Here is a 117888-nt window from a genome sequence, read left to right on the forward strand (position 1 = left end):
CTATGGCTGCGAGGACTGTCTGTGGCTCCCAGCACCTTCTCCTTGTGGCTGCAAAGGTTTCTCTCAGATGCTGCAGTTTCCTTCCACATCGCAAAGACATGCACATTGGTAGATTATGTGAGACGCCACCTCAAGAAGGCAGCCAACATCCATCCGCTATTACCCTGGACTCAACCTTTCCTTACTGCTACCTTCAGCCAGAAGGATCAGAAGCCTGAAGTCTAGGTTCAAGTAGAAATTTTAATTGAACAAATATCAAACCCTAATCACAAACTATCATGGAATCACCTAAAGAACTGTTTGCACCATTGAAACATTACTCTTTTTTGCACTAACTGACACCGTGAATATTTATTTATCCAGCCATTTATATTTATTATCTCTTTTTCTGATTCATGGCATATTGTGGTCATTTAATGTGCATTGTTGAAGTTGATTACTTATGAGTGAGGCTGCAGTAAGAATTTCGGTGCATCTGTACATTGTTCTTATGTGTATGACAATGGACTCTCATTATCTGCAACATCATTTCCAGTGGTTCTCAACCTTTTTCCTTTCCACTCACATCCCAATTTAAGTAATCCCTATGCCTTCTGGTGCTCTGTGATTAGTAAGAGATTGCTTAAGATGGGATGAGGGTGGGAAGAAAAAAACTTGAAACCTACTGTTTTAATCGGACCTCATTGACTTGTTATGTGCACGGATCCATAACTCCAAAGGAAATGGGCCAGTGACAATTTTTCTCAAGCAAAATATTTCACTAACAATTGGGTCTTGAGCAGTGATTCTCAACCTTCCCTTCCCACCTTAAGCAATCCTTTACTGATGACAGAGCACCATTGACATAGGGATTTCTTGAAGTGGTAGGTGAATGGAAAGAAAAAGGTTGCGAACCACTAGGTTACTCACTGCAGAAAACTTCCCTTAGTGCAGATGAATGGGAGAATCCGAGAGGAAGTGATGGAAGAATGGGGAGAACAAAATAGATTAGGTTGAAATCAGTGTAACAATGGGGCACTTGACAGTTGGCATGGACTCCAAAAGTAGGGACTCAGGATATGACTGACTCCTAACTTTTCCCTCCAGAATTTTGCAGCAGACAAGGTTACTATGGATAACCCTTTCTTGAAAATCAAGAGGAGAAGGATCACTAGACCAGTGACATCCCCTGTGCACCTTGTTGGACTAAACAACAAAGAGTTTCATGTAGTGATTGTAGCTCATTTTTAAAATCCTGTTTAAATCAGAACAGATGCATCACTCAGTCTAGAACACAATTTTTAGATTGTTTCTAATCAACGAAGAGCTCGATCCACACCGGACAGTGTTGAGATACGACTCCTCCCCACTTCCAACCATCTGGTATCCAGGGACTGCTGAGGCCTTGTCGGATCACTCCCCATCTCCCTGCAAAGAGAGGAAATAATTACCTGGGCTGCCTTTAGCGAGTTGAGGAGATTGGAAAATTACACAGCTACCACTTTCATGGCTAAATGTGGCATTCTGTCAAGTTCAAGACATCAAGTGATCACCCCTCAACATGGGCTTCAAGGCCGCCAATGCCTTAGCCATTTGGGGCAGATTACATTAGGTCAACAGTTCATCCCGTGAATTCTAAAAGAGTACCACACTGTTGCACTATCACATCCACTCCATGGAGAATTATGTGAAGGACAGAGATTTCTAAGCCGATCAATGGTCTCAGATTGAGTTTTGAAAGATGGGACAATCTAACCAGCTAAGAGAGCACCAGTGGTGCCTTTTCCAAAACATTTGGACAGAGATGAGAATTTTCCATCCAATAAGTTCGTCTGGGTTTTGATGAGAAGCAAGAATGTGAAAAGAATTCATGCTTCTCATCAAAAACTGGAAGAGAACAGCTTTCAGCAGTGGAGATAATCTCACTCATAAGCTTCACCAGGCCGTTATGGAGAAAATAATTGTGACTGTAAAGGCGGATATTCCCTGCCCTCACATCACTGAATCTCCCTCCATAAATCCTCTGTGCATGGCTCCAAGTCACCGAATCCGATCCTTCCTCAGGCTGGTCGCACACGTGGAGAGGAGCGCTCTGTCTTGCTTCATAAATGTACTGCTGCTGCAAGCAGCTGACTAGGGCGGGCTAATGACATCACGATGATGCCACAACCCAGGACCCAGTCACTGTATCAGTAACACTGTAGAAGTACCGGAGGTCAGAGTCCCTCAGCGTGCCGGAGGGGCAGCGCCAGGCAGAGGAAGGATCAATGGCCGTCTTTGTTACCCATAATCCCCCATGCAGCTGGAACCGCTCTGCATTGCCCAGAGCGGTTCCAGCTGCATGGGTGCTTATGGCCACTGAGTCACAGCGTTTTATATATATGGAAGGGTGACATGACAGGGGCATCATGATGTCCAGAGGGTGGGTTTACAGTGCAGACTCTTTAAATTCTGCTGATACAAATTGTGGGCCATTGTCAGAAAATATTGAACTGCACGTTTCACAAACATTTCTATGACTGATTCCACCTGCATTGAATTCGCCCATCGTTATGGAATGAAGATCTACCAGGACCAATGCCTGAAGAGGGCGCACAAAATCAGTGAACTGGTGCGGACTCGAAAGGCCAACATGGCCTGTTTCTGCTCCGTAAATGGTTATATGGTTATATGGTTATGCATGCTGTCATGTTGACGGGCGACACTATGGCACCTGTCACCCTGTCTCCATTTGTTCTGGAGGACACAATGAGGCACCGGTCTTCATAAAAGCGATGATCTAGCAGCCTTTTTGGACTTTCCTATAAAAAGGTAAGTGCACATTTTTCTTGGCCATTGGAGCCGGCCTCAAAGCACCCAAAGTCTGCACAACATCTCCACATGCTGACCTTATGGAAGCTGTTTGATGGAATATGTTTATGAGTTTGTCATGCACAATATACATATGCCCAAAATTCTTATCTCTTGATAAGGGTTCTTTAAAAGATGGCAGTGATGCCATTTTTATTGTTTAGTTCAGCTCCGTCCTTTGAACAGAAGGATGGTTGAGACAAGCTGGAGATCAGTTTGTCCTCCCACCTGGCCACCGGAGTCAGTGATGACCCAGTGGCACAAACACAAACAAACAATGGGCCAAGAGGCCTGATGTCCTGCACACCCCGCCACCCAGCCTCAACCAAGATGGCTGGTGTAGGCAGCCAGTACCATTCACTTCATGTTCCTCATCAAAAGAGGTCAAGTTCCAGTTTATTACCATCTGACTGTACATTTGCAACCAGATGAAATAATGTTCCTCCACACGACAGTGCATACACACACAATACATTTCTCACACAGCATTTAGTAATCACATGCATAAATAAAAATAAATATGTATCAATATTCTGGAATAATGAACTCAGTTTTGTTAATAAGAGACCCAAGTTTGCCATTCATCAATCTCACAGCCTGCAGGAAGAAGCAGGTATATGATTTGTGGATATTAATGTTTTTAATGAATTTCCTGAAACTTAAACTATTTTAAAATACTTAAAAAAAAATTAATTGCTTAATTTCATTTGAACAATTTTTAAATGTCCTGGATTCTCTGAGATTTGAAAGAACTTCAACAGGGCTTTGATGTTGGTGATGTAAGTTTATTGTACAATGTATAGATGCACTAAAATTCTTCTTGCCTGATGCGGTACGTAAAATATATTAATAAGTTGCAAGCATAAATGAAATTACCACGCAAGAGAGAACAAAATAATGAATATTGAAAGCATTGGGCCATGATACAATGTCTGAGGCCTAGTTATTGCATGTAGCCTACTCCACTTTAGGTGAGTGTGGCTATTCCAGAGGAGAACATGCTCATAGCTGACCATATGTTACTATATATATAATATATACTGCCATGTAAAATGGGGTTAACTGGGAAATTTGCTCAGTTAGTGCCCCAGTTACACAGGAGTTAGAAAGGGTCTGACCTGGCCAACCCTGTCAGAATCCAACCAGGTCCCTGACCTACCTCAGAGGTAGTCAGGGAACCCAGTTGAACTTGATCCACAGGTGATTTGAACAGGAAAAGGGCTGACCCGCTTATTCCGGTGACGTCAGTGCGTGGGCCACCATGCAGCCAGGTTCTGAACATCCGGCACTACTTCTGGTGAGTGCGTGATCTATCATTGCAGGGGCAGAATCCCCCTTAAATCGTAGGGGTGGTGATTTAATGGGTCGACCCCTCTGTGATTTAAAAGGTGCACTTTTGCCCCATTAATCCCACCCACATCTCAGGAAGGAGACCCAGGAGCTGCAGTTTAAAATGTTGTTTTTGCCTAGGGCTACATATAGTGTGTGGATCCAGGGAAGGGGTGGGGATGGGGTACGAGGTGAATGTAGGCAGCGGGCAGAATCGAGCACCATCTGACCTAATGACAAGTGGGTACCTGTGTATGCAGCCTGGGACATCCGGTTAAACCAGATATTGTCCTGACAGACATCGCCATTCTGGCTCCTGCTACTGATGTTGGTAAACGTGTCGCTGGGTACACAGTGCTGGAAGTGGCTTTTCCTTAAAATGTTGAACTCACTGGCATCAGGCTGCAAACCGAAGTGTCCCAGAATAATGAACTGCTTTTGTTCTGGAAGACACAAGAAGATATTTCAATTATGCAATTTGACCAGGAGAACAGGTCAAAGCTTTTCATTCCAGTTTATTGTCACATGTACGATGAGAAAGTTGTATTGCAAGCAATCCAGCTACTCAATCCATATCTAGTACAGCAGTTACAAAGCCTGCAGAATTATGAAGTTACAGGAGAGATCAATAAGCACAGATCAAACACATTAAGTGTTTAACTTGAGACAAAAACTAGAGAATACGGGTTAAGGGTGAAAGGTAAAATGTTTAAAGGGAATATTGGGGGGAACTTCTTCATGTCGAGTGATGAACAAGCTGCCAGATGAAGTGGTGAACACAGGCCATGGTCTGGGTGCAGGTCAGTGGGTCTAGACAGAATAATAGCTCATCCCAGACTGGATGGGTTGAAGGACCTGTTTCTGTGCTGCAGTGTTCTATGCCGTGAGGTCCATTCAGGAGTCTGATTGCAGTGGGAATGAAACAGCAGGAAGGAGAAGAGAGTGAGGCTGGGGTTGAGCCCATTTAGTAGGCTGTCTGTTTTTCCAAGGCATCGGGAAGAGTAGAGTGTTGGGGGTTTGTGTGATGTGTTCACAACTCTCTGCAGTTTTTTTTGTGTTCTTGGGTGGAGCAGTTCACTTACCACGCAGTGACAGGATATTTTTGATGGGGCGTCTGTGGAAGATGTGGTGGCCTGCTGGAGATACGTCCAACTTCAGAAGAAGTAGAGATGCTGAGTGCACTCTCATGTTCCACCAGATAAAAAGCTCAATCTGAACCTTCCGAATTCTTTGATCAATTTATCGCCACATCCCAATACTTGCTGTACAATATGTGGAAGTTACCGTTGCTCCTGCTTCTCTCACCTTACTGGGATGTTCACTGAACAAAAGATCACATCTCTGTGGAAGGAAGAAACTCTGCTCCTGCTGCCTCTGGGTTTTTTTTTTGTTAGCGTGGAGAGCCTGCCTCAGAACTGTGGGAGCAAGTTTTCACCTTCTCCACCCAGAGAGTGGAGAGTACCTGGAACTCACTGCCTGAGTCACCGACAGTGTGTAAGAGACAGCACTGGCATAGTGGTTCCAGGCCAAGTGCAGGAAGAAGGGGTTGAGATGGACGGGTGCACAGTGGGCAGCATTAACCTGATGGGTCGAATGCAGCATGATTCAATGAATCAGTGGGTTCTACAACCTGCACCCAATCTGTTATCCCTTCCCTTGAGAGCTAATTGTAGCATCTCTATCAAAGTTGGGAACCTTGTTGGCTGCTTCTCCTCTCTAGGCCAGTGATTCCAATTGTCTGAGCCTCACCCTTACAATATTAGTTAACAGAACTCTGCTGGAACTGGAACTGACTCTGTGGCTGAGGGCTGGCCTGCTATACCAGGCCAGAGAAACATGTGGACACATGGCAATCCATTGGATGAGAACATTGGAGAGAGGCAAGCAAAACCTCCGGAGGACCATCTCCAGTGTGCACTTGGAAGCGCTTACAGAGAAATGATGCTGATTCTAGTTTTATGCCACCTCCACAGTATTTCCAGTTGAGGGGATGGCAGAACTCCAACTATTTCATCTGTTGTCATTACCCTGCTGTGGGATGGGTTTGAACAGAGTATAAGGATTGCTTGACAAAGGGTGTGAATCGGAGGCTGTATGCTGAGGCGTGGCACCTTTAGAGAGCAATGAGGTGCAGAGGTCAGATCAATTCCTGGCCACCTCTTTCTGGAGGAAACAGAATTTTGACTTTATTTGAGAGAAAGACTAATAATCTAGCAGCACACAGTTAGCGCAACTCCTTTACGGCCCCAGTGATCGGGACCGGGGTTCGAATCCTGCGCTGTCTGTAAGAAGTTTGTATATTCTCCCCGGGTCTGTGAGGGTTTTGCCCCAGAGGCTCTAGTTTCTTTCCATCGTTCAAAATGTACCGGTTAATTGGGTGTAAATTTGGCAGCACGGACTCGTGGGCCGAGATGGCCTGTTACCATGCTGCATGTCTACATTTTTATTTAACTTTAAATTTGACCGAGCAGTCTGATCTGTTTCTGGTTTGCCACATGATTTCTTGCTGCTCAGTGATGGCAGATTCCTTGTCGTTTCAGCAGAATCAGAAATTGTGGCACAGGAGGAGGCCGATCAGCCCAGTGTATCCTGCTTGGCAAAAGCCCCCCAGCATGATCCTGCTGCCCTGCTCCAAATCTGCAGCCTGAAGACTACAGCTGCTCAAATGCACATCGAAGTGCTGACTAACAGTGCTGAGGGTCTCTGCTTCCACCATCATTTCACACATCAAGTCCAGGAACCCCATCGTCCTCTGAGTGAAAAACAATTTCTTCACCTCCCCTTTAATCCTATTTCCAATCACTGGCCCTTAACTCCATCCCCAAAGTTCTTCCCTACTCTCAGTCCCTCATGCCTGTTTTGTCTCGTTTTCAAAATCTTTTCAACACCCACTTTTTTGGCAACTCCTCTTATCTCACAGTTTACTTCACTTTCTTCTCTTTGATGCTTTGATAAAGCCCTTTGCCATGTCTTTGACCTTTAGAAGAGTTGTTCAAAAGGATTCACCAGTAAACACTGCAGTACTCCACTCAACTTCCTCAGAAGGCTAAGGAAACTTAGCATGTCCGCCAAATCCCTTACAATTTCTATAGAAACACCGTAGAAAATATTCTGTCTGGATGCATCACAGCCAGGCATGGGAACTGCTCACAGATCAGGCCGTCACATAAACCAACCTCCCCTCCATTGACTCTGCCTAGGCCTCATGCCAACGTGCTGAAGGACCTGACCCCACTCTCTTTTCCCATGAGGCTGAAGATAAACGTGCTTGAAAACACAAACCTCCAGATAGTTATTTCTTGCTGTTATCAGACTCTTGAATGGACTTTCCCTAAGTAAAAAAACGATGCCTTGGCCAGTTCAACTATGTTTTTTTTCTTTAACACAATGGCCTGCATGTTTTGTTTCATGTGACAATATACTCTGCACTTTTGTTTTTATCCTTGCATTATTTGTTGTATTAAGTAGATATTGACTTGCCTGGATAGCAGGCAATTCACTGCAACTTGGTACCAATGCTCCCTCTAATTTTGAGTAGTCAGTGTGCCCAAAAATCTTATGTTGTGGAAATTTTTTTCCTGTGACTAAAGTGTGTGCACGTTGAATGCTTGTGCAAATGTAAACTTGAAATTGTTCCACGATAATTTTGGCACAGCCTCTCTCTCACGGCTAATAAAACTGTTCTGGCATGTTTTAGTATAATCCTTTGGCTTGGCTTTGTGGACGAAGATTTATGGAGGGATATGTCCACGTCTGCTGCAGGCTCGTTGGTGACTGACAAGTCCGATGTGGGACAGGCAGGCACGGTTGCTGCGGTTGCAAGGGAAAATTGGTGGGTTGGGGTTGGGTGTTGGGTTTTTCCTCCTTTGTCTTTTGTCAGTGAGGTGGGCTCTGCGGTCTTCTTCAAAGGAGGTTGCTACCCGCCGAACTGTGAGGCGCCAAGATGCACAATTGGAGATGAGATCAGCCCACTGGCGGTGGTCAATGTGGCAGGCACCAAGAGATTTCTTTAAGCAGTCCTTGTACCTCTTCTTTGGTGCACCTCTGTCTCGGTGGCCAGTGGAGAGCTCGCCATAGAACACGATCTTGGGAAGGTGATGGTCCTCCATTCTGGAGACGTGACCCACCCAGCGCAGTTAGTATAATACAAGTATGATTAACTACTTGTTTAACTGACTAACTAATTAACAGAAATGGTTCGCTAAGAGATTATTTTTGATAAGTATAATTATTAATTACTACATTATTTTAGGTAACTAACCTTTTGTGCACAAATGAATTTCCTTTGTGCGCTGGCTGCAAAACACGTGTGCGCGCGCACAGGGTTGAAGGGACAGTGCTCGGCAGCCACGGTAATCTCAAATCAATGGAGCTCAATTCTCGAGTGACATGGACAAAATGGCAGGACTTCCGCTGAATTTTCCCCAAACCATCCCCTCCCTCTTGCCGTTTTCATGGAATGGAAGTACCTGTGAGGTGAGGCTGCAGGGCTGCCATGTCCAAGTGTCTGTTACTGATGCCCGTCGGGACTCCCGATGAATGGTTTGCCTTCAGATGGATGTTGATGAGGTTGAGCGGGAGCTCTCCCATCTGCAAAAGTCAGACCCGGAACAGACAGAGGAAAGTCTCCATTAGTTTTGCAAACCACAGACTTAACCAAAAAAAATCAGATGCAGGCAACTTCACGAAAAAGATAAAAGTTCCAAAATTCCCATTGATGAGAATCCTAGTTGCTACACTCATTTTTGTCCAGTGGCTGCACTAATCCAAGTTTGCCATATGCCAGGGTAATTTAGAAACCTTCTTTTGCTTGGGTACAACACCAATCCCTCCCACCCCTCCCCTTTAAGGGAATTTCTGCCCTTACATTTATTTTATTGAAACAGTATCTAATTACAGTAGATGTCCAATAATCTACTATCCCATTATTTGGAAACACTCATGGTTCATCAACTGGCTTATCAAGTAACATTTGACACACTTCCTTCCAATTTAATGGACCTTTACTCCCTTCCACTTGCTGCCCAACTCATTTCCCACTTGCTGGGGCTCGAATTCGCTAGGTTCCCAGTCAGCTCATTCGCGACCCAATTCTAATCTCCATTTTTATCTTAACCGGGGTCGATTCCCCATTTAATTATAATACCATGTATTATCAAAGAAAATGAACAAAAATTGCCTGGTACATGTCCCCATCGTACTGGGCGATTAGAGTTTCAGTCACTGGAAACGGATGCATGGAAGAGGCACTCGAAGAGTATCAGCAACATGACCTGGGACATTAGATTGGCTGTGATTGGCACAATCTTTCCCAAAACTTTAAATAACCAGCTCCACTCCCAAGGTGAGTTGAGAGAGCAAGAACAAAGACAAAAGAACATAAATTAAACAATGTGGGAGCTGCAAACACAGTCACAAATACAAGCCATTCAGCCCAACTTGTCCATGCTCACTAGCTTGTCCTCTTTGCTGCTTTTTAGCCCATATATCAGGGGTGGCCAAACTTGCTTAATGTAAGAGGCACAAACGATGATGCTCAGATGCTTGAGAGCCGCAGGACATGAACAAAATTCACACATATGTTTTTATTGTGACATACACATTTTGTTACAAAACATTTATATAAATTTTAAGAAAAGTGTATTAAATGCAATAATATTTATTCATGCCTGCAGTTTTAAAACTGTTAATTTGTATTAGTTTCAATAATCACAAAGACACAAATACGTAAAAAAAGATAAACCAAAAAATTAGAGATATTTTAGTCAGATTTCCACCTTACAAAGTTAGACTAATTATAATTATATTTTTATAACTAAAATACAATGCTACAAATATCAGGCTACTAAAGACGCAAGTCGGGCGGGCGAGAGACCGGCAGCGTGAGTTGGGCGGGCAAGGGGGAGATACTGGCAGCGCGAATCAGGCGGGCGAGGGGGGGGTCGAAATTTATAGAATATTCGAATTTTCCATGAGCCGCATATTAAAGGTCAAAGAGCTACATGTGACTCGCAAGCCATGGTTTGGCCACCCCTGCCATATATCTCTAACCCTGAACCTCTCAAACTCTCTGAAACATTACAATTGTATCCCCCTTCCACCTCTTCCTCTAACAGTTCTAATACTATGTGGAAAAGGTACCCCCTCAGGTCTCCTTTAAATCTCTTACCCTAAATCTATGCTTTAGACTCTCGTGCCCTGGGAAAGATACCTAATCAATGCTCCCATGATTTTATAAATCTCCATATATAGCCCTCCGCAGTCTCCAAGGTAAAGAGCCGCAGCCTATATGGTCTCTCCCTATAACTCAAGACCTGCAGTCCTGGCAATATCCTCGTGAATCTTCTCTGCGCCCTTTCCAGCTCAATGACATGCAGCTGGGTGACCTGAATGCACACAATACTCCAAAGTGTAGCTTCCCCAATGTCTTCTACAATGATGACATGACGTCCCAACTCTTGCACTCAGTGCCTTGACTGATGAAGTAACCATGCCACACACATGTTCTTCAACACCCTGTCTACCTGCAAGAACACTTTCAGCGAATTAATTACTTGTATCCCTTGATTTCTCTGTTCTAATGCATTCTCCAGGCCCCTGTTATTTACTACACAAGTTCTGCCTTGCTTTAACATATCAAAAATTGTTCATCCATGTTCTTACTCTCCCGACTGCTCCCATTCACTCACTGACCAGATAACCTGGTTCAGACTTTGTCACCGTGGTCACTCAGAGATCTCCCCCTCACCCAACATTCCTGCAATTCATTGGTCTCCTTCCCAATTCTGATGATGGATTTGTGAGCTGAAACATGAGCTCTGCTTCATTTCCCATGAATGTGGCCAACCTGCTGATGTGGCCTTCAGCAGCATTTTGCTGCTTTAATTTTTTGTTAATTTAGACATACAATATGGTAACAGGCTTGGTCCAGCCCACGTCCCTGTGCCACCCAAATACCCCAATTAACCTAAAATCCCTGCTCGTTTTGAAGGGTGGGAGGAAAATGGAGCACCCAGACAAAATTCACGTAGGAGAACGTACAAATACCTTACAGACAGCACAGGATTCGAACCCCTGACCCAGTCACTGGCACTGTTAATTCTACCCTCTGTAGTATTTAAGTTTATTTTTACAGGCTCCTTTATAAGCTTTTTATATGAAATGCAAGCGACATCTACCTCCATCACAACTCCAGTGCAGTGTGAAACAATTAATCGCTTGTGAAGTTGGAGGTTTGGTTTCGAGAAGGACTGCATAAGATCATCCTTCCATCCTCAAGTAATTTGCTTTGTGTTCCAGTAGATGGCAGCATCCACTGATGGCCAGTTTAAAAAAAATTTAGACATGCATCATGGTAACAAGCCAATTCAGCCCAATGAGTCCGTGCTGCCCAATTTACACCCCATTAACCTACACTCCTAGAAGGTTTTGAAGGATTGGAGGAAACCAGAGCCCCTGGGGAAAACCCTCGCAGACACGGGGAGAATGTACAAACCCCTTACAGCGCGGGATTCGAACCCAGATCCGGTCCCAATTGCTGATGCTGCGCTAACTGCTACGCCAACCGTGCTGTCCTGTTGCAGTGGGTGGGCTCACCAAAGAACAGGCCCTTTGGTCCATCAAGTTCTTACTGGTCATCAAGCCCCCCCCAGTGACACTCATCCCTTTTTATCCTCCTCACATTCCCATTGACACCACCCAGATTCTATCACTCACCTCAGCATGGCCAACTAACCTAGCAATGCTTTGGGTGTGGAAGGAAACAGGACCACCCAGAGAAAACCCAAATGGTCACAGGGATATAGCATCAGAGGTGGATTGGACCTGGGTCACTGGAGCTGTGAGGATTTTCTTATTTACAACACAGTAGAAACTGATTTTGGCCTTCGAAACCCATACTAACCCATCAACCCCCAACATTTTTGGAGGGTGGGAGGAAACTGGAGCACCCGGAGGAAGCCCATACAGGTCAAAGTGTAGCTTCCCCAATGTCTTCTACAATGATGACATGACGTCCCAACTCTTGCACTCAGTGCCTTGACTGATGAAGTAACCATGCCACACACATGTTCTTCAACACCCTGTCTACCTGCAAGAACACTTTCAGCGAATTAATTACTTGTATCCCTTGATTTCTCTGTTCTAATGCATTCTCCAGGCCCCTGTTACAAACTTCATACAGACAGTGGCGAAATTCAAACCAAAGTTGCTGGCGCTGTAATAGTGTGGTGCTAACTGTGCCACCCATGGTTACCATGGATATATTCATACAATAATTTGTCTGAAGCTTTAAACACAGGAAAACATTCCATGCTGATTCAATGAGGGACAAGAATTGAAAGGGGATCAACACTGAGCCACGATGGGAGAGTCCAGAAAGATAACTGCTTGAAAGATGATGTCAGAAGAGGTCTGAGGGTTAGAGATTGAGTGAGATTCCAGGAATTTCTGAGTCTTGGGTACTGGTGCTGGATGAGGCTCGACAGGAAATGAACTCAAGGCCCACAGTGGGAGGAGGACGTTGGTGATCGAGGAGGCAGCAGAGGTACAGTGAGTCAAAGATCCTTTGTGCTGGTCAGTGGGGCGGGATGAGAAGTCACGAATGTTTTGCGTGTGATGTTTTGCAGTAACGAGGATGCAAAGGTCGGGCAGGAAGCAGGTCCTGGTGAAATCCAGTCTCAAGGGGAGAAGCCAGGGTACGGGACCAGGAAAAGATGTGTGGAATGCAGGTTTTCTGCGCTCCCCACCTCCCCCACCCCCATGATCTGGTGCCATGATCAGATTTCTCAGGTACTTTAAAGCAGCCCCGCTTCCATCCATTGATCCACATCCAATTGATCCAATAGTGCCTTACCTTGAAGTAGGCCAGCACTGGTTGATGGTAAGGCTGATACGTGTTGTCCTGCTCCAGTAGGACCTCAAGGTTGACAGCCTGATTTAGCTTAAGGCCAGTGCTGCTGTCCCAAAGAAAGGCCACTCGCTCAATATCCTGGGTGAACAAACAGTGAGACAGTTATGCTATACCTCAGAAAGAAAAGTTTGCAGAGAGCGGGGGATTGTCCAATGAACAACTGTGGCGCGCATCACTCACTTCTAATTACTCTCGAGCAACTCACCTGACCTCAAATACTACATTTCCTTGCAAAGGAAGAAACAGTGAGAGGCCAATGGTGTCTTAAAAAGCAAGGAGCTGCGGCAGAGCAAGTTGAAATATAACAGGCATGAAATAAGACGGGATAAGGCAAATGTGTGGCTTTAAATGAGAGTGGAAATTTGGGAGTTGACCTTCAATATCAATAGATTGAGTCCTTGCCATGGATTCTTCCTATATTGCAGAGACTGAAATTGGATATAGCACACCAGTTGTGGAGGATGTTTTATAAAGACTCTTTTTCCTTGCTTTTGCACTAAAGACCTTGATTTAAAAGCTCAGAAAACACCAGCTGCTTTTTCAACTTATCCTGCCCCCTTCAAAACTGTGTGGACATATCTCCCTGAGCCTGTATTCCCTTCAGGGTCAGCACGTTGGCATAGTGGTTAGCACAATGCCCTTACTGCGCCAGTGACTGGGACCAGGGTTCGAATCTCACGCTGTCCGTAAGGAGTTGGTGGATTCTGCCTGTGTCAGTGTGCGCTTTCCCTGGGGCCTCTGGTTTCCTCCCACCTTTTGAAAAGTACTGGGACTGTAAATTGGGTGGCACGGACTCGTGGGCCAAAATGGGCTGTTATTGTGCTGATTGTCTAAATTTAATTTTTTAAATTAAAAATGTCATCCACTTGTGTTCCACTGTTTACATCACACCTCCTTTGCATTAAGACTTGCCTGCGGCATACCTGCACATGAAGCCTAAGCTCCTTAGTGCTTTCTACACTTCTGAGCTGGGCATCATTTGTAGGTTTTGACCTTGTGGCCTGAACTCTCCAAGTTATTATCACATGAGTAAACAGAAATCCATGCTTGGTGAACTACTGACTAATTTCCTCTACGTTGAAAAATAACCATTAATGCTAGGGAAATATAAAAATGTAGGAGCAGGAGTGGGCCACTTGGACTCTTAAGCCACTTAATAAGATCATGGCCAATCTGACGGCAACTGTGCTCCATCCTTTCCACCCTGTTGCTTATCAAGAATCCTTCAACCTTTTGCCTTAAAAATATTCAGACTCTACTTTTACTGGCCTTTCAAGAGATTTCTGACTCTCTGTTCCACTTGAACGAACCATGATTTATTTTTGAATAGAGAATTCTAACTAAAGAGCCACACTGTTGAGACCCTCTGTTTTGATTACCATAAATATTCGTGTATAATGCGTTCCGTATCTAATGCAGCCCCCCCCGCATTTTTGAGGGGAAAAAGAGGGAAAGATTTTACCCCCGGGTATAATACGACCCCCCCCTCACCCGCTTGAGTCACGCTGGCGTCTCTCCAGCCCGAGTTGTGAGTTGCAGAAAGAAAAATTAAAATTTTACTCCCGTGTATAATGCAAACACCCCCCCCCCCCATTTTTGAGGGGAAAAAATTTTCTCATTATACTCGAATATTTACAGTAATCCTTTGACTTCTTTTACCAAACCTATTTCTAAATAGGTGCATTGCCTTTTTTATACTTCTTACTGACATGCTGGTCATGTGACACTTAAGCAATGCTTAACACTCACTGTTACCTTTTTATAAAACTCAGGTTAATTAAGTGTGATTTGCTTTTTTCAAATCTGTTCTGACTTCCATAAATAACCTCATTCCCATCCAGGTGAAGGATAACTGAGATTTCCCCAACAAGGTACAATTGACCAGTTTATGGTGATTGGGTTTTACCCACTTCACTTTTTGAATGAGGGTGCAATTCCCTTTCCCCATGTCCAGGGATGATCAGGTTAGTCCTTCTGCAAATGTCGCATCTCCTTCCCTCAGTGACTTAGGATTGTCCTGGATTGGGTGATTTATCCACCCCATGGATCCCTAGCCTGAGCAATACATTCATATGAAATTTTAATCCTTCTAACATCTTGACTATTTCCTCATTTGCCATCTTCTTCCTTGGGAAGGACAAATACAAACTAACCCTTCAGCCATTCCCTTTGCCTTGATGTCCTCATTCTTCTTTTAAGTATTCCATAGAATATTATACCACAGAAAACAGGCCATTCAGCCCTTCTAGTCTCTGCCAAAATGTCACTACTTGTCTCATTGACCTGCACCCAGTCCATAACCCTCTAGACCTCTCCCATCCATGTATCTATCCAAATTCTTCTTAAAACGTAAGAGTAAGCCCACATTTACCAGATCAGATGGCAGCTTTTTCCACATTCCCACCGCTCTCTTAGTGAAGTTCCCCCTAAACCTTTCCCCTTTCACCCTAAAGCCATATCCTCTTGTATTTACCTCTCCTAATCTCGGTGGAAAAAGCCTACTTGCATTTGCTCTGTCTATACCCCTTGTAATTTTGTAAACCTATATCACATCTCCTCCCATTCTTCTACTCTCCAAGGAATAAAGTTCCAATCTGTTTAATCTTTCTCTGCAACTTAACACTCGAAGACCCAACAACATCCTAGTAAGTTTTCTCTGCACTCTCTCAATCCTACTGGTATCCTTCCTGTAGTTAGGTGATCAAAACTGCACAAAATACTCCAAATTTGGCCTCACCAATGTCTTATACAACCTCATCGTAACATCCCAACTCCTGTACTCAATACATTGATTTATGAAGGCCAAGATGCCAAAAGCTGACATTACATTAATATTGATATTAGAGTTTACATCATTGTTCATATGTCCACAGAACACTTTTGTGTTTTCTTTTAGAGTCACAGTTATACAGCACAGAAGCAGGCCCTTTGGCCCATCATGTTAATGCTGACCCCCTTTTTGCCCATCTCTGCTAATCCTGTTTGCCTGCATTAGGATTATATCCTTCTATGTCTTCTATTCCTAAATGCCTCTTAAACCTAGTAATTGCATCGGATTGCACCATCTACTCTGCCAGTATGTCACTTTTTGTGGAAAAAGAATATTTCCATCACTTCTCCTTTCAAACTCCTTCCTCTCGGCTTAAACCCATGCTGCTGCTTCTTGCTATCACGGCCGCAGGGGAAAGATTTTGACTATCTTGCATAACTGTACTGTTCATTACCATGTATATTATCAGGTTACTTTTCTGTCTCGTCTCTTTAGCTCCTGGGTAAACAACCCCAGTCAATTATGTTAGTTTTAAATCTATCAACTCTCTGCATCCTCCACACTCTACCTTCTTTTCACATGCTGTTAACATGATACCTATCATCTTTCCTTTATTCCGCATGTCTCATTCTCTCCTTTCCATTCTCCAAACAGCTGGAGCTTTAGTTACCCACTTCACCCTTGAACGAGTGACCCATTGCCTCATTGATAGCTGCTTATTACTTAATTAGTATCGTTCCTGTCAAGCTGTGATTTCAATGGACTCGGGGCAGGTCTGTATCCACCTCTGCAAGCCCGGCCCTCCTCCATTTAGCTCAGTAGCTCCATGTAGTTTTAGCTGTTCTAAACATTGTGGTTCCTCAATCGAAGGTGGTTGCCCCCCAATTGATGCTTGTCCCATTTGGCCAATTCACCACGTCTTTCTTCCTCATTGGACCCATTATGAACACATCAAGAATCCTCTTCTTTCACCAAACTTCATTGCTTTACATTGCCAGCATACATTAAGACAATTGAAGGTTCCTGCTAGAACTGTTCGTTCATTGTCATCTGGACTGCATGCATGCAATCAGACAAAATAGTGTTTCTCTGGGCCATGGTGCACACACATTCACACATAATACATTTCTCACATAGCACATAATCACATACATATATTTTGAAATATAACATCAAATAAATATGTATAAATATTCTAGAATAATTTTCTTAATTTGATTAGTAAGAGATCTAAGGTTGCAGGATAAGGTTCATCAATCTCGCAGCTTGCAAGAAGAAGCAATTTCCCATCACAGCAGGCCTGATTTTGATGCTCCTACATCTCCTACCTCATGGCAGTAGCTTGAATATTAGGGGTCCTCAATAATTGTCAGAGCCCTGTTTATCATCAATAGAGGAAAGGGAGACTCCATTAATATTCTCGGCCGTTTTGATGTTCCTTTGTATTGACTTCGATGCTTTACCTCTAAGGTTCCACACAATGATGCAAGGCACTCTGCATTCAATGGTTATTTTAACTCTAAAATTCTTCTCAATGTTGGCTCACTTGACAACTTCTTAGGAGAAGATGCCCATAGATGTGCCTCCATTGTTTCTTAACTGTAAGAGATTATTTCTTTGAATGTCTCCAGGACATTGTCCCCTTGGCGGTACAACCCTAAGCTCTGGAATCCACGTGAGAATGTAAATTTTAAAATATTGACTGGAAGAGACAAGCTAGCTGCATTCCTTTCTCTCTACTTATCAGGTGCAGCTGATAAGGACCTCATTATTTGGCAAGGTAGTAAAAGGCTATTAACCATTGGGTAAGGGACACAACCCTGAACAATGAATCCCAAGAAAATTCTAAGAAATATGTACTGAAATGGAGCAGTGTGTTCAAATGTTCTAGAAGCCTGACTGTATAAATATATGACTTCTAAGCCATGAGGCAGACTAGCTTGGCGTGAGACTAGCTGCTCAAGGCAGTGCCTCTTGCTGGAAAAGAGTTCTCATGTTTTGCATAGTGATTGGAAATCTGTTTGTGCAGCTGAACTCGTGTTTGTTTCCAAACAACCAAAGGTCCACTTTAACACACTGCTCTTTCTACCTTCCCCTTGGTGCTGGAGGTAATGTTGCTGCCTCATGGCTCCAGAGATCAAGGTTCGATTCTCACTTCTGGGGTTGCTTGTTGTCCCTGCTACTCTGTTGGCTTCCCTAGCCATTCCAATTACCTCCGCATCCCCAAATCTCTGCTTGTTGGTAGGTTAAATGATTAAGATAAACCATCCTTGGTGAGGGTTGGTGGGGTAGGTTTTAAGGAAATGTTGGCAATGGGGTTGATGGGACTGCACTGAGGGATGCACAGACTGGATGAGTCAAATACCCTCCTTTGTAGCTTGAGGAAATATCATGATACTGATCCTGTCATGTAAAGTGTCCTTGACTATACTGCCATACTTTATTTGATAATGCCCCTGTGGAGTGCCTTGTCAATTTTAATACAATCGCTCTATCAAAACACAATGTTTTCCCATCTACTCATGGATAGGTGGTCTTCAGAGAGGAATAGCTGCATCCCACTTGAAAAGGTCACATCCAATCTCAGGAACCTTCCTAAAAACCTCAAAGCCTATTTAGAGCATGTAGGTACCTTACTGGCACCAACTGGCCAGCCAGTCGACCTCTGTAAAGATTTTAACACTGTGGTATTATCATGTCGCCATATGTTTTACTGTATGCACTGATGATGGGATTTTTTTTGTGTTTCTTTTTCTTCATTCTTTCTCTGTTTAATAGAACATATAGAGGGGAGGTAAACCAGATTGCATTGTATTCCTTGATGGTGAAAAAGCTTTTGATAGAGTAGAATGGCCATAGTTATTTGAGATCTTAAAACCATTTAATTTGGGTCGGAAATTATTTCTTGGATTAAAATGAGTTATCAAGCTTCAATGGCTTAGTTATTACTAATAATCAAAAATCTCTTTATTTTAGGCTGTTCAGGGGCACTTGACAGGGTTGCCATCTTAGTCCTTTGCTATTTAATTTGGCCCTGGAGCCTTTAGCTATTGCCCTTCAATACTCCAATGACATTCAAGGTATCAAGAAGGATGAAACGATGCATCGAGGCTTCATTATATGCAGACGATTTATTGGTTTATATTTCTGATCCTAAGAAATCTATTCCTTTTATGTTGTCCTTACTTTCTGAACTCAATAGTTTTTTTTTAGGATATAAATTAAATCTTAATAAGAAAAAACTTTTTCCTATTAATAATCAGGAGTATCTATACCCTTTTAAAGTTGTTAAGAACCAATTTACTTTTTTGAATATTAAAATTACGAGAAATTTTAAGGATCTGTGTAAATCTGTGTAAATATAATTATCTCCCTGATATGAAACAATATGAAACAAACACTCTCCAGATGGTCTCCAATGGTGCGATCATTAATGGAATTAAAATGATAATTTTACCAAAGTTTTTATATACTTTTCAAGCAGTACCTTCTTTCATCCCTAAAATATTTTTGACAAGGTAGACTCTAAAATATCCTCTTACATTTGGAATAATAAAAATCCTAGATTGAGCAAACCTTTATTGCAGAAACAAAAGAAAGACAGAGGACTGGCTCTCCCTAATTTTAGATTTTATTATTGGCCCATTAATATCCAATATATTGCCTTTTGGATGTATTATTCAGAATGTCCTTTATGGGTAGATTTGGAGAGAAATTCAGTTGAGGGTACTCGTTGGCCTTATTGGTGTGAGCTCCTCTTCCCTTTGTGTTATCCAAAATTAAAAGACAAGATCTTAACTCAGTTCTTAAGCATACAATAAGGATTTAATTCCAGTTTCATAAATTTTTTGGGTTTAATGATTTTGTTTTATCTATTAAAATACATCTTCATTTCTTTTTTAAATCATTATTGATTGATCAGATTTTTTCAATATGGAAAAGTAAAGGACTAATAGTCTTTTCAGGCCTATTTACAGGAGACTGCTTAATGTCTTTCAGTCAGTTAGCAGACAAATATGATCTGAGCAAGGCACAATTTTTTAGGTATTTGCAAATTAGGGACTTTCTCCATGCTTTACTTCCAAATTATCCTTCTGCTTACTCATCTAATATGATAGACATCCTTTTGCAGGTGCATCCAGTTCAAAAAGGGTTAATAGCCACAATATATAATTGGTTACTTAACTTGCAACCGATTTCCAATGATAAAATTAAAGGAGCTTGGGAATTTGAATTCCCAGTATTGCTTCTGGACAATTAATGGGATCATATATTTCAACTATTTTGTGCTCCTCATTCCTTGATTCATTTCAAGATGGATTATATTGCGCACATATGTCAAAAGATAGATTGGCCCGTATTTTTCCCAATGTAAACCCTACTTGTGATGGGTGGAAAGTTCAGGTAGCCACTTTAAATCATATGTTCTGGCCATGTTAAAAACTAGATAATTTCAGGAAAGGTGGCTTTGAAACCCTAACAAAGGTTATAGGATTAAAATTGCAACCAAATCTATCAACAGCTATTTTTTGAATCATACCAACGGAAAATTGCCTTTTCAACATTTATTGTCTAGAAAAGCCATATTACTTAAATGGAAGGATCCGATCCCACCAAATCTACTTCAATGGCTCTCTGCTGTCATGTCATGTTTGAGTTTGGAGAAAATTAGGAGTTGGACATTTGATACATCTTTTAAATTTGAAGAAGTTTGGAGATCGTTTATTCAATATTTCCATATATTTTAAGAATCATAATTTTATACTGGATTCTCCCCTAGTTCCTTATGGTAAATTTGGTTTTAACCAGGAAACCCTTTGTTTTCCATCTTTACTCTCAGAATGAACTGCCCAGTCCCTTTTTCTTTTATATTTATATATATATAGATATATCTATATCTATATATATATAGATATCTATATATATCTATATAGATATATAGATAGATATCTATATATCTGTATATAGATATCTATATATAGATATCTATCTATATATATAATTTTTTGGATTAGTTAGAGGGGATTTTGTAATAAAAATGAATTTTTTTCTCTTTTTTTCTTTTGGATTTACAAAAGGAGAATAAATTTATGGTTAACATATTTGTCAGATACTAATATACTGTTTTTCCTATAAACTTGTAAATTCATGAATGTAATGTAAATTTCTTGTACATAAGTTCAATATAACTCAATAAACAGGTTGGAAAAGAAAGAAGAGGGGAGGTGGTGGAGGGAGGGGTCCGCTTGATATACGGTTTGATTGTTAAATATATTAAAATGATAAATAAAATATTACCCCAAAAAAACACAATGTTCTTGCTCACTTAATTAGACGGGACTGATACTTTTGTAAAGAATGTTAGCCTGGGTGGTACCTTTTCCTCTTGTCCTGATGGGCTCTCCAATATGACGTATTTCCAGATGCCCCGGTCTGCTTTCCATTCCTGCAACGAGGTGACAGTGGGCTTCTCAAACTCTAGGCACAGCTGGGGGAAGCAAACACTACAATGGATTAATGAAGGCAACAGTGGATCTACTAGTAAATGAAGAATAAAGAACCAATGGATCTAGAGAAGGTGCAGAGAAGCACAAGGAAAATTATATTCTTATTAAATCAATCACTTCATAAGAACATAAGAAACAGGAGCAGGAGTTGGCCATCTGGCCAGTCGAGCCTGGTCCGTCATTCAATAAAATCATGGTTGATCTGGCTTGGACTCAGCTCCACTTATCCTTAATTTCCCTACATTGAAAAATCCAACTAACAGTGCCTTAAATATATTTAATGAAGCAGTTTCCTGGGGCAGAGAATTCCACAGATTCACTGCTCTCTGGGAGAAATAAATACCTCCTTATTTGTCTTAAATCTACTCCCCTGATATTTGAGGCTATGATTCTGAGTTCTGGTATCATCTACCAGAGGAAACCACCTCCCTGCCTTATCTATTTATCTATTATTTCATTATTTTATAAGATCTCTCCTCATCCTTCTAAACTCTGGTGAGTATATTCCCGTGTGACTCAATTTCTACTCTTAGAGGAACTCCTTCATTGCTGGAATAAGCCTGGTGAACCTGCTCTGCACCTCCTCCAAAGTCAGAATATCCTTTCTCAAGAAAGGAGACCAGAGCTGTACACAGTACTCCTGTGGTGTGCTGTCAGTCGGAAGCAAACACATAAAACCAAGACTATACAACAGGCTTTATTCGACGTAAAACTCCACAGAACCAGCTGTGAGAGTGTGCTGCTGTGAGCTCTGAGAGTAACTTCGAAGGGTCGGTTCAGGCTTATATCGCGGAGGGTGATTGACACCCGACCGGATGAGGCTTGGTCCATTCAGGTCGGCTGACTGACAGCCGGCCAGGTGTTGTCTTGTCTTGCAAACTAACTTTTTGTGATTCATGTAGAAGCAGTCCTAGGTCTCTCAGTATCACAGCATTCTGTAATCTTTTGCCATTTATATAATAGTCATCATCTACCCCTTGACTTGGCCACTTGAGCCTGCACCAACATTCAACAAGATCATGGCTGATCTACCTCCAGCACCATTTTCCAGCCTTATCCCTACACACACTGATGCTTTTAATATCGATAAGTATATTGAACTCTTTTAAATGTAATCAATTATAGAGCCCCATGATTCAGTGGAATGTTGTCAGTGCTGGAGAAATGTACTGATGACGAGAAACTAGGTAAATTGGGGTTGTTTTCTTTGGAACAAAGGAGATTGAGAGAGGATTTAATTAAGGTGTATACATTATGAGAGGTTCAACAGGAGCCTCCCCTTTTCCCAAGTTAGGGATCCACACCCATAGATTGAATTTAGAACAATTAAAGGAGAACCGAGGAAAATTGTCAGTACCAAAGTATGGTGAGGAGGTGCTGAAAATAGGAACCCTTGACACTTTTATAAAGTACAGTAGAACTCCTGGTTTCTGGCACCTATGGGAGATTAGTAGATGCCGATAAGTGTATCTTCCGGTTGCTTCAGACTTACTCTTAAAATGCCTAACTAATACACCTGCAATAAACAGTTTAAAAGACAAAAGGCACAATATTACCCTGTACTTACACTGAACAAACTTCATTTGCATGAATATATCAACCTTAAAACATTTTACTTTATTTTCAGTCACTTTGTTTGCAAACATTTGACCGACTCTGCATCTGCTGGTTACTCACCCTCCACGGAACCACCCGAAAGATAAATGATAACGTTATAGATAATTAACTCCCTGCTTCCAAGTTTACAGATAGAGTCTCTGAATGGGCGACATTTACTAAGTAGGTTCACCCCACTGTGAGCAGCACCAACATGTCCTTCAACTTGGGCAACTCCATTTTATTCAAATACAACTTTACTTGAACTTTATTTAAACAGCTGCTGCGAGCAAAGCATGACCAAAGCACGACCAAAGCAGGACCAAAGCACGACCAAAGCACGACCAAAGCACGACCAAAGCAGGACTAAAGCACGACCAAAGCAGGACCAAAGCACGACCAAAGCACGACCAAAGCACGACCAAAGCATGACCAAAGCAGGACCAAAGCACGACCAAAGCAGGACCAAAGCACGACCAAAGCACGACCAAAGCACGACCAAAGCATGACCAAAGCATGACTAAAGCACGACCAAAGCACTCTGCTGGCTGAATATTTGCTCCCATCTTCACCAAAGGTTTATGTGTTACTTCAGAGAATGTTTACTTTTACAATTTTAAACATATATTTTAACCTATTATTTTATTCTTATTTATTTTAATTTTTTAAAATTCATTTTCCTTGAGTTTTTTTGCCAGCTGCTTCAGCCTGCCGATTGCTTGAATTCGGGATACCAGGGGTTTTACTGTACCAGGATGAAAATGGACCAAGAGCTGGTCGGTGGGATTAACCTCTGTTACCCTGTTTGGTCTGCATGGACATAGTGCCTTCCTCCTGTACTGTTATCACAGTTTTATGGAAGACATATTTTTGGAGCAGTTTAGTGACTCCTTCACATGCAACCTAATTCTAGTGCAATCATTTTTATGTCAGAAACCAAGGCCCACATTTTGCAAACAGCAAGCTCACTGAACAGTGGAGAAATAATTGAATTCAAGGGAGAAATAATTTAATTCAAGACAGAAAACGAAAATCTGTCTGTGCCAGAGCTGGACAGAACACCTGGGGTATTGGCTCAGATTTTGTTCATTCTCCGTGAGCACATCCCCACCTCCGGTACATGTCATACAGCCCTGCATTTCACAGCTTTTACATTCCTTTCCTTATGTTCTCACTTCATCCGTCCTCATTCCCTGCCTTTTACATTTCTTTTCTCGGGTTCTTTTATGTTCTCTTCCTCTCTAACTGTCCCAATTAGTCTTTCTATGGATCGTAGGTCAATCCACAGGACCATAAGGGCAGCAGAGAGGATCACTGAAATCTCCCTCCCCACCCCCATCAACATGATCAACCACGACTGTTTTTGAAGAGGGCGTGCAAAATCATTGAGGTCCCCTTCCACCTGGCATTCAGCATTTTTCTGCTGCTCCTGTCGGGAAAGAGATACAGGAGTATCAGAGCCAGCACCACCAGACTGGGGAACAGCTTCTTCCCATGGGCAGGGAGAACGCTGAATGACCAAAGGAACTGCTTACACTGACCATCTGAGACTCTCATAGTCACAAAACAAAATTTATTTATTTGCATTTATGAATACTTATTGTGCTTGTATATTGTCTGTCTGTTTATGTCTGGTTGTGTGTCTGTGTGTTTTGCACCGAGGACTGGAGAATGCTGTTTCTTCAGGTTGTACTTGTGCAACCTGACAATACACTTGACTTGACAACCAGATGCCAGCATAATTCCCACAGCATATCTGGCCTCATCCTATCAGAGGGTTTCCCTTTGTCCCATCGATTCCTCCACCCCCTCTCTCCAACTGAAACTAGTGTTTTCTTCCATTCCCTGTTCTGAGGAACAGTCTTCAACCTGAAACACCAACTCTATTTCTCTCTCCACAGATGCTGCCCGATCTGCTGACTGTTTCCAGTATTTCGTGCTTTTTAATCACTTGTCATTAATATTCACCTCATCTGACCCCTGCTGAGCTCCTGCACTTGACTTTGAGCCATTGGCCACAGCAGCCAACGGGGCCCAGACTGCCCCGAGTGATTGTCCTGCCAGTACTGCCTGCAGAACTATAAAGGACCATGTGCCCCTTGTTCTGCCTCTTTGGACTCCTTGTGGCACGTAAGTAGCACCTTTCACTCTGGATTGGGGTGAGTCCCGAGATCAGGTAGCAAGAGCCATGTCCGTACCAGTCAAGGGGTGGGGGCATGTAGTATCACCTTGATCCTGACTGTTGAATGTGTATGTTCATGTAATTTCCCCCAGTCTCTGTCGGCTCCTCCCTCATTATCCAAAGTGTATATTTACCCCTTGCGTATCAAGAAATCTCTTGGTGCCTGCCACATTGACCACTGCCAGTGGGATGATATCGCCTCAAACCGTGCATCTTGGGGCCTCAGTTTGGTGGGCAGCAACCTCCTTTGAAGAAGACCGCAGAGCCCACCTCACTGACAAAAGGCAAAGGAGGAAAAACCCAACACCCAACCCCAACCAACCAATTTTCCCCTGCAACCGCTGCAACCATGTCTGCCTGTCCCGCATCGGACTTGTCAGCCACAAACGAGCCTGCAGCTGACGTGGACATTTACCCCCTCCATAAATCTTCGTCCGCGAAGCCAAGCCAAAGAAGAAAAAGAAGAAAATCATGTGTGTATGTGTTTAGAGGATTGCCTGGCATTTTGACCCTGTTGTCCCGTTTGCATCCCCGAAATAAACATCAACTTTGGTCATGTTCTTAACCTATGGGACCCACACAAACCCAAATAATATAATCGGACCTAATTGACTCGTTATGTTCATTGTTTCAGAACTCCTAAGGAAATGGGCCAATTACAATTTTTCTGAAGCAAAATATTTCAGTAACAATTGGGTCCAGAGCAGTGATTCTCAACCTTCCTTTCCCACCCACATCCCACCTTAAACAATCCTTTATTAATCATAGAGCACCGATGGCATAAGGATTACTTAAAGTGGTAGGTGAGTGTAAAGAAAAAGGTTGAGAACCACTGCTCTAACATATAGCAATATAACAATTACAGTATGGAAACAGGCCATCTCGGCCCCTCTAGTCCGTACTGATTTAAGTAATCTCCTCTAGTTCCACTAAACTGCTCCCTGTCCATAACTCTCCAATCCCCTCACATCCGTGCACTTATCCAACCTTTTCTTAAATGACAAAATTGACCTTTTTCTAACCACCTCTTCGAGGTCATTCCACTCAGCCACCACTCTCTGAGTGAAGAAGTTCCCTCTCATGTTATTTCTAAACTTTTGTCCCTAACCCTTAATTTTGACTCCTCGTTTCAATCTCACCAAAGCACTCTGCTGGTTGAATATTTGCCATGTGAATAGACACGTCTATTCACATCTATTTTATCTATCCCCCTCATAATTTTAAATGCCTCTATCAAATCCCCCCTCAACCTTCTACGCTCCAATGAATAAAGACCCAGTCCATTAAATCTTTCTTTGTATTCTAGAGCATGAAATTAAATTTCTTATGCAGAACTTTTCGACATAGAGATAAGATTGCTATCAACTGAGTCAAATTATAAGTGGATTATCCCTTGAAAGTTTTCTTATCTAATTACCAACAAGCAGTGACCCTCAAATTCCTCTCTTGTCCAATCACTGACAGGCACCAAGCTCCTGTTGTCCAATCAGGAACCAGTATAAATTCTTTCAGTGCTTCTTATCCAATCATTGGCTCAGACCATTCATAAAACTCGTGTTATCTAATAATCGATGAGAATCCATCCACGAGATCCCATTTGTCTAATCACACACTTGCACCAATCCTTCAAATCTCTCTTATCCAATCACCAGCTGGCACTGATCCATCAAGTCCTCATCCACTCTCAGGTAGGTACTGATTCACCTTGGCCAAGTGCGTAGTCACTTACCCATGAAAATCTTGTCCAATTACTGTCTAGAATGGACACACCAAACTCCCTTAACCAATCACTGACAGGCGCCGCTGAGCCATCAAATCCAGCTCGGCTAATAACCAGTAGGCAGGGAACCACAAAATAATTTCTTGTCCAAAGAATTCCTCCCTGCCATTAATTACCTGAGGATGAGACTAGTATGTATTTCTCCTTACCTCTCGGGCCCTGTCCCACTCCCACAAATCATGACCATAGACTGAAGGGTGACCTTCTCCAGGACCTTTTTCCAATGATGCTCTGAAATTGGTCAGAAAGGAAAAGCTGTGAGACAGCAGGAGAGGCAAAGAGATGACTTAATCCTGACAATCCCCCATCCTTTTCAAATGGAAATACCTTTCCTCAATTCCATAGATCACTGTCGCATCCAGATTAAGGGTCAGGTGTGTTGTGGGAGGGGGAAAATTTATGGATATTTTACAAATCCCAATAATAAGGTTGGTCTTTTACCAGACAGTTGTGTTAGCTCCACTTACCACTCACAGCACGGTGACCACCAGCACCAATTTGATGTAAATTCCAATGGAAACTTTCATAGAGAGGCAAGAAATGGACAGAGAAACTCGCCCCTTGCCGCAACCTTAACAGGTTCACTAAAGGATGCTTGTGGAATTGACTCACCATTTCCCTCACGCTGTTTAACGAGCAGGCTGCCTATCTCCCGTAGATGGACAGAATATCGGAGATGGGGTAGTCAAGTATGCTCTGCCATTCAGCATTATCGAAGCTGACCAAGCACGTTCAGTCCTATGCTCCAGCCTTCTCCTACAACCCCTGAACTCTCCATATAATTAAAGAGCACTTAAGTCCTTAAAATATAATTCAAATTATGGCTTCCACTGTTTTCTGTGGTGGTGAACACCATTCTCCATGAGAAGCAAGTCCTCCTCAGACTTTATATCCTTGGTCAACATGTTGCTTGGATTGACCCTGCTTCATATCTGTCTAGGCCTGTTTGAATTTTGTATGTTTCAATGAGGTCCCCTCTTGCTCTTCTCGTGAATTAACTCAATCTCCCTTCATAAGTCAATCCTGCCACCTCAGAATCAGTCAGGTGAATTTTCCTTCAACTCCTTCCACAGCAAGAATTCAAAATCACTATTATCATGTATGAATCCACAAAAATGTAATGATACAAAGAAATCCATCAACTTTTTGCCTGCTGTAAAGGCACCACTAGCAAAGCCTGGCCGGCGCCCCAACAATAACGACATTTTTGCTCCACTGCACCAGAATCACCCAGAAAAGGAGGGGAATATCCTCCCTCAGAGTACAATTCAAGAACGGTTTCCTTCCTACTGTTCTCAGACTTCATTGGTCCTCCATTAATGCCCCTGCACTGTTTAACTGTACATTTCCCCATACCCTGCCCTTTGTCTCTGGAACACTACACCCTGCACTTGGTTTTATCATTGCATTACTCTGTACTTGCTGTACTTAAGTATGGATTGACTTGCTTGCAAAACACGCCTTTAACTGTATCCCTGTACACATAACAATAAACAATTCAATTTTAACTGGAAATTCAAAACAGGAACCGCATGAAACTTGCACCCAAAGGCAGGAAGAGACTGGGTCAGCGCCTCCTAGCAACAGTGCATTTGCAGTCCATCTATTCACAAATCCATACTGCTAAAGAATGCACTGCCTGGTCATCCACTCATGTGTTGGTAAATGAACACTGTTGTGCTTTTTTCAGCCACTCCAATGTGCTTTGTCGGAGCATCATATATGGTTTTTAGACTGCAGGCACAATCGAGGAATTTTGCCGCTCCACGGGTCATCTAAGAAGGAACGTGCAGGAATTTGGAGTCAGTTCTTGCCAGGCAATTTATCCTGCAGGACCCCGACAACATTTTGGAAGAAGCCTGCAGTGTAAATTGTACCAGACAAAATTCACTGATGGTCATCCATTCTGGGGGTCGTCCAACCCCCAGAACTGTTGCACTCAGGTCTTCTTTGGCTTGGCTTCGCGGACGAAGATTTATGGAGGGGGTAAAAATTCCACGTCAGCTGCAGGCTCGTTTGTGGCTGACAAGTCCGATGCGGGACAGGCAGACACGATTGCAGCGGTTGCAAGGGAAAATTCGTTGGTTGGGGTTGGGTGTTGGGTTTTTCCTCCTTTGCCTTTTGTCAGTGAGGTGGGCTCTGCGGTCTTCTTCAAAGGAGGTTGCTGCCCGCCAAACTGTGAGGCGCCAAGATGCACGGTTTGAGGCGTTATCAGCCCACTGGCGGTGGTCAATGTGGCAGGCACCAAGAGATTTCTTTAGGCAGTCCTTGTACCTTTTCTTTGGTGCACCTCTGTCACGGTGGCCAGTGGAGAGCTCGCCATATAATACGATCTTGGGAAGGCGATGGTCCTCCATTCTGGAGACGTGACCCATCCAGCGCAGCTGGATCTTCATAAGCGTGGACTCGATGCTGTCGACCTCTGCCATCTCGAGTACTTCGACGTTAGGGGTGTAAGCGCTCCAATGGATGTTGAGGATGGAGCGGAGACAACGCTGGTGGAAGCGTTCTAGGAGCCGTAGGTGGTGCCGGTAGAGGACCCATGATTCGGAGCCGAACAGGAGTGTGGGTATGACAACGGCTCTGTATACGCTTATCTTTGTGAGGTTTTTCAGTTGGTTGTTTTTCCAGACTCTTTTGTGTAGTCTTCCAAAGGCGCTATTTGCCTTGGCGAGTCTGTTGTCTATCTCATTGTCGATCCTTGCATCTGATGAAATGGTGCAGCCGAGATAGGTAAACTGGTTGACCGTTTTGAGTTTTGTGTGCCCGATGGAGATGTGGGGGGGCTGGTAGTCATGGTGGGGAGCTGGCTGATGGAGGACCTCAGTTTTCTTCAGGCTGACTTCCAGGCCAAACATTTTGGCAGTTTCCGCAAAGCAGGAAATATAGTATTTGGCAAATACTAGAGCGCATCGGATGTCCCCCAAAGTTCCTCAACATGATTATCCAACTGCACGAAAACCAACAAGGTCGGGTCAGATACAGCAATGAGCTCTCTGAACCCTTCTCCATTAACAATGGCGTGAAGCAAGGCTGTGTTCTGGCACCAACCCTCTTTTCAATCTTCTTCAGCATGATGCTGAACCAAGCCATGAAAGACCCCAACAATGAAGACGCTGTTTACATCCGGTACCGCACGGATGGCAGTCTCTTCAATCTGAGGCGCCTGCAAGCTCACACCAAGACACAAGAGAAACTTGTCCGTGAACTACTCTTTGCAGATGATGCCGCTTTAGTTGCCCATTCAGAGCCAGCTCTTCAGCGCTTGCACTCAGGTACTTGCAGTCTAAAAAGGCGCCCCGTGTGAACGACCACACGGGGAGTAGTTATGTTAATTTTTTCAATGATTTTTCCTGACTTTGCTGTCTAAAAAACATTATAGTGGCCGAGCTTCAGGTCACCTGCAGGCTTCCCAAAATAGAAACTATTTCCCCCCCAAATCCTAGCCAAACCACTGACCATTGGCCACTGCTGGACAAGTGTGGTGGCAGGGTCAGGACCAGAACAAGTCTTAGCAAGGGTCATTAGGGTGGCACTATCTGACCTTTGAAAACTGGGGGGAGGGGGGTGGTTGGTGTGCTGCCGACCTGCTTACCAAGAACCTCCTCTATGTAGAGGTGCTGCTGCCCCCCCCCACCCCTGATGTAGCATACAAACACGCTGTTTATATTGCGTGGACTAGTGATGCTTGATGCTAGATGCAAGGGAAGTTAGGTTGCGGGTCACAATACCTCATTTGGAGTGGCTGTGAATGCCACCCCTTGGATGTCAGGTGAAGCAAATGGCTGTGGTTCTGCAGATCGGTTTTGACTCAGTGGATAGAGAATTCCTTGTTCAGAGGGCCAGAGATGAAACCATCCCACACAACGTTTTGATGGAGGATGAGCAGTCCCCACGGAAAGCAAAGAGGGGAAGGGAGATGATGGGATCCCCAATGTGAAGGATAATATGTTGGAAGCAGAGGCTGGTGGGTTGATAGTTGAGAATAAGAGGAATCCTGTTCTTGTGGAATCCTGGTGTGGAGAAGGCCAGGCCAGATGTGCAGGAAATAGAGGAGATGCGGGTAAGGGCTTGTGATAGTACAGATCTATCGCCAATATACATAGTGTATATAGTTACTGTATCTAGACTGTGCTTACAGCGATTGGCTGAGAGCTAAGCCATACCTATTGTCTGGGCCTTAAAGGGTTGTGTCCCTAGCCAGGTTGGATCATTCCGGACTGGTCGGCCACCTGTGAAGAGCTCCTGTCTTTTGCTAATAAAAGCCTTGGTTTGGATCAACAAGTCTTTGATTCTTTCGACGAGCTCTTTGTGTCCCTAGCCAGGTTGGATCATTCCGGACTGGTCGGCCACCGGTGAAGAGCTCCTGTCTTTTGCTAATAAAAGCCTTGGTTTGGATCAACAAGTCTTTGATTCTTTCGATGAGCTCTACAGGGCTGAGTTAATGGCAGGAGAGGGGAAGCCAAGTTTTCTGAAGATACAGGCCTATATTTATCATTTTAGTGCATATGGGGAATAAAGATAGGAGATTTTTTTTTCTCTCTGTTAGATAGAATAGTACATAAGTTTTCCACAGATGGGAATGTGTGCTTCAACCAATGCTGAGGCAAAAGACTGAGACCTCTCTTGTTCTCCCCTGTTGTGAAATCATGCCATGTTAAGCCTTGGACACCAGGAATTAACATAGAAATCAAAGGAAACCAATAAACATCTTTGACAGATGGCAGTAAACACTGTGCTGGTGCTTCAAAGGTATGATAACTATTCTGCACCAGAACTTAGCACTAGATGGAGTTTCAGAGTGTGCCACTAATGCTGGAAATCCAAATAATTACAAGGAGAGCACTTTCAGGGGCAGGGGTGAATTATTTGAATTCTTGCCTGAGATTTTCACAAAGAAGTCGCTTTGGGTTAAATATGGATTGCAGATCATAAGCCACTGATGTCAGAGTTCAAAGGAGAATTTGTTCTGCCAAGAGGTCGGGGTGGAAGGAATGTGAAATGAAAGCGACAGGTGATGTTGTCAGTGAGTTAGTTTGTGTAAAACACACCAGGGTGAAGCACAAAATGCAGAGAGGTCCCTAACTCCCTCAAACCCATTCCTTTTAAACCTTGACATGTTTTTTTGAAATTTTAATTTTAACAGCCCATGATACCCCTGTAGACAAATTACATCGAATTAACCACCCAACCCCATATGCTTTGGAGGCTGGGAGGAAACTGTAGCACTCAGAGAAAACTCACACAGATCATGGAATGTAGAAATCCTGTGATGCGCTGTAGTGCGAACAAAGTAAGCACAAACTACGAAGGCTGCACTACAGGTTTTAATCAGCTTAAAACGTGCACACAAAGTTCAGTGTCCCTTCTGGCTCCATGTGGCCTTCTCCTGCAGCATGAGCCTTTATATGGGGTCAATGATTGGCAGGGAGTAGGTGGAGCCAGTCTCACAGGTGACCTCCCTGAAGGTACAGTGGGTTGTCCCCTGCAGTAGGCAGCGCAGGAGTGCGGACAGGCGCAGGCGACCACCGACGTTCAGTGGTTGTATCATCACAGACAGCGCTAGATTCGAACCCAGGCCGCTGGCACTGTATTAGGATTGCACTAACTGCTACGTTAACTGTTCTTAGCCAATTCTGTTTCCCATGCTCACCAATGCCTAAATAAAGCAAGATCATTCATTGTGTCTTGCTTTTCAGGGTTGTTTAACCACAGGCTCCAGTGTCCCTGAATGATCCAGAAATACTCGGTTGGAAAATGATATGCACAAGACTGAAAAAAAGTGCTATGAAATTGGAAAGTCTCATTCTGGCAGAGTGAGGCAAGTGTCTCAGTACCAGTCCAACATTTTTGTGCAAGATTTCCTTGTTCCCAAATGCTGCTTATTCACTGTTTAACTCCCCCTAATGACACCAACAGAAATGCAATGATACATCACTCGGCCAACAGGTGGCCTAGAGACACGGCACCTGGCCTAATGACATCCGACCACCAGGTGGGCCTAGAGGGCCCATGGTATAAAGCCAAGGCCCGGGCCGTGTGCTCCCTCTCTCTCTCTATCTCTCTCTCCACAGGATCACTGCTGCAAGCAGCTAGCAGCCAACTAGATCTTTATGTGAGTGGAATAAAGCTGTGTTGCTCCAAACAGTATTGCATGTGTGTTTACCTTTGGTGCAGCCTGCCACAGTGTGGTGGTACACCACTGGCCTACTGTAGGGGGCAACCTCTGTACCTGCAGGAGTGTATGGGGACAGGACAACACCTGGCTGGCTGTCAATCAGTCGGCCTGAATGGATTAAGCCCCACCCAGTTGGGTGTCAATCACCCTCTGGGATATAAGCCTGCGCCGGCCTCCCGAGGCTTCACTCAGAGTTGCTGCAGCCACAGACAGTCTGGCTCTGTGGAAGTCTTTGTGGATTAAAGCCTGTTGTTCAGTTTTTATCTTTGTCTGTGTCTGATTCTGGCTAACAGTGCACCACACACAGCACCAAATTTCCCATCACAGCCTCTGTTCCCTCACAGAAGAATCAGCCTTCTCAGGCTGAGGTCTTAAAAGTAATGATATTATAAGGGCAAACCATACTGAACGAATCAGACTGCTGCACAGCCCATCTGCTCTCAGCTTTTGTGCTGGATGTTCAGACTGAAGACTGAGCACTCACGCTGAGATGGAACTGAAGTTTCACAATGAGAGCCCTGAGGGACCTGGATTGCTCAACTACATTATCTGAAATGATCTTTACTCCCTCCTTCAGATCCCACTCCCCTTCTTCAGACCCAACCTGCAGGCCATCTCAGTCTGGGAGCCTGTTATTTGCCGCCAGGCCACTGCTCACAATCTGTAGTCATGGTCTGAGTCTAACTCTCATCAAAGTTTTTTTCCTCGAACTGTTTGAGCCTGACGAATTGTGTAAAGAACTAGAATAATTGGGACATATCTAAATGAGTTCACAACCTTTCTTTGAAAAAGGTCTCAGGCCTGAAACGTCAGTGATATATCTTTACCTCCTAGGGACGTTGCAAGACCAGTTGAGTTCCTCCAGCATTTCTGTGTTTTTATCACAACCTCAACTACCTGTTGATGGCTTAACTAATCTCATTATTTGTATAATACCCATTCAACTGAACAATGCCAAGGTGCTCACGGCAGATGTAGGAAATGCCTGCAGCATGAGATAGCTGTGAATCACTACTGAAGGGTATCTGGCAAAGAAAATGTCGAAGAGGCAGCCTCAGACTTTGTTCGGGTGTCACGTGGTTAGAGATATGAGCCAGACTCAAGCAAGCAAATAAATGGTGTGTGGTTTAAAATAAACTGGGTTGGAAGTTATTCCCTAGGTCTGAACCAGGAAAGGAGGAGTTCTGCAACCCGAACACAGGTTCCAGGAATTAAGGTTTTGAAACCAAACATATTTACTTTGAGAACCTGCTGCTCATTCAGTGACAAGGTTACCTCCTGGTGTGATGTCCAGAGTTTAATCTAGAGCTGAATGTTACAGCAAATCAAAGTGTTGTGCAAAAGGTGAACATTATTGTGCTACACCTTGCTCCACACATCTCTGAAGCCAGAGCATTTGGAGTAAGATCATCAGAAGTAAAAAAAAAAGGAGATCCAGCCCATGTGAACCTGTTCTGTAATTCTCTACTCATCCTTTGGACAATTCCCCTCTATTGTCCCTCTCTTCTTTTTTTAAATAATTTTTTTAAATTTTTCACACTGTGAACCATATCAACCAAAATATATACAAACGTTTCTCATTAAATATACACAGTGGCATTTTCTCCCATTTTTTCCCCCCTACCTTCCCTTCCCCCTTCCCACCCCCCCCTCCAAAACCAATAAATATTCAACATATTTAATTCAATAAAACCATTAAACAATGTCATCACACAGTGAAAATAAACAAGAAAAATGTGTCATCTACTTTTACACAGTGGATCAAGTCGTTTTGTCTTCTTATCATTTTAGGGGGTGGAGGTCTGAGGCAAGCCCTCTCTGTTGTGTTCCATGAATAGTTCCCAAATTTGTTCAAATAATGTGACTTTATTTTTTAAATTATATGTTAGTTTTTCCAGTGGAATACATATATTAATTACCATGTATGTCCATCTCTTCTTAAGATTACTTCCACTCACCCATTTCCCCATAACCTCCAAATTATCTCACCCCTCCTGTGCTTGTGCTGCACAGTGGATTGCTTCTCCATAACCCCTCCCCCAACCACTTGCTTTAACACCTTAATCTTCTGTAACAGCACCATTTTGCTGCAGTCACCCAGTATCTCCTGATTCTGTTAATGTCCTGATCCATCTCTGTTTAAAATGAATTCAAAGTTTGAGCCTTTGCAGCCTTCATGGATGGGTAATTCCAAAGATTCAAAATGCACCTTTCTTAAGACATTTCTCTTCTCTTGACCTATTTGTAACCCTTCGTTCTAGTCTCTTGGGTGGAGGAAATACTTGCCTGGGTGCATCCTATTGAGCCCTATAGCAGTGTTTCTATTGCATCTCCTAACATTCTTCTAAGATTTAGAAAACACCAACCTTTTCCATTTCTCCTCAACAGTAAATCTGTGGGGCCAATCCAGTGAACCCTTGTTCCATGGTCTCTATGGCAGTATGCTCCTTTTCTTTTTGTAAATGAGACCAAAAGTGTACACAATAGTTTCACCAAGGCTCTATGTATAATTGCAATAAGGCAGTTTTATCCCTGGACTCAATTCCTCTTGCAATGATGGCCCACCTACCCTTTGCCTTGCTAATTATCCACTGGGCCTGCACGTTGGTTTACTCTTGTTTTGTATATAAAAACACCCAGGTCTCTGAATTTTCCAGTTTCCAACCACTTTAACAAAATACTCAGCAATTTTGTTTTGTACTCCAAAGTAGATTACCCCAATTTCACATGCCCATGGCCTTGTGGACAGCTTTCCTGTATGGCATGTCATCTAAAGCCTTTTGAAAAGCTAAATACACCACATCCAGTAGCTTCCCCTTATTTATCCTACTGTTCACATCCTCAAAGAACTCCCAAAGATTACCGTAGTCATAAATGATTTTCCTTTAGACTCTGTTCAAGCCTGTGATTCTTTTACACTGCTCATTTTGTTATTATATCTTTTATTATACATTCCAGCGCATTCTCTGGACCAATAGGATAGCAATTTTATTGTTTTTCCCTCCTTTCGTAAATAGATAAGTTTTAAAATTCCATTACTTGATGCTAGTCTGTTTGAGACGGCCACAAACTTAGAGATAAAGCCCCCAGTGACAGGCTTCTTAGAATTTATGTTGAGCAAGATTTTCCTTTCAAATGAGTATGCTTTTGGGATATTCCCAAATGTATGACTTTTTGCATGCTTACAAAGAATCATTCCACGTGTAAAACTGCATACAATTGCACACAAGTGAGCAATTACCTGATCTAAAGCATCTTCATTCAGCACCTCCTGAATGGCCAAAAGCTTGATCCTGCAATGGACATAACTTGACATTAGTCACACCAACACGGAACCAATAAGCCTTCAGCAAGTAAATGTTCATGGTATGGCAAAGAATAGAATACAGGTCCAGGCTATTTGGTCCATTCTAGTACTCCTTAAATCTCCTACTGGCCAATTTCATGTGATTAGCAGACTGCACTCAGAGTATTTTGAGCAATTTTAGGCTCTTTATCCAAGGATGTGAAGATCTCTGGAATGAAAGAGTTTCCAAATGAAAAGCATCTGGGATTATCCTCGCTTGAGTTTACAACAGTGGTTTTCAAATTTTTTCTTTCCACTCACTTATCACCTTAAGGAATCCCTATGCCATTGGTGCTCTGTGATTAGTAAGGGATTGCTCGTCTTGTGCACAGTTTCAGAACTCCAAAGGAAATGGGCCGATGACAATTTTTCTCAAGCAAAATATTTCAGTAACAATTGGGTCTAGAGCAGTGGTGTTCAACCTTCCCTTTCCCCCCACATAGGCAATCCCTTACTAATCACTGAGCACCGACAGCATAGGGATTACTTAAGGTGATACGCGAGTGGAAAGAAAAAGTTTGAAAACCACTGGTTGAGTAGAATGAGGAGGGATCTTGAAACCTATTGAATACTAAAAGGCCTGGATAGGGTGGACAGGATGTTTAGTGTGGAGGGAGAGTGTGAGAGCAGAGGGCACAGCCTCAGAGTAAAAAAAAATCCCTTTAGAAGAGAGATGAGAAGGAATTTCTTTATCCAGAGGGTGGTGAATTTATGGAATTCATTGCATCAGATAGCTGCGGAGGTCAAGTTATGGGGTGTAATTAAGACAGAGGTAGGCAAGTTCTTGCCTCGAAAGGGAATCAAGGGTTACAGGGAGAATAGAGTTAGAAAGGTTAGTTAATCAGCCACAATGATTTAATGGGGCAACTGGACTAATTCTGCTGCTATATCTTATGGTCTAAATCACACATGTCAAACTCTGGCCCACGGGCCAAATTTGGCCTGCGATATAATTATATTTGGCCAGCAAGATCATTTCAAAAATGTATTAGAGGTGGCCTGCTGGCCGCCACGCCAGTATAGCGCATGCACAGTACTACAACAAATCCCAGAATGCATTGGCGTCAGCCTGCTAATCGCCCCCACCTCCTCTGTTTACGTTGCAGGGTCTCACCATGGTCTCTGGTTTTGGGGCCTGGCCAGTGTCAGGGGAAGCCAAGGCCGCTTCCCAGCCCCCGGAACCAGAAGCCTCGGGCCTGACCTCGCCAAGACCGTTGCCCACTCCCCCTCCCTGCCGCAGGCCGACCCACGACTCACGGTGACAGGGCCGCTGATCCCCCGAGATGCCGCCCTGCAGCAAGAGCCGATTCCCCCGCACTGTCGTTGTCCAACCCGATCGCCCGCAAACCCCCGCCCTCCCGCACACAGGCCTGAGTAAGTATTATGAACTTTAATCTCAGGATAAAACAATCTTCCAATAGTTTCATGTGACAGTGATAAATATATTCCTGGTTAAAAATGGTCCTGCACCTGGATACAAGCTCATTAGGCATAAAACTTGAAAAGTGTGTCAATCAAAGGATATCTGTACCAATGGAAAAAGGGCATGGCAAATAACCCTGCTAGAGTTCATGCCCACAATCAGTCACCCATTTGATTGTTTCAGGAATCATGTTATTCTCCCACATTCTCAATAGCCCTCAGATTTTACTATTCGGCAGCACACTAGCAACATTTGACAAATCCTCTATAGAGAAATATTATTTATTGAATATTTTATTTCTCATTTGTTAATGTTTCTGGAAAGAGTTTATCCAAAACTATTATTAAACATTTATTTTAATAAGAAAAAGTTTAACATTACATATGTTGAAAGAAGAGAAAACATGCAGATGTTGTTGAAAATTTTCAATAAATATTTAGTTCGGCCCTCGACTTAGTCCAAGTTTTTAATTTTGGCCCTCCGTGAATTTGAGTTTGACACCCCTGGTCTAAATCCTTTTCTATTATTTTTTCTCTTTTATGATTATTTACTTTCTTTCAAAAGATTTTGATTCTATTCTGTCCTAACAGGCTTTCTAACCAGTTTTCCTTCAGAACATGTTTAATAGATAACTACATCTAGGACAATGTTTGCAATGAAACAAAATCTCATATACCAAGGGAGAAATCGTTAACCATTGAAGAACAGAAAGGAAAAGGATTTGATATCAGGTCAGGAGTCAATTGCTCTGGAAAAGAGAGAACATGCATTGGGCCACAAGCAGTGGTCACAGTTTTAAATCAATTATACAGGGAACAAGCAGTTTGCTTGTTATTCTTTTGGTCTTTCATGTCAGAAGCAGAACTCCAATGCCCTTTGGCCAGGCAGATTGTAGAAATGCTACATTCATCCCCTTTGATTTTATATTTGAACAGAATGCATAGAAAGAAAAATAATTTTCTTTGCACAATAACCAATAACTCACAATGGAAGCCCAATGGTTAAGCATTGGAATCAATTATTCAGCTGCTGTACTGAAGAAGGTAAAATTGTGGATAGGACTGTTCAGAGAAGTTTAAATGTCAGTAAGGATAGACTGAAAACATGGGTTGGTTATCTTGGTGTTGGGTCCTGTGCTTGTGGGGTGGGAAGTAGAGAAGAGACCACACTGAGGTCAGAGAGACAATAGAACTTGGATTGGGTGTGTGGCTCTCTGACAGACTTGCACAGAAAGCCAAACCAATCGATTAGCCCACTATTCACAGCATCATTCCCTGCAGACTTGTTATTCTTTGGAAAGAACACAGAATATGGGGAAATAATTCTGTGGGAATTCTGGTGGGCAGTGGACCCAAGGAGCAGGTAAATAGAGCTTTCAGGAGGAATTATCTTCATTTGTACACATCTTCAATGAACTTTTGTCCAACTTTGTGCTGCCAAAGCCACAAAACTGGATGTGAAAGCAGGTTATCAGAGGAATACAAAGAGGCTTTGATGGATTAGACAGGTTGAGTGTTTGCAGTTTTGCAAATGTCACTGGAAAAGGAGGAGCGAAGGACTCGGGAGAACAGTGAGTGTCAGGACCAGACTTTGGATAAATGCATTGAAAAAGGGAACAGAGGACAATTTAAGTGTTAAACAGAATGGTGATTGGTAAGACTGAGTACCTCAGACAAGGGGCAGTGATGAGTAAAAGGAGGGGAAGCTCAAGCGGACCGGCCAGTGTGTGAGTGGTGCAGTAGAGGAGCGGACCTTGAGGCTCTGGCTCATGAGGCTTCAGCAGGAAGAAGCTGAGGTCATTCTTCTTTTAGGTAAGGTAAGGGCAGGTAGGATCTTTGCATTTAAACAAAGAATAGTTAATGGAGACAGCAGCTAGGCCAGGGTCAGATACATGTCTGACTGAGTCCACAGCATTCTCAGGCGAGAGGGTGAGCAGCCAGAAGTGATGGCCCACCTGAGGATCAATGACATAGAAAGGAGTAGGATGACGTCCTAAAGAGGGAGCTAGGAAAGAAGTTGAAAAGCAGAATCTCGGGGTTGCGCCACACACCAGAAAGGGTAGGAATAGGAAGGTGTGGTAGTTGAATGCGTGGCTGAAGATTTGTGAATCATTGGGATCTCTTCTGGGGAATATCTGACCTGTGCAAAAAGGACGGGCTGCATCTGAACTGGAAAGGGACCAATATCTTGGCCAGCAGGTTTGCAAGAATTGTTGGGGAAGGTTTAAACGGGAACTAGAATGTGAGTGCAGAGAATAGGGCAGAAGGCCAAAAATATGGCGCAATGTGTTCTGAGTTTGTGAGGAATGTCAGGCAGGAGAGGAAACAAATGTAGCCAGCTAGAGGGTTTGAGTTGTGTCCATTTCAATGCTAGGAGTATTAGGAATAAGAGAAATTAACACAGAGCACGAATCAGTACTTAGAACTACAATGTTGTGGCCATTACAGAGACATGGCTGGCGGAAGAGCAGGGTAGGCTGATGCAAGTACTGGGGTTTAGGTGTTTTATAAGGAATAGAACAGGAGGTAAGAGAGGTGGGGAGTATCACAGCTATAGAAAGGGAGGACCCTGCAGAAGGAGTGTCTACTGAGTCAGAGTGGATGGGAGTCTGAAATAGGAAGGGAGCTATCACTGTACTGGGAGTAGTCTATTGGCCTTCAAGTAGCCCTTGGGACACCAAGGAGCAGATCAGCAGGCAGATTTTGGAATGGTGCAGGAAATTCAAGGTTGTTGATACGGGAGACTTCAACTCCCCTGATATTGAATGGTGCTTCCTGACTTCAAGGGGGAGAGATGGGGCTGAATTTGTCAGGTGTGTTCAAGAAGGATTCCTGACACTGCTCCTGAGAGGAGAGACCATACTGGATCTACTGGGTAATGAACCTGGTCAGGTGGCAGACCTCTTGATGGGGGAGCATTTCACTGAGAGTGACCACGAATCCCAGAGCTTTAGCATAGTTATGGGCAAGGATAAAAGCAGACAAAATGGGAAAGTGTTTTTAATTGGGGAAGGGCAAATTACGATGGAATGAGGCAGGAACTAGCAAGAGTAAATTGGAAACAATTGTTCAAAGGTGAAAGCACAGAACTAATGTGGAGCAAGTTCAGAGACTATTTGCACTGGGTTCAGGATAGGTTTATCCCACTGGGACAGGGAAAAGGGTTGACGAAACAGGTGAGGCAGCCAGTTAAGAGGAAGAAGGAAGCATGCATTAGATCAAGGAAGCAGGGAACAGGAAGGGCTCATGAAAAATATTTGGTAGTGCTGTATGTGGAGGAAACATGACCTCCCTGCCTGTCTGGAATGTGTGTATTACAGGTGGTCACACGTCCTCCCCATCCGAAACTTATTCGGAAGTCACATCACCTGTCAATCAAGTTTGTACCCCAGTGCATACCTTGCCACTGACTAATTTAAATCACCTAGGGTTATTATTGGCTAGAAACACAGATTAGCACTGTTTATATAACACCAATGCACAATACGTTGTTTCAGCTTCATGGTCCAAGCCTCAGACATCACTCTATGCCAGGTCGCTACTGTGGACATCACTGGAAGCGTCATGGGTAAGGTGTGCACTACACTGAAGCTGAGGCGTTAGTACTGCGATAGGTCAGTACTTGCAGAGAGCTGCAACCCTATTGGTCAGGGAACCAGGTGTGTGTGTGTGTAAGAGTCCCTATTTATAGTGTGCGAGCGAGTCAAGTTTAGGTTACTATTGTCAGAGTCCATCCGAAGTCTGAGTTGAATGACTATATTAAGTGAAAATGTGATCAAGTACCATATAACATTCTCCCTGTTTGTTTCCCGTGTTTAATAGTTGTGTGTGATTGTAACACTTGTGTCCAGACTCGCTCTCTGTGAACCCACCGGATCTGATACTCTTCCCAACATGACAGGTAGCCAGGAAGGAGCTTAAGAAAGGATTTAGGAGAGCTCAAAGTGGGGTATGTGAAGGTATTGGCAAGTAAAATTAAGGAGAACCCCAAGATGTTCTATGTGTCTATGAAGAACAGAAGGATGGCGAGAATGAAGGTGGGGCCACTAAAGGATAAAAGATGCAGCATGTGCCTGGAGGCAGAGGAAGTTGGGGAGGTCCTACATGAATACTTTGCTTCAGTATTCATAATCAGGGTGAGGTTGGAATAGAACAGGGTTCTCTGCTGGAAGGTGCTGAGAGATTAAGGAAGAGGAAGTGTTGGATTTTCTTAAAAACATTAAGATTGATAAGACCCCGGGGCTGGACACAATATACCCCAAGTTGCTGAGGGAAGATATCTTTGAGTCCTCTTTGGCTACAAGGGAGGTGCTGGAGGACTGAAGAATGGTAAATCATAAATGTCACTCCTCTGTTTAAGAAGGGAGCGAGAAAATTACTTACAACCTCAAAAATAGTCACAACATGTTTTTAAGAATATGGAACCCGTAATTAAGATTTACGGGGGTTAACCGTCGATGATTCCCCACTCTGGTCTCCAATACCACTATCTCCAGTATCCCTAGCGATGTCTATGACAAGATATTTATCCCTTAAGGTAGGAAGTGAGTTGTGAATGAATCACGGAATGTTTCATCTGCATGTATATAATGGTTTTGGAAAACAGATGATATTGTCACATCATCTGGGAGAATTACCCCTCCTTTTTCTTTTTCCCCTTTTCCTTTGGGGGAGGAGCATCTTTCTCTTTTTATTTTTTCTCTTTTAGTTTTTTCTGTTTCCTACTTTTCTTTGAAGGATTGGCACATGGTGTAATTTTGTATTAATGAACAACAGTGCAGAATCTGATCAATGTGACAATATGTCCGTTCTTCCTTCATTGTATATCAACGTGCCATTCGGTTTTGGTATTTTATTGTATATATCTGTGCTGTTTCTTTGATTTTGTTTGTTTTTTAACTTCATTGATTGAAAATTTATTTTAAAATAAAGAAAGAATGAAGTGAGACAACAGAAAGGCAATTATGAACCTTTTAGCCTGATGTCAGTGGTTGGGAAGCTGTTGGAGTCGAATGTCAGGGATGATGTTACGGAATACCTGGAGGTGCATGAAACGATAGGCCCAAGTCAGCACGGTTTCCTTAAAGGAAAATCATGCCTGAGAAAACTTACTGCAACTTTTTGAAGCGATCACAAGAGGATGGACGGGGCAGTGGATGTTGTGTATCTGGACTTGCAAAAAGCCTTCGACAAGGTGCCACACATAGGCTGCTAAACAAGAATTACAGGAAGGATTTGAGCACAGATAGAGCATTGGATGGTCGGCAGGAAACAGAGAATGAAAATAAAGGGATCCTATTCTGGTTGGCTACCGGTTATTAATGATCTTCCACAGGGGTCGTGTTGGGATTGATTCTTTTTGCATTGTATATCAATTATTTGGATTATGGAATAGATGGCATTGTGTCTAAATTTGCAGATGATACCAAAATAAGTCATGTGAAAATGGTGCTGAGGATACTGAAAGGCTGCAGAGAGACTTGGATAGATTAGGAGAATGGGCAAAGAGGTGACAGATGGAATACAATGTTGGAAAGTGTAAGGTCATGCACTTTGGTGGAAGAAATAGATGGGCATTCTATTTGAGAAAAGACGTGCTGGCATTGGAGGAAGATTTACTCGAATGATACCACAAATGAAAGGGTCGGTATATGAGAAGTGATTGTTGGCTTTTGGACTATACTAGTTGGAGTACAGAAGGATGAAGGAGGTCCTCCTAGAGGTGTTTCGAATACTGAAAGTCCTGGACAGAGTTGATATAGCAAGGATCTCCTAATTCTAGGAAAAGAGGGCATAATTTCAGGATAACTTAGAGAGTCATGAGTCTGTGGAACTGATGCCACAGGTGGTTGTGGAAATATGATCATTGGGTGTATTTAAGACAGAGATTGACAGGTATTTGATTAGTCAGGGTTATGGGGAGAAAGCCGAGGGGTGGGAAGATGAATCAGCTCACGATTAGAATGGTGGAGCAGACTCGATGGGCCGATGGGCCTACACTGCTCCTATATCTTGTGATCTTGAATAACAAGGAACTGAGATTCTCTGTTTACTGCTCAGTCAGTTTATTCTTTGCTTATTCCTTGAAGAAGGGCTCAGGCCTGAAATGTCGGCGATATATCTTTAATTCCTATAGACGGTGAAACACCGGCTGGGTTCCTCCAGCATTTCGGTGTGTTTATATTTACCTCCACCCATCTCTGCCCATTTACAGCAATGGCCCTACATTTGCTTTCAATGTATATTCACTCTTGGGATGGCGATTATCGTGAAGAGGCTGGTATTTACAGTGTTGGCCAGGTTGGTCAGCCTACTTTCTGAAGAACAGGATGAAGGAGATGCGAGGCAGGGTGTTTCTGGGTTTTGACACAGCAGTGACTAAGGTACAGTGATGGCTATCCGATCTTTGCAAAAGGTTATTCACTACGGTTAGTGAAAACAAACCTCTGTTAGCTCTCTGCATTTTGCTAAGTAAATAGCTGCATGCCATGCTTACTGGAAGCAAACTATAACACCATTCCTTCTTTATTGAAACAGTCATTCAATAAATATTGATCTCTAAACTGGCTTAAAAAGGATTGGTCTAAGCCCAGGACTACCCAGATAATGTTACCTAATCACAAAATCAGATGTGTTTTTAATCATTTTAGCAGTTGGAAATCATTATCTAAGAGTGTTGTCCCCTCTCTGTAAACATGATTGAGATTGTTTTCTGTTGGTTTGATTAAACGCTCCCTCTTTTCAATAGTGCATTGCGGCTGCAGTGTGTTCTCTCCAAAGGATATCCTGCAGCAACCCGTGGGCACTTTTTAACCAGCCATCGCAGCTTCAGCTGCTTGGGTTTGCTCCTCTCCTCTGGTGCTGTCTGTGTTGAGATTTCACACACTCCCTGTGGCTGCGAGGATTTTCCCCTGAGTGTTCTAGTTTGGTCTCACAACCCAAAGACGTATGTCAAATTGGCTGCTGTATTGGTAAGTGGTGAATGAAAGAAAATAAGATGCAGGAGCACAGCCAGCAAAGAGGGATTGCTCTGCTGGGAACTGGCATGATGGGCCAAATGGCTTCATTTTGAGCCACTTTAAAGTCGGCACCTCCCAAATCTCCAATCTTCACTACCAGATAGACCAGGCTGGGAGGCTTTACATAGCACATTTTTCTGTCCAACTAGCAAGGAACTGGAGGAACTCAGCAGGTCAGATAGCATCCTGGTTAGTCGACCATTTCAGGTCAGGACCCTTTATTGAGACACCCTTTTCAGATGAAGGGACCCGACCCAAAATGCTGACTGGCCATTTCTACCCACGGATGCTGCCTGACCTGCTGAGTTCCTCTGGCTCTTCGTTGTTGGCTTCAGGAGCTGGGCTCTGCACTATCACTGGCTCCAACTCCTGAAGCATTGCCAGTACAGCAGGAAGCTTAGCACAGCCTTCTTGAATCAACTAGGGGTGGGCAAATCAGTGCCTAAGAATAATCTACCACCATATTCATCTGAATTGAAACTTTATACCATGCAAGATGTCATTCAGAAGGTGCACTTGGGAATTAGAATATACAGGTGCTCCTCAGCTTATGATGGGGTTATGCTCCAGCAAACCCATCGTAAGTCGAAACAAATCATAAGGCGATAAAGAATACCGCATCTACCATTTCTTAAAATTGAATTATAAATACTTTTATTTAACGTACGCAGCCTTGTTTGAAGCATTGAACTAAAATTAATTACTGGATGGTGGGGATGCTAAAACAACAGGGTCATCAATTTCACTCTGTTCTGATGAGAGAATATGCTGGACGATAGTCTCGCGCGATCCTGCCATCACGAGAGAGTCGCGTTCTGGCATACCGCAAGCAGGGGAACAGATCGGAATTTGAAATTGATTTGAACCATCGTAACTTTGAAAAATCGAACGTCGGACCATTGTAAAGTAGGGGAGCACCCATAATACCATAGGTCACGGATGATGAATGTGCCTCATGCAGGGGAAGGGTGAGAAAATGAACCTGCCAAATAGAAATTGAACTTTGGAGAAGGCTCTTGCAGAGCATAAACATAGGTGTGGGCCTGTTGACCAGAATATACTTTATGTACATGGTAAGACTTTGCAAAACTGCATTCTGTTTACTCGTTAACACAAAAAGCTGGTTAAAATGGGGTAATGAGTTCTCCGTGCTGATGGCAAAACACACCTCACTGGACTAATCAGATTAACACAGTATCCTCTCAATTTAGTTGTCACATTAAGAATTTTGAAGACCAGAGGATGGCAACGGAAATCCCAGCTGCCTGTTTCTAGAGAACTGATGCATTTAAATGGAAGTTGGATTCAAGGAACGTGCAAGTAAAGGGAAACTTAAACCTGAGTCTAGATAGTGTAAATTACAGGGCATGAAATGCTAATTCAAGGAATGAGTGAAGTTATTACAAACCCCTGCTCCAGTAAGGTCACGCAGATGACTTCCCTCACTCCAGGATTGTTGATCTTGTCCAAGCCAAGGCCCTGCAGGTTCCAAGTTCCGACACGAATGACCCTCCTGCCACCAAAAGAGCCAGTGAAGGGAGCTTGCAGTGTGTGCAGTGATGGGGTACGTGGCCGGAGCCCAGGGTTCAGACTGAGGTCCTGCAGGCTGCAGAAGGAAGGGACGTTGGACTGCTGCAGGCGGAAGCTGGGCCTCGGGAGGGCGGCACTGAGCTTGGAGTTGATGGGGGTCAAGGAGAATGCATGGTGGCCGGTGACACGGACCAGGTCGTCGGCACACCTGTAAGGCCGGTGGCGGATGATGCGACGAGCCAGGTCTTTCGAGACGCCAAGCATGGCCATGAGTTGCTTCTCCGAGGCCAGGTTGATGTTGAGTGTCGTGCAGGAGAGCAGGTCGATGTGGGAGAGGTTGTCCACAGAGTAGGAGCGATTGTCCATGGATGGGGAGCGGTTGTCCACAGAGTCGGAGCATTTGTCCACGGATGGAAAGTTATCTGATTCACCCACGCAGATCTCTGATTTCATCTGCTGCAGCTTGGTGGCCCCCACTCCCGTTACCAAAGCCACATCCTCGATCTTACGGAAGCCCCCGATCTTGTTCCGGTGCAGCACCATGTTGTGCGCCAGAACCCTGTTGATGCCTGGCAAGGTCATTAACTCCTCCTCGGCCGCCGTGTTGATGTTAACCAGGTTACCAGCTTGGATGTCGGGTGAGCTGGCCAGCTGCTCCTTCTGCCGTTTTCTCCCTTTCAGATTCCAGCCTTCCGAGTCGCGTTGTGGCCGATGACGGCTCAAAGGGTAACCCATCGTTTAATGCTGGGGAAATCAACCACACCGGAATTAAGGCTTGTATCTTGAAATCCGTGACACTGGCTGCCCATTAAAGTCAATTTATTAGCACTGTAGAATTAATGAAAGCCCATTGCCTTGATATCAAACTCTATCTCCAAGTTTATTAAGGTGACACAGTTGGCGTGAGGCAGTATGGTTGGTGTGCCAGTTAGCGACTGGGGTCTGAATCCAGCGCAATCTGTAAGGAGTTTGTACATTCTCTCTATGTCTGCGTGGGTTTCCCCCACTTAATTCCCTCTAACCTACTATGTCTCATGTTCATCTCTCCCCTATCGATTCTGCCACCAGCTGCCTGCACGGGGCAAACTTTTGTAGGTAATTAACCTACATGTCCTTGGGATATGGGAGGAAACCCACATGCTTACAGGGAGAACGTGATTTGGCGACAAAGGCTTGTGGGCCAAAAGGGGCTTTTATCATGTTGTATGTCCAGATTTAAATTTAATTGAAAATGTTTTCATCTGACTGTACATGTACAACCAAACAAAACATATTCACATATGTGGGAGAAACATGACAGGCTGTGATTGTAGTAAAAACACCAAGATGCTGGAGGATCTCAGCTGGTTTATTCAGCATCTGGGATCTTTTTGAGAAAGATACATTGCCGATGTTTTGGACCTGACCCCTTCTTCAAGGAAAAATCAGAAAAGGCAGAAGCTGGATATCTCAGATTTCAAACAATGGGGGAGGAATCCAGACCAACAAAAGGCTTTAATTGGATGTGATAAGGGACTAGGTGAAATTTATCATGTCTGTGTGAAAGGGGGGAGATGGGGAATGGAGAGACCATGGGGGAAGCAAGGGGGTGGGAGGGGTTTTAACGAAAGCCAGAGAAGCCAATATTATTGCCATCCAGTTGGAGGGTGCCCAGTTGGAAAATGAGGCATTATTCCTCCAATTTACAGGTGATCTCAGTCTGGCAGTACATGAGACCTTGGTCAGTCATGTCGGCAAGGGAATGGGATGGAAAATTGAAATGGGTGGGCACTGGGACATCCGTGTTATTGCAGCAGACAGAGTGAAAGAGCATATATTTTTGTCAGAAAGATGCTGAATAAACAGCGTTCTTCCATCATCTCAGTGTTTTTACAATAATCACATATGCTATCTCACCCCGCCCTGAGCCTTTCCATTTTTTTAGTTTTTAAAAATTAATTAAGTACATTGACCAGTGGTTCTCAACCTTTTCTTTTCCACTCACATACCATTTTGTATGCCATAGGTGCTCTGTGATTAGTAAGGGATTGCTTAAGGTGGTATGTGGGTGGAAAGAAAAAGGTTGAAAACCATTGGTTTAATCGTACCTGATTGACTCGTTATCTGCATGGTTTCATAACTCCAAAGGAAATAGAGTTTACTCAAGCAAAATATTTCAGTAACAATTGGGACTAGAGCAATGATTCCCAACCTACCCTTCCCACACACGTACCACCTTAAACAATCTCTTTCTAATCACAGAGTTTACTTAAAGTGGTATGTGAGCGAAAAGAAAAAGGTTGAGAACCATTGACCACAGCATGTTGTTTTGCACAAAAAAACATTAGTGGTTCATTCTAAAAGATTTAAATTATATGTTTATGTTGAAATGCAATTATTATGTGCTGTGTATGGGTGTGCTCCGTGGTCCAGTAGTATATGGACAGTCAGATGATATAACCTTGATCTACAGAAGTTGTTCCATTTTATCAAAGGAACTTTCAGAGGAAATTATTGATACTGATCATTTTCTCCTTTCCATTCTGATAATCTTGTGGAGGGAATGTACCTGCCTCAGTGGTAACATATTTTATAATTCCACGGCCTACAAGGTCCACTCCAGCCTCAGCCCAAACCCATTCCCCCACTTAATCCCCTCTAACCTACTCTGTCTCACATACATCTCTCCCCTATCGATTCTGCCACCAGTTGCCTGCACTTGGGGCAACATTTTGTGGGTAATTGACCCACATTTCCTTGGGATGTGGGAGGAAACCCATATGCTTACAAGGAGAACGTACAAACTCCACACTAGCAGCACAGGAGGTCAGGATTGATCCAAGTTACTGGACGAATGTGTTTATTGTGGCACAGGCAGTACAGAAAAAAAGAGAAAGCAAATCACTGGATCTTATTTTGATCATCCAGAAAGATTGCATACCATTTCTTGCATCCTTATTGATTTTTAAATTGATCTTACAAGTGCACTAAATAGGAACAGGATTCAGCTAAATGGTCTCAGAAATTTGTTTTTTTTTCCTATTTTATTGAATTTGTTTGTAACCTCAGTTATGCATTCACACCTACCCTCCCTTGTTTATCAAGATTCTAATTACCTCTGCCTTAAAAAAGCAATCAGAGAATTTTCTTCTACTTTCTTTGAAGGAAGAAAGTTCCAAACATTCATCTCTCCAGAGAGAGAAAAAATAATCACCTTTCCTCTGTCTCAAATGACCAACACCCTCCTTTTCAACTGTGGCTCTTAGTTCACACCATTGTTCATACCGGACTGCTCAAAACGGTTGTAGAGGTATTAGGTCTCAGAGCTGGGACCCAAGAGGGTACTGAGGGTTCCTGATCATGTTGGGGGTTCGGATCTGGACCTGGGGCTGCTGATGGTTTGGACTGGACTTTGTGTGGCTGCAGGGGCTGTGAGAGTGCTGGAGTTGGATCCGTGGATCCACGGTGACTTTGCTACTCTTTCTCTGACTGTCAGAGGAGCTTCAGGCAATTTCTGCTTATGGCTATTATGAGGTCCTGTATCATTTAGTATGAATATCTCTTTAAGGGCTAGTACTGGCTGCAACCATTCACATCTCTGGAGAGACTGGGTAGCATCAGCTAGTACAGACTGTACCAAATTTGCTACTTTGGAGAGAGAAAGGACATTGGTTTCTTTTCCAAGGGACACAGGAGGTGAGAGAGATTCGCTGAACACTGAAGGAACAGCACTTTATGACCAGCAACCATCTCATCGACCATCGAGCAGAATTGACTCTCTCTCTAAATGAATCCGGCTGATTCTCCCTGTCAGGGGAATTAATGAATCCCCACCGTGACCAAAGGAAAGGTGACTTTGATTAACCCATATCTTGGTTTTGTAAACATCATGGAAGTCATGCATTTCGTTCCCCTACACAAGGGAAAGGGGAGCTGTGACAACCATTCATACGAAAGGATATTTCTCTGGAAGAAACTTGACAAGAATTCGTGAGCTTTTGGCACCCCGCTCACTACTTATCCTTCATGATTACTTCTGTGCATTAGTTTAAAAGTCTGTGTTTTGACAATGGATTTCTAAGACTGAACCTTGGAACGACTTTCTGGAATTGTGCCTATGTTGTAATGGTTTGGGTCTCACACACACACACATGAGCACGCGTGCGCGCGGACATTCGCGCATAGTTGGGTTTGATTTTACTAATGTGTTATATTATTAGTAGTTACAAATAAGTAGCGTTTTAAAAGAAAAATATAACACTACCTTGGTGAATTTCCATTACTTGCTGGTCTGTTACTTAACACGGCAGACAAAAACAAATTTTGTGTAATATTGCACTATCTTTATTACATGACAATGAGTTGAATCTTGAATTCTTGAATCTTCTAGATTATCAAACAAGACGTTGTAGGTGAGTGAAGGAAAATTTAGGGGAGATATCAGAGGAAAATGTTTTTACACAGAGTTTGATGGATGCCTAAAATGCATTGCCAGGCTGGTACAATAGGAATGTTTAAAAGTCTCCTGTATAGGTATGTAAATGTTGGAAAAATACAGGGTTAGGGGGCTGTAATGGTCTATGTTCTGCCCCACATGCAACTTGTTAGCATCTTTCAGCACCTTCTACCATGGTGACATACACATACACGTTGATATTAAACACGGTACAGGCCCTTTCAGACCACTAGCCCATGTTGCCCAATTACATCTAATTGCCCTACCCCCAGTATGTTTTAAAGAATGGAAGGAAACCGGAGCACCCGGGGTAAACCCACAGGGAAAACATACAACTCTTTACCGACAATGCCAATTCAAACCCCAGTTGATGGCGCTGTAACCAATGTAGCAACTTCAGAGAAATGTCTCTCAAGACAATTGTCATGCTTAATGTAGGTGCTGAGTCAGAGCCCTTATTAAACATTTGACTGGATAGATACATGGATAGGAGAGGTCTGGAGGGTTAAGGAATGGGTGCAGACCAGTGGGATTAGCAGTATGATGTTTTTGGCACAGACTAGAAGGGCCGAAGGGCCTGCTTACAGTGCTCTTGTGTTCTACAGTTGTATGACTGCACTGACACATTCTCTGTCCATACAGTAAAATCCCCGTTATCCAGAATTCAAGCAGCCTACAGCCTCAAGCCACGGGCAAAAAAATTACGGAAATAGGTAAATAACATGAAAGTTTAAAATTGGTGCCCCCTAGCAATTAGTTCACGAATCATACACATAATCTCAAGCAACTGGAAAATACACTTATCCGGCATCTACCAATCTCCATAGGTGCTAGAAACTGGGGTGTGGGGTGAGGGGGGGGGTTATTATCTATGTTGGCACAAAAATTGCTCTAAAAGTTTGAGACTTCAACCTTTTTTTCTGCTGCTCTTTAAGGGTTCTTCTAAAAGTCTCAGAATTCAAGGGCAGTTAGGAAAATGTGTAGATGCCCACAACTAATCCAAAACTAAAACCTTCTTCATCACAAAGTGGACAATGGATGACAAGCTGGAGTGTTTGTTGTGTTCTTAGGTTCTATCCTCAGTAAAACTTCCATTCATGTAGAGCAGTGGTTTTTCAAACTTTTTCTTCCCACCCACATCCCACCTTAAGCAATCCCTTACTAATCACAGAGCACCGATGGCATAGGGATTACTTAAAGTGGTATATGAGTGGAAAGAAAAAGGTTGAAAATCACTGATGTAGAGCCTTTAACACAGCCAAAAGTTCCAAGGCACTACACATAAGCACTACAAAGTAAAATCCAATATTGGTCCGTTTAATTGGATGTTAGAGCAGGTGATCAGAGGTTGGCTGAAAGCAAGAATTTGAGAAACAAATTGAAGGATGAAAGGTAAAATGATCATCCAAGGGAATTTTAGAGATTAGATTCAGTGGTTCTCAACCTTTCCCTTTTCCACTTACATACCACTTTAAGTAATCTCTATGCCATCAGTGCTCTGTGATTAGTAAGGGATTGCTTAAGGTGGGATGTAAATGGGAATGGAAGGTTGAGAATCTCTGCTCTAGACCCAATTGTTACTGAAATATTTTGCTTGAGAAAAATTTTCATTGGCCCATTTCCTTTGGAATTCTGAAACCATGCACATAACGAGTCAATGAGGCACAATTAAAATAGTGGTTTTCAAACTTTTTCTTTGCACCCATATCCCACCTTAAGCAATCCTTTATTAATCACAGAGCGCTGATGGCATGGGGATTACTGAAAGTGGGATGTGAGTGGAAAGAAAAAGGTTGAGAACCACTGGCTTAGAACCTCAAAAGCAGAAGGTACGATAGTGGAGTGCTTACATTTTGGAAAGAAGAGTCCTGAATTGGAGGAGTAGAGTTTTCATGGAGGATTGTCAGATGGAGGTCTTTATGGGATGAGGGAGAGAGAAAGTCTCTGAAGGTATAAAATGAGGTTCCAGCTACTGTGATTTAAATGACAAGCACCTTGACTGGAATTTTAAAAATAATCAAAACTTTCAAGCACAAGCTCACCTGTAACAGTAAAGTAAATAACACTAGGAAACTCTGCCAGTACCAGGTTAGAAAGCTACGGCAATGCCATTTTAGATACAATCCGTTCAGCACAGGTTATCATCGAGTTCCAATCCTTCATTTCTTCTTGAGAGTGCATTTCTCTCCAAAATTCGCTTTAAGGCTGACTCCTTTATTTTTCAAGAAGTTCGAAATTGTGCCAGACAGTGAACAGCTCTGAACTGCCAGCTCTGGTATGTTTGAAGGGAGATCTGGGGTAAGCATGGGCTTCAGGATTAACTGGGTCCAGCAGATTGACATTAACGGGAACAGAATATCAAATTAGACTGAAGAGAACATTTTAAAGTGACCCATAACATTTCTCTGCTGATTTTAACCTTAACTAGCTTACTTTCCAAAGACTACTTGAATTTAATTAACACAAAAGTTACCTGAATTGTCTTGGTAAAAGCAGCACCTTCTTTGCTCCCTGGAGCACAATTGGGTTCCAGTTACTTGCAGAAAGAATCTATATTTTGTGCATACATGACACATTTATATAAATAATCTGTTGCAAGGTGGACTGACCAGATATCAAGCCTTAATAACATTGAAAACATCTAGTTTTTTGTTTGGAACAGGCTTATTGAAGTACTGCCTTGAGCCAAATGTAATCAGAGAGAGGCGTAGTTTACAATCACCTGTCTGACGTTTAATTTTTAAGCACTGCCCCTTAAAGCTACAGTTCTCTTTCATGTCCTACGATCAGCTTGGAATTCTTCAGTCACTAATATCCAATCAAGAGAAGCATAATTTCCATTTCATTCAAAATGCAAAATCTGCAGATGCGAGAAATCTGAAATAAAAGCAAATAAACACCACTGGGCTTAAGCTCCAAAATGTTGGCTATGTATCTTTGCTGTATAAAGTTTGACCTGCTGAGGTTCTCCAGCATTGTGTTTTGACTTCAGCCATTGTGCTGCAGACTTTCGTTTTACTTCCTTAAACACCCCTGGAAATATCAGCAGAATAGGGAGCTTCCATGGAGAGAGAAATGAACAAATGGAACACACAAAAATACTGGAGAACCTCAGCAGATCACGCAGCATCTAAAGGAAGCAAAGGGTTATAAACACTGTGTCCGGCACTTTTGTGTATTGCACTGCAATCGCAGCATCTGCAGATTTTACTGTTTAACAATCAAATAGATAATGTTTCTGGTAAATGATCTTTCATGAGACTTGATTATTTAACATGAAACATTAACCTGTTTCTCTCTTCACATACGCTGCCTGACCTGTTGGGTATTTCCAGCAGTTCTTGTTTATATTGCACCAGTTTTGATGGTGGTTAGTGGGCAGGCTGGAGCCATCTTCCTGCACTTCTGACATGACGCATTGGCCCTGGGGAAGAGCCAATGTGATTGACTAAAACTATACCAAAATCAGGATCATGTAATTCTTTGTTTTGCAGCATTACAGTGCAAATATTGATAAAAATTAGATTTAAAATAAATATATTTGTCCCAAAATAAGAGAGAGTAATGTCTTGTCTGTGGTTTATTGTCCATTTTGTGACATGCTCCTCAAATTCCTCATAACATATAGCAGCTGATGACCCTTCTTCGAGATTGCATCGACACGGAGGCTGCAGGACAACTCCTCAAAGATGTTGACACCCAGGAATTTGAAGCCCTTAAGCTTTTCCATTGCCGATCCCTCAAAGAGGACAGGTTTGTGTTCTCCTGATTTTCTCTTTTTGAAGTCCACAATCAGTTCCTTGGGTTTTACTAACGATTACTAACGATTTACTAACAAGGTTGTTGTTGAGACACCACTCAACCAGTTGATCTATCTCCTTCCTGTGCGCTACCTCATTGTCACCTGTGATTCTGCCCACGACCATGGTGTCATCAGCAAATTTATAGTCATGTGTATATATACCGAGTAGACCAGTGGGCCAAGCACCTTGAGGTGGACCTGTGTTGATCGTCAGTGAAGAGGAGGTGTTTTTTTCCAATTCAGACTGACTGTGGTCTGATGAGGAAGTCAAGGATCCAGTTGCAGAGGGAATGGAGGGGCCCAGGTTTTGGAGCTTGTTGACCAGCACTGAGGGTAGGATGGTGTTGAAAGCCGAGCTGCAGTCAACGAAGAGTAGCTTGCTGTACATGTTGATCTGGAGCTGAGTGGAGAACCAATGATATTACATCCGCTGTGGAGGAATTGCGACCATAAGGGACTTGGAGTGGGACCAGATCTTTATTTAGGTGTGAGTTAAATTAAAAAAAAATGTTAAATGTCGACATACAGCACCGTAACAGGAGATTTCAGCCCATGTCCATGCCGCCCAGTTAACCTAACCCCACCCCCCCCCAGTACGTTTCGAATGGTGGGAAGAACCCAGAGCCCCCTGGGAAAACTCCACACAGACACAGGGAGAACGTACAAACTCCTTACAGACAGCGCAGGGTTGGAACCCCAGTCCTGATCACTGGCACGGTAACAGTTGCGCTAACCGCTACGCCAACTGTGCCACCCTAATTAATTAATAATAGTTAATTCTGACCATGAGAGACTTAAGGTTATGATTGTCTTTGCTTGAGACTGGAAAGTTGAGAACTTATCTAGACATGGTCTGCAAAGTAGATCATTTCTTGACCAAATTGAGTCATTGATTTTTTTAAAAAATATTTTGTTTAAAATACTTAAGAAAACACCCACAGTACATTCAATTCTTTCTTTGGCTTGGCTTCGCGGACGAAGATTTATGGAGGGGGTAAAAGTCCACGTCAGCTGCAGGCTCGTTTGTGGCTGACAAGTCCGATGCGGGACAGGCAGACACGGTTGCAGCGGCTGCAGGGAAAAATTGGTTGGTTGGGGTTGGGTGTTGGGTTTTTCCTCCTTTGCCTTTTGTCAGTGAGGTGGACTCTGCGGTCTTCTTCAAAGGAGGTTGCTGCCCGCCAAACTGTGAGGCGCCAAGATGCACGGTTTGAGGCGATATCAGCCCACTGGCGGTGGTCAATGTGGCAGGCACCAAGAGATTTCTTTAGGCAGTCCTTGTACCTTTTCTTTGGTGCACCTCTGTCACGGTGGCCAGTGGAGAGCTCGCCATATAACACGATCTTGGGAAGGCGATGGTCCTCCATTCTGGAGACGTGACCCACCCAGCGCAGCTCGATCTTCAGCAGCGTGGACTCGATGCTGTCGACCTCTGCCATCTCGAGTACTTCGACGTTAGGGATGAAAGCGCTCCAATGAATGTTGAGGATGGAGCGGAGACAACGCTGGTGGAAGCGTTCTAGGAGCCGTATGTGATGCCGGTAGAGGACCCATGATTCGGAGCCGAACAGGAGTGTGGGTATGACAACGGCTCTGTAGACGCTTATCTTTGTGAGGTTTTTCAGTTGGTTGTTTTTCCAGACTCTGTGTAGTCTTCCAAAGGCGCTATTTGCCTTGGCGAGTCTGTTGTCTATCTCATTGTCGATCCTTGCATCTGATGAAATGGTGCAGCCGAGATAGGTAAACTGGTTGACCGTTTTGAGGTTTGTGTGCCCGATGGAGATGTGGGGGGGCTGGTAGTCATGGTGGGGAGCTAGCTGATGGAGGACCTCAGTTTTCTTCAGGCTGACTTCCAGGCCAAACATTTTGGCAGTTTCCGCAAAGCAGGACGTCAAGCGCTGAAGAGCTGGCTCTGAATGGGCAACTAAAGCGGCATCGTCTGCAAAGAGTAGTTCACGGACAAGTTTCTCTTGTGTCTTGGTGTGAGCTTGCAGACGCCTCAGATCCGAGCGGTACCGGATGTAAACAGCATCTTCATTGTTTAGGTCTTTCATGGCTTGGTTCAGCATCATGCTGAAGAAGATTGAAAAGAGGGTTGGTGCGAGAACACAGCCTTGCTTCACGCCATTGTTAATGGAGAAGGGTTCAGAGAGCTCATTGCTGTATCTGACCCGACCTTGTTGGTTTTCGTGCAGTTGGATAATCATGTTGAGGAACTTTGGGGGACATCCGATGCGCTCTATTATTTGCCAAAGCCCTGAGCCGTGAGCAGGAAAACACCCACAGTACATTCAATTAATAAATGATTATACATATAGAAGCATACCTGTGGTATATCCACCCTTCCTCCCCACCTCATTGATTCATTGGGAACTACTGTAGTGCCTAACTAGACTGGCCAGTTGTAAGTTTCAGGGATCCTGCACAGGTTGAACCAATTGTTTACATACTGCACCTTTCTCAGGATTGTCAGACCTGTAAGCCGCCTCACAGGATCCACCCTATAAATTCTCAGGTTGTAGAAAGACTTACAGTGACAGCAAAGGAAACAGGTTGTTGTATTATATAAACAAATTCAAAAAGGGGTCTGCTTATTCAAGGCAGCTGCAAGTGAATTTTAGAATTAAAATCCATTTCCATGGTGACTTCAAGGATTACAATGAACTGCACAATCAATATTGGCACCACCCTCTGCAGGTCAAAGTTAAATATCCAACTGAAGAGTGGCCAAACCCTTCTCTAATTTTCAACTGTTCTGAGTATGCTCACTGATCCATGTAGATATACAGGTTTGGCTTGTTTCATATTCAAATCCTGTGTGTGCAGAGGTCATGGGAGGGGAAATTCCACAAACCCAGAAATACCAGTGAAATGCAGAAAATATCCACCGTGTTCTCAGGCCATCCAAATTATATGATGGCTGATTTCTCAGACACACGAGGCTTCTACCTCCCAACCCATATACGTAAGAGCATAAAAAAAAGAGCGGGAGTCAGCCATCCAGCTCGTCAAGCCTGCTCTACAATTGAATGGCTGATCTGGCAACGGATTCACCTGTTCTCCATAACCCTTAATTCCCTTACACTTCAAAAATCTGTCTCGTGTGTCTTAAGAACATTCGATGAGGCAGCATTTACTGCTTCCTTGGGCAGAGGATTCTGCAGATTCACTCCTTTCTGGGAGAAGCAGTTCCTCCTCACCTCGTCCTAAATCTTTTCTCCTGAATCTATGTCTCCATTCGGGCCTCAACTGCCAATGGAAGCAACTTCCCTGCTTCTATCTTATCTGTTCCTTTCATCATTTTATGTGTCTCAATAAAGGTCCCCTCCCAATCCTTCTAAACTCTAACATCCTGACTTGGAAGTATATCCCTGTTCCGTCATTGTTGCTGGGGTCTGAATCAATTGTTCCCATTTGATGCCAGCGAATAGAAAAATAAACATTCTATTTTTAAAAATATCATAAAATTATTGTTCCAGTTAAAAAGCCATGCAACAAGGCTCCAAAAAGTTATGAAACTCCAGACAACTATGTGATGATGTGAATATCAACGAGCAGTGAGGAAGGTGGCAAACAAATTTCAGCTTTTCACTAATTTCACTATTTGGGAAGGCGGAGTTCACTGGCCACATCTAGATCTGCTGCCATTCCACGGTCTCCTTGAGAAGCAGTTGATGACTTGGAGCATAGAGCATTACAGCACAGCACAGGCCCTTCAACCCACAATGTTGTGCCAACCTATGTAGACTTAATTTTTCCCTATCCTACGCTGATAACCCTCTATTTCTCTTAGACATGTGCCTATCTCAAAGTCATCTGAATGCCCCCATTGGACCAGTCTCCACCACCAATCCCAGCAATGCATTGCAGGCACCTTGCATTCTCTGGGTAAAATACCTACCATTAAGGAGGATAGTAAATATAAAGGGAAGAGAAAAATATAAATAAATTGAAAAGATTGTGTGCTGTTCTGGTCAACTTGGTGTAGAAAATCAGCCGAAAAGCACGCAGAGAAGATTCACAAGACTGTTACTGCAACTAGAGTGCTTGAGTTCTAAGAAGTTGGATAGGCAGAGACCTTCCTCCCTGGAGTGTAGGGAGGGATGACCTATTGCAGATACATAAATTCATGAGGGACATAGATGGTCTTTCCCTAGTCTAGCCACAGTCTAGCCACAGTCCTTTCCCCCAAAAACTAAAGGGCATAGATTTAAGTTGAAAGAGGAAAGGTTTAAAAGGAACCAAAGATGCACTTTTGGTGGGTATTTGGAAAGATTTGGCAGAGGAAGCACTGGAAGTAAAGTACAATTGTTATGTTTAGAAGACTTTTTGGAACAGGGTAGGAAAGGGTTAGAGAGAGATGGGCTTGGATAGCCAATTTGGCTAGCATGGACAATTCAGGCTGAAAGGCCTGTTTTAATGCTTTAAAACTCTATCAATAGTCACAATTGGTGGTAGTTCAAATACAGTGTCTTGATCTGTCTGCACTAGTGACTCAGTACATCGATAATTTAATTTTTCTCTTCCTTTTAAATTTATTGTATTTTTTTCTCTTATGTGCTGTGCATTTGATGTCCCTGAGAAGCTGCAGCGAGTAAGACTTGCATTGCATCTGTAATTTGTATGTGTGTGTGTGTGTGTGTGTGTGTGTGTGTGTGTGTGTGTGTGTGTGTGTGTGTGTGTGTGTGTGTGTGTGTGTGTGTGTGTGTGAGACAATAAACTCCATCTGGTGAAGGAACTCCCACAGTGCTGTTGGTGAGAGAGTTCCCAAGAGGTGATACCTCTCCAAGTTAGGTATTTCTGGAAAAGTTTGAGTTTGTTGCCCTTTGGGAGGGGAAAATATTCAATTTATGTCAGGTGTCATCAGCAGTGATGAGGACAGGGATCCAGGGGTCCACCTCCACAGCTCCATGGAAGTGGCCACACAAGTAGATAGGATGGTAAAGAAGGTATGTGATCTGTTTGCCTTCATTGGACAGGGTAGTGAAAATAACCTACGAGGAGCGTGAAGGCTCTGGACCTGTACTCACTGGAGTTTAGAAGGATGATTGAAGCATTGCCTTGAAACCTACCAAATACTGAAAGGGCTGGATAGAGTGGTTGTGGAGATGTTTCCAGCAGTGGGAGAGTCTAGGACCAGAGGGCACAGATTTAGAACAAAAGGAAGTCCCTTTGGAACAGAGATGAGGAAACATTTGTTCAGCCAGAAGGTGGTAAATCTGTGTATTCATTGCTACACATGGCTATGGAGGCCAAGTGACTGGGTAGATTTAAAGCAGAGGTTAATTGGCTCACAATTAGTAAAAGCACAGCATCACAAGATCATAGATAGACATGTCAGCAAGGAATGGGATGGTGAATTGAGATGTGACCCATTCTGCTTACAGATGAGGACTTCCATACCAGAACATCAGAGATGTCCTCCTTCCTCACAATATGGCTTTCCCCTCAACCACCATCAACTTAGCCCTCACTCAGATATCCTCCATTGCCCACACATCTGCCCTGGCCCTCTCCGCCCCTATGTGCAACCAGGATTTTCTTTGTCCTCACCTATCATTCCACCAGCCTCCACATCCAACATATCTGCCACCTACTACATGATCCCACCACTACATACATATTCCCCTCTCTTCCCCTTTCCACCTTCTGCAGGGACCGCTCCCTCTGTGACCCCCTTGTCCATTCCTCTCTCTCCACCAATTGTCCCCTTGACAACTACCCCTCTGACAGCAAGAGATGCTGCACTTGCACCCACATGTCCTCCCTCACCCCCATCCGGGGTCCCAAACAGTTCTTCCATGTGAAGCAGCACTTCACTTGTGAATCTACATTGGTCATCTACTGCATCTGGTGTTCCAGATGCAGTAGATTGTGGTCTCATCTACATCGGAGAGACTGGGCAAGATTGCTTTGTTGAGCACTTTGGCTCTGTTCACCACAATAGCGTGGATCTCCCAGTGGCCACTCATTTCAATTCCCCATCCCATTCCCTTGCTGAAATGTCTGTCCATGCCTCATGCACTGCCAGACTGAGATCACCTGCAAATTGGAGGAATAAGACCTCACTTTCAACTGGGTGCCCTCCAACTGGATAGCATTAACAATGACTGCTTCAGTTTCCATTAAACCACCCTGTCTTCTTCTTTCCCATCACCTTTCCTCAGTTCTCTCTCTCTCTCTCTCTCTCTCTTCCCCCCATCTCTTTTCCCTCTGTCTTCTTTAAAAGAGCCAACATAAATTCTTTTATCTCCCCTCTTATCAGATCCAATTAATACGTTTTGTTGGTCTGAGTTCCTCCAGCATTTCTGAAGACTTTTGTGATTAGTAAGGTTTGTGATAGTACAGATTCTATCACCAATGTGTACATGTACATACGTACAGATTGTAGAGTAGGATGATTGTGATTGGCTGAGAGTGTAGCCACACCTATTGGCAGGTCTTAAAGGATTGCTCCTAGCCAGACCAGGTCATTCTGGACTGGTCGACCTACTTGTGATATGTTCCAGTCTTTTAGTTAATAAAAGCCTTGGTTTGGATCAACAAGTCTTTGGTTCTTTCGACGTGCATTACAAGGATGTTGAAGGTTACATGGAGAAAACAGGAGAATGGGGTTGGGAAAGAAAATACTTCAGCCATGATTCAAATAACAGAGCAGACTCGATGGACTGAATGGTCTAATTCTGCTCCTCGTCTTCTGGTCTAAGGGTAAGGAAGGCATGTTGCAACTAAATAAGGCCCTGGTTAGGCCATGTTTGAAGTTTTGAGTGCAATTCTGGTTGCCACATTGCAGGAAGGATGTGTTTTGGAAAGGGTGCAGAAGAGCTTTGCCAGGATGTTGCTTGGTTCAGTGGGCTCTCTCCCGACATCCCCCGCCTGCTCTCTGAGGCTGGACAAAGTTGGATTGTTTTCTCTGGAGTTTCTGAGGCTGAGGGGAGACCTGATAGAAATTTAGAGAATTGTGCGAGACCAAGATCGGTAGACACCCATTATCTTTATTCCCAGGATAAAACTGTCATATGCAATTCTTACACAATGAGTGGGAAATAATTGGAATGGGCTGCCAATGGTAGTAGTGGAAGCAGATAGGACAGTAAGATTTAAGAGGCTTCTAGATGGACACATGAATAAACAGCGAATAGAGGGGAATGGATCATTTGCTTTCAGCAAAGTGTTATGTTTTTTTACACAGCCACTTCGTTCATGGATATTTGCGGCAATGTTACATTACGCTTGCTGTATAAAAAGCACCGACATGGAATTGGGGGGGGGGGGGGGGTGGGTTCCAGCCCCGGCTTTGTTCTGCCAGCAGAGGTAGCAACAGCACTGGAATGTTGTCTGTGTAAAAGGGGCAAGCCGGCATTCCGGCACCATGACGGGAAAGGATGTATTTGTGCACCTTTTGTTTTAGTCAATTTACTGGAAAGCATTTAAAATTTGGACAAATCCATGCAAGTAGGACATTATTAAAATCTTTTTAATAATAATATCGCTGTTGCACCTTCTCCCGATATCCCACTGTTTCGCCCTCTCCCGACAGCCCACTGTCCCGCCCTCTCCTGACACCTGCTGTCCCGCCCTTTCCCGACAAACCGCTGTCCCGCCCTCTCCTGACAGCCCACTGTCCCACTCTCTCCCGAATGCCTGCTGTCCCACTCTCCCAATGGCCCCCTGTCCCGCTTTCTCCTGATAGCCCACTGCCTGCTCTCTGTGGCTGTGGGCCGCTCATGAAGAGGGGTGAGGGCAATCACAAAGAGCGGCTGGGCCCAGCACCAACCTGGCAAGGTATAATTCCCAGTACATCACTGATTTGGGCATCATATTCAGGGCAGACATTGTTCCTGTGCTGTACTGTTCTATGTTCCACACACACATTGAAAAAGTGTAATGACGTCATCAGGTCAATGACATCACCCACACATAATCTCACTGCCTCTTCCATCTCCCTCAACCTATCTCCTTTCTCCTGTACTGGTCCTCCTACCTACCTGCCTCTCTCCCATCGACCCCCTCCTCCCCACCAATCATCACCGCTCAGAAATCCTCCCGCTGAGCTCCCTATCCCTCCTGCCATCCAATTCACCACCCCGGCACCACATGAGCCGGATCTGACAGGTAGAAGAGCTTTCATCAATGAGTGGGGCAAGTTCTGGTGTGCAGAAATTGGTGATCGAGATAGCTACTTTAACAAACCTGTTTAAATCTCTGCAACAGCCATTAGGGAGGCAATTGTAAAGAAATTTCCTTTAATAGTAATCGTGTTTACATGCTTCCGATAAACGTGCTGAATTGATGCAACTCGAATACATGGCAACCCCGGAAACAGTCACATAAATTGGATGAGAGTTCAAAAGTGCCTTTTATTTTCACAAATAATACATGAAAAAGGTATTATCCATAATATACTTTTGGCTGCCGTAAAGCAAACAAAGATTCACCACGAGGATTGCCCAGCTCCCCTAACAATAAGAGACAAGAAACAAAAGAGTACCTTCAGAGACACTGAGTGGACTTGCTTCTGCACAGCCTCTTCAGTGGCATGGACTCCAATTCAACCTATTGGCAACCCGAGCTCCAGGTCCAAACCTCCGATATGATCAGGAAGCTTTCAGGAGCCCTTCTCACCCTCAGCACCCTCTCGAATCTCAGTCTGATACCTGGTACCCATGAGCCCGCCTCCAGCAAGCCCACACACTGGTGCGAGCCCTTTGAATGCAAGTCACCAATGGCCCGCAGCCTGCATGAGGGGTGGGGGCTTTCTAAGAGCTTCTACCTCCACCATGGCAGAGACCTCTAGACTGCTCTCTTATTCTGGATGTGAACTCTTATCCTCAATCTCTCTCCAAACCTTGGTCAATACCCCCTATTTATTGCACCCTCTATCTCCACTGCTCCACCATAGAAATTAACCCCATCTATCCACCTATGTTGAGCTTTGCAACTTTATACTTCTTAATTAATCCAGTCTCCTCTCTTCAAAATGAGAACCTGATTAAAGGTTATATATAGATTACTCCAGCAATGGATGTGGCAAAGATGTCTCAACATGTGTTTGGTAAAGATGAACTTGTTTCTAGGTGAGGCCAGCCACATAGTTTAAGAGAAGTTAATTGCAAGACATTTCAATAGTTTGACTGGCACTTCCTTGATTTTGAAAGTTGTTTGTTCCCTGTAATCAATACTTCGCACATTTTTAGAAAAAAACTTCCAGAATTAATTTTCTCTATGCTGCCATTTTTTAGAAATATTGGCAAAAATGTCTCTATTTACATTCACAATCGCTTCACAGCAAGCACAATATCAATGGCTCTCCACTCAGCTCTGGATCAGCTAGACTACAGCGACTCAGCTAGACAGTACAGCTGTTCTTCATGGACTAGAGTTCAGCCTTCAAAACCATTATTCCCTTAGTGCTGGTCAACAAGTTCCAAACTCTGGGCCTCTGCACCACCCGCCCCCCCCCCCCCCTCTTCCCCCCCACCCCCCGCAACTGGATCCCTTCATTTCCTCATCAGGAAACAAAAGTCAGTATGAAAAGGAAACAATGTCTCCTCCTCACTGACAATCAATACACCCCAAGGATACGTGCTTATCCCACTGCTCTACTCACCCTACACCCATGACTGTGTGGCCAGGCTCAAGTCCAATGCAAATTTGCCACTGACATCACGGTTGTTGGCAGAATCACAGACGGCAATGAGGAAGTGTACAGGAAGGAGACAGATCAGTTAGTTGTGTGGTGTCACAACAACAATGTTGCACTCAACAGTAGCAAAACCAAGGAGATAATTGTGGACTTCAGGAGGAAGTCAGGGGAATATGACCCAGTCTTCATCGAGGGTCAGTAGTGGAGAGGGTCAAGAACTTCAAATTCCTGGGTATCTGTCCTGGAACTTCCATGTTGATGTAGTCATGAAGAAGCCTTGCCAGTGGTTATACTTTGTGAGATGTTTGAGGAGATATGGTATGTCAACAAAGATCCCCTACTACAGCCATACAGCATTCTGGCTGGTGGCATCCCTGTCTGGTACGGAGGTGTCAATGCTCAGGACTGGAAAATCCTCCAGAAGGCATCACAGGCACCAGACTTCACTCCGTTGAGGGCATTGACAAGAGGTGGTGTCTTAAGAAAGCAGCCTCTATCCTCAAGGACCCCCATCACCAAGACCATGCCCTCTTCATTCTGCTACCATCAGGGAAAAGGTACAGGAGCGTAAAGACAAACATTCAGTGGCACAAGGACAGCTTCTTCCCCGCTGCCATCAGATTCCTGAATGATCAATGAACCAAAGACATTGCCTTACTTTGTCTTTTTCTTTTTCTTGCACTATTTTTATTTATTTTGTAAGGTGGTTTATAGAAATGTTTGACCTGTGATGCTGCCACAAAACAGCAAATTTCGAGATATGTTCATGACAATGAATTCTGATTCCATATCTGCTTCTGAAGAATAAACATTGTAACAGATTTGTGTTAATATTAATCTTTAGTTTAATTTTAAACTATATTTCATATATATGTCTTTGTAAAGTTAGTTATGGGTGGATAGGGTCACTCACAGGTCACATCACTTGACAGATGCACCATTGCACTCAGAGAGAGAGGTCATTTCAGAGTTTCCAAGTCTGGAAGAACAAGATCATAATGGAACTGAAGTGGGTCTTAATTGATTCCAGGACAATAGTTGTGTATGCATAACATTCTACTGGCAGCTGTTCATTAAGCAAGTTCATCCTTGAATGACATGTGCTCAGACTTTCCAGAGTCATAACCTCTTAAATCTCTTGGATAAAGATGAGGTCAGATGTTTTATAGCTGTGAAATGATAATTTAAAGGAAGGAAAAAGGTCATCTGCCATGATTTGTGTTTTGGAAAAATGAGACCGAAGCAGTGGTGATGTCATGTCACATGATTTTAGAGAAACATACAACTGAAGGCAGAGACATTTTAGATACTGAAAAAGTTGACCATCCTGTGCAACAGTAGTCTCTGGAGAGAGAGGCAGATGCTGTTCTGTATTGTATTATCCTTATCATAGGAGTTACTCAAAATAAGTGGCTTTAAAGTAAGTAAGACTACTTCGCACTCCATTAAAAAAGAAATCATCGTGAAGATCACAGTTCCATAACCTTAACAATATAAGGGGAAACTTGTGAAAACACTCGTATGAAGAATATCTCTCTGAAAGACAACTCATCAAAAGACTCATGAGTTTAAATAGATTTGAAGACATAGTTTAAAAGCGCTTCATAATTACTTTGAATGCTATTTTAAGATCTTCAAGCAAAACAAGATGTTTGATGCTGAAGTTTAAAATTGACTTTTCAAACTCAAGCTCAAACTGTAATGGTTTGGATTTTCACACACGCGCGCGCACACACACACACACACACACACACACACACACACACACACACACACACACACACACACACACACACACACATCAGTTAAGTTTAGTGATAAGTAAGAAACAATTATTAAACTGTTAGTTTAATAATAACTGTCATTTTGAATTTATCATTGCTCTTCCTTTGTTAGTACTAATAAGATTTTGTTAGTTCGTAACAGCAGTTTTCACTTGTCAAAAGTCTTCAAAAACATTTGGAAATCTGATTGCTCTGTAAGGCAGACCAGAGCCGTTTGGTGTCCACCAGTTACATGGAACCAGCTTTGTAGCAACAACCAAGTAAATCTGCTTTTAACCAATACAGGTTGGAAAAGCTGGAGCAGGATTTCCAGCCATAGAGGAAAGGCTAACCTTCCCCCATCAGTTCAGGCCCTGTCCATGCAGTATGTTCATCACCACAGAATCATAGCCATACAGCCCTTTTCCCCAACTTGTCCATACTAACCATGATGGGAGAGTCTTGTTTGCCTGCATTTTGATCGATACCCTTCTAAGCCCTTCCTGCCCATATATCTGTCCAAATGCCTTTTGAACATTGTACAGTAGAAATCCAAAAATCTGCACTACTCAGGGATTGGGTCGGTCCAGATTTTCAGATTTTCCGGATTTAAAATAAAAAAACATTTAGACATACAGCACGATACCAGGCCATTTTGGCCCATGAGTCTGTGCCATCCAATTTACACCCAATTAACTAACATCCTGGTGCAATTCAAACTGTGGGAGGAAACCCACACAGACACAGGGAGTACGTTCGAACTCCTCACAGACAGCGTGGGATTCAAACCCTTGTTCGATCACTGACTGTAAAGGCATTGTGCTAACCGCTACACCAACAGTACTTATAAAATTTAAATTTAAGGAGGAATAAAGAAGAGACAAACAGGTAAAATGTTGATAGTTTAGGCATTAAAAAATTTATCAAAATGAGCAGTTTTAAAGAAAAATCAAGTGGTTGTTTGTGGCTGTCATGCATCTGTGGCATTTACGCATGCACACATGCACACAAAAGCTCACTAACTTTTAAAAGTTTGAGAGTTTTTGAAAGGTCCAGATCATCAGTGATCCGGATTTCTGGCATCCAAATGTTTGTAATTGTACCCAGAGGTCAGAACCGACCCTGGGTCAGTGGAGTCGAGAGGCAGCGGCTCTAATTATTGCGCTACTGTACCACTCATTGGCGGGGCTCAGTGACTCACCGGCTACTGAAAGTCAAGTGTGTCACGTTCAGGGCGTTTGGGAGTCTTGCTGTCTGGCCTTCAAGAGATAAAACACGAATATCTGCGGATGCTGCTATTATAGTAAAAACACAGAAATGTTGGAGGAACTCAGCAGGTCTCGCAGGCATCTTGAGGAAGGCCTCAGGCCCGAAATGCTGGTAATATTCCTCCTCTGAACCCTGTTCCTCCAGCATTTCTGTGGTCTTCAGGAGACACCCAGTGGTGGCATGAAACCAGAGGCCTATTTATCCAACCAGGCACATTAGCCTATCAAATCCATACCACCCTGAGCCTACCAACACTAATCCTATTGACCTACATTAGGTCTGGGATTCAATTCCCTTATAAGTGCATGCCTCAATGTGTTTTTTAATCTTGTCAGATTGTCTGCCTCTTCCTCCTCCTCCTGAAACACTGCTTTCCAAACTCCAACCACCTCTGCTCCCTCTAAACCTCCCCACCCCTTCGCGTTAGGCAACCCCATTCATAGCCCTTGTTGTGCTGGCGTATGTAAACCTACCCCACAGCAATCTCACCCTTCCCTCCTGATACGCACTATCAAGGACTCCAAAGGCTGAGCGAGGAATGATTGGCTTTAATACAACATTAGATTCAGAGCCAGCTCTTCAGCGCTTAACGTCCTGCTTTGCGGAAACTGCCAAAATGTTTGGCCTGGAAGTCAGCCTGAAGAAAACTGAGGTCCTCCATCAGCCAGCTCCCCACCATGACTACCAGCCCCCCCCTGGGGGGCTGGTACTCGAGATGGCAGAGGTCGACAGCATCGAGTCCACGCTGCTGAAGATCCAGCTGCGCTGGATGGGTCACGTCTCCAGAATGGAGGACAATCGCCTTCCCAAGATCGTGTTATATGGCGAGCTCTCCACTGGCCACCGTGACAGAGGTGCACCAAAGAAGAGGTACAAGGACTGCCTAAAGAAATCTCTTGGTGCCTGCCACATTGACCACCGCCAATGGGCTGATAACGCCTCAAACCGTGCATCTTGGCGCCTCACAGTTTGGCGGGCAGCAACCTCCTTTGAAGAAGACCGCAGAGCCCACCTCACTGACAAAAGGCAAAGGAGGAAAAACCCAACACCCAACCCCAACCAACCAATTTTCCCCTGCAACCGCTGCAACCGTGTCTGCCTGTCCCGCTTCGGACTTGTCAGCCACAAACGAGCCTGCAGCTGACGTGGACTTTTTACCCCCTCCATAAATCTTCGTCCGCGAAGCCAAGCCAAAGAAGAGATTTCAACCATCCTGACTCCGTGTGCTCGAATGAATGGAAGGGGTAGGGAGGTCACCCTTTATGGCCAGGTCATGGGGGAAGGATCACAGGGATCGAGTCATCAGTGGGCGGGCCAGCCACTTGTACACAGAACAGCACAGAATAGTATATCACCATACCTCCCTCACAGTCTAAAACTCTCTATCTTTCTTACAACCATATAAGAGTGTTTTAAATGTCCCTATTATACCAGCCTCCTCCACCAGCTGCAGGAATGCATTCCAGGCACCCACACTACTGAGATAAAAAAGCATCCCTAAACCATCTTCCTCTCACCTGGGAAAACAAAGATTTTTGGCTATCGACTCCTCTATCTATTCCTTCTCACAATTTTGCATACAAAAGTGGTTGTCACCTATTCCAAGCCTTATCTGTGCCACAGTCACTGCTGGACATATCTCTCAGCAGCTGATGTGGGAGGTGGGGGGAGCAAGGTGGACCCCTGTATGTGATGGGAAACCTTTGCTTGTTAGTGATTCAGAGCCTCTCGACGCTGCTGAATGGGAGGGTCAGCTACTGATGGGGATTGTGAGACCGCCTGGTCATGGGTTTCTCCAGTGGCCTGTCCTATGGGCGGGGCTACTGCTGGGGGCAACGGGCCCCCGTGAAAGTCGGCAGAGGCTGGGGTTGAGGGCAGTGCACAAGTGCGCCAGAGAAACACAGCAGTTCACGCAGCATCCAGAGGACATAAAGGGTAAAGGGCCTGGGCCCTTCGATGAGGTACAAGCACAAACAGGTAGGTGCCTGAAAAGAAAATGTGGGGGGGGGGGGTGGGAGAAAGAGTGGAAGGAGGGGCAGGGGAGGATCACCGGCTAACAGGTGAGAGGGTATAAGAGAAGTGATGGGGGAGAGGGTAGAGGTGCAGACACTGGGGTTGAGTGGGGTTAAGTTTGATGCCTTTTGGAGTTTCCCCAGCTTGTGAGGTTGGTGGTGGTGAGAGGAACCCCTTTTGGTTGGGTGAGCAGTCTCACCTGTTGGGTGACTCTCCTGCCAGAAGGTGCACTGGGATCAGAGTCTCTCTTGCTCACAGGGGGGTAGGGGTGTCTCTGCTAAGGGTTGGGAGTCTCAGCCGATGGCGCTCGGGACTCTTGTGTTTACAGGGCTGGTGGGAGCTGGTAGCCTTACCTTCTGGTAGTAGGGGAGGAGGGTGTTTGGGGTTGGAGGGATCACCTTCTGGTGGGTTGGGAGCTCCCTCTGGATGATGGGGTGGGAAGGTGGTCAGAGACTCTTCCTCTGGTGGTTAGAAGTTTCTGCTGTTGTGGGGAGGTATTGCCTGTTGGTAGGTGTTGGTTCCTTGATTGGAGAGGGAGAGTAGAGGTGGCATCAAAATACTGTTTAAGATGTCTTACTGGAAGTGAAGTTTCATTTCAAATTTCAGATTTATTGTCAGAAAACATACATGACTTCACAGGCAACACTGAAATTCTTTTTCTTGTACGAGAGGCAGAATTATTGCTTACTGGTTATGTAAAAAATCTGTATGCAACGTACACATGTACACAAATAAAGAAATAAAAACAAACTCTGCAATATGGAGAGAGCAAAGAAAATCAATTAATTGCAAAAGACAGAGTCCTTAAACGAGTCCCTGATTGAGTTTGTTGTTGAGGAGTCTGATGGTGGAGGGAGAGCAGCTGTTCCTGAACCTGGGGGTGCAAGTCTTGTGGCACCAATACCTCTTTCCTGATGGCAGCAGCGAGAACAGAGTGTGTGAAGGTAAAAAAAAAGGTAAACGTTCCATTATTGTCACGTAACACTACATTTAGAATGTAGCATTTATGAAATTCTTTAACTTTTGTCTATAGTAAGGCAAACAGAGAGTCACCACTTTGTCCAGCGCCCCTCTCAGAAACCTAGAGCACCACATATGCTGGGTGGTGTGGATCCTTGATGATTGCTTTTGCTCTCTAATGGCAACATTCCTTGTAGATGTTCTCAGTAGTGGGGAAGGTTTTACCTGTAATGTCCACTACCTTTTACAGAGCTTTATGCTCAGGGGTATTCTTGTGGATGTTGACTCCAGCAAAGCCCAGTGGACACATATTTATTTTAAACAGTCCAGATGCAAAGTCTTGAATCTTTTGAGACTTGTGACTAGTATTTCATCTGATATTGTCCACTTAGGACATTTGCTAAAGACACTATATAAATGTTAGTAGTTGTTGTAAAAGAGCAAAGAAATTTCACATCACATTGGCGGCATGGTTAGCGTAATGCTGTTACAGCACCAGCGATTGGGACTGGGGTTCAAATCCCAAGCTGTCTGTAAGGAGTTTGTACATTCTCCCCGTGTATGTGTGGGTTTTCCCCAGGGGCTCCAGTTTCCTCCACCTTTCAAAACATAGTGGGGGTTGTAGATCAATTGGGTATAATTGGGCGGCTTGGACTTGAGGGCCAAAAGGGGGCCAAAATTAAAATGATAAACATTTAAAGTAAAACCCTGCAGTTTTTAATCTGAAATAAAATAAAACACTGGAAATGCCTGGCAAAGGAGCATCTGTGGAGAGAGAAACAAAGATAAAACATGAAAATGTTGAATTCCAACACGGTTTAAGTAGCTGGGGTGGAGGGAACAGGGAAATGGGGGTTGGTCAAGATGAAAACGTGAACCAGGGAATGGCAAAGAAAGCAGTTCCCTCAGATTAGTGAAAGAAGTGGGAAAGACTGGGTATTATGAGGGTATCATCTTGGAAATAGAGTGTTTAGAGCGGTGGTTCCCAAATCTTTTTTGGGCTGCCGCCCACTTGGCTTCCAGGCCACATCCCTAGTGCCCCCACCACCCCCCCCCCCCACCCTACCCCACTCACACATACTACGAACACACACTTCTTTCTTGGTATTAGGTCTACTGCAAATTTAAAACAAGCAGCCTCGATCTCTAGTATTTACATGCATACAATTACACCGTGTAGAAGTCACTTGTACAGCAGACATTTGGGAAATAACATTTGCGGATCAAAAATGTACATCGAGAATTGGGGCCACCAGCAGGTAAGCAGGAAATGTCCCAGGATGCGTTTGTGTGCAAGCGCGCCAGATTCCTGGCAGGATGAGTCAGTTCCCGAGCCCCGAATGGAGAAATTGCAGTAAGGCGGAACCCAGAATTTGGAGCAGGAGCCTCGGGGGTAATTCAGCTTTATCACACGGGCGTGGATTGGGATTGGTGAGCCAGCTTTCTCCACACCTTGAGTTGAACCTCAGGCCAAAGGGGTGGCTAGGTGTGGATACAAGGTACTTAAGAAGTGGGTGTCAAAAGTGGCAATGCTCCAGAGCGATCTTGGTGATGGAGGTTGGATGTTTATTTTCCAGCTTGTGAAAAATTTGTTGCTGGCGATTGGGTTGTCATATTTAGATGGACGCTGTGAACAGGATGGCTGAAAACAGGGCAGATGGCCAGTTGAGAGCTCCCTTTTTCCTCACTGCCCCTTGGATCTTTCCATCATCCCTGAGGGGTCAGCACTGGTTGCAAGAAGCAGTGAATGTTACATGGTGCAAGGCGCCCCTCTGGTGACCAAAAGGGAATATTACAACCTTTTTTGTTTCGACACCTGCCAACATTTTTCCAATCCTTGATGAAGGGCTCAAACCAGAAACTTTGGTTATGCACCTTTATCTTTGCTATATAAATGACCCTCTTTGATCTGCTGAGTTTCACCAGCATTTTGTGTTTTTACTTTAACCCTGGAGCCTGCAGACTATCATGTTTTACTTGTGAGTATCACAGTGACATGGCGTTGGTTCCAAATACTGACAGTAAAAACATTCAGAAATGTTAGTGGAATTTGGCTGGTCTCGTAGTGGAGGCCACAACGGGAGCACCAGATTCACAAATGAAATGTTGCTTCACTTGGAAGGACTGTTTGGGGCCCCGAATGGTGCTGAGAGAGGAGGTGTGGGTAGAAGTGGAGCATCCCCTGCTGCTGATATCAGTAGAGGTCATCTACTCCATCAGTTTCTCCCGTTCTGGTCTCTCCTACATTGAAGAAATTGGAAGCAGACTGGGAGATTAATTTGTTGAATACTTCAGCTCTGTCTACCAGAAAGCATGGATCTCCTAGTGCCCACCCATTTGAATTGCCAGACCCATTCCCTTGGTGACATCCTGTCCATGGTCTCATGCATGGCCAGACTGAGACCACCCACAAATTGGAGGGAACACACCTCATCTTCCGCCTGGGCATCCTCCAACCGGATGGCATTAACCGACTTCTCCAATTCCCATTAAAATCCACCCCACCACCCTGTCTCATTTCCACGAGTTCTATCTCTCTCTCTCTTCCCTCTTTTTTCACAGAGCCAAAATCAATTCTCACCTTTTCTCATCATATCTCTTGGTCTTGACTCCTCCCCCTCTCTTTATTTCTCCCTCTCTCTCCACAGTCTTTAATTCAGATGCCCATCTGCTTTTTGCTTATACGATAAAGAAGGGCTTGAGCCCAAAACATCAGTAATATATCTTTACCTCCTAAGGACACTATGAGACCAGCTGAGTTCCTCCAGCATTTCTTTGTGTTTTTACTACAATCACAGCATCTGCAGATTCAAGATTCAAGTTTTTTTTAATTGTCATATAATAAAGACAGCACAATATTACATGAAATTTGCTTTCCTCGGCCATAAGGCAGACAGGCTCGCCATTGGTAAAAATTGCCTGAAGCACCTTCTACAGTAAAGAAAGAAGTAAAAGAGAGTAACTCACACGTAAACAAATAAAGAAATGTAAACAAACTGTGATACAGAGAGAAAAAATCAATAAAGTGCAGAAGTAAGAGTCCTTAAATGAGTCCCTGATTGAGTTTGTCATTGAGGAGTCTGATGGTGGAGGGGTAGCAGCTGTTCCTGAACCTGGTGGTGCGAGTCTTGTGGCACCAATATCTCTTTCCAGATGGCAGCAGCAAGAACAGAGTGTGAGCTGGGTGGTGTGGGTCTTTGATGAATTGCAGCTGCCATCCAACGGCAGCGTACCCTGTAGATGATCTCGATGGTGGGGAGGGTTTTGTGGGTCCTGTTAGTCTGAAGTCTGTGGTAGGGAAACCGCTGGAGAGGTTTCTGAGAGATAGGATCTATCATAATTTCAATGGCCAGGAGAAAATCAGGAAGAGGCAACAGGGATGGATTTGTGTGTGGACAATCACATCTCAGGATTGAATATTTTGAAGAGGTAACAAAGAAGGTAGTCAAGGACCAAGGTTGAAGTAGTTCTTACACTTTTATTTTTTGCATCTGTATTTACTCAGGAAACCGGCGTAGTGGATAAAGAAGGAAGAGAAACAAACAGAAAAGTCATGGAACAGGTGGAGTTTAAGGAGGAGGAGGAGGTGCTTGCTGCCTTACCATGAATAAAGGTAGATAAATCACCCAGGCTTGTTATAATATTCCCTCGGACCTTGAGGGAGACGATGGTAGAAATTGCAGGGGTCCTGGCTGAGTTAATGTGAGGTGCCGGAGGATTGGACATTAGCTCGTGTTGTTCCATTGTTTAAACAAGGCTCCAAAAATAAACTAGATAATTATAGGCTGGTGAGACTGACGTCAAAAGTAGGTAAATTATTGGGAAGAGGTCTGAGAGATGGGATATGTAGGTATGATGTGGGCTGATTAAGGACAGTCAGCATAAGTTTGAGCATGGTAGGTCATTTAATGAATCTTGTGAAGTTTTTCAAGGAAGTTACCAAGAAAGTAGATGAAGGAAAGCCTGTGGATGTTGTCCATATGGACTTTAGTAAAGTCCCACATGGGAGGTTAGTTCAGAAGGTTCAAACACTTGGTATTCATGGAGAGGTTGTAAATTGGATGCAAAATTGATTGTATAGGGGAAGTCAGAGTGTGGTAGTGGATGGCTGCTTCTCGGACTGAAGGCCTGTGAAGAGTGGTGTGCCTCAGGGATCTGTATTGGGACCAGTGTTGTTTGCTGTCTACATCAATGATCTGGATGATGATGGCACAAATTGGATCAGCAAGTTTGCTGATGACACAAAGATCGGAGGGGTTATGGAGAGTGAGGAAGATTTTCTAAGCTTGCAGAGGGATCTAGACCAACTGGGAGAATGGGCCAAAAAATAACAGATGGAGTTTAATGCAGACAAGGGTGAGGTGAAGCATTTTGGAAGGACAAACCAAGGTAGGACATACACGGTAAATGGTAGGGCACTGAGGAGTGATGAGGAGCAGGGATCTGAGAATACAGAAACATTTTTCCCTGATTTGTTCTCTTAAAGTGACAGTTCCACTCAATTGAAAATGAACTGGGAGCATGTAACACCACACTGCCAATAGTCTTACCATTAATACTATATTCTGCCATCATATTTCTGCTTCAATATTTTTATTAAATTTTACAATAATAATACAAAAAGAAGCCATATTTATCTAAATATAAAGAGTGAAAAAGGAAATATACAAAAGAAAGACATACAAGAAAATCTTTTCATATAAACTAGATACCATAACAATCAAACAAAAAAGAAAATAATCGTAATCATTTAATCAGTTATAACACGCGGCTAATTGAAAAAGGTTCATAAATAAATAATAGCTTCTATACGACAAATTCTACCCCCTTCCCTTCTGAAGTTATTTGGTAAATACATACAATTTCACTCACATTTAAAAAAAATCACACAAACTCACAAGATCTAAATGATCTTATAGATTATGGAAAAATAAGTAAATAAACGGACCCCATAAACTTGAAAAGTTTAAATCCATTACATTAGAGGAACGTTTGATTTTTTCCAAAGTTAGACAGTATCTTTCCATCTCATTAATAGTGAAAGAAGCTGCATGGGATTGAGACACAATTAATTTCACATCAATTATCTTAGTTAATCCAAAAGGAGTAATTAAAGGATTAGGTGTAAGATTTGCATCAAGAACGAAAGATAAGGTGTGAAAGATATCTTCCAAAAATCTAAAAAGAAAGGAACAAGACCGACCAAAGCAAATGTAATTAAGTTTGCTTGAAGAGAGCATACTTACATCTTCACTCTTACATCTATCACAATTCAACGAAATATTAGGATAAAATTTAGCCAATTGAACTTTAGAAAAGTAGGCTTGATGTACTACCTTAAATTGTAGAAGTGAATGACGTTCTGCCGTCATATTTGACCGACCAAAATGAACCACTTCACACTTATCTGCGTTGAACTCCATCTGCCACTTCTCAGCCCAGTTTTGCATCCTATCAATGTTCCGCTGGAACCTCTGACAGCCCTCCCCATTATTCACAACACACCCAACCTTTGTGTCATCAGCAAACTTACTAACCCATCCTTCCACTTCCTTGTCCAGGTCATTTATAAAAATCATGAAGAGTAAGGGTCCCAGAACAGATCCCCGAGGCTCACCACTGGTCACAGACCTCCATGTAGAATATGACCCATCTATAACCGCTCTTCGCCTTCTGTGGGCAAGCCAGTTCCTTGGATCCCATGCCTCCTTAGCTTCTCAATCAGTCTTGCATGGGGTAACATATCAAATGCCTTGGAGAAATCCATATACACTACATCTATTGCTCTTCCTTCATCAATGTGTTTAGTCACATCCTCAAAAAATTCAGTCAGGCTCATAAAACCGTTGAACGTGAAAAGATGTAATTAATTAAAGTGAGGTCAGCTGCTGGATTCAGCAAAATGCAAAGGCGTCTTGGTTGAATTACGATGCACTACTGCCATATTCCAAATGCATGGAAGAACAGGTTGGAGAGCTTGAGTGATCAAACTCATTCCCTGAGGAAATAACCACACTTTGCAGCAATTATTTTATTTGCAATTGGCTATTTGTTTGAAGGAATAGTTAAATACTAAGTGTCAGTGCTAAAAATCAGAGAAATTGAGAATGAATTTTCCTTTGTGAAATAGACTCTGTTGGGACTTTTCAGGAATTTTAGATATGAAAATGATGGCATTGAATTGTTTTAAATTGTTAATGGATCAATAATACATGCTTTGTGAGACCTTTGTATCTACATTATGCAAGTTTAACAATGAAGAGTGATGAAAAATGGGGTGGTTTAAAGTTTAAACAGAATAACTTTGATAAAATATTGCAATACTCTCCAGAAACAAGAGTGTTACATCTGTGCCCATTGGAATATTCGGACCAGTCCTTGATAAGAGGATATTTATCTTTGGAACACTGGCATATTTCAATATAACAAGTTCTTGTTACAAAGCAGTCCTTTGTTTGACAATGGCCTGTCTTTGAATGTTTCAGCAGAAATCTTTGCAGTTTTCTCCTGAAGTAGTGAATTTAGTGTTGAAAATGGAGGAGTTTTGCTCTCTTGATAACTGCAGTTCTCGGGTATCCAGAGATGGACTCACCGCCATGGTGAGGTCACATGGACAGCAGAGCAGCCCCACAGGGTCTATCTTTGTGAAACAGAATGTCAAACAATCACCAAGGTGCCATTGTGAGGGCAAATCGCATCCTTGCCTAGATTTATGCATTCTTACCCGCCGTCAGGGATCATTGGAGGGTAAACAGAAGTAAAGAACCTATCAGGCAACAATGAGAAGCTGGAGGAACTCTATGGGTGTGGCAGCATCCATGGAGTCACATGGGGCAGTCTCGATCAAGGGTCCTGATCTGAAATATTGCCCGACCAGCTGAGTCCCTCCAGCCTCTCATGGTGTGTTCAAGATTCCAGCATCTGCAGTTTTTGTGTTTATCTGAAAAAGAAACAATCTCCTAGTTCATGCTACGATGGGCCATTACCATTTATTTCCTTTCCTTCGAAAACCCCTCAGGATTGAGGATGGCTTATTTCTACTCTGGCTGGGGCAGGAGGTAGCTGTCAGGGAAGGTGGCTGTGTGGATGGGGCTGCTGCTTATGTCAGATCCCTGTGTGTTCCCATTGCATATGCTGCATGCTACCACTACCACCCCCGAGAATCCTTCCTTGATTTGAGCAGTCATGAGTTAGAGGTTCCCATGTTGCAGTGGGAATGTTGCATTTCTTCCAAGAGCATATCCTGCAATTTGTTCCGGTGGGGCAAGGGCAGCGGGGGCTTGGGGGGGCTGTCGGGCACTTGCCAGCTGATTGTCATCCCCTTAGCACCTGCTTTCAGGCAGTTGCATTCAGGTGCCAGGGGGACCTCAGTGCTCCGGCGATTATCCCTCCCGGAGGAGGGTTACCAAGTGCGCCTCACAGGTACCTCTTGTGCTTTCAGGTGGGCTCCCAACAGCCACATAGAGGTCAAATATGCGGCTTTACATCGAGGTATTTTGGTCACCTGAAAGTGCCTTGTGATAGCAAAGCAGGGGAAAGGGGACAGAGGGAATGGGAAGTAAAGGCTGGTGAAAAGGGAAAAATGGGAGGGAGAGTAGTAAAGACCAACAGACAAAAGGTGTTTGCTCACACCTTGAGTAAGAGCTCAGGCCTGAAACGTTGGTAATATAGCTTTACCTCCTCTGGACGCCGAAACCTGCTGAGTTCCTCCAGTATTTCTGTATAATCACAGCATCTGCAGAGTTTCGTGTTTTACTCTAGATTAGGTCATAGACATGGATCTAGATTCACATATTTTTTGGTTCTGAAACCATAAACTAACTCTGCTAAGATGCCTGGCTGCTACATCAGAGCTATTAAGAATGTTACAGTTTTGTGAACTGACAACAGAATCCTGCCAAGACTATCGCAATTTATCAGAAATATGGCAAAAATGCGTTCAGAATTAGCACCCAAGCTGTATCCAATGTAAGATACAGTTTTAAATTGCAGTGTTACAGTTACATTGCCAATGTTCACTTCACTGTTTTTGGCAAATTTCAGCTTCCAGTATTTTGATGCGGACTTAACAATGATATTTCAATTTGTATCATTGCACTGCCACAAGGACCCACATTTCCTTCTGTGTCCTTCTGAGGCCAATGAGAATATGAAAGGTGGCATGTGTCACATTTGTGGCCCGAAATGTGAAATTAATAACACCATCACCACATGCTTTACCAGTTGAACATCTCAGTGTCTTTATTTTCCTGCTTCCCTTATTTCATCATCCTGCACCTTCCACCTCCAGTGCATACCATCTGCATATTCATTATCATGACATCCCTCCTTTCACCAGAAATAAACTTGATATCTTTATGTTTAAATGTAAACACTTTAACACTATCAATCGCATTTTTCTGCCTTCTGAACCAACAAAACAACTTCAAATTCAAAACAAAAACAACTTCAAATTCCCTCTTCATAAAATGTAACATAAACATGTTATAACCAAAGGTAATATAATAGCCCAACTGTTCTTCTGTAATTATACTAATACAATGCTCACCTCATATGCAAAATGTAAACATTTAAATTTATACACCTCACATGTTTAAATTCCAATACTTTTGTTTTTTTTCATTTAATACCAAATAGTCGACTAAACAAAAATGCAATTCATACAGGACTCATACATGTACTTTATGATGTATGGATCAAATCACTGTCCAAATGTTCCCATTATCATTTCTCTTCCTTGGTGAGTAACATTATTGCGCTTCATTGAAACTCATTCCAACTATCACAAACTTTCACTTTCGTGATAATGCGGGCACGATTAGAAATATGGCACAAAATCTTCATATCGCTTAGGTGGTTTCCTGTCCTGTCTCGGCTTCCTGCAATGCTACTGTCTCAACTTGGTTGTTCACCCTCAGCACCGGAAACACTGCTCGCTGCGGCCTCTGGTGTTTCTGGTACTCTGGTCACTTCATCGGGAATGCTGGTAACTACCTCTGGAACATCATCTGGTCCCTCAGGTTGAGCATCTCGTATTGGACTTCCAACCACTTCACTCAGTGTCGCTCTGGATTGGTACTTTTTTACACCAGACACGTTTCTTTTGTAGAGGACTCCAGCTGGAGACCTGACTGACCCCATACTGCCGCTTCTGGATACAACAATGTAGGGTTGATGGTAATAAGGTGTGTCTAGCTTACCACCACTCTCTTGCCTCACCAGAACATTATCTCCAGGCATGATGTCTGAGTACCTGGCCTCACGTCTCGAGTCTGCATTCAGCTTTGCTGCTCCCTTCTTATCAGCATCGTGGTCCCTCATCTCCTGGTCGTTCCTGATTTCCTTTATTTCAGGCATTTTTGTGTGGATTTTCCTCCCAAAAAGTACTTCTGCTGAACTTTTTCCTGTGGTTGCATGAGGCATTGCCCGATAAACAGCTACAAAGGATAGCAATGCTTCTCTCCAGTTCTGTCCTTCTGCATGAGCAATCCGTAATCGTTTTTCGATGGACTGATTTTGTCTCTCTACTTCCCCATTGGTTGCAGCCATTTAGGAGTTACTTTATGATGGTGGATACCTGTGGTCCTCATCTATTCAGCAAATGTCTCTGAGATGAACTGTGGACCATTGTCAGAGTATAGCGTAACAGGCAATCCATATCTCGTGAAGATCTCTGCCAATGCTTGTATTTTTTCAGTGGTCGTTGACCTCATCACAGAGTACTCATAGTATCTGCTGTAGTAATCTACCACTACCATGATTGACTCACCAGTTGGTAAAGGTCCGAGAAAATCAACAGCTACATCGATCCACGGTCCTGTCGGGAGTTGCGTACTCCGGATTGGCTCTGGAGGATTACTCCTACTTGTGAGTTGACACCCATGGCAGATTTTGACAAATTTCTCTGCGTCTTTATCACAACCTGGCCACCATACTTTACTCCTGAGGTTTTGCTTGATACCAACAATACCTATGTGTCCTTCATGAGCTAATGATACATTCTTTGGTCTCAACCTCTGAGGTATCACCAATCTACACCCCCTCAATACACACTGCCCGATGCAATACAGTTCATCTCTAATGGGAATATATGCCTTGTGAATGCACTTGTCCCATTGTCCACTTTGGATACATTTTCTAACTTCCATGAGTTCTGGGTCATGTTCGGACTCTCTTTCGACTTCCCTCATTGTCACAGCTTCCGGTGTCAACTGAATAGCTACGAAGCGTACAAAACTCTCTGTTTCTGTCCCCAATTCTGACTTGGATTGTGGGCATCCATCTTTTAACAATCTGGACAGCAGATCAGCAATGTTTGCTTTTCCGGCAATGTGAACTACTCTGTACTTGTACGGTTGGAGTCTGAGCACCCATCGTTCTATCCTGGCACACGGTTTGGACCTGGCGGCATAGATCACCTCCAATAGTTTATGGTCCGTGATGAGTTCAAATTCAATGCCATACAAATATGCATGGAATCTCTTGCAGGCCCATACAAGTCCGAGTGCTTCTTTTTCTGTCTGAGAATATCTCCTTTTCACATCTGTCAAAGATCTGCTGGCATAGGCAATGATTCTTGGTCCCACATCTGGACCAACACGGCTCCTAAACCAACAGGACTAGCATCCGCTATGACTTTGGTTGGTGCAGCCAGATCATAATACCCAAGAGTATCGGCATTCGTCAGACTTTGTTTCAGAGCTGTGAATGCTTCCTTCTGCTCAGGGCCAAAATGGAATGGTACACCTTTCCTGGTTAGTTTCCTCAGTGGTTCTGCCAGTGTAGCAAAATTAACCAATCCCAAGAAGCTCCTCACCTCCGTTGCATTCTGGGGTTCATGTGCATCGGCAACAGCTTTCACCTTGGCATCAGCTGGGTTCAGTCCTTCCCGTGTAAGCCTGTGTCCCATGAAGTCAATCTCTGAGACACCAAACTGGCACTTGTCTCCATTCACAGTAAGGTCTGCCCCCTGTAGTCTGGATAGCACACACCTCAACCGTCTGTCATGCTCTTCCATTATAGCCGCATGGACTATGATGTCATCAGAAATGTTGGCAACTCCAGGAATGCCTTGAATCACTCGATGGATTTCATACTGGTAGATCTCCGGAGCTGCATTGATGCCGAACGATAGTCTCTTGTACCGGTACAATCCACAGTGAGTCACAAATGTCACGTCCCTGGATTCTGGGTCCAGCTCTAATTGATGATAGCCCCATTTTAAATCAATTTTTGAGAACACCTGACTGGTAGTTAACTCCTGAAATACTTCCTCCACTGTTGGTATGGGGTGTTGTTCTCGAATTATAGCTTCATTGGCCATCTTCATATCAACACCATTTGTCATCATTTGGTTTGGGCACGATCACTACTGGGCTGACCCATTGTGTTGAATGTTCTACAGGTTCAATAATGTCTTGCTCGATCAACTCTTTGATTTTGGCCTCGACTTTCCCACGAAGTCCAAATGGAGTTCTGCGCACTGGTTGCGCCTTGGGTTTGACCGTTTTGTCCACTGCTAGCTTTAGTTGTCGACCTTTCAGCTTTCCTACTCCCTGGAAAACTGCGGGGAATTCTTGCTTCATATCCTCGTATGACTGAACTGAATTGACACGAGCTCCAATATGAAGTATTGCCAGGTCTTGCGCCGTGTGTCTACTCAGCAATGGTTCTCCCCTCTCGTCTATGACAACAAACTCTGCTTCAGTGTACTTGTCACTAGCTTCAACAGTCGCAGTGAAACATCCAATGGTCTGCAATGGCTTGGTTGCTGTGTATGGATACAGTTTCTTTGAACACTTCTTTGATATACAAATGATCTTTTTTCTTTTCAATTTCTCCCATAAATGTCGGTCAATTACATTACTGTCACTGCCTGAGTCTACAATGACCGGAACTGTCACACCACCAATTATCACATCATTCAATGTAAACTGATAGTATTTCTGCCCATCCTGGTTGTCATCATCATCGTCACTTTCTGGGTCACCTTCTGTATGGTGAATAGTGCCTTTCTTTCCAGGATACTTTCCTTTCCCCCAAGCTTTGCCCTTAGAAGCTGTACTCTTCCCATTCTGGTTTGCATTTGACTTACTTTTGCACTTCTTTGCAAAGTGGTCCTTACCTCCACACTTTCTACAAACATTGCCTTTTGCTGGGCAGCATGGGTCTTTTCCAAAATGACCTCTGTTTCCACATCTGTAACACTCCAAGTCATGAATCGGCATATTTCTTGGCTGGCTATGGCTGTGCGAGAGCCTATTTACTTGTTGACCAACTTTGTCTTTACTGGGCTGGCTTGGTATTAAACTGCCCCTCAACAGCCTCTAATGCAGCAGCCATTGTTAAAGCATTGGTAAGTTTCAACTCACCCCCTTTTTCCAGCAATCGCCTTCTGAGTTTGTCTGATCTGGAGTGCTGCATGATTTGATCCAATAACTGGTTGTCCAAATCAGCTGCCATGTAATTGCATCCAACAGCCAGTTGTCGCAATCTCGTCATGTACTGGGCAACCGTTTCTCCATCTTCTTGTTTTGTTTTGCGAAACAAATGTTGAAATGTAGCATTCGGTGTCACCACATAGTGTGCATTCAATGCATCTACGGCTTTCTGGTATTCCTCCTTTCTTCCAGTATTCGAAAGCGTCTTAAAAGTTTCCCGAACTGCGGGTCCTGCGGTGAAGAGAAGTAACGCCCTCCGCTGCGCTTTCTGTTCCGCCGTACTGCTATCGAGAAATAGGCCACGACTGTCGGCGTAGGCTTCAAATTCTTCCAGCCATGCCTTCCACTTCACACTCACAGTGCTTGCATCACCCGTCGGGTCAAAATGAGGAACACCTCGATGTGCTAGAGATTCAGCTCCTGTGACTGCCATGAAGAAAACCTTCCAGCTCAAAGCCACCGATTCAAAATCCAAAATGTTAATCACATTTAAAATCAAAAATGTTTATCCTCGTCGCCAATGTCACATTTGTGGCCCGAAATGTGAAATTAATAACACCATCACCACATGCTTTACCAGTTGAACATCTCAGTGTCTTTATTTTCCTGCTTCCCTTATTTCATCATCCTGCACCTTCCACCTCCAGTGCATACGATCTGACTTCTGGTCAGGTTAATACATATCATGCATATTCATTATCATGACAGCATGCTGTACTTTACTCTTCCTTGGTGTGGTGATATGTAATTACACCACTAGGTCACCAGTGGTCATCCCGGTGACCTTGTATATAAAGCAGTCCAGAGCTACAGTCTAGCATTCCAGGTTTGTCTTGCAGAGAGACAAGACCTCTTAGTGTACATATTAGTTTATTAAAGCTGTCTTATACTCTCACTGCTTTTGTGGTTATTATCAGTACATTTGGAAGAGTATAAAAGACAGAGTGATTAAGTAAAAGTGTGTGGAAAATTAAAGTATTCGGAAGCTCGAAGCTTCAACAGGAAGTCTGCAGATGGCGGAGATCTGGCACAGCACACTCAAATGTGGTGGAGGTGCTGACGATTATTGTCATGGACTGAATGGAGGTGCTCAAGAAATGTGCATCAGTCTGCAGAAGACCACAGTGTGAACATGGAACAAAATGCAACTCGATCAGAAGTAAAGGTGAAGTTGTTTCAGTGAGAAGGAGTATCTGGGCTCCTGGAAGTTGGGATAGGAATAGGCAAAAGGGCAGGTCTTACATCTCCTGTGGTTGCATTGAAAGGTACAGTGGGATCAAAAGGGCATTGGTGAAAATATTTTAAAAAATGAATCAAAGAGTCACGGAGGGAAAGGCCCCTTTGAAATGCTGAAAGGGAGGGCATGGATGGCGGTGACCTCATAATGAAGATGGCATTGGTCAGGAAGGACGCGGAGGGTGATGAAGTGGAAGTTGAGGGACAAGCCATCTCATCTAATCATGGATATTGGTTGCTAAACTCTCCCTTGAGATGGAGAAGGAGGAGTTCAAGATGGATCGTGTGAGAGGGAGCTCGGGGAGAAATTGGTCACTAAAATTATGAAATTTTTGAGTTCAAATAAGGCAGGACCAATACAAATTTCACTCCTACTTGTTACTATCCATTTGCTCTATCTGTACTTCCCTCAGACAGATCAGTTTTGATCAACAAATGTTCGCCATCTGATCTCACATGGCACCACCACTGCAACATGACTCCGTTTCTCTTGGACCCCACCCTATCACAGACATTCCCTGCATTCTTTTCATTCCTCCCCCATTTCTGCAACAAAATAAAAAAATATCAGATTTTGAATTCTTTTCTAACTCCAAGGAAGACCATTGTATACGTGCTCTCTGGTTTGTTAAGTATTGCCAAATTGTTTTGTTTCTACTACAGACTTTCAGCACCTGCACTTTCTTGCATCCCCATACCTCCACTTCTTAGCCAGTCAACCTAACGTTATGCTTTGGTTGAACCTCCATCATAATGACAGAGCAAAATATAGTACCCATCCCATTCCCCAACAGACACATCTGTCCATGATCTCATGCACTGCCAGACTGAGACCACCAACAAATTGGTGAAACAACACCTCATCTTCCATCTAGGCACCTGCGGTAAAACACTGTGTGTATATATTTAACTGTTTGAGCACACCCATTGGCTGACTGTACCTGTGGCTCCTCCCACCGGCTCCAGAATAAAGATGACTTCCATAGCCCCTTCCTCAGTGCAGAACAGTCAAGCAGCGTGGGATGTGCCTTTGTTCTAAAGCTGATAAAAGCCTATCATCTTGCTTAACTTCAGTCCTTTTGGAGTCATTGATGATACATCAGCATCCTGTGACCAGATGGCATTAACATCGACTACTCTGGTTTCCAGTAAATCGTCCTCACCCCTCTTTCTTCTTCCCTGTCACCTTTCTCCCAGCTCTATTACTCTCTCTTCCTTTGTCTCCTTTCAAAGAGCCAAAATCAATTCTCACCTCTCCTCTTAGTATATCCAGTTAACACCTTTTGTTGGTCTGGACTCCTCCCTTGGCCAGTCTACAGTCTTTATTCTGATGCCTTCCCATTCTTTCTTTGCTTATTCCTTGAGGAAGGGCTCAGGTTCAACAAAATTTTGGCATTGGACATTTTGTCACTGGACATTTTGGTGTTGGACATTTTGGCATTGGACAATTTGGCGCTGGACAATTTGGTGCTGGACATTTTGGATCTCACATTTGGCAACAGACATATGGCATGTAATTTATTATAATTTTCATTAAATATAATAAATATCAAATATTGATTAAAATTATTTATTGGTGCTAACAGTTAGGCTACAACAATTTATTCACTCATTAGACTTATTATGAAGCAAGGAGTGACGCTTTGGTCTATCCTGTGGGACACTGCACTCGTGACCAGAGCTGTCACTCTATCATGTCAAGCTGACCGACACAGTACTGGATGTACTGGGTACTGGACACTTACCTGCGATGACTGAGTCAATGAGTCAACAGGACCGGGGACAGGGGGAAACCAGGTGGAGGGGGCCAGATGACAGAGGGGGACTGGGAGCAGAGGGTGATCAAGGACCATGAAGGGGATTGGTGTCTGGTTCCCGGCCCCAGGACAATCTGCCTCCACTACACCAAAAGGGCCCAGCAACAGGTTCCCTCCCACCATTGACTGCCACCACTTACTCACCGCCAAGCATTGGTAAGTCTCCAGCGCCCATAGTACCATGTCAGTCATCTTGACATGATAGAGTGACAGCCACAGTCCTGGGCGCAGCTTCCCTACGACAGCCCAAAGAGCTGCTCCTCGCTTCACAATAAGTATAATAAGTGAATAATTGTTGTAGCCTAACTGTTAGCACCAAAATGTCCAGCACCGAACTGTGGGCAGGAAAATATCCAGCAGCAAAATGTGGGCAGCAAAATGCCCAGTGCCAAAATGTGGCCATAAAAATGTTCAGCATCGAAATGTGGATCCCAAACTGTGGAGGCAAAAAATGTCCCAGATCCCAAACTCAAAATGTCAGTAATCTAGATTTACCTCTAATGGATGTTACGAGACCAGTTGAGTTCCTGCAGCATTTCTATGCATTTTTACTATAATCACAGCATCTATAGACTTTCATGTTTCCCTCAGGGTAAAATATGGGACCAGCTAATCGGAAAAGGGTTACACTGATAGCTAGCAGTAGATTTTCATTATTGTGGTTTCAAGGTCATCAAATTGACTGTTGTTCTGATATATAGAGAAGCTGACTCCTGCAGGCCCGACTGTATCTTGCAATCCTTTGATACCCCTCCTGGGAATTGTCTACATTTGAAGTGAGGGTGTGACTGGATTTTTCTTCAGGATGAAAAACCTGATGTAATGGAACTTTTTTCTGGAAAATCAGGAATAATTTACCATACAGTTACCATTGTAATAGCAAAGATCCTAGAGAAACTCAACTAACATGTTCTCTTGCAATGTGTTAGTACTCTCGCTTTTACTGTGTGAAGGTTCCACTTGATAAAGGTGGCTTGGTTCTCTATCCTTGGCCTGCATTGTGGAGCTGATCTCAACTGGATTAAACTAAGAGCAACCACTGGCCTCCATGAAAAGGAGAGGACATTCAGCATGTGTAATCCGGCAAACCCACTGGAGTGTTTGGACATCAGGAGAGGATAAGGACTAGTTCTGGTATCTTACACACATGAATACCCTGCCAATTACACAGGACCACAAATTCTTCTTTCAAAAGGGTGGCTTACTGAAAAAAATATTGGGGATTATGATAGACAACTTCAAGCTGAATACAAAGATAATTTCAGATTTGCTGTATCACGTAGGAAGTTGGGAAAACATTAAATTAACTTTTATTGAATTTAGCATGTTTAATCACATAATGATGCTGACACATTACATTAGTTCAAGTGACCTAAAAATGCTTTTTTTGGCTTATTTTTGCTTGTTTTCAGCATCTGATGCCTGTTGTATCAGTGTCCAACAAGTTGACCAACATTGATGGGTTCCAGTTGCCCTGATACTGCTTTTCCATGGTCGCAATGTCCTGGCTAAACCTTTCACCATGTTCATCACTGACTGAGCCAAAATCAGCCGGGAAGAAGGTGACTTTCATGATCAGCAGCCCAAACTCCATGAAATACAAAATCTTCGATGTCCAGTGTGACCAGCACTCAGAATGTCCTTTGGATGAATGGGAAAATGACGAGGATGTTTAGGTGGGGAAGGATGAGTGGAGAACGTTGGGTAGGAGTATTCTGTGATATATTACTTCGCTTTTCACAGCTAAAGGTATTTCCAAGATGATTTGACCTTTGTGCCTTTTACTTGAACAACACTGATAGGTCTCCCATGGTACTGTTCACAATCAAGATAGGTCAATTTTTTTAAAATCTAGATGTGCTGCACCATCAATAATCACAAAAGTCTGAAGTTGTGAAACTGATAAGCTTTTATTAACTATGGACTGGAGAGGAGGGTGGGGGTCTTTGAGGTACCTATGAGATCTTGCAATGTGTCTGATTAAGGTAAATGATAAAGTATATGCAGGGAAAGTTGAAAAATTCCATTTTCGTCTCATAACATATGCAATAAAACCTTCCTTGTAAATATGAATAATAGAGGAGGTTTTAAACTTGTTTCAACATTTAATATATTTTGTTTCCATTTCAGTAACTAAATACCAGTTTCTCTCAAAATATTTGCAATAAAACCATTGTTAGAGATTTTAAACTTGCTACAACCTTCAGTATATTTTGTTCTCACACTTGTCTCAGGGACATCTTTTCCCACCTCTTGACATTTAAAACTAATTTTAGATGCAGCTAACGCCACAATTCTCGCAAGTAAATATTCCTTGTTCAATATGCTTTCCTGCATTTAGCTCCAGAAGGCAAGCAGAGCTAAAAAAAACTGGTTTATCTAGTGACATTCTGTGTTGCCACTGACGACCCATATCACATTCATCAAAAGCTGTACATTATTTAATCCGATATCTCAAACTGAAACCTCATCTCCTTCTGCAATTTCAACTTTCCCATCCAACCTTATTAATGGAGGCAAAGAGACAAAGAGATGGAAGTAAGAGATTAACTTTTTAAAGGGCTGCATTTTCCTTTAAGGAAGAAAGAAGAGTCTGAGAAGAGGCGAGATTATCCAGAACAACAGCAGTGAACCAGATTGTTTGCATGTCTCCCTTTGACCTCAGTGCTGTCCTATTGCTATAACTGCCCAGTGACTGAGAACCTGAAGGCAGATACCTACACACAGTGTATCACCTGCAAAGAGCAACACACTGGCTAGCTAAAGATACTGGGCCTAAAGGAAGATGAAGAAGGCAAAGATATGAAAGAATTTACAAAAGTCCTGGGAATGCTAGAAATGCAGGAAGGGACGGAAATAGAAAGGGCACACAGAACAGGAAGAGTATTGGTACCAGAAATAGGGCAAAGGGTTGGGCTGCCTCAGCTGACAAACATTAATTACTGGGAGACCAAACAGCACTTTGGTTGAATATTTAGCTTTTTTAAATAATAAGAAAACAAAAACCCAGATCGTATGCAAATCTGCTGCTGTCTACAAGGTGTGTGTGCGTTCTTCCCTTGTCTGCTTGGGTTTCCTTCCACATTCCAAAGACAGATGGAGTTTGTGGGTTAAATGGCCTGCTATCACGCTGTACCTCAAAATTAAACCAAACATTAAACAAACAAAAATGGTCTATGGAAATTGCTGATCAGAAGATATGAATCAAGATGGAAATTGCTAAATTATCTCAAAGATATCATTCCCGTTGCACAATGTGGCCAAATTACATGTGGCCAGACTGCAACTGAGGGACACAGTAGATTGAAGAGTCTCAGCTACATTGTTGCAGTAAATTATAATTGGAGCTATAAACAAAAAGCAATTTAGTGGCAATTTAAAGTTACATAATGTAAGGGCACCTGATTTAAAAAAAGCTACAAAACATAGCAACAGAATAGAGTAACCCCTTAGGGTCCAGCGTCAAGACTAGAACTCAAGTACTGCATAGAACTCCGGAGAAAAAACTGGGATTGCAAGCCAAAACGCAGAAGCCCCACACCACTCTGGACCGTGGAGTTTGCAAATACTACTGGAAGCAAAATATCTGCAAATATTTTTACCAGACTGTACGACAAATCATAATGCAATCACAAATCTTGAAGAAGTCTCACCAGCGGCAAAACAACAAATTTTGTGACAATAAATTCAGATTCTTATTATGATTCAAAATAGTTTGTAATTCTTCCAGTTTCAATTGAGATTGAATGAGGGGAGATGTGATGGATGTATAAAAAATTATCAGGGATATAGTTAAGTAAATGTAAGTGGGCTTTTTCACACTGAGGTTAACTGTGACAACAACTAAAGTGAAAGGTGAAATGCTTAAAGGAAAGATTCAGGGGAACTTCTTCATGATGTGGAATGATCTGGGCTATAGTGTTCTATGGTTCTAATTCCCATAAAGTGTTCTAAAGCTTGGGCACTGTACTGGCATTCCTTCCTGTCATGATAAAGCAACTTTGTCCAGTTTGTATTTGAAAAGCTAAGTGATTCCGTTTGAAATTTTTAATGATTTATTGTTTATTTTTGGAAAGCGAGATATAGGTAATGTGGGCAAGGCCAGCATTTATTGCCCAACACTAAATGCCCTTCAGGTGAGCCACCTTCCTGAAATGCTGCAATCATTTTGGTAAATCTGATTCCAGGAAGGGAATTGAAAACCAACAATAATGAAGGAACAAGGATGTATTTCCATGGTAGAGAGGGGTGAGATGGAAGAGTGTTCAGGAGACAGTGTTCCCATTAGCATGTTATCCTCATCCCTCTCAATGGTACAGGTTGCAGGTTTGGGGGCGGCGATGTACAAGAGACTGCAGATGCTGGAATCTGGAGAAGGAAAACAATCAGCTGGAGGATCGCAGTGGGTCAAGAAGCAGTCCTGATGAGGGGTTCCTACCTGAAAATCTTTCCACTGAGGCTGCCTGTCCAGCTCAGTTACTCCTGCAGATAGTTGTTTGTGTTTTGTTACTGGGAGTAGCCTAGGTGAACAGCTGAAGTGTGTTTTGTGGATTGTACCAACTGCAACCGCTTTGCACTGGAATGGGAGGGAAGGGGTGTTTCTGGTGGTGGACGAGCAGTTTTGAGTATTGCTAGAGCTGAACTCATCTGGGCATATAGACAGCGATCCAGCACACCCATGACCTGTACCTTGCCAATGGTTGTAAATCTCTGGTGCATCAAGAAGGATAACTCAAAGACAGGTGAAGTGGCACCTTCACTTCGTCTTCCCTACCTGTCCTCGTGCTATCCTGCATGTCCTCCAAACCAGTTCTTGGGTTTCATGGGAATATTGTATCCACAGTTGCGATCTCCTTTGCTCCACGACTGCAAAATATAAGGTGCTGTGAACAGTGTTAATTTTTTTTCGCCCCTCTCCCTTACTTCCCTTTTCTTTCCCTTCTTTAGATCTTACTTATACATTATCTTTATATGTAGTTTGTCATCATTCTTCTTTCTTGTTACATCTCTTCATCTCTCTTTCTGTCTTGCAGGCGTGCTGCAAATTCTCATCCTTTCTCCGGATCCAAGAACAGTCTGTTTTGCTGCCCTGGGATAACTATTTTAAGCATAGCTGGATATCTTAACATAAATTTATAGCCTTTTTTCCATAGGATCGATTTTGCTGTGTTAACTCCTTCCTCTTCTTGAGGAGTTCAAAACTTATGTCTGGGTAAAAAATATTTTTTAACCCTTGTATTCCAATGGAATTTTTTTCTCCAATATATTTTCTCTTGTGTATCTTATAAATTCTACTAAAATCGATCTTGGTTTTTGTTGTGTCTGTGGTTTCAGGGTTAATGTTCTGTGTGCCCTTTCTATTTCCATTCCTTCCTGTATTTCTGGGATTCCCAGGACCTTTGGGATCCATTCTTTTATAAATTCTTTCATATCTTTGTCTTCTTCATCTTCCTTTAGGCCCACTATCTTTATGTTGTTTTGCCTACTATAGTTTTCCATTATATCCATCTTCTGAGCTAACAACTCTTGTGACTCTTTAACTTTTTTGTCACTGTCTTTTAATTTTCTTCTTAAGACATTCACTTCCATTTCTACAGCCGTTTCTCGTTCTTCCACATTTTCTATTCTTTTCCCTATTTTTGTCATGACCAGCTCTTTTCTACTCACTTTTTCATCAATACTTTTCATTTTTCTTTTTATTTCACTAAATTCTAATGTCAACTATTCTTTTAATGCTTTCATTTGTTCTTGAAATTTTAAAAAAATCTATATACTGTCTGTGAGAGATAATAGAATATAGGAAGTAAAGCTAGTATGAATGAAATAAGGAATACTGGACTGGACTAGAGGAAGTTAAGTATGTGCTGAATAGAGATGAATTCTGATAAGAGTGTAAGGAAGAGTTATGCAAGTACAATAGAAGAAAGGTCTTATAGTGATGTGATAGAAAGAATTAGCAAATTCTGCATAATTAGTAACTCCTGGGGGTTGAGATGTTTGAATAAGAACAAAGGCAGATTCATGAATAAGGACAATGACATGATGGGACTCAGACAGGATACCCCATGGTCTTTCAGGTTTACAGAAACTGCACGTAGGCAGACAGAATTACCAAATGCCAAACCAATCCAGGAGGCAGAAGAATGTTAAGGGGGGGGGGGGGGGGTATCTCTACACTGAAATGAACTGTATAAAAGTTGGGTGAGCCCCAGTATGTGTGTGTATTCCCAGGGTAAGGGGAAGCACCCAACTTTGCACTGTTGAACAATAAATGTTCTTTGTTCTCAATTTTTGTCTCGAGCGAAATCTGTGAAGGTACTTCTGTTTCTCACATGTCCATCTATTTTACCTTCTATTCCCCTGTGTTCTTCTTCCCCTATGTTCTTCTTCTTCTGTGTCTGCTGTTCGGTTTGTGTCTTCTACTTCTCTTCCTTGTATCTGTGTCTCTTCTGACTTTCTTGTTGAGCTGCTTGCCTCAGTTTGTTCTGTGTTTTTTTGCATAGCTTCTTGTTGTTGATCCTCTTCTTCTGGGCTAGTTATCTGTTGGGTTTCCTGTTGCTGTTTTTCTTTCTTATCACTCCTTTTCCCATTGCTTTCCTCTTCTTCCACCTGAGAGCTCTGCTGTTGGGCATCTCTCAGCTGGTCGCGCTGTGTAAGTTCACTCCACAACTGGGTCCCTGTAATGGAAGATTTAAACTGTGTCTTTTGCAGTCTTTGATTCTGTAAGGCTGAGAACCTGTTTGGAATCAGCAGACATAATCTAAATTCCACCATGAGTCCAGCTAACGTCCTGGTCGAGGGAGGTAGAGAAGCTGCTATCGGCGCCCCGACAACCTACTACAAGTGTGCAGTCGTTGCCTCGCTTCGGCAGTTGGGACCAGTCCAGGCATTGATAAGTATAATTGGGAAGGGCTTGCATATTGTAGTATGAATTCAGCTTTAGATTTAGTAATAAAGACTTGTATAAACTGAACTGCTCTCGGTGTGTGTGTCTATTTTCTTTCGGTAGTTCGAACACTGTGACCAATCTAAAATGAACAAAGTGAGAGGTACAAGTTTACCCAAGACAGTCCCCCTCCCGTCTGTGTTTTCCTTTTCCTTGGTGTGTGCATTGCACACTTCTGTTTGGCTCAGAGAGCCATTTTTGCAGTCCCACGGGGTCTCCACTAACCTCAGGGAGTGGTCTCCTCTGTCCATGATGGATCTCTGCCTCTTCATCCAAATAAGGACTTCCTTTATCTTTTATATGTTGTGTTTTGTGTTTCTTGAGCTTTGCGTTTTCTTCACTTTATTTCTTATTTTCCAGAGAGGGCTGGTATTCTCCTACTGGCCACTACTCCATCTCGTGACTCCTCAACAGTGTTAATTTTTTAGGGGCTCTTGCCACATCTACTATACAGTCAGAAAACTCGTATATTCAGTTGGTGATGTATCGGAAGAATTAGGATACAATTACTGTTTAACTTCTATAATTTAAACATTCTGTAAACATCATTTCATGGTGATATTTTGGGGCTGTTTGACTATTCACCTGATGGACATTGATCTGTTTGCACAGATCTTTAATCTGAATTACGGGTTTGTGGTGATGCAAAAGGTCAAAAATTTGAGCCCATGACCCGTCCATTGCCATGGTGCAACCAGAAGCACTGATGGACCATCCCCTCAACCAAGTGATTTGTCCATTAACAGCACATGCTTAATTGAAGGGAGGCAATTATGTTATTGTTGCTGTTTTGTTAAAGTCGAGCTCCTGTCAAGATACAAAAAGTACAGTCAAGCCACACAGTACAATTCAGACAGACTTTATTTGAATAACGCTAGTGGGAATGAGCAGTCTGTCGTGTTGGGTAGACAAGGTCACCTCACTAAGAATGTTTGGTCTCATTCAAAGAACACAGTCACAGGTGTGAGAGATGAGTAAAACTAATATGAAAATATGAAAGATGAGGAAACTAGTATGGATATATGTGTAATGAATAAAGCCAGTATGAATAAGATAAGAATAGATATTAGAATGTAGGAAGTAAAGTTAGTCTGAATAAGATAAGGGTCTTCTAGCCTTTTGGACAGAATTAGCAAGTTCTGCATATAAGAAGTTAGTAAGCCCTGAGAGTCCGGAAGGTGTGAATAAGGACAATGACATGATGGGACACCGACAGGATACCCCCTGGTCCTCCAAGTTCACAGAAACAGCACGTAGGCAGACAGGATTGCCTAATGCCAAACTCATCCAGGAGGCAGAAGAATGTAAGGGGGAGGGTACTTCTATACTGAAATCAACTGTATAAAAGTTGGGTGAGCCCCAGTGTATGTGTGTATTCCCAGGGTAAGGGGAAAGCACCCAACTTTGCATTGTTGAATAATAAATGTTCTTTGTTCTCAATTTTTGTCTTGAGCAAATTCTGTGAAGGTACTTCTGTTTCTCACAAATAGGGGCTCGTCCGGGATCCCACTCCCTCCACTGACAGAGTGCCCGACGACGAGGGTAGGTGCACCCCGGCTGATTCAGTTGGACTCACAGACGGCAGGTGACTGGTCAGTTGACGAAGCGAGTGATATCCGAGAAGAGGCATTGAGAACAAATGACGGGAGGATGTTAAGGAAGCGCGCTAGGAATAGCTACTGGATCCCGGTAAGAGGAATTTTACTTACCTGTTAGTATGGGAGGTGTGACTAGCATGGAAGATAGTCCTAGGGAAGGACAGGATGATCAGATAACTAAGCAAAGTCCGTTAGGATTAATGCTATCTGATTGGGGTGCGGGGAGAACCTGCGGGAAAGACAAACAGACCATGGTCAGGTATTGCTGTCTGGAATGGGTTAAAAGCCCGATAAAAGGGAATTCGGTATATTGGCAAAAGTTTGTATCTGAGGAGGACTGGATGTGTCAGGCATTGAACATCTGGCTCTATCAAAACCAAAGAGATAATATTGAGAGCAGAGAATATGCAGCCTGCTGGCTAAGTTGATCAGTTGATCAACTGGTTTTGAATGAAAAGGAATGTAAGGACAAGAAGGATGAGGAACCTTTTGTCCCTGAAACACAAGAATGGGATGTGTTACATTCCCTTCCTCCACCTTATGCTCCTCCTATGCCGGCTCCTATCTTTCCCCTCTCTCCTATGCTCTACCCTTCTTCACCTTCCTCTCCTCCTCCACAGCTAAAGAAAGGAGAAGAAAGTAGGGTGGTATGATGACCCGTTCACAAAGTACTAGATTACCACCTTTATTGACAAGAGAGGGAGGAGACTGGGACTCAGAACAGTGTGAGACCCTCCGGGAGGAAAGGGCAGAACCCTTTGATTCATTTCCCGGAGAGCAGGAACTTAGGCATCATAAGCCAGAAATTAACTGGATGAGACCTCTACGGGAAGTTCCCGTGGGAGGGGGTCTCGGTTTTGTAAATGTGCCCCTGACTAGTACAGAGGTGCGTAACTTTAAGAGGGAAATTACCTCCCTGATAGAGGATCCTCAGAGATGTGCCGAACAATTAGATCAATTTTTGGGACCAAATATATATACATGGGATGAGTTAACATCGATCTTTAGGGCTCTGTTCACTTTGGACGAACGTGGAATGATTCGCCAGGCAGGGATTAGAGTCTGGGCTAGGGAACACCAAGGGGGACCAGAGGCGATACCTTGGGAACTTAAATTCCCCCTGGCAAAACCAAATTGGGATAAGAATACTAATGATGGTCACACATTAATGGAGGAATATAGGGTTAATCTGATAAAAGGAATCAAGGAATCTGTTCCTGCATTTCTTTTTCTTTTTTTTTTAAATTTTTTATTTTTCACACCAGAAATCACATTAGCCATGATACACACTTTTTCTTTTTCACACATATACAGTGACTTTTTTTCCCCCCCCTCCCTCCTCCCAAGCCACCCCCCCACCACCCCCCCTCCCATCCATTTTAAGTATACAATCTAGGTTACATTAAACCAGTCAGACAATGTTGTCATTCAACAAAAATACACCAGAAATTCTACTGAGTCCATTCTTTTCTTTCCTTCTCCTTCCATCAACTTAGGTAATGATTGTCCCCGGTAGGTTTTCGCTATTGTATTTAATGTAAGGCTCCCATATTTGTTCGAATATTTCAATATTATTTCTTAAACTATATGTTATTTTTTCTAATGCAATACATTTATTCATTTCTATATACCATTGTTGTATTTTCAGATTATCTTCCAATTTCCAGGTTGACATAATACATTTTTTTGCTACGGCTAGAGCTATCTTAACAAATCTTTTTTGTGCATCCTCCAAATCAATTCCAAATTCTTTGTTTTTTATGTTACTTAGGAGAAAGATCTCTGGATTCTTTGGTATATTGTTTTCTGTTATTTTATTTAATATCTGATTGAGATCTTCCCAAAATTTTTCTACTTTCTCACATGTCCAGATTGCATGAATTGTTGTTCCCATTTCTTTTTTACATCGAAAACATCTATCAGATACTGTTGGGTCCCATTTATTTAACTTTTGAGGTGTAATGTATAGTCTGTGTAACCAGTTATATTGTATCATACGTAGCCTCGTATTTATTGTATTTCTCATCGTTCCAGAACATAATTTCTCCCATGTTTCCTTTTTTATCTTTATATTTAAATCTTGTTCCCATTTTTGTTTAGTTTTACCATTTGTTTCCTCATTCTCCTTTTCTTGCAGTTTAATATACATATTTGTTATAAATCTTTTGATTAACATTGTATCTGTAATCACATATTCAAGGTTACTTCCCTCTGGCAAACTCAAACTGCTTCCTAATTTATCCTTCAAGTATGATCTCAATTGGTAATATGCCAGCGCTGTATCTCCAGTTATATTGTACTTATCTCTCATTTGTTCAAAGGATAAGAATCTACTTCCTGAAAAACAATTTTCTATTCTTTTAATCCCTTTTTTTTCCCATTCTCTAAAGGAAAGGTTATCTATTGTAAAAGGGAGTAACTTATTTTGTGTTAATATTAGTTTTGGTAATTGATAATTTGTTTTATTTCTTTCTACATGAATCTTCTTCCAAATATTGAGGAGATGATGTAAAACTGGAGAACTTCTATGTTGTACCAATTTTTCATCCCATTTATGTAATATGTGTTCAGGTATCTTTTCCCCTATTTTATCTAATTCTAATCTCGTCCAGTCTGGTTTTTCCCTTGTTTGATAAAAATCTGATAGGTATCTTAATTGTGCGGCTCTATAATAATTTTTAAAGTTTGGCAATTGTAAGCCTCCTTGTTTATACCATTCTGTTAATTTATCTAGTGCTATCCTCGGTTTCCCCCCTCTCCATAAAAATGTCCTTATTACTTTCTTTAACTCTTTGAAGAATTTTTCTGTCAGTTGTATTGGCAATGCCTGAAATAAGTATAATATCCTTGGAAAAATGTTCATTTTAATACAGTTTATCCTTCCTATTAGTGTTAGTGGTAAATCTTTCCAATGCTCTAAATCGTCCTGTAATTTTTTCATTAGCGAATAACAATTGAGTTTATATAATTGGCCGAGATTTTTGTTTATTTGTACACCTAGGTATCTTATTGCCTGCATTTGCCATCTAAATGGAGATTCCTTCTTAAATTTTGAGAAATCCGCATTATTCATAGGCATTGCTTCACTTTTATTTACGTTTATCTTGTAACCCGACACTTCTCCATATTCCTTCAATTTCTTATATAATTCTTTTATTGATAGTTCTGGTTCTGTTAAGTACACTATAACATCATCTGCAAATAGACTGATTTTATATTCCTTGTCTTTTATTTTTATTCCTTTTATATTATTATCTATTCTTATCAATTCTGCTAGTGGTTCTATAGCTAACGCAAACAATAAAGATGATAGTGGGCATCCCTGCCACGTTGACCTACTTAAGTTAAATTGCTTTGATACATGTCCATTTACTGTCACTTTCGCTAACGGTCCCTTATATAATGCTTTAATCCAATTAATATACTTCTTTGGTAAACTGAATTTTTGCAATACTTTGAACAAATAATTCCATTCTACTCTGTCAAAGGCCTTCTCTGCGTCTAAAACAACTGCTACTGCAGGTGCTTTATTTCCTTCTACTGCATGAATTAAGTTAATAAATTTACAAATATTGTCTGTTGTGCGTCTTTTTTTGATAAATCCAGTTTGGTCTAACTTTACCATTTTCGGTACCTGCTCTGCTAATCTGTTTGCTAATAGTTTAGCTATTATCTTATAATCTGTGTTTAGTAAAGATATTGGTCTATATGATGCTGGTGAGAGTGGATCTTTCCCTTGTTTTAGTATTACTGTAATTATTGCTGTTTTACATGAATCTGGTAAGCTTTGTGTTTCATCAATCTGGTTGATTACATCCAGGAGGGGCGGAATTAATAAGTCTTTAAATGTTTTGTAGAATTCTATTGGAAATCCATCCTCTCCTGGTGTCTTATTATTTGGTAATTTTTTTATTATCTCTTGTATTTCTTCTGTTCCAAATGGTTCTGTTAATTTATTTTGTTCCTCTATTTGTAGTTTTGGTAGTTCAATTTTAGTCAAAAATTCATCTATTTTCCCTTCTTTCCCTTCGTTTTCAGTTCGGTATAATTGTTCATAGAATTCTCTAAAGTTTTCCTTAATTTCTTTTGGATTATATGTAATTTGTTTGTCTTTTTTCCTTGATGCCAATACCATTTTCTTAGCTTGTTCTGTCTTAAGCTGCCATGCTAGGATTTTGTGCGTTTTTTCACCCAGTTCGTAATATTTCTGTTTTGTCTTCATTATATTCTTCTCTACCTTATATGTTTGTAATGTTTCATATTTTATTTTTTTATCCGCCAATTCTCTTCTTTTAGTTGTATCTTCCTTCATTGCTAATTATTTTTCTATATTTACTATTTCCCTTTCCAACTGCTCTGTTTCCTTATTATAGTCCTTCTTCATCTTGGTTACATAACTTATTATTTGCCCTCTAATGAATGCTTTCATTGCGTCCCATAGTATAAACTTATCTTTCACTGATTCCGTATTTATTTCAAAATACATTTTAATTTGTCTTTCAATTAATTCTCTAAAATCCTGCCTTTTAAGTAGCATGGAGTTTAATCTCCATCTATACATTCTTGGAGGGATGTCCTCTAACTCTACTGTCAATATCAAGGGTGAATGGTCCGATAATATTCTAGCTTTATATTCTGTTTTTCTTACTCTATCTTGCATACTAGCTGATAACAAAAATAGGTCTATTCTTGAGTATGTTTTATGTCTAGTCGAGTAATATGAATATTCCTTTTCTTTTGGGTTTTGTTTCCTCCATATATCCAAAAGTTGCATTTCTTGCATTGATTTAATTATAAATTTGGTTACTTTGTTCTTTCTGTTAATTTTTTTCCCAGTTTTATCCATATTTGAATCCAAATTCAGGTTGAAATCCCCTCCTATTAGTATGTTCCCTTGCATATTAGCTACCTTCAAAAAGATATCTTGCATAAACTTTTGATCTTCTTCGTTAGGTGAATATACATTATTCCAAAACTCCGAATATATCTGACATTTTATCATTACATATCTCCCTGCTGGATCTATTATTTCCTCTTCTATTTTAAATGGCATATTTTTACTAATTAATATAGCCACTCCTCTTGCTTTTTAATTATACGATGCTGCTGTTACATGTCCTACCCAATCTCTCTTTAATTTCTTGTGCTCCAATTCAGTTAAGTGTGTTTCTTGCACAAATGCTATATCAATTTTTTCTTTTTTCAGTAAATTTAGCAGTTTCTTCCTTTTAATTTGGTTATGTATTCCATTAATATTTAAAGTCATATAGTTCAACGTAGTCATTTTATACTTTGTTTATCTTCCCTTTCCGTTTTTCCATCATTACCTTTCCTCCTTTTCCATTTCTGTTTTCTTATTTTAAACCCTTTATAAGACAACATTCTTAAAACATCAAACATTTTCCTTATTCTCCTATTTATAACTTCTTTAGCCCCAATCTCCCCTTCCCCTCCTGAGTTGTCCTTTATCCCTTGTCGGACAACCACATCTCCCCTCTCCATTTGGGTTTGGGAATTCACTCGCAAGCGTCAACTGATTTTGCAGTGACCGCTATTCCCCCCCACCCAGCCCCCCCCAGAAAAGATTTCACTTTTCATATGTAACAAAGGTCACTCTTTTAATTCCCTCCTTATTCTCTCTATTCCATTACCTTCCCTTATTAATTCTTGTCTATACTATCTATATTTTCCTCTAAGTACAGATACATTCACGTATGCAGATTATACCTATACACTCTTATACCTCTTTACCCACATACATATCAATCGTGATCATTTTTACTCTCATTACACGTCTTCATCCCTCAGTCTATTTTGTAATTGTTCTGCAAATTTTCGTGCTTCTTCTGGATCCGAGAATAGTCTGTTTTGTTGTCCTGGAATAAATATTTTCAATACCGCTGGATGCTTTAGTATAAATTTATACCCTTTCTTCCATAAAATCGCCTTTGCTGTATTGAACTCTTTTCTCTTCTTTAGGAGTTCAAAACTTATATCTGGATAAATGAAGATTTTTTGCCCTTTATACTCCAGTGGCTTGTTGCCCTCTCTTACTTTTTCCATTGTCTTCTCCAGTACCTTTTCTCTTGTAGTATATCTTAGGAATTTTACTAAAATAGATCTTGGTTTTTGTTGTGGTTGTGGTTTAAAGGCCAATGCTCTATGTGCCCTTTCTATTTCCATTTCTTGCTGTAGTTCTGGACATCCTAGGATCCTAGGGATCCAATCTTTTATAAACTCCCTCATATTCTTGCCTTCTTCATCTTCCTTAAGGCCCACTATCTTTATGTTATTTCTTCTGTTATAATTTTCCATTATATCTATTTTCTGAGCTAACAGTTCTTGTGTCTCTATAGCTTTTTTATTAGATTCCTCTAATTTCTTTTTTAAGTCCTCTACCTCCATTTCTGCTGCTACTGCCCGCTCTTCCATCTTGTCCATTTTCTTTCCCATTTCTGTTAAGGTCATATCTATTTTATTCATTTTCTCTTCTGTGTTGTTTATTCTTCTTCTTAAATCATTAAATTCCTGTGTTTGCCATTCTTTGAATGACTCCATGTATCCTTTAATAAGAGAAAGTAAATCCTTTATCTTGCCTTTCTTTTCTTCTTCTATTTCACTGTACTCTTCCCCTTCCTCTTCTTCTTCCTCTGGGTTGGCCATCTGTTGTTTCTTTGTTGCCCTTCTCTTCTCTTCTTTCTTGTTTCCATTGTCTTCTGCGTTCTCTTCTTGCTGCAGGTGCTCTGCAGCTGTCATTGCCGGCTGTGGAGATCAACTCCCCAGCTGGTCCCCCCTCCCGTCGGTGTGTTTTTTTTCATGCGCATTGCGCACTTTTACTCGGCTCAGCGAGCCATTTTTGTAGTTCAATTTCTACCGACCTGAGGGAGCGGGTTTCTCTCTCCACCGCGGGCCTCTTCGAACAGGTAAGGCCTTTTCCTTCTTCTCTTCCTCTCTTCTTACCGTTGATTTCGATTTTTCTTTTTTTGTCGCCATCTTCTTTCCACCTTTATACTCACTTTTCTTTAACTTTTATTTCTGTGCCTTTGTGTTTTCCTTTGTCTTTTCCGCATTTTCTGGAGAGGGCTGGAGTTCACCATCCGGCCACTACTCCATCACGTGACCCCCCCCCCCCCCCCCCACCGCATTTCTGAATAGATTGCGTACGGCCATACAGCAATATGGGAGTCTGGATATAGAATCCCCAGCGGGTGAACAATTGGTATTAACGGGCTTCATTACAAACTCAGCCCCAGACATTAGAAGGAAATTGCAGAAGACTGAGAATTGGCATGAGCAGGGAATAACACAGCTTTTACTGATCGCACAAATGGAATACATCCAGAGGTCTGAGGATAAATAGAAAGGAAAGGCTAAGATTTTGATGCAGGCAGTAAAGGAAGTTGTGGAGGGACAGCAAGGAAAGGGTAGAGGCAGTATGCCAGCTCCTGGACGTTGGGAGGAGCGCCAGGAGTGGGGAAGTAGAGATCTGAGCAGAGGCAGGGATAGAGGAGAATTCCGGGGACGACGACCATTCCCGGGACTCCGTGGAGACCCTGGTAGGAATTGGGAAACAGGAGCATTAGTTTGCTACCATTTTAAAAATGAGGGACATTTTAAGAGAGAATGCCCAATGCGAGCCAGGGAGACACGATCTTACGCCCTGATGGAAGCAGATTATGAATAGGGGAGTCACGGTTCTCAGTCAATACACACCGTGGGGCTGCACGGAGAACCATTGGTAAATTTAAGCATAGGACCCCACAGTGACAAGATGGTATTTTTAGTAGATTCTGGGACAGCCCGGTCTAGTATTTTACAACTACCCGAGGGTGTTAAGATAGAGGGGACAGTGATGATTTCGGGAGTAGGAGGAAGAGATTTTACGGTCCCTGTATTAAGGGATGTAAGAATACAAATGGGAGAGAAGATAATAATATGATATTTTACTAGTTCCCCACGCTGGAGTTTGTTTGTTACGACAAGATTTACAGGACCAATTGGCTATCGGCACCAGACCACAGGAATCGGGTATCGGGGTTCAATTGTATGTATTAAGCGAGGAAGATCGAGAACTAATAAATCCTGGAGTATGGGCAAAAAGAGGCAATAGAGGAGTGTTAGATATTCCTCCCCTGCAAGTTACTTTAAAAGATCCTGTGCAAGTAATTAGATGAAAACAGTATCCAATTCCAATGGCTGGCCGAAAGGGGCTGCAGCCAGTAATTGACCAGTTGGTGAAAGATGGTATACTCGAACCTTGTATGTCACCTTTTAAATACCCCAATTTTATCTGTCCAAAAACCAGACGGTACCTATCGGTTAGTGCAGGACTTGAGGGAGCTGAACAAAATTATTCTCACCCGTCACCCGGTTGTACCTAATCCCCATAGTAAATGGTTTAGTGTGATTGACCTCAAAGATGCTTTTTGGACCTGTCCGTTAGCAACGGAGAGCAGAGACATGTTTGCCTTTGAATGGGAAAATCCTTTTACTGGACGCAAGAATCAATACCGATGGACGGTCTTCCCCAGGGCTTTACAGAATCACCAAATTTATTCGGCCAGGTCTTAGAACAAATACTAGACGAGGCTCCTCGGAGAGAGAATTGCCAGTTGATACAATATGTTGATGATTTGTTAATTACGGGAAAAACATACGAATTAGTTAAATAGTATACTGTTGAACTTTTGAATTTTCTGGAGAATAAGGGTCTCAGGGTGAGCGAATCCAAATTACAATTTGTTCAATCTGAAGTCAAATACTTAGGTCATCTAGTGAGTCAGGGAACTAGGAAAATAAGTCCAAAGAGGATATGTGGTATTCTACAGATCCCACCTCCCAAGAATACCCAAGAACTTAGGAAATTCCTTGGTTTAGTGGGATACTGTAGAATCTGGATTGAAAATTATTATAGCCTAGTCAGATTTCTCTATGATAAACTCACGATTCTAGGGGGCGAAGCTGTTGTCTGGACAGAGGAAGAGATTAAAGATTTTAACTTGGTAAAACTGGCCTCTCCTGGATTAAATGTTTACCCTTAGCTTTAATTAGGACTCGCACAGCTCCTCGTAAGGACCTTGCTGTCTCACCATATGAAATTATGTTTGGTCTTCCTTACATAGGATTCCACACTGATACCCTTACCCCTGAGGCTAATGACCAGTACATATCTAAATATTTACAGGGACTTTCTACTTCTCTGTATGACTTAAGACAGAAGGGTTTATTAGCTCAAAACCACCCCTGGAGTATCCTATTCATTCTATTAAACCTGGTGATTGGGTATATGTAAAAGCATGGCAAGATCACCAACTAAAACCGATATGGGATGGCCCTTATTGTGTACTTTTGATTACAGACACTGCCGTGCGAACGAAAGAAAAGGGATGGAGCCACATCCAGCGAATTAAATGAGCTGCTGAACCGCAGAATAACGACATTGATAATCTACCCTCCACCTGGCGTGCAGTCCTTCATCCTTCTGATCTGAAAGTTACACTACGTTGGGAAAAAGTGCTGTAATGTTGTTTTTATCATTTGCTGTTTTGTTTATTTGTTGGTTCCAAATTTTTGGGAAATCACCAAATTGCTCACAATGTATTAAGTCCTCCTGGAACAGGGGCAGCAGAGGTGACGATTATTTAGCTTTAGAATGTAGACAGGGTGCAGGTATAGAGTATAGTCATAGTGGGGTATGGGTTAATATAGGATCCCAACATGGACCAGGGGAACAGAACGGCCCTAGGGGAGTAGATTTGATCTGTATTTCGGCCTCTACAGGTATTAAAAAGAGGAGTTTTAAAGAGATAGCACAAAGAAGATGGTGGGACAATGACAGACAGAATGTTAGTCAGGATTGTACATGTAGCAGAGATAGAGTGAATACATATGCTAATGTTCACAGACAGGCTGCAACTCACAGGATCAATGATACTTATGCTAATGTTCGCAGACAAGCTGCAACTCACAGGTCCAGTGACAAGAAACACCCCTCCCCAACTTGATCTCCTGTAAATCATCCTTTGGGTCACACAGACATTCGGAATGTTAAGCACCACCTCGGTAAGGGGAGTTCCAGCTGTAAATGACGTAAGCCTGCTCCAGAACACCACAGCTGCTTGGCATTTAAATAGTTTAATCAGACTCCAGGCAGCCTTGGAGATCATCACCGAACAGACAGCGATGGCCCTGAATTTATGGGCTGAAGAAAGACGACAGATACGAGCCACAGTTCAACAAAACCGCCTGGCTCTCGATTACTCGTTGGCTGCTGAAGACAGCGTTTGTGAAAGACTGGGTAATGACAATGCTCACAACGGTCAGGCGGTTAAAGACACTTTTTCAGGAGTTTGAAAATCTTCCCATGCCCAGGTTCAGACTTGGCACCCTCGGTCCAGTGTCGGATGGACTAGACTTTTTATTGGTAACTGGAGTCTGATACCCACAGCCCTTATAGCAGCTGGACTCGCTATTCTGGCCATCATGGTGCTCCCCTGCCTAAAAACTTGTGTGCAGTATTTAATTCAATGGACCCCTCGTCAGATCACTATAACCCAAAGGATGTATGTTTCCCAAATTCTGTCTGATGATGCTGAGACTGCAGTTCGTTTACTGACCTGCTGGGAAAAAGACCAAGTTTACAAGTAATACATTCCAGTTGAGAATTCACGAAGCGTAGCTAAAAGAAAAGTGAGGATTGTGAGAGATGAGTAAAACTAATATGAAAATATGAAAAATGAGGAAACTAGTATGGATATATGTGTAATGAATAAAGCCAGTATGAATAAGAATAGATATTAGAATGTAGGAAGTAGAGTTAGTCTGAATAAGATAAAGGTCTTCTAGCCTTTTAGACAAGAATCAGCAAGTTCGGCAGTATGAATAAGATAAATAATAGTAGAATGTAGGAATTAAAGTTAGTTTGAATAAAATAAGGGTCTTCTAGCTTTAGACAGAATTAGCAAGTTCTGCATATAAGAAGGTTGTGGCCCTGAGAGTCGGGAAGGTGTAAATTAGAACAAAGGCAGGTTTGTGAATAAGGACAATGACATGATGGGACACCGACACAGGATACCCCCTGGTCCTCCAAGTGCACAGAAACAGCACGTAGGCAGGCAGGATTGCCTAATGCCAAACTCATCCAGGAGGCAGAAGAATGTAAGGGGGAGGGTACTTCTATACTGAAATCAACTGTATAAAAGTTGGGTGAGCCCCAGTGTATGTGTGTATTCCCAGGGTAAGGGGAAAGCGCCCAACTTTGCATTGTTGTATAATAAATGTTCTTTGTTCTCAATTTTTGTCTCGAGCAATTTCTGTGAAGGTACTTCTGTTTCTCACACAGGGCACTATATTTAAGACATTTTCCTGCATAGAAATTGGATAACATTTCTTTGAAGGTATTGCTACAGCTTGTTTTACATTTTGCACATCCTCTTCCTAAAGACAGGGAAATTATTTATTGTTGTCATTTAATCTCATGTACCAGTTATAATTAAGAACATCCTTCTGGAATACAAAAAAATCAACAGAAGTCTGGAAGGGTTGCTCACAGTACACATTCACTAGCTGCCTGATTTCTGGTTGCCAATTTACACATGTAAGTGGCTAGTTTCATAGTAATCTTAGATTCTTGAAGGTGACAATGGTGACCAAAACTTCAGCACTGAATCAGTCCCATTCAGGGACTGAGTGGAGCTGGATGCTTATTGCAGCCTTTAGATCGCGTTTACCAGGTAGTCCTCAGTTAGTATTATTGGGCTGTGCTAAAGAGATCAGGCAGGCATTAGAATATGGCTCAGTAGAAGAGGTGAGAATTGATTCCTTTCTGGAATGTCCTTGGTACTCTCGCTGCTTTCAGGTGGAATTGCCAAATGTGGGATTCTGTGAAGGTATGTTCAGGTGGCTAAAGGCAGTGTTCTGCCACCAGAAAGGTCCATAGCAGGGAGAGGTGCCACGGAGCAAACACCGGCCCCTGAGTCGGGGCAGGGTCAGCCGCCAGACAGCCTTCCTCCCCAATGCCAAGAGCACCCCTCCCAAATGCATGACAGATTTCAAAGGCAGCACTATGGGGCAGGAGCGGCCAGCATGGGACTTCGGGGCCCAAAGTCCCGTGTCTGCCACCCCAGCCCTGTATTCCCGCTCCGGCAACTACAGCCATGACATCCCGCCTGGAGGTCTGAGCACTGAGGTTGGCCTGGCATTGTTGTTCTGTTTCCTGCAGCATGCTCCTTGTTTGTCTGAAGGTCTGAGCACTGAGACGGGCCTGTCATTGTTGTTCAGTTTCCTGCTGCCTGCTCCTTGTTTGTCTGGAGGTTTGAGCTCTGAGGCGTGCCTGGCATTGTTGTTCTGTTTCCTGTTACCTGCTCCTCGTTTGTCTGGAGCTCTCAGCACTGTTTGCTAATAGTTTTGCTATATCTTACAATCTGAGTCAAATAGAGATATTGGTCTATATGATGCTGGTGTTAGTGGATCTTTCCCCATCTTTGGTATTACTGTAATTATTGGTGTTTTACATGAATCTGGCAAGTTTTGTGTTTCTTCTATCTGGTTCATTTCTTCCAGAAGAGGAGGAATTAGTACCTCTTTAAATGTTTTATAGAATTCTATTGGGAGTCCGTCCTCCCCAGGCATTTTATTGTTTGGTAGCTTTTTTAATATATCTTGTATTTCCTCTATTTCAAATGGTGTTATCAATTTGTTTTGCTCCTCTTCTTGCAATTTCGGTAGTACAGTTTTAGCTAGAAACTCATCTATTTTGTCTTCGTTCTCTTCATTGTCACTTCACTATAATTGCTCGTAGAAATCCATAAAGTTTTCATTGATCTCCGTTGGGTTATATGTAATTTGTTTGTCCTTTTTCCTTGATGCCAATACTGTTTTTTTTAGCTTGTTCTGTTTTAAGCTGCCAAGCTAGTATTTTGTGCGTTTTTTCTCCTAGCTCGTAATACTTCTGCTTTATTTTCATTATGTTCTTCTCCACCTTATACATTTGAAGTGTTTCGTATATTATTTTTTTGTCTGCCAATTCTCTTCTTTTTGTTGTATCTTCCCTTCTTGCTAGTTCTTTTTCTGTACTTATTATTTCCCTTTCCAGCTGTTCTATTTGCCGATTGTAGTTCTTTTTCATCTTAGTTACATAACATTATCTGCCCTCTGATGACGACTGAGCACTGAAGCGGGCCTGGCATTGTTGTTGTTTCCTGCTGCCTGCTCCTTGTTTGTGTGGAGATCTGAGCACTGAGGCGGGCCTGGCATTGTTGTTGTGTTTCCTGGTGCCTGCTCCTTGTTTGTCTGGGGATCTGAGCACTGAGGTCGGCATGGCATTTTTGTTCTGTGTCCTGCTGCCTGCTACTTGATTGTCTTGAGGTCTGAGCACTGAGGCACACCTGGCATTGTTGTTCTGTTTCCTGCTACATGCTCCTTGTTTGTCTGGAGGTATGAGCACTTAGGCAGGTCTGGGATTGTTGTTCTGCTTTTGCTGCCTGCTCCCTATTTGTCTGGACGTCTGAGCACTGAGGTATGAGCACTTAGGCAGGTCTGGGATTGTTGTTCTATTTCCTGATGCCTGCTCCTTGTTTATCTGGCGGATTGAGCACTGAGGCAGGCCTGGCATTGTTGTTCTGTTTCCTGCTGCCTGCTCCTTGTTTGTCCAAGGGGTGAGCTCTGAGATGGGCATTGCATTTTTGTTCTGTTTCCTGGTGCCTGCTACTTGTTTGTCTGGAGGTCTGAGCATTGAGGCGGGCCTGGCATTCTTGTTCAATTTCCTGCTGCCTGCTCCTTGTTTGTCTGGAGGTCTGAGTACTGAGGCTGGCCTGGCATTGTTGTTCTGTTTCCTGGTGCCTGCTACTTGTTTGTCTGGAGGTCTGAGCATTGAGGCGGGCCTGGCATTCTTGTTCAATTTCCTGCTGCGTGCTCCTTATTTGTCTGGACATCTGAGCACTGAGGCAAGCCTGGAAGTGTTGTTCTGTCTCCTGCTGCCTGCTCTTTGTTTGTCCGGAGGTATGAGCTGTGAGGTGGGCATTGCATTTTTGTTCAGTTTCCTGGTGCCTGCTCATTGTTTGTCTGCAGATCTGAGCACTGAGGTGGGCCTGGCATTGTTGTTCTGTTTCCTGCTTCCTCCTTCTTGTTTGTCCGGAGGTCTGAGCACTGAGGTGGACCTGGCATTGTTGATCTGTTTCATACTACCTGCTCCTTGTTTGTCTAGAGGTCTGAGCACTGACGTGGGCCTGCTATTGTTGTTCTGTTTCCTGCTTCCGGTTCCTTGTCTGTTCTGAGATCTGAGCACTAAGGCGGGCCTGGCATTGTTGTTCTGTTTCCTGCTGCCTGCTCCTTATTTTTCTGGAGGTCTGACCACTGAGGTGGGCCTGCTTTTGTTGTTCCATTTCCTGCTGCCTGCTCCTTGTCTGTTTTGAGATCTGAGCACTGAGGCGAGCCTGGCATTGTTGTTCCATTTCCTGCTGCCTGCTCCTTGTTTGAGTGGAGGTCTGAGCACTGAGGCGGGCCTTGCATTTTTATTCTGTTTCCTGCTGCCTTCTCCTTTTTTGTCTGAACGTCTGAGTACTGAAGCGGGCCTTGCATTTTTGCACTGTTCCTGCTGCCTGCTCTTTGTTTGTCTGGAGGTATGATTACTCAGGCTGGCCTGGCATTGTTTTTCTGTTTCCTGCTGCCTGCTCCTTGTTTTTCTTGAGGTATGAGCACTGACATGGGCCTGTCATTGTTCTGTTTCCTGCTGCCTGCTCATTGTTTGTCTGGTGTGTGAGCACTGAGGCGAGCCTGGCATTGTTGTTCCATTTCCTGCTGCCTTCTCATTTTTTGTCTGAAGGTCTGAGTACAGAAGCGGGCCCGGCATTGTTGCTCTGTTCCTGGTGCCTGCTCTTTGTTTGTCTGGACGTATGAGCATTGAGGTGGGCCTGCTATTGTCGTTCTGTTTCCTGATGCCTGCTCCTTTTTTGTCTGGAGATCTGAGCCCTGAGGCATGCCTGGCATTTTTGTTCAGTTTCCTGCTGCCTGCTCCTTGTTTGTGTGGAGGTCTGAGCACTGAGGCATGCCTGGCATTGTTGTTCTGTTTCCTGCTGCCTGCTCCTTGTTTTTCTGGACGTATGAGTACTGAGGCTGGCCTGGCATTTTTTTTCTGTTTCCTGGTGCCTGCTCCTTGTTTGTCTGGAGGTCTGAGCACTGAGGTGGACCTGGCATTGATGTTCTGTTTCCTGGTGCCTGCTCCTTGTTTGTCTAGAAGTCTGAGCACCAAGGCAGGTCTGTCATTGTTGTTCTGTTTTCTCCTACCTTCTCCTTGTTTTTCTTGAGGTATGAGTACTGAGGCGGGCCTGGCATTGTTGTTCTGTTTCGTGGTGCCTGCTCCTTGTTCGTCCGGAAGTCTGAGCACTGGGGTGGGCCTCACATTTTTGTTCTGTTTCCTGCTTCCTCCTTCTTGTTTTTCTGGAGTTCTGAGCACTAACGTAGGTCTGGCATTGTTGATCTGTTTTCTCCTACCTGCTTCTTGTTTTACTTGAGGTCTGAGCACTGAGGCGAGCCTGGCATTGTTGTTCCATTTCCTGCTGCCTGCTCCTTGTTTGTCTGGAGGTCTGAGCACTGAGGCGGGCCTTGCATTTTTATTCTGTTTCCTGCTGCCTTCTCATTTTTTGTCTGAAGGTCTGAGTACAGAAGCGGGCCTGGCATTGTTGCTCTGTTCCTGGTCCTGCTCTTTGTTTGTCTGGACGTATGAGCATTGAGGTGGGCCTGCTATTGTCGTTCTGTTTCCTGATGCCTGCTCCTTTTTTGTCTGGAGATCTGAGCCCTGAGGCATGCCTGGCATTTTTGTTCAGTTTCCTGCTGCCTGCTCCTTGTTTGTGTGGAAGTCTGAGCACTGAGGCATGCCTGGCATTGTTGTTCTGTTTCCTGCTGCCTGCTCCTTGTTTTTCTGGACGTATGAGTACTGAGGCTGGCCTGGCATTGTTTTTCTGTTTCCTGGTGCCTGCTCCTTGTTTGTCTGGAGGTCTGAGCACTGAGGTGGACCTGGCATTGATGTTCTGTTTCCTGGTGCCTGCTCCTTGTTTGTCTAGAAGTCTGAGCACTGAGGCACGCCTGGTATTGTTGTTCTGTTTCCTGCTGCCTGCTCCTTGTTTGTCCGGAGGTATGAGCTCTGAGGTGGGTATTACATTTTTGTTCTGTTTCCTGGTGCCTGCTCCTTGTTCATCTGGATGTCTGAGCACTGGGGAGGGCCTCACATTTTTGTTCTGTTTCCTGCTTCCTCCTTCTTGTTTGTCTGGAGGTCTGAGCACTGAGGTGGACCTGGAATTGTTGTTCTGTTTCCTGCTGCCTGCTCCTTGCTTGTCTGGATGTCTGAGCACTGAGGTGGACTTGGCATTGTTGTTCTGTTTCCTGCTGCCTGCTCCTTGTCGGTCTTGAGGTCTGAGCACTGAGGCGGGCCTTGCATTATTGTTCTGTTTCCTGCTGCCTCCTCCTTGATTGTCTGGAGTTCTGAGCACTTAGGCGGGCTTGGGATTGTTGTTCTGCTTCTTCCTGCTGGCTTCTTATTTGTTTGGATGTCTGAGCACTGAGGCAATACTAGCATTGTTGTTCTTTTTCTGCGGCCTTCTCCTTGTTTGTCTGGAGGTCTGAGTACTGAGGCTGGCCTGGCATTGTTGTTCTGCTTCCTGGTGCCTGCTCCTTGTTTGTCTGGAGGTCTGAGCTCTAAGGCGCACCTGGCATTTTTGTTCAGTTTCCTGCTGCGTGCTCCTTATTTGTCTGGACATCTGAGCACTGAGGCAAGCTTGGAATTGTTGTTCTGTCTCCTGCTGCCTGCTCTTTGTTTGTCTGGAGGTATGAGCTGTGAGGTGGGCATTGCATTTTTGTTCAGTTTCCTGGTGCCTGCTCCTTGTTTGTCTGCAGATCTGAGCACTGAGGCGGGCCTGGCATTGTTGTTCTGTTTCCTGCTTCCTCCTTCTTGTTTGTCCGGAGGTCTGAGCACTGAGGTGGACCAAGCATTGTTGATCTGTTACATACTACCTGCTCCTTGTTTGTCTAGAGGTCTGAGCACTGACGTGGGCCTGCTATTGTTGTTCTGTTTCCTGCAGCCTGCTCTTTGTTTGACTGGAGGTCTGATTACTGAGGTGGGCCTGGCATTGTTTATCTTTTTCCTGATGCCTGGTCCTTGTTTGTCTGGAAGTCTGATCACTGAGGCGGGTCTGGCATTTTTGTTCCATTTCCTGCTGCCTGCTCCTTGTTTGAGTGGAGGTCTGAGCACTGAGGCGGGCCTTGCATTTTTATTCTGTTTCCTGCTGCCTTCTCCTTTTTTTTCTGAAGGTCTGAGTACTGAAGCGGGCCTGGCATTGTTGGTCTGTTCCTGCTGCCTGCTCTTTGTTTGTCTGGAGGTATGATTACTCAGGCTGGCCTGGCATTGTTGTTCTGTTTCCTGGTGCCTGCTCCTTGTTTGACAGGAGGTCTGAGCCTTGAGGCTAACCTGGCATTGTTGTTCTGTTTGCTGCTGCATGCACCTTGTTTGTCTGGACGCCTGAGCACTGAGACCCGCCTGGCATTGTTATTCTCTTTCCTGCTGCCTGCTCCTTGTTTGTCTGGAGGTCTGAGGCCTGAGTCGTACCTGCCATTTTTTTTCTGTTTCCTGCTGCGTGCTCCTTATTTGTGTGGACATCTGAGCACTGAGGCAAGCCTGGCATTGATGTTCTGTTTCCTGCTGCCTGCTCCTTGTTTGTCGGGAGGTATGAGCTCTGAGGTGGGCATTGCATTTTTATTCGGTTTCCTGGTGCCTGTTCCTTGTTGGTCTGCAGGTCTGAGCACTGAGGCGGGTCTGGCAATGTTGTTCTGTTTTCTGCTGCCTGCTCCTTGTTTGTCTGGTTTGTGAGCACTGAGGTGTACCTGACATTTTAGTACTGTTTCCTGCTGCATGCTCCATGTTTGTCTGGACGTCTGAGCACTGAAGCGGCCCTGGAATTGTTGCTCTGTTTCTGCTGCCTGCTCTTTATTTGTCTGGAGGTATGATTACTTAGGCTGGCCTGGCATTGTTGTTATGTTTCCTGGTGCCTGCTCCTTGTTTGTCTGGAGTTCTGCGCCTTGATGCTGGCCTGGCATTGTTGTTGTGTTTCCTGCTGCTTGCTCCTTGTTTATCTGGATGTTGAGCACTGTGACCGGCCTGGCCTTGTTGTTCTGTTTCCTGCTGCTTGCTCCTTGTTTGTGTGGAGGTCTGAGCACTGAGGCGAGCCTGGCATTGTTGTTCCATTTCCTGCTGCCTGCTCCTTGTTTGTCTGGAGGTCTGAGCACTGAGGCAGGCCTTGCATTTTTATTCTGTTTCCTGCTGCCTTCTCCTTTTTTGTCTGAAGGTCTGAGTACAGAAGCGGGCCTGGCATTGTTGCTCTGTTCCTGGTGCCTGCTCTTTGTTTGTCTGGACGTATGAGCACTGAGGTGGGCCTGCTATTGTCGTTCTATTTCCTGCTGCCTGCTCCTTCTGTCTTGAGATCTGAGCACTGAGGCGGCCAGGCATTGTTGTTCTGTTTCCGGCTGCCTGCTCCTTGTTTGCCTGGAGGTCTGAGCACTGAGGCAGGCCTGGCATTGTTGTTCTATTTCCTGATGCCGGCTCCTTTTTTTTCAGGACATCTGAGCCCTGAGGCAAGCCTGGCATTTTTGTTCTTGTTCCTGCGGCCTTCTCCTTGATGTTTGGAGGTTTGAACACTGAGCCGGGCCTGGCTTTGTTGTTCAGTTTCCTGCTGCCTGCTCCTTGTTTTTCTGGACGTATGAGTACTGAGGCTGGCCTTGCATTGTTTTTCTGTTTCCTGTTGCCTGCTCCTTGTTTGTCTGGAGGTCTGAGCACTGAGGTGGACCTGGCATTGTTGTTCTGTTTCCTGGTGCCTGCTCCTTATTTGTCTGGAAGTCTGAGCACTGAGGCACGTCTGGCATTGTTGTTCTTTTTCCTGGTGCCTGCTCCTTGTTCGTCTGGAAGTCTGAGCACTGGGGAAGGCCTCACATTTTTGTTCTGTTTCCTGCTTCCTCCTTCTTGTTTGTCTGGAGGTCTGAGCACTGAGGTGGACCTGGAATTGTTGATCTGTTTCCTGCTACCTGCTCCTTGTTTGTCTGGAGGTCTGAGCACTGAGGTGCGCTTGGCATTGGTGTTCTGTTTCCTGCTGCCTGCTCCTTGTCGGTCTTGAGGTCTGAGCACTGAGGCGGGCCTTGCATTGTTGTTCTGTTTCCTGCTGCCTGCTCCTTGATTGTCTGGAGTTCTGAGCACTTAGGCGGGCCTGGGATTGTTGTTCTGCTTCTTCCTGCTGGCTCCTTATTTGTCTGGATGTCTGAGCACTGAGGCAATACTAGCATTGTTGTTCTTTTTCTGCGGCCTTCTCCTTGTTTGTCTGGAGGTCTGAGCCGAGAGGCGTGCCTGGCATTTTTGTTAAATTTCTTGTTGCCTGCTCCTTGTATGTGTGAAGGTCTGAGCACTGAGGCGAGCCTGGCATTATTCTTCAATTTCCTGCTGCCTGCTCCTTGTTTGTCTGGAGGTCTGAGTACTGAGGCTGGCCTGGCATTGTTGTTCTGTTTCCTGGTGCCTGCTCCTTGTTTGTCTGGATGTCTGAGCTCTAAGGCACACCTGGCATTTTTGTTCTGTTTCCTGCTGCATGCTCCTTATTTGTCTGGACATCTGAGTACTGAGGCAAGCCTGGAATTGTTGTTCTGTCTCCTGCTGCCTGCTCTTTGTTTGTCCGGAGGTATGAGCTGTGAGGTGGGCATTGCATTTTTGTTCCGTTTCCTGGTGCCTGCTACTTGTTTGTCTGCAGATCTGAGCACTGAGGTGGGCCTGGCATTGTTGTTCTGTTTCCTGCTGCCTGCTCCTTGTTTGTCTGGAGGTCTGAGCACTGAGGTGGACCTGGCATTGTTGATCTGTTTCATGCTACCTGCTCCTTGTTTGTCTGGAGGTCTGAGCACTGAGTCGGGCCTTGCATTTTTATTGTTTCCTGATGCCTTCTCCTTTTTTGTCTGAAGGTCTGAGTACTGAAGCGGGCCTGGCATTGTTGCTCTGTTCCTGCTGCCTGCCCTTTGTTTGTCTGGAGGTATGATTATTCAGGCTGGCCTGGCATTGTTGTTCTGTTTCCTGGTGCCTGCTCCTTGTTTGACTGGACTTCTGAGCATTGAGGCTGACCTGGCATTGTTGTTCTGTTTCCTGCTGCATGCTCCTTGTTTGTCTGGATGTCTGAGCACTGCGACCGGGCTGGCCTTGTTGTTCTGTTTCCTGCTGCCTGCTCCTTGTTTGTCTGGAGTTCTTAGCACTAAGGCAGGTCTGGCATTGTTGTTCTGTTTTCTGCTGCCTGCTCCTTGTTTTTCTTGAGGTATGAGCACGGACGTGGGCCTGGCATTTCTCTTTTTTCCTGCTGCCTGCTCCTTGTTTGGCTGGAGGTCTGAGAACTGATGCAGGCCTGGCATTGTTGTTCTGTTTCCTGCTGCCTGCTCATTGTTTGTCTTGAGTTCTGAGCCCTGAGACGGGCCTGGCATTGTTGTTCTGTTTCCTTCTGCCTGCTCATTGTTTGTCTGGAGGTCTGAGCACTGAGGTGGGCCTGCTATTGTTGATCTGTTTTCTCCTGCCTGCTCCTTGCTTGTCATCAGTGAGGCTGTCTCTTGCCTTCTCCTTTCGCTGACTCTATGCGCTTCTGAAAAGGTTCTGCCAATGTTGCTTTATTTTTTGGGCCCATATTGAACTGGATTTGGTTTCTGAATGGACTGAAACTAATTGAGGTGTCCTGGTGTAAGTTCAATTGTTTTTGAACTTTTGAACTTGATATGATATATATCCATAAGGGTTAAATTTAATGTCGTCATGACATTCAGCTTCAAATATTACTCCTACTGAAGCTTCTTGGAAATTTCTAGAGTGCCCCATATTGATTTGCCTGGAGAACATACAGACAGACAATCAAGCATACACCCACAAATATATATTAATCATGTGCTTGCTTCATGGACCTGCTATGGAGTGAGTTGCTACACTCTGTCGCTGCATATGACCAGTATTCTTCCTTCTCCTCCGAAATGAAGCCATTTGCCCAAGGTGAATAGCCCATCTTGTTGCTATGTAACTTCAAAACTTGTCCATTGTAAATGAGTTTGAATGACTGTTCTTCTTTCTATATAGAGGATTTATGATGCCCATCCAGTCAGTAATTTCTGATAGTGACATCGCGCGAGATGATTTGAGTTGAGTTACATTCCAAATGCAGGTTTTAGCCAGAAGGGGAGAGAATGTGTGTGTGTGTGTGTGTGTGTGTGTGTGTGTGTGTGGGTGGGTGGGTGGGTGTGTGTGAATATCTGTGTGTGTGTATGTGGCTGGTGTGTGTGGGTGGGTATATGTGTGGTGGTGTGTGTGAATGTGTGTGTGTGGGTGGTGTGTGTGCGTGGGTATATGTGTGGTGGTGTGTGTGAATGTGTGTGTGTGGGTGGTGTGTGTGCGTGGGTATATGTGTGTGTGGGTGGGTATATATGTGTGGGTGTGTGTGAATGTGTGCGTGCGTGCGAACAGTTATTTTCATAAACTCTTTAACCATGTTCTGCCCAGTTTTCAACTAGAAAAAAAGTCACATCCTTTCATACTGAAGTGGTGGAGGAATGAAGTTATTAAAAACGTATCCACCGCACATATGTTTTATTTAATCTAAGTAATAGCTTCTATTTCTGCCATGGAACAGGAGAGCTAGTCATTATCATATGTTAGTATTTCCTCTCTTAAAACGAATAGGCACTCCCATCAAACGAGTTGGTGATCATGATATCCATTATATCCAGAAACCTTGAACAAGAATGAAAGGTTGCTAAAATAAAAGCTGCCACCATATAATTTACTGAAAATGTAAATAAGAGGGCATTTTAATGTCAAGAAGAAGTAGAGGATTTCTTTGAGTAAATTTCTTTCGAATTACATGAGTTGCAAATTTTGATTTCAAAGTATAGTTTTGCCTGTGGATAATCTGTCCTCATCCTCAACCACACACTCAGACTTGGGTGATAGATGGGGGTCGATGGCCAGGGCCAGGATCAGCAAGGCACGTCGGGCTCGGGACTTAGATTTCAGGTTTACTCGGGCAACGCCGCAGCAGGGGCTAGGATCAGCAGTCAGGTCAGCGGGAAATAAGCACGAGGCGAAAGGCAAGGATTAATGTTGGGCTCAGGAGTTCGATATTGGGCGGGCGAGGTGAGGACAGTGGTCCCCCCCTTCAAGTGACCCCCCAGGGCGCATGGCCTGGCTGCCATACCCTAGATACGCCTGTGCAGGAGCCAAATTGCTGATGAGCTCAGTTCACTCAGCATCTGTGAAATCACAGAGAACCCTGGGCTGAATGCTGACACATCCCTTTTGCCTCTGCAGTGGCTGCTTTGTGTTCTTTCTGCAGTTCCTCTTTGAAAATGATGAAGCTAATGATTGGGCCAAGGCCACTGTCCTGAGGAATTGTGGCAGTGCTGCCCTGGGTCTGACCTCCAAAAACTGAAAGCAACTTCCTTTGTGCAAGATGTGACACCCTTTAACACCCATTGACTTCAGATTTACCAGAGCTTCTTGGGACCACACTTGGTCCAATGGTGTCTTGTATTAATGGCAATTACTTTAATCTCACCTCTAGAATTCACACCTTCCATCTGTGTTAAGGCTGAGGTGGGGTCTGCAGCCAAGTGGTCCTGGCAAAAACCAAACTCAGCATTGATGAGCATAACTATAGATATACAGGTGTTATTTGATGGCAATGCCAGTAATGCTTTACATCAGTCTGCTGTTAGTGTTGGAGTTGAGGCAATCCTATTGCAGTGGTAGCGACTGGGTTTCTGTACATTCTCTCTGTGACCTGCAAGTGTTTTTCCTTAATGATCCAGTTTCCTCCCTCCTTCCAAAATATACAGGACTGGCAGGTTTATTGGGTAGCATGGGTTTCAAAGGCCAGAAATTTCTTCTAAATAAATTTAAATTAAAAAATTTTAAACTTGAGATTCGGCTAATTGGATAGCAAATAGCCATATCAGATGTGCCATATCCAGACAATTTTCCACATGGTTTAGTTAGATGCTCATGTTGAAAGTGGACTCGAACAATTTCAGCTAGAAGCATGGTCAGTACTGGAGTTCAACTGCTGCCTTTGCCCCAGAACCTTTACTCTATCCAGTGCTCCAACATGTTTCTTAATTATAACAAACCATTTCTTTCTTGTCATGTTATTCATCCCCCATTTGTGAGTTTTTCGACGAAGTTACCAAGAAAGTAGATTAAGGAAATACTGTGGATGTTGTCTACATGGACTTTAGTAAGGCTTTTGACAAGGTCCCATGTGGGAAATTAGTTCAGAATTCAAAACTGGCTGAATGGGAGAAAACATAGTGGATGACTACGTCTCAGACTGAAGGCCTGTGTCTAGTGGTGTGCCTCAGTGATCTGTGCTAAGACCATTGTTGTTTGTTGTCTATATCAATGACCAGGTTTATAATGTGGGAAAATGGATCAGCAAGTTTGCTGATGACACTAAGATTGGAGGCATTGTGGACAGTGAGGAAAGGTTTCAAAACTTGCAGAGGGATTTGGACCAACTGGAAAATGG

At 43.3% G+C, this 117888-nt stretch overlaps 2 protein-coding genes across 5 annotated transcripts; both read right to left on the reverse strand.

The window, feature by feature from the left end:
• Positions 1-220: 220 nt before the first annotated feature.
• On the reverse strand, positions 221-78139 carry LOC138744616 (endonuclease/exonuclease/phosphatase family domain-containing protein 1-like). Of its 4 annotated transcripts, none has more exons than XM_069901041.1 (9): positions 77962-78139; positions 46278-47143; positions 36324-36375; positions 21217-21327; positions 13013-13147; positions 8628-8748; positions 5241-5294; positions 4407-4601; positions 221-1407 (listed from the first exon to the last, which is right to left on the reverse strand). In XM_069901041.1, the coding sequence occupies exons 2-9, from the start codon at positions 47132-47134 to the stop codon at positions 1292-1294; spliced, it is 1641 nt and encodes a 546-aa protein (XP_069757142.1). In that variant the 5' UTR covers positions 47135-47143; positions 77962-78139; the 3' UTR covers positions 221-1291. The 4 variants fall into 4 exon arrangements, with proteins under 4 accessions (XP_069757142.1, XP_069757143.1, XP_069757141.1 ...); XM_069901042.1 differs by lacking the exon at positions 77962-78139 and adding an exon at positions 63125-64018; XM_069901040.1 differs by lacking the exon at positions 77962-78139 and adding an exon at positions 53308-53552.
• A 31790-nt stretch (positions 78140-109929) lies between these two features.
• Positions 109930-111809, reverse strand: LOC138743830 (micronuclear linker histone polyprotein-like). The gene is made up of 3 exons (XM_069899432.1): positions 111326-111809; positions 110886-111146; positions 109930-110789 (listed from the first exon to the last, which is right to left on the reverse strand). The coding sequence occupies exons 1-3, from the start codon at positions 111807-111809 to the stop codon at positions 109930-109932; spliced, it is 1605 nt and encodes a 534-aa protein (XP_069755533.1).
• Positions 111810-117888: the final 6079 nt, after the last annotated feature.

The sequence above is a fragment of the Narcine bancroftii genome, chromosome 10 (assembly GCF_036971445.1).
Source record: "Narcine bancroftii isolate sNarBan1 chromosome 10, sNarBan1.hap1, whole genome shotgun sequence".
Classification (NCBI taxonomy): Eukaryota; Metazoa; Chordata; class Chondrichthyes; order Torpediniformes; family Narcinidae; genus Narcine; species Narcine bancroftii.

Bases quoted from the DNA above. Each gene is read 5' to 3' on its own strand.
- LOC138744616 (XM_069901041.1), bottom strand. From the start codon at position 47,134: ATGGGTTACCCTTTGAGCCGTCATCGGCCACAACGCGACTCGGAAGGC. The intron at 13,148-21,216 runs GTACCACCCAGG...TTGTTCACCCAG, and splicing joins CATCAGGACAAGAGGAAAAG to GATATTGAGCGAGTGGCCTT. The intron at 5,295-8,627 runs GTACTTCCATTC...ACGTATCTCCAG, and splicing joins CCTGCAGCCTCACCTCACAG to CAGGCCACCACATCTTCCAC.
- LOC138743830 (XM_069899432.1), bottom strand. From the start codon at position 111,809: ATGCAGCAGCAAACAGAACAACAATGCCAGGTTAGCCTCAAGGCTCAG. The intron at 111,147-111,325 runs GTAGTATGTAAC...CCCACCTCACAG, and splicing joins TCTAGACAAACAAGGAGCAG to CTCATACCTCCAGACAAACA. The intron at 110,790-110,885 runs GTATTGCCTCAG...TCAGAACTCCAG, and splicing joins GAAAAAGAACAACAATGCTA to ACAATCAAGGAGGAGGCAGC.